Here is a 144,179-nt window from a genome sequence, read left to right as displayed (position 1 = left end):
TAAAGATTAAGTGCACGCATTGAAAAAAGATAGGTTTTTATTAATTTGTCTAAGTTTAGGTAAGAACAAAGTAAAATATTATAAAACGCTTGTGTTTTCCTTTAATTCTATGTGCATTACTGTGCGTAAACATGTTAGTTTTAAAAGTTTTAAAAGTGTAAAAATGCAAAAGTAGAAACAAATTGGATAGAAAAAATAGAAACTAATCTGGAGTGCAAAATGACTTGTTTTTATTAAGAGAAAATTAAAATACATAAATATCTACAAATATCTTTAAAAAAATCTAGATACATTTACTTAAATGAACTAAAATCTTAAAGCAGTGTTTCCCAACCACTGTGCCGTGGCACACTTGTGTGCCGTGAGAGCTTGTTTGGTGTGCCGTGAAAAAAAAAATCACAACTGCTTGCGTCAATGTCATCAATTCCAGCCAGGATTTCATCTTTGTGTTCATTAAAGTGCCCGTATTATGAAAAACTCACTTTTTCTGGGTTTTGGGGTGTTATTTTGTGTCTCTGATGCTCCCACACGCATACAAACTTGGAAAAAAATCCATCCATGCTGTTTTGAGTGAGATACAGGTTTCTGAATGTCCTCTGCCTTGACTCTCAGATTGCGGGAGTTCAAACTCAGCTCCGTTGTGACGTAACAAAAAGTTTCGTCACATTCAGTTTGATTTTTCCCGCCCACCACCCCACTCGCAGGTCTCCACCCACCAGGTAGCTAGAGAGCATAGAGCAGTCACTTGAATGAGACCCTCTGTGGCTGTGCTGTTATCATGTCTCACGGAAATAACAGCGCTATTTGGATATTATGGATTATACTCCCACCTACTTTTAAAAACAAAGTTTTAACGCGTGGTTATTGGAACCCGGAGTAATCTTATATACAGTGTGTTACGACGCAAACAGTCCTCAGATTGTAGGCGATAAGACCTTCATGCGAAATCTGATGTAAACAACAGACTATGTATCTATATTTCACGGATTATAAGCATTTGTGGACAAAATGGTAATTGGATGTATTTTATTGGACTTTCATGGATCATTCACACATCTGAAACAGACTGGATTCGATTCGCGATCTTTGTATATCAACAAAAAAAGGTAAGAAGTCATGTTATATTTTGCATGTTGTCATCTTCTGTCACAAAATACTACATTTATGATGCTAGAGCTAAAAGCTTTTTGCCAAACTAACCGAGACCGTAACTGTTACGCCCCGGCTTTTCTGACGAGGTGAGCTTCTAATAACTTTACGGTCCGCATAGATATATACACGGTCCGGACCTCCCGCTAGCTTCTAGCAATTAGCACGCGGTCCACAAGCAGTATACATCCCCCGCCAGGTCTTAATTTCTGTAATTTGCGAAAATAATGCGTTTGAAAATGTTTATAACGGGAATATGTTAGTATTGTCCAGGGAAAATGAGTGTATTGTTCAGACTGCTACATCACAATTTACGCTGGAATCTTTGTGTGTCATGATGAGTTTGACACACCGAGACCGGGCCTTACAGCCCCGGCTTTTCTGACGATGCTAACCCCCGAACGGTCCGGACCTCCCGCTAGCTTCTAGCAATTAGCACGCGGTCCACAAGCAGTATACATCCCCCGCCGGGTCTTAATTTATGTAATTTGCGAAAATAATGCGTTTGAAAGTGTTTTATAATGGGAATATGTTAGCATTGTCCAGGGAAAACGAGTTTGTTGTTGTGACTACTAACGTAACATCACAATTTACTCAGGAATCATTGTGTGTCATGAGTTTCTTCTCCTGTAGTGTACTTATTAGTGATACTTTTCTGTATGATTTGTCTGTTGGCAACATAAACCGTTAATAATAATAATAATAATATATAAAATAATAACACAGTATGGTCTGTACTGCTCACGAGACCACTGAGCATGCGCACGGGCACATGACGTTAGTAGTGGGGCGTGATCAAAGGAGCAGTAGCTCATAAATATGTAATGACTAGCTCAAAACGGCACAATCTGAAATGCCATGAAACAGAGGCTACTAGAGATGGGTAACAATCTTTTCCTACAAGCTATTTCGAGCAAACAACTTTTGAAACATGCTTCATGGAACTCATACACCTATATAACTTGTGGAAAAGCAGTCATAAGATCGGCACTTTAAAACAAGTGTAATTGCATTGAATGTGAGTACTAATATAGTAAAATATTCCACTTTAAGTCAAGTCAAATGTAAGCATTGCAATAAAGGTTTGTACAGTTCTGTTAATGCTTATTGTGATAGTGGTGGGCCGTATGATTTTTTTACTCATCAAAACTGTGCCATGGCAGAAAAAAGGTCTTAAAGCACCTATTTTCCGATTAGCGATTTTACACATCCTTTGGTGTGTAAGTGTGTGTTACATGTTAATGATATGCAAAGGTACAAATCGCAAAGTAAACAATGACTTGAGTTATCGTCTCTAATTTAAATTTCTTTTCTTGGACTATAACAAACCCACAAATTGTAGGCAACAGTTTACTTCATTGGCCTGTTGAGGTGGACACAACAGCCATTATCATAATTCTGCCTGCTTCTGACTTACAGTCTGTAAGTAGCTTATGTTTTAATATTTAAACTACTGACTAAATCATGACTCAAACACCAGTAGTGAGCAGTTTAGAGTAGCACTTGTTGTTTGTCGTTTCTACTATCACAAATCCAGACCCCTATCGGGGTTATGTTTGATCCTTATCCTCACCAATCTGTTACGTTTTGCTAAAGCCGCGCTGTCAAAGATGATCAATCAGCTTGGTCATCTGCATTTTCTGGATCAGATTCAGCTCGTATTGATAAGGTTGTAAAGACAATATTAACTCCTGTCAGTATTGCATTATCAAATACGGTAAGGAGCTTTATATTTCCCTATGACTTCAGAGGTATTCAGGCCAATCACAATGTACTGGTTAGCTGGCCTGTAGGAGGACACGGCACTTATCAGAACGATGAGCTTTGTACAAAATCAACGCATTTCAGGGAGGCAGGGTATGGAGGAACAACAATAATGTACGGTATGTAAAAAATAATGTGTTTTTTAACCACAAACCATGCACGCAGACACACTGTTTTACATCAAATACACAAAATAGCTTGTTTTTAAGCAATGTATAGGTGCTCTTTAAGTCTTTTAATAAAAAATTAAGAGACCACTTCAAGATTATTTTTAATTTTCTACATTTACTATTTATAGGTATGTGTTTAAGTAAAATTATAGTTTTTGTTTCATTATGCCAACTATGAATAACATTTCTGCCAAGTTCCTAATAAAAATGTTTTTATTTGCATTTATTTACTGAAAATTTTAAATGAGGAAAACATGGACTGAATAACAAAAAAGATGCTGTGTTTACAGTTATTGAATACTGCAAAGAAAACAAGTTTAAATTCATTTGTATTTTAGCAATGGATATTCGGTGAGAATGTTCTTCCTGTGCCGTAGAGGGCGGGTGAGCCTCATAAGCCTTGAAAAGTGAAGCCGCTGGCTCTTTGATTGCCCCCTGGTGGCTGGCTGCAGTACAAGTCATAAACCCCACCCTCTCCATTCAAACGAATGTGACTCTGCTCTAAATAAAAAAATTATTTACACTTCCAATAAAAGTTTCCGAAATATGGTTTTGGGCCTTTTAAGTAGTTTTTATCATGCTGGTATATGTTAAAGTCTTCATTATTGTGGTAAGTTTCATTTTAGCACGTAATTTGATGCAATAAAAACGGGGCGTGTTGTTATGATTGGCGAGGTTGAATTGGTCGCGCGGAAGTTTGATACCGCGGCTCCGCCTCTGGCTCCACGGACGATTCCTTCTGCGCATGCCTTGGCTCCAAACTGACGTTTTTATGTAACATGGCGGCGACCATGGTTGGACATTTTTGGCTTCAATTCATTACAATGGTATGTTATGACGTTGCGTCATCCATCTTTTTTTACAGTCTATGGTAGAGGGATAACAAATCAATAAAGTAACCTATTAAACTTCCAAGAGCAGGCATTTGGTGTAATAAACCTAATGAATAGTTTGTGTAATAACCCTGATTTTTAGTCACATCTTTCATGTGTCTTGGTCTCCTCACATAGCTGTTGGGTGACTTTAGGTCAATCCTGACGTTTGCTTTTGTTTCAACAAACACTGGACAGAAATGGAAACCAATAGTAGCATTGCTATATGCAAAGGATCGTTTTGTTGTAAGGATAAACTATTAGACATTTTGAGTGTCTTTTATTTTAGTGTGAGCGGCTCACAATCAGCAAAGGTGCTATGCACCTGTTAGCTAAGAAGAACCAAAGAAACTGTGTTTCTCTGGGTACCATACTGAAAAGGAAAACTTGAAATACTGTGACCAAGATTCACCCCAGGGAAAGCTAAACTTGTATACTGCAATAGTGAGAAAACTGTGGACGGAGGAAGGCCATCGATCTTCCAGTGTCTCACCCAACTCCATTTTCTCATAATGATCTTTCACTTAGCCCATGGCACTTTAAACAACCCCCCGGGTTTCCTCTCACTAAAGTAATGAGACGGCAAGTGATGTGAGACCCCTATTTGTTTCTCAAATATGCGTGATGTGTCTCTGTCAGTGGTTTTTTCACTTCTATTTCAAACATTGGATGTCCTTTCACTTGTCATTTGGACATCAGACAACCATTAGCCACGGCCGAAGTGAAGTTCCTCAGCTAGTTGCTGAAATTTGTCTGGGGACTTTTTCTTAGTACGTGCAGGTCAAACAAATTAATTATCTAGTCATTGACCACATATGGATGATGACACACATAATTACTTTTTAATTGACAGAGGCTTCGAAATGTAGATATCTGTGTCTACAGAATTGTTGTAAATAAAAGGACATTGATTACCACTATCCACTTCAATCTGATGTAGAATAAAAGTGTGGAGACAATACAGACAATGGTACTCCAATACCCTTTATCTTATATTAAAAAAAGAAACATCTGATGTTGCAATGCATCTTTAGTTGAAAACGTAAAAAAATAATATGCTTTCAAAGCATACGAGTCTTGCAAACGAAGGTTGCAATGTACTATTTATTTTTGATCAGTTATGTACATGCAATGACAACGTATCAGACCAAAAGGGATGTCTGAGCTCCGCAAGATGCTTTGATACAACACTTGAGGGGAAGCACAGCACGACCCTAAACGCAATGACACACGACTCTGCGCCTGACGCTTTGGACAGGTGCACGCTGGGTGATTTATGCCTGCGTCATCTCCCAGGTCCCCAGGAGCAAATATCGACTGTTCGTTCTCTCTCAGCTGAAGGCAAACAGGAGGCAACAATTTTCTTTATTTTGGGACCCAGGACGAATGAAACCAGCGAAAATGCAAACACTACTGACAGGGAGCATTTTTCCCCAACCAAATGCCTGCTCTCAGAAGTTTAATAGGTTACTTTATTGATTTGCTATCCCTCTATGGCGCAGGATGAACATTCTCACACAGCAGGTGCTATGAGTTTCTGTCTAGGGCCATTCTTTTGGGAATGCTGGGGTTTGTCTAGTGAGATTGATTGCCCACTGGGATAATATCAGGACAGACCACCTGCCTAGCTATACGGTAGTGCTAATTTGATCATATTTTAATGGATTACATGTCGTGAAGCTGCATTGCTCACACAAGGTTCTTGTAATTTGGCTTATTTGTCTTATGTTTGCTAATTAGAGATTTACATTTATAGGTGAAGTGCGTAATTTCTGCGTCCCTAGTGGCACAAGTATTTGTGTTTTGAAAAACATTTCCAGGTTTTAAAAAATGCTACTAAACTCTTAAAAATAAAGGTACTACACAATGAAAAGAAGAATCAGTTTTGGCTGTACAGTTACATAAAGAATCTTAAAAATAAAAAAGTCAATTTCAGAAAAGGTCCTTTGTAAAATGTAAACTATTAAAAGGTAAAAAAAAAAGAATTAAAGAGTTCAGATGATGGGTGGTATTTGTAATTATACACTGCAAAAAATGATTTTCAAGAAAAAAATGCTTAGTATTTTTGTCTTGTTGCCAGTAAAAATATCTAAACATTCTTAAAATAAGATGCTTTTTCTTGATGAGCAAAATGACCCAAGAAAATAAATCTAGTTTTAAGACCAAAAATTTTAAATTTAAGTGATTTTGTGCATAGAACAAGCAAAAAAAATCTGCCAATGGGGTAAGCAAATTTTTCTTGCATTTAGTGTTAATGTTCAAGAAATTTTTGCTTAGCCCATTGGCAGATTTTTTTGTTTGTTTTATGCACAAAATCACTTAAATTTGATATTTTTGGTCTAAAAACTTATTTTCTTGGGTCATTTTGTTCATCAAGAAAAAGCATCTTAATTTTAGAATTTTTAGATATTTTTACTGAAAACAAGACAAAAATACTAAGAACATTTTTCTTGAAAATAATTTTTTGCAGTGTATGTAGTGTGGGCCGGTTTGGGCCAAAATGCCATGGCCGAATTTTTGTCCCAGTCCAGCCCTGGATGCAAAACCCTTCAAGTGCATCTGACATGTTTTATAGTCAATTAGCATTTTTTTATCAGACTCTGAAAGGGATTCTGCCAACAAACCAGTATTTTATGGCCTGAGGCCGGGATTAAGCAGATTTGAAGCAAAAGTATTTGAGGAACGTACAGTACATATCGAGATCATTCGATTAATATATTATTATCAAATTTTTGGCAAAGATGACGTTTAGCTGCTTTTGCATCTAAGCTCTTCAATTGTTCTTTTAAAGGGTTTGTTCACCCAAAAATGAAAATAATGTCATTACTGACTCACCCTCATGTTGTTCCAAACTCGTAAGACCTCCGTTCATCTTCTGAACACAGTTTAAGATGTTTCAGATTCATACATATGATGCTAGAACATCTCAAAAAGGGTTTTACAGGGGGCATGGCTTAGCTAAATGAGATGTAAATGAGCCCTATTGTCTCCCCCAGCTGAAAAGAAGAGTCCCTTTCGTCTCGATTTTCTCGGTTTGAGTATTTCTGAGTTCCTATATTCAAATGGCCACAACTTCTCCAAATCTTATCAGATTTCCATGTGTTACACACCGTTGGAAAGCTTAGAAACTGCACTTTCAGAATCTGTGAATAACTCAAAATGCCCAGATCCGACTTGTGTCCCTACTTTCCGTGACTGGTCACATTTTGTCCGAGAGCTTGTTGGCCCTTCATTGAAAATCCAAGTTCAATATACTGTCCATGTCCAGAAAGGTAATAAAAACATCATCAAAGTAGTCCATGTGACATCAGTGGGTTAGTTAGAATGTGTTAAAGCATCAAAAATACATTTTGGTCCAAAAATAAAAAAAATAATGACTTTATTCAGCATTGTCTTCTTTTCCGCGTCTGTTGTGAAGCGCATGCGCAAGACTAATGTCACGTGACTGCAATGATGCAGATGGCGGATGACGTATGACGCGGCTGATGTGTTATCTGTTGAGCCCCAGCTGTTCTTTACAGTCTGAGGGAGATGCTGTAACACGTCATCCGCTTTTTTGGACCAAAATGTATTTTCGATGCTTCAACATTCTACCTGACCCACTGATGTCACATGGACTCCTTTGATGATGTTTTTATTACCTTTCTAGACATGGACAGTATACCGTACGTAGATTTTCAATGAAAAGTCAACAAGCTCTCAAACTTAATATAAAACATCTTAAACTGTGTTCTGAAGATGAACAGACGTCTTATGAGTTTGGAACGACATGAGGGTGAGTCATTAATGACATTATATTCACTTTTGGGTGAACTATCCCTTTAATTATCTTTGACTAAATGTTTCTGTGGGGGACCAAAAATGGTTTTCCTATGGAAATACTGTGAATAAACACTTGGTAGCACCTTTATTTTTAAAGTCGCCATGAAACGGAAGTAGCGATTGCCTTATTTTCCACGTGGTAACCTATATCCGAGTGAAACCGACTTCTGAAATGAAATAAGGCAGGGCTGGATTTTAATTTGTCCATCGAGATCTGATTGGATCATTTGAAGTTGGGTTGTGTTGCTTATTGCTAATCACACCAATCTTCTCCCGGACCGTGCCCACCTGCCATACCATATGACCGGAAGTAACGAGAGATTGTTTTGAGGAGGGGAGGAGATTTGCATTTTTTATTAAAGATTATGAGGGCACATGAATTTTGTAAAATATTGAACCTCACAGATAAGTCATTTGTAAAAAAATACCACAATATTCCAAAACATTTCATTTAATTTTCATGGCGACTTTAAGAGTGTCATCTTCACATTCCTTACAAATACTTCTTTGCTGATAAGCAGAGACAGGAGAAAATATTTTAAAACTGAAAAAAATCACACACTTCACCTTTAAGTGATGGCAGCCACAGAAATCAGCAATTAGAGACAGTTTAATGTGATAAAGATTTCAATTTAATACTCTTTTCTCTGTGCAATGTTTCTTCTGTCCTACAGGCAAGCTTGCCTCCGTGCCGCATCACGTAATTGCATTAGGTGTTATCGGACACAGATACAAGAGCGCAGTCGAGCGTAGCAGGTGTCTGCAGCTCCAAAGGGCAGTGTCAGGCATAGCTCGCACTGACATCGCCCTCCCCCAAGGATGTAATAGACTGCAGATTATGCATTATTGAATAATAAGGTACAAAGAGAAGCCGAGGCTGATTCAATTTCTCTTATAAATATTTTATCTTTCATTCACCTCTTAACAGATTGGCCCTCTCGCTTCTCCTTTAAGCCATGTAATATCTCAGTTTGGTCACAGAAGGCTGCAGTGGTGTCTTATGAAGTTCACATCATGCAGTGTTGGCAAAGGTCCAGCGTACAAGAGCATCTGTTGAGAGGGTGAGCCTGGAAACTATGTGAGATGTGGATCCTGGCTGGAAACCAATAGTAGCATTGCTCTACATGCAGAGGATCTGTGGAGCTGATAGATTGAAATTCAAAGCATATTTTTAGGTGATATAAAATATGAAGAGCTGCAGAAGGCCATGTGCTTAGCCTATGCATAACATGAATGAATTTTTTTAATTAAAAATTACAACAGTATTATGTCAGTTTTTTTTTTTTTTTACAGTTTTTTACATTTTTCTACATCTTGTTTTTTGATTGTTCATTCCAATTAATATCAATTAAACTGCAGTTGTTGTTGTTTTTTTTTTTTAAAGCCTTCATAACTACAAAAATACAGCTAAGTAGCACAATAAAACACAATAAAAACATGATAACATAATAATAAACATGTTTTGACCAAAGGTCATATATTTGAAAACACATCTTTATCTCTGTACTTTCGACCAGCAAAAGCAAGATAGATAAATTGGACGTACAGTACTAAAATATTGTTTACAGGGTTTAGATTAAGTTAGATGGAGTAATGCAGAGCAATAAAAAAGATGTAGACAATAACAAAGCTAAATGTGGCTCAATTATATGTAACATAATGACTTTGTGTGACAATCATTTAGAGTTCATTTAAAAGCTATTAACAGATCATGTAGATCAAATAAATGATGTTGTGTAATTGTTGTTAATTATGATAAAACAGAAATGTAATCATTTGCAGCCTATTAAACATTAAACATGTATTTCTAATATAACATTACTGTAAATGGCAATTATCACACTTTTTTGTATCTGTTTTGGATTTATTAAAGTACCAAACCAGTTAGTAATAAATAAACCTGCCATTAATAAAGTAAAGCTCTTTTCACACAGACATTATGGAAATACACGGAAAACGCATCCGGGATTTGTCTGGGATCTTTCATTTTTGGTTTATTCACACTGCCAGTGATTTGCCGGAATCGGTGTGCATGTACACACAGATGCCATAAAGATCCCGTAAAGACATATGACGTGTTTAATTCATTCCTCGCTAGCCTTTTTTTTTTTTAAGTTTTTTTGTTTTAGATTTTCACAAAGTGTCTTCCAGGAAAACGTTCTTCTATAGATATATAAACATACAAATATATCAAATGAAAGAACAGACGCTATGCTTTCAAACAAACAAACAAAACAGGAAAAAAACATTGCATCCTATCTTCATTTGTTTTTATAACCTTTTAAATATGGGTAGGTCTCTTTAAAAATACCAAGTTTTGAGCAAAAAGATGAAATAATTAAATTCAGATTCAGAACGATTATCAAAACATACCCAGAGTTTAAAATTAATTACATTTGTTTTTGCATCAGTTTTTTATAAATTGGGTCATCTAGTGGATGATAGCGGAATTACAGATTACCCTAAAACTCATCAGGAAATGTTTTCCCTTAATTGACGAGATAACTCGTCAATGGCGTGGAAAGAGTTAAAGTCCTGCACTTGGTGGGTTTTTTCTCCGCAGCATCTGAAATTTGCTTATTATCCGTTATTTCTCTCTCCAGAAACCACTTGCGTGCATTTTTGTTTATGATAAGACTATTATGGTACGTTCACACAGGGCATAAGCGTTAACACTTCCCATTCACTTTTAATGGGTGACGTTATGCGTTGCCGAACTGAATTGTGAAACCGTCAGCGCCGCGGCAGTTGAACATTTCTCAACTTTTCAAGCGGCAACGCGTGCGTCAGCAAACCAGATCGCCTTATGCAAATAACCTAAGCAGAGCCAGCCAATTACGTTTATGGAAGACCGGTGCATGTGTTGCGGCCACTGTGATTGGCTGTTGGCCACTCTTCAGACAAGCCTTCCGTCAAGCGTTAACGCTTTCACCCCGTGTGAATGTACCGTAAAATAGTGGTGGATTCGTTATGTCATGCTGGTGAATAATCTCAGCTTCAGAGTGGATAGTGACGTGCTCCCTGATCTGAGCTGACCGAAATATCTTGTTGCAATGATGATTATTTTTATATTATTTTGATTATTTAAAGCTCATATGAGTGACGAGCCCCTTGATATCTGCTTCAGTCCAGTTTGCTGACATTTCTCGTCGTAAATGTTAATCTGTAAACTCCTTGTATTAAAGAGCTGAACCATAACTTCATATTGCCATGACACGCACGTCCACACTACGGCACGCCGTTTACGGCATTGTTTCTGTGTCTCATTCACACAGAGGGCTTCACGGTATCTTACGGGCAATGTTATTAGGTCCTCTTTCCGGAAGCAATCCCAGAACATTTACGGGACGTGGCTGTCTTACGGGTATTTTCCGGGACCAAAGTGTCGTGTGAATGATGTTTAATTAACCCTCATGTCATCTTATCTCAGTGTTACACAGAATATTTTTTTTCTAAAAGGAGATGATGTTGGATTTTCACTGCTGTTTTTCGGTACAATGAAGGTGATGGTGACCTATCAGTCATGTAGATTTCTTTTGTGATTTTTAACAGCCCCTGGCCACTATTCACTCTCAATGTATGAAAAAGATCAACATTTTAATTTTTAAATGAACTGTTGCTCTAATCTCTATCTTCAGTTGAAAAATGATTAAAAGAGACACGGAGACGATTATTCATTAAAGGCGATTGTTCATTAAAGTTAAAGAAACCTCTAAATCAGACTGGTAGATTACTATGGACTCTTATTAAAGCTGGTGTCTGATAAATCTCTCAAAGACATGCTGGACTAAAGCTATCTACAACTTTGTTCTCCTTCCCTTTGAGCTTTCTGAAGGTCAGGTTTGTTTGACAGATTCTGCTTGCCAGGGACCTCAAGAGCCCCTCTTCCCCCTGTGCACCGTTTCTCTGTTGGCATTGCGTGATTGGGTCATCTGTTTGATCCTGCATTGATATTCAAAGTATCTTTTGAAAGTAAAGCGATATGCGGCCCTCAAGCAGCCATTTTTATCCCCTTAAAGGCGAGATCCTATCAGAGCTCTCATCAGCAGCGGTCCAGCGAGGTCGACTACACTTGCATCAGATGCTCTCAGGGGAACACGACTCTCTTATGGATGGCTGTTTCATAGTCTACAGTTTCAGGAGGCTTTATGTAAAAAATGGTTAGAGCTAAAGCTTGAACATGGGACATTGTGGTGCGATGCGAAATGATAAAGGTGACAGCTTAATGTTTGTCATTGCCTCGCTTGTGTGTTAAGTTTATATTAATGCAAAACTGTAGCATTGATTTAATGCAGAGCACTTTTACATTCTATTGACTTTTCAATTGATTATCTTGAGTTTTTCATGAGCAAGTGCACAGCAATCGGTGGAAATATGCACTTGAGTTCAACATGCCCTTGGCTTTGTTCCTCTGGTTCCTTTAATGTACTGTACCAGAAATATTGCTCATTTATATACCGAGTGCTTAATTCTTTTTATATCAGATACAATGTTAATTAAGTTTTAATTGAAATGTTTAATTTTATCTTAAAATTAGCTTAATTTTTTTATTTATTTGGCTGCAGTTGCCCATTGGCCAAAATGACTTATAGATTTTACAAATAAATGGGTGACCACAATTAACTTATCATGTTCAGTTGAATGGAAGGAGAAAATAATTTTACTTGGTACTATATTTCTGTTAGACAAATAATAAAAATAACTAAAGAAATAAATTGAAAATAAAAATAAAAATTATAAATATTTTTAAAATAAAAGTACAATATCAGTATTAAAAGTTACCTAATTTAATAAAGTCTTAATAAAGTCTTTCAATTAAAGAAAAATAGCTACAGTTCACATCTACACAGTTCATAACAAACACTGTGCATAACATTAAAGAAGAATTACTTAAATAGTTATATATAACATCATTAATAAATCATCATTACTAAATTGCTCAGCCAAACCACTCACGTACAGATGTTTGGGTTGACAGAAACAGTCAGGCCATCCAAATCAAAACAAACGGCAACGAAAAAGTGTGTGAGAGAGAGACAGTGAGCAGCCCGACCACACAAAATTAATGCTAATTAGTTTCTCTAATGGAAGAGCACAATTTAGGCAATTACAGCGCAGCAGACAAGCTCATGAATAAACCTGGCAGTCAGAGAGCCAGAGTCCTTCATAACGTACATGCATAGCAGTCTGTCCTGGTTCCTTTCAAAGCAAGTATTACCTTGAATGAGTTGTTTGTATTTTGAATTTGCCTTGTTTAGAGTTAAGTAAAATAAAATGAAAAGTGAAGCATTCACCTAAGTGGTTTCACTGCTAATTTGCAAGTATAATGTCAAAAAATAGCCCCTAGCTGTCATTGGGTGATGCTTTTTTACCTTTGTACCTAAAGACTTTATATAAGTACCTCAGACCTACAGATTGGCACCAAGAGTGTATATTAGTAGGGGTGCGTGGGGCAAAAACTACTGTGGCGTTAGTTGTAACATGGACTGTTTACATTGTTGCACAAGGTTGAGCGTTTTGTTTTTCCGGTATTTTTTCACGCTGCCAAAAGACGGTCTCCCGCAAATTATTGGAAATATAAAATGTTTTTCCAGAGAGTTATTGATGAACAAGTGTTTTGGTGGCATTGTAGGTTTATTTTTTCATCATATGTTTTTTTCGGTTTTTGAGATGGGTGTGTAAGATACCAAATCCAATGCTATGTCATATTAATCAGTGTCTTGTTGACTAAAACATAGCATGATTTTGAAATAAGTCTTAGCAACTTTTTTGGTGGGCTTGAAAATATTTTAACCCAGTGGGGTTAATTGTAACGATGTGTTACAACTAACCCCTCAGCACTTAGCGTAATTCTTGCCGTTGTTTTAAATAGGCTACACGCAAATGATTGCCGGCTGAAAACAAAATAAATGTGCCTGTCTTATCAAAAATCGTGTGTCAAATGTATTTTTGTTCATATCTTTAATATTGATTAAATAAGGTCACGCCAAAGATTGAAATCATAATGAAATGAATGGCTAAAATAAGACTTTGATGCTCATTATCTCAGAATTTGATTTTTGAAACTGTAGTATGGTTATTTCATGTGGGTCACATATAAAAAAATTTTTGTCATAATTGTGCTGCTTTTTCTCACATATTTAGACATTTGTATCCATTTATAATTGAACAATGGTCAGATGAGAGATGAATAGTGTAGATACTGTACCTGTCTATTATAGACTGATATATAAACAATATCCACTTCAAGTATAAAGACAAAATAGTATTGAAATATTGGCCTGCAAACTTAATTTTTAGCAAGTGTTAAAACTAACCCCCTGCCTGTTACAATTAACCCCACCTATGGGGTAAGTTGTAACGTTTGCACTTTTGCACATTTGGGGCCAGATTTACTAAACAGGGCAAATTAGCGCATGAGCGCAATTCCAAAAATGCGCTGATGGGAGTGGTGATATCTGCGGGTTATTTACTAAAAAAGCGCTTTTTAAATAACACAGGCGCAACAGCTGATTTCCATAATGACCAACCAATCTACTAAGAGCAGCGCAAATTAGCGCATGGTTTCAAATAAGCAGAGATGATGCTCCTGCAGGTGCATGTGATATACAGGCCGATAAATAAAGGCAGAGAGACGCGTGCAGGTAAAATGATCCTGGAAATCCTCTCCCTTCTACCATGCAGTCTCTGATTTCTGCGATGTCTCCTCCTAGCAACAACAATTGCAGCCATTTCGAGCGCAAAATGATTTAAGACATGCTTTTTTTCGGCGTTAAATAGTCGCGCAAATGCCATACATAACACATGCGCAAACATTAGTAAATCGCGTTGCGTGAATCATTTAAATAGTCTCCTCCCAAAATGTTTGCGTCTGAAAGGGAAACTCCTAGAAATGCATATGCAATCAGGTCAGTCGCAAAAAGAACTAGACCACACCTTTTCAGCGCTAATGATCCACTGCGCGTCTTTAGTAAATTCCAACATTGCTATTTACCGCCAAAATGATGGTTTACGCTGGCGCAAGCGCTTAGTAAATCTGGCCCTTGGTGTAATTGTCCAAGAATGGTAAGTACTAGAAACAAACTTCAAATGTTCATTTGTAGCAGAGATGTGTGGTTGCTTATGTAAAAATATAATTAATCAAACTCAAATATTTTTTGAATGATTGAGCCAAAACCAAAAAGCATCAGACAACACGTTGGTGTGTTAGAAGCAGGAAAACAAGGGCCAAATATTAGGCAATATTAGGCAGGTAGTCATAATGTTATGGATGATCGATGTATATGATAAAAAAAACATGCTTTGATCTGACCTTCATCTGAATTTAACCCTGAACAAAAGTAGTGGCCCTGAAATACACATGCAAACATAAACTTGCATTTATAACAGTGTGAGCAATGTATATGAACTGTATGTCCTGTATATACAACTTATAGTTTCACATTTGTGTTATTTGTAATTTAGTGTATGTGTCTCTAAACATAATCACAATATGATTACGATCATGTACATGTTAAACAAACAGGCCTCAGTTCAGTTACTGGGGCTTGCTCATCATTAGGAGCGTAATGAAACAAAGTCTGCTAGTCGTGCTTCAGTGGCACAGTAAGGAGAAGAGATGTGTCCAAGCCATGTTTCTGTCTGTTGTGTCTAATTAGTGCATTCATTATACAGGAACCAGAGACAGGCTTCAGGCTTCAATGAGGAAGAGCAATGCATTTCAGTCGAAATGCAAATATTACGTGTTGTTTCAGCATTTCAAACTTTCTGTCTATATGCAGTGTGGTTCAACGCAACGTTCTAAAAATACAGCGAATCCGAGCCCATTAACGGAAATGCTTCTGTTTTGCTTATTTCATAATGTTGCCATATTGACAGCATGCACTCGAGCTGGCACAGACTCCAGCAGTTTGTGCAAAACCTGATGATCCATGTTCTCCCAGCATGATCTGAGATTGTGTGCTACAACAGATGCAAGGAAATCTGGCCTGTGAAGATTTAATGTGGTCAATGCTTATACAACACATACACATACAGTACAACCAATGTCCCTCGCTACTCTTCTTAAGTGGTCCTACAATGTCCATGGCAATGCACCCAAAGAGGCAAACAACAGTAAGAGGGTACAGGGGTGCTCAACCCTGCTGGGAAGGTCAAAACGATTATTTTATGGCACTGTCTAAAACCTTTATTTTTAAGAGTGTACATGTAGTAGCCCTGAACATGTTTATGTGTACTTTTCTGTTTAAGATTTCACTTCCATCACCACCACCAACAGCAACCGAGCAAAGCGGTGGAGGCCTCAGACACCTTCCCACAAATCTATGGGTCCATATCATAGGATTTTCTAGTATTTTCTGGGGAAGTTGTTATTCCAAATATTAGAGACCGCACAGGCTGCTTAGAGCCCTCCATTCACACCCCATTACTTATAAACCCACACCCCTGCCTGACCACTCTGACCCGGTTTCTTTGCTTTGGCTTGCTGTATACTCACACAGGGAGAACAAACTCGCTCATCCAGATTATGGAGACTCTCTGTTCCAAGCAGTGAAACAAACTCGCAGCCTTCAGTGGTTGTTAAGGCTAATACCTCACAGTATGTCACTGCATCCTGAAAACAAGCGACCCAACATGAAAAGGGCACAAGTTAAGCGTACTCTAGAGCTGCATAACACTGTCAAATTAAGAGAGCTCGTTCTTGAAAAGAGCAGATCTAACCCAAGCGAAAATGCGCCTCCGTCATTGCAATTGGAATCAGTGAAGAGAATGACAATGGATGTTCTCAACACAGAAGATAAGTAAAAACCAATTTTGTTGTTTTTTCCACATTTAAAAGGAAAAGCTTCATTAACGCAACGTGTCCATGACTGGATTTGGGTTCTTTGACATGGAAATATTTATAAATAAAAAGAAAAGGAAGCTTCAGTGCATGTTATACTATAAACATTTACAGTAAAGAAACATGTGGTATTTGGTGATCATTGGTAAATGTAGAGACAATAATAAGAAATATAAATGTGTCCAAGATCAATTTTCTCATCCTCCGCAACAATTTTCAATCATTGTTTAAGCCCACAAGAAACTAACATTTTCACACAAAAAAAAAGATTTGGAAGGGACATGATTGACTGTGACACTCAAGATGGCTACCAGGTAAGCAGTTATTATTTTTTCTCTCCAGATAAAAGTAGATTTTTTTTGTCATAGTACCTAGACAACTTTTTAGTTCTCATTACCGAAACATGAGTTTGTAAATGCATATATTTAATGTAATATCATGTTGCGTTAATGATAATTTTTGATAATGATAATCTAAAAAATTTAAATAATTCTATAAGAAATATTTTTTAAATCCTCTAAACATAATGGTTAAGTTCAGACCTTTATCTTATATGTGCAAAAAAAAATTGGCTTCAAGAGCTTTTTAAAAAATCTGATGCTGGACACCTTCTAAATCTGAATCAACTGCATTTAATAACATGCCTCCAAATGACCAAAACCATTCAAAGTCGTTCTCAACGTCCACACCTGACTGCATCTGAACGAACACCAGCCAAATGTGTCACACGCACATCGAAATCCACTTCGTTCTGACACAACCCAAATTTCTTCAGCACTGCTCCTATTCCTGACCCTAACTTTTATATTTAAAAAATGCAAGCGTCCAATGAAGCGAGGGATAACGCATCAATCATAGGCTAGCTGGGAATAAGCACCCCCCTTTCACCTGCCAACCAATGGAATGACAGCTTGCCATCACTCCCAGATTTCCGAGAATCTGCCTCAGCAAACCTTTTTCACGGAGCGAACCGCCTACAGGGTGACAAATCTTGAATCCTTTGAGCCCTGTGGAGTCTGTCTGGCGTACTTGCTATACCGGAACATTTTGCTACAAAGAGGATAAATGTTTGCAGGGCTAAGTGCTAAAATAAAATGATTTAACACTCATGCTAAAATATGCCAGAATATATGTCAGAGGGTACTAAGATCTGTGAGCATTAAGGCTGCAGTTTTATTTAAAGGCACAATGTGTAAGACTTTTACAATAAATCCAGCACAGTGTTATATATTACTTAATTATACCATAGATCAATTTTTGAATTTGCAGTTTTAAAAAGCAGTTCATAGGGACGTGTCACGCTTGTCAATGCATCATATCCATGTTATCCTTGGATTCTGCTTTTGTTACCATAAAAATAATGTGTTTAACTTCACTTGGCATAATATGAGATCAAGGTATCTCAAGTGTTAAAGCAGTACTCTCATAATAGTTTGATGTAATAAACTGATTCATTTGCACCGGGCCGCATATGTAAGTAGTAATTTGCATGCGGAATGCGGAGGTAGTAACATTTTAATAATTGTACTATTCTTCACTTTGTGCTTAAAAGCACACCACAGAACTTTTTGGCCACTAGGGGTGCTAGACATGCATTTGTCACATCTAGCGCCCCCTAGAGGCCACAAGCGCTGGTCACAAAGTCTGCGGTGTGCCTTCCAGCATGTCATATGACTATAATTTCATGGGTTTTATTTTTTTCAAATGCCAAAAGATCGCATAGCTCATGTTTACAAGCCAGTTGTAATGGTGGTCGATTTGTTAAAGTTTATATAAAAAAATATTGCCTTAAAGGGGAATCGCCCGTGACGTAGTTCTGTGACGCTACCATGGCGCCACAGAGTCACATGATATAAGTCACTCTCGTTCAAAAAATATATATAGTGTCCGGGCACCAGACAGGACTTATATATGCAAGCAATATAACATTACTTACTAGTCCAAAAGCATGATGGCCAAGTCAGCATCGGTCAGGAACACCTCCTCTTCCTTTAGTTCAAGCCAGCGAGCAAACGCTCTGAATTTGAGGAAGTGGAGGAAGTGAAGTATGCCGTAAAGCAGATTTTTGTAGCTCTTTTTGTGCTCGGGTTACTACCCAAAACCCCAAGTTTTAAAGTATGAGTAAAAGCGTTACAGAGCCCATCAGGGTATGGTATACATTTCATTCAACCTATTTTAAGTCTTGAAAAAATATTATGAAGGTTAAAAAAATCTACAGAGTGTGAATTAAAGATGGCATGGACTACAAATGTGACCAAATAAGGGTTATTTAAAAAAAATTAAGATTTATTTGTCATCTAAATCAGCTGAAAAAATAAGCTTTTCATTAATGTATGTTTTTTTAAACGTGTGTTTAAATTAGATTTTCAAAATGAAAGTTTTGGACCCATTGTATTTGCAGCTGTTAAATATTAATATAGCAGGGATGCATTAATATAATGTGTTTGCAATGTCAATGCATTGGCTGTCAAATGCAGCTTATTCTAGGATGCATCTGAATTTCCCCTTCTGTATATCGCTCAAGGTTAAATGTTAAACAGTTGAAAGAATTTACAAATTTTTCAACACCTACTGTAAAAAATGTCTGAGGCTGTTGTCATAAATATTCAGAGAGAAACAAATGACTGGCTATCACGCCACAAATCTAAGAGCAACAAAATCAAGTTTGACTTTCATACTTATTGATAAGTCTTTACATAACCTTCTACATATTAATGCCATAATTTGCATAAGTTATGAAGCAATCACCTTTACATCTCATTCAACAACCCTAAATAGTCATTACCTCAGGCTTTCTCTCTCTCTTTAATCATTTTTTTTAACCACACTTTAACATTTATTTTTGACAAAATGATCCAAAAAGTCAAGGCTTTCATGTTGACTTTTTCTCTTTCTTTCTTTTGCACTGTTCTGGCTACAAAACTCTAATGGCTGATTTACATTAATGGTCCCTACAATTTTAGCACGTGGCATGCTGGGCGCTCTGTGGGGTTGGCCTGCATGAAAAATCTCTTTATTAAGTTGTCAAAATTTAGCTGGAGAACTGATGTCCGTAAAGGGAAACAAATAAAGGAAAAACCTTGGGTTTATCAGATAATGAATGCTTTCCGTACCACACGCTATGCAAGAAAGCCCAGGAGTTAGTTGCATCTGCATTTTTCAGGATTTTACTCCAATCTGCTGTATTGTTGAAAAGCATTGGTATTTTATAAAAAGACCATTCCTGTTTCAACTTCACATCTATATGATAAATGCAGATTTTTATAATGAACTGTAGTCACTATGGCTCAAGTGGTTGAGCAAAGTAATTGCAATGTCATGGTCATGGGTCTGATTCCCAGGTAGCGCATGTTGCTTTTCTACCATCATTGTTAACATCTGCCCTCCTCTGCTTTCTCTTCCAGTGAGCTGTAAATTGTGCCTTGGACTGAAAAAAAAACTTAGGAAAGATTTTCCATCTGAGAAATCTGTGGTGAAGTAATGAGGCGGGTGGTCTGAATGGGATCTGCCTGAAGCAGTCGCTGAAAGGTGAGGAAACTGAGTGATAACAGAGCATTACAGCCTGAGTCTGGATAAGACTTTGTGATGAGTAGAATGTGGATTAGTTTAAGGATGTATGTCTTTGTTTTAATATTTTTGTCTCTTTTTAAAAAATGTTGTTATCATCTTCTAGGTGTCCTTGCACTGCATTGTGGGAACTCATCAGTGATGGAGGGAGGAGAAGAGGAGATTCAATTTAGTGTCCTCATTTACGTTTCTAACATTAAATCTGGGGTCTTAAATTAATGGCTCATTCCAATATCAGGAAACGGCTGAGTGAACTCAACCGATAAAATCTGTACATTTTTTTGGTCTGTCCTTTCTATTACAGTCTCCTGACTGTAGCGCATATGATCTGTAGCTAATAATAAGCGTGTAATGCTGGCTAACCTGTTTCCTTGCTTCATGCAAACTCAATTTACTTTTCCTGCACATCCGGATGGTTTTCATTTGAACTCTTGGTTGATTCAAAATCATAAATTTTGTGGAACCATTACAAGCCTGACATTTTGACGAGTTTAACATAATCCTCACAAGGATATGACACACATCTGAAATGAAGACATCTTAGAAGGCTGCAGCCCTTCCTGTGAAGCACAGACTTTAGACAACTCTCACTGTTTGACTAAACTGCATTAAGCGGTGGAAATGCATTCTACTAAGGGAAGGGTTCGATACTCCAGACAAAGACAAAGCCACATAAAGGTCAGTGTGGCAACAGGCCACCTACCATAGATTAATGACCAAGTCAAAACGGCTGGAACATACAGTACTAAGAAGAAGAAAATTAAGTAAATATTTCACTTATAGTATTGATTACATGCAAGACATGAGCAAGGGTTTATCTATTATACAGTGTTGCAGCTATACATTAGCCTGTGTAATACTGTATGATCACATATCATATTCTTTGATAAGGCTCAATCTTAAATGTTAAGGTACTACAGGTATTAAATTCTTTGCAGAGGTGCCATATAGGAGAGCCATTTTTAAATCCCCAAACAACCTTTTAGTTAAAGGTCAAAAAAAGTGTTAGCGAAGTGATTGATATCATAATATTCAAAATGAAATTAAGAAGCAGGCACAGAATATGGGTCCATATTGCTTCATCAATGTCCACCAATTGAAAGATTTCTGTCCGCCACACTATATTACCGAATGGGTAACATTGCTGTCCCCAGGATATTAAAAGTATAAAAATGCATAAAAACTCACTCCAAAAAACATTTTATTATTAAGCAAAGTGTCCTGCATGTTAATCTAACACAAAATTTAAACTAAATATTTTAAAACATTAATAAAAACTACAACGAACAGTAAAAATAGCATTTTTATATGTCCCTGCTCTCCTTCTATATACTTTACCTTTAAATATAAAGAAAACAATTCTTTAGATAGCTTTATTTTTTGCATTTTTTCATGAGTCAAGTCCATATCACATCTTTGCTTTAAATATTTTTTACCATTGAAAAAGTCATAATATTTTAGATAAAATGCACATTTTGGTCATGCCCCCAGGATTTCACTCAGTCCTGTTACCCAACACGTTCCCCCAATAAAATTTAGGAATATCCCACAAGTCACATTACAAAAAAGGAAGTGACATCATCTGGATCTAAAGGTCATATGAAAATCAAAAGTTACTTTCTCATTTTCTTTTCTGTATGTTTTATGATATTGATGCTATGACGGTGAATGTCAACCTTAATGCACAGTCCTATAACCTATATTATTTCTTTGATTTTATCAGATAAAACATTTTGTTAAATCACTAAAATTTGCCAAGTGTCTTTGTGCTATTAGCGCATATTTACTGCAGCTATATTTCCTGTATTTGCTAAATCTATGCTAAAAACTCAGTCCTGTTACTTTCAGTCCTGTTACCAAAATGCCTCTATCCTCCATTAAGAAACCATGTTAAAAAATAAACTAGTTATTTGAGATTGACCAATAATTATTTTGAAAAGTAAAACATGGGTTAAAAAAAAAAGAAAAATATAAACTTAAATTTTGACGAGTTACAACATGCAAATGGCACCGATTCGGTGGAATGACCCGTGTACAGTACAAACAATAGTTTTGTTTCCATTACACTTCAAAACGTACACACTGAAATTGTTACCTAAACTGTGCAAAGTCACATGCTTAAAAAAATTACTTTTTAATTTATGAAATTTTTTAATTTAGGGTTGCAATCAATTTATTTAAGCTGTACTTAAACAAACAAACAAAACAAAATCATTAAAAACTTGTGTTTAAATGTAGCTTAAATAAATTGATTGCAACCACATACTTTAAAAAATTGAGTAAACTAAATGAATCATTTTTTTCAGTGTGGTCATTTTTTAAAGATGCAAAATTGTGTACTATATGGCTAACATGGCTGTTCCCAAGTATCAGGGGCTTTCCTTGCCACTAGTGCTTGGATAACACAACTGACTTCAATTAAAAATAACGGCTACAAAATATGTAAACCTCCGTTGCCATGATTTTTGGAATGAAAGGAAAAGATTTAGTTGCAAAACATCGGTTATTGGAAATATCGTCGTTTCGCAAGTTTTTATTAAGGTGGGGTGCATGATTTTTGAAAAACACTTTAGTCAGGCCGAGTACCAAAACACACTTGTAGCCAATCAGCAGTAAGAGGTGTGTCTACTAACCATCATCTTTGCCTGGGTTGCGTATGTGTGGGGCGGGTCTATCAAAAGAAGGTCCAGATTCTATTGGAGTAGGGCAGGGGTGTCAAACTCATTTTAGGCTGAGGGCCGGATGGTAAATAACGCCATGATGTGAGGGCCGGATAATTTTTTTAAACCTTAGTGTGCTGATAATTGTGTTAATATTAACTAAACAAACCAATTAATTAGTCTGTTCAGCAAGAAAACTATGAACATTTCATAAGGTCACACTCATACTGTACATATTATACACACAAATTTACATCTGATCAAAACCCACTGGCCTTAGGTTGAAAAGCCTTAATTTAACTTCGTTTGCATTATTCCTTAATGCCAAAATTATTTGTAAACAATTCACTTTTCTTTGGAATATATTTGTAATGAGAACAGTCATTTAGAAAATGAAAATGCTAGATGGGCAGTGGCCCAAACCAAAAAGGGCACTAAGGGGGGTGGTACTATTATTATGGTTTTAATAAAGTATTATAAATATGATTTGTTATATTACTAGCATGTGATTATAATGGGAAATATAATAACACGAATTAAAGTGTGACAATCTGCTAAATATTCAATCTGATTTACCTGCTGACTTGATGGAGCTTTGGAGCTTTGAATCCATGTTTGCAATTTTTAACTGCCTTTAGCAGCCCCCCTTTCCGTCTTTATTTTGTCAAGGCATTTGTGTTTTTGTCTACAAAGTGTGCCAACAACAGCAAATTTAGTGTTTATATTAACTTAGATCTGATCGGGAACATTAAATCGATTAGACAAGCATTGTAACGTTAATACTCAGAATGTGGTTGTTGTTTGCTTGCTAAGTTGTTAGCACTTTTAGAACACCGACAGCAAATCATTACCGGAAGAAATACATAAACTTCCAAATGACTAATTCTGTTGTTTAACAACTGATTTAATGTAATGAATCTGCCTGTTAATGCAACGAACTTCGGAAACTGTTGTCTTCGCTCTCCAGGCAAAACACGAAGTGGATTACCGGAATCAGTGGATCTTTAGCGGAGCAGTAACAATAAAACAGCAAGTTTTTGGGCACCGTGTTTAGTCTATGTTCCGCGTTTTGCTGCTTTCCGCAAGTCTCTTATATTAAAAACGAACTAGACACCCGCCTGAAAGGGTTTTTCAAATATGTATTTCATATTTAATAAAACTGTATAAATCATCAAGCGGGCCGGATTGGACACCATTGTGGGCCGTATGCAACCCGCGGGCCGTATGTTTGACACCCCTGGTGTAGGGGCATGTTTGTTTAGGTGTTTTCAAATATCAACAATGGCTTTCAGAGATCGTGTACCCCGCCTTTAACATTTAGAAAATATTGCAAAGTATTGCGGAAATCTGTAATGGATACCAGGCAAATGTAACTTAAGTTGATAGCCAAAAATGTACCATTTAAAGTTGGTTTAACTGTACGGAAACTTAACAACACACTTTAATATACCCATATTGACAGCGCTGGTGAAATGTGAAATTAAATTCATTCATCATGGGCATAAACATATCAGCATATTTCCGCTGTTGTTTATTCAGCATGCACTTTTGCAGATGGAGTGAGATAAGAAATGTTATGACTAACTTCACTCCAGGCACAAATTTCATGTTTATCCTCAATATGTAATCAGAATTAGGCTGGCTGACTTTTAACCACATGAAAAGCAAGTCTGATTGCAGGTGGATATGGCAGGTTCAAAAACATCTCATTGCATAACATGAATTGTCATAATCATCTGTAACAGCGTTCTTTGAGCACCGTTAATGACAAGGCAATATGCAACAGCAACGAACATGACGTTATCGTAATAAGAAAATTGTCAGCTTAAATTGGCATCACGCAATTACAGCAAAGTAAACAACCACTAAACCCTGCCTGCAGTAAATTTGAGCAAACAAGTGCAGACTTTGAAATAAGGTGCCAGTTTCACCGTATAATCTTCTGCCAACAAAAGCATTTTGTGCACACTACTAAAAACAGCACTATTGATTTATTTTGAGTTGGAAAGAGAAGTATGCTTGAAAAGTTTGAATGCATAGACCTGTAGCTTAACAGGTGCATAGAAATATCAACCCCAAGATCATGGGTTTGTTTCCTTGGGAATACAAATGCCAATAAAAAGTATAGCCTAAGGCGCACTGTGACTAACTAAAGATAAAGGTCTCTGCCAAATGCGTAAACGAAAACAATTCAACAAAACTAAACAAAATACTAAAGGTTGAAGTCCAAGTAGAGGTTGACAGTAAAGAACTGGAATTGTGAGTCTGCTCTGAGCTAACACAGCAAAGAGTCACATGAAGGCTGAAATGCAATCTCGACACATTATTTTACCGTAGTAGATCAAAAGTACAGATTGTGAAACAAATACAGAAGTGTTTCTTTCACAGGAAGAAATAAAGTTTTCCCCAAATGCAGTATGAAGTGATAAAACTTGCTTCTGATACTAGTGGTAAAAAAATATAGCAGTCTAGACTATGCAATATTCTGCACTGTTCAAAAGTCTATATACACTCACCTAAAGGATTATTAGGAACACCTGTTCAATTTCTCATTAATGCAATTATCTAGTCAACCAATCACATGGCAGTTGCTTCAATGCATTTAGGGGTGTGGCCCTGGTCAAGATAATCTCCTGAACTCCAAACTGAATGTCAGAATGGGATAGAAAGGTGATTTAAGCAATTTTGAGCGTGGCATGGTTGTTTGTGCCAGACGGGCCGGTCTAAGTACTTACTGGGATTTTCATGCACAACCATTTCTAGGGTTTACAAAGAATATGTGCCAGTCCTATTGGCAAAAATGCCTCGTTGATGCTAGAGGTCAGAGGAGAATGGGCCGACTGATTCAAGCTGATAGAAGAGCAACTTTTACTGAAATAACCACTGGTTACAACCGAAGTATGCAGCAAAGCATTTGTGAAGCCACAACACGCACAACCTTGAGGCAGATGGCCTACAACAGCAGAAGACCCCACCCAGTACCACTCATCTCCACTACAAATAGGTAAAAGAGGCTACAATTTGTACGAGCTCACCAAAATTGGACAGTTGAAGACTGGAAAAATGTTTCCTGGTCTGATGAGTCTCGATTTCTGTTGAGACATTCAGATGGTAGAGTCAGAATTTGGCGTAAACAGAATGAGAACATGGATCCATCATGCCTTGTTACCACTGTGCAGGCTGGTGGTGGTGGTGTAATGGTGTGTGGAATGTTTTCTTGGCACACTTTTGGCCCCTTAGTGCCACTTGGGCATCGTTTAAATGCCACAGCCTATCTGAACATTGTTTCTGACCATGTCCATCCCTTTATGACCACAATATACCCATCCTCTGATAGCTACTTTCAGCAGGATAATGCACCATGTCACCAGCTCGAATCATTTCAAATTGGTTTCTTGAACATGACAGAGTTCATTGTACTAACATGGCCCCCACAGTCACCAGATCTCAACCCAAAAGAGCATCTTGGGGATGTGGTGGAACGGGAGCTTTGTGCCCTGGATGTGCATCCCACCAATCTCCATCAACTGCAAGATGCTATCCTATCAATATGTGATGTAGACAACTTTTATGTAATGAAAGGCTGCACAGATACAGTAAAGAAACAATAGTGAATGTCTACTGCTCAATTCAAGGTTAAAATAATACATTCAAAACGCATTGTTAGTCAAATCCTCAAATGAATTTATTTGCTGCTACCCTCTGCTTCCACTGAAATAAAAGAAATAAGGTTAATCACCAGTGATGAGAATAACAGCGTTATAAGTAATTGGCGTTAGTAACTGCTTTATTTTTGTCAGTAACGAGTAATCAAATAAATTACTGTTTCCCCCGTTATAACGCCGTTATCGTTACTGACATTAAAATGCGGCGCGTTACTAAAATGATCTTACTGTAGTGATTTTCAGCCGCGTATGCTCACTCTCTCAGCCAAACACTGTTTTTCTCTTGTGTGTGTTGTGAGAAACATAACGAATGATGATTGGCTTAATTTCCATCGGTAGCCAACCAGAGGCAGAGTTCACAAAAAGGCCCGCCCACACGCGCAGTCCAAGTCCGAGGAGCGAGCAGCAGTGTTAAAAAGTCTGAGCAACTTGGTCACTTTGTCGCTAGATTTAGCAACTTTCTATCACTTTAGCGACTTTATAGGACAAATCTAGCAATCTTTTCTGGCGTGGTGGGAGACTTTTGTAGACTGACATGAAAATACGCGTCGTTTTCTCTTCTCAACGAGCAGCGGTGCTGCTGCTGACTGTGCCCCATCTCAAAGCACTGACATGCAGCCCGGTCATCGCGCATCAATCACTCCGAAAACACCGGCGACAGGGCGATGGCAAGTACAACAAGCTCAAAGGTAGCGGTCGCAACAACACAGTCTCACACCCATGGCGTCAATATTTGACGACACTTGACCATGCGTCAATATGTTGACGCGGAGGGTATACCTTTCGCGTCACTTTTTGACGAACTGGGGACTTCAATACTATTAGGTACGCGAAATTAAACAGTTGTCAACTGACATTGGGGTTAGGGATAGGTTTGGGTAGGGATGTCATTATGTAAATCTAACCCTAAACCGACGCGAAAATGGTAGAAAATGGTAAGAAAATAGGAAAGAGAATTTCGCGTACCTGATAGTATTGAAGTCCCCAGTTCGTCAAAAAGTGACGCGAAAGGTATACCCTCCGCGTCAACATATTGACGCATGGTCAAGTGTCGTCAAATATTGACGCCATGGGGTGAGACTGGGTTGGTCGCAAACACGAAGTATAAAGCACTACTTTGCCATTGTTGAGGTGAAAGGCAAGAATGTTTGTGTAATGTGCAACTTATTAGCCTGACTACGTCAGACTTTGTACTTCCGCTAAATTTCATTACGCTTCTGTACTCAGTCTGAGATACCTCCCATTCAAACCGTTTTCCTCAGGTTTCAAAACAACCGGCGAATCAATGAACAGAGGGCGGGCTGAGAGCCGTGACGTAGACGCTAAGCGCCGAATGTACGGTTGTAGTTTGTAGTGGACATGGAGGCACAGAAAGCTATTTGCTCTGTTGTGGAGAACCGGCACTTGCCAACTTAATCCCGAACAAGAAAAGTGTTTGTTAAACATTTTGAATGGAGATTATGTTGTTGCCCTACTCCCGACAGGTTTTGGGAAAAGTTTAATTTATCAACTATTATCGATCGTCAGCGAGAAACTGTGTGCAGCACAGCTTGACGTGCACAACAATCGATATCATGGAAGGAAATTTCATTGTTCACAGTTAATGGTGGAGGACGCGTGGGCAAACATTCTTTGGTGACGTTCCTGATTAACCAGAAAAAAAGGTAGGAAGATTTAATTTACATATGGTTATGGCCGTCTGGTGGAAGAGTTTGAGAGGAGAGAGGGGCGTTCCTCCACTTAGACGTGAGTGGAAAGACACCGTAAGGATAGTGTTCAACTAGCTCTGGCCCGATTTACTTTACATAATCTGCAGAAGTCGTTCATAGCCATGTTAACTTCGGTATTTCGCTCGATGGGTTTGTTTTCACATCATGCGTGTGTTTTACAGCAGAAATTTGATGCGGCTGAGCTGGCGCATAACGCACATCATATCCAAACGTTATGTGATTGGCTTACGTTTAGACCAATGATTTTAAACTTCAGACAAGCCCCTCCCATGAGAAGGAAAACGATTGTCAATTATGCCCAGCCAGACTCTGTCTATGAAGCGAAGCAAAATAGCAGAGGATGGTTCTACCAGGCTAGCAACTTATGCCCATGAAGAAAAAGTCTCTCCACGTCTGTGGCAAGTAATTCTGATCTAATAAAGCACCTCACATCGTCACATGCTGCCACAAAATTAGTGATTTCTCTTTAGTATCCATTTTAGTCATTTAACATATTTAATTTTGTAAGGAGCATTCAAGTTATTTGAAATATGATTTTTTTTTTAGTAACGCAGTAATTACTTTTCCTGGTAATTAATTACTTTTATAATAATGTAACAGAGTTACTAACTCAGTTACTATTTGTGAGAAGTAATTAGTAACTATAACTAATTACTTTTTTAAAGTAACGTTCCCAACACTGTTAATCACACATGATGTCCGAGCTCTAATTACTAAAAAAATACTATGGTACATGCAGTTATATGCTGTTTTGACTCGTACACCCTTTATTTCTTGACCTGTTTGTCTCTTCTGTAATTTTGTCATTTTCTGTAATTCTGCATAGAAAGAGGGCTCAAATATTTAAATCCTGTATGTTACTAATGTGTCTAACATGATGAATTTCATTCAATTTTGATTACTGGCTGATATAGCTAATTCATTTAAAAGCTGAAATTTTATTAATTTATCAATGAATGATGCATTTGGAATATATCTTAGCCTAATATTTCATTTAATAGCATTGCACAGACATTAAGGACATTGAATCTGGTTTCTTACTTGAATTTGGTTAGTCTTCCATCATTTTGTCTGTTCTAACCCTTTGTCTGACCTAAACTCTCTGTCTCACCATTTTTATAAGATTTCTTTTACAGCAAACTCATTTTCTCTGGTCACTGATTCTGGTGAACTACTCCTTAGAAATGGAGCAAAACACCTGAGCCCACATCAACACTAAAATCCTCCTAACACCTATCAGGTACCATGGAGAAACAGATCTCAGGAGGGTCAGATAAAAACAGTAAAATCAATGCTATCTCATGGCAGTTCATACGTATTTTATGAGGGAGGCTAATTCGTATTAATGTATACAACCACATTCGTACATTTTTTAATGCTTTGCCTTGGCTCCTGTGGCAGTGGGGTTATGTGTGGGGTTTTGTTATTATTTTATCGTACGTTTTTTCAAAATTCAAGTAAAATAACGAATTCAGGCTGGTTTCACCTAAGTTAAAGTGAATTCGATGTGTTCATAATTTGTTGACAAGTCAGGATAACACACTCCCATAAATCCCATAATTCATGGAGAGTACTATCTTATTATATTGCATTAAGGAAAACAGCACCTTGCCGTTAGCTAATGAGAAATGGACAAAATGCCATTAGAGAGATTTACATGTACATCCATGCATTTGGCAGACGCTTTAATCCAAAGCAGCTTGAAATATAAATGCTTGAATGCACTATATCAATACTTGCACTCCTTTGAATCCATGACCTTGCCATTGCTAATGTAATGATTTTTCGAGAAAGTGAAAAAGACAGATGAAGAAAGGTGTTAATGTATTCTTAATATACTTTCCCTGCACTGTAAAAAATGATATCATAACAACATTTATAACAAAATAAGTCAAAACTTAAAATAAAGTTGAATTGACTTGCATAATTAAGTTGTTTAAACTTCATGCTGCATTTATTTTTACAGTGGTTGCCGTTTCTCCAAATTCACTGTTAATAACACAGCACTAGATACAATGATACAAACTGCCATGATGTCACGTAACAAACATTACCTAGGCTCTTAAAAATCAGAGAGTGAAACAGTTAGTTTGATGGTTCATGTATGTAAATGTGGATGTCAGCAGTTTTTATTAAATTGAAATGAAGGAGTTTGTATCAGATCTCAGTACCGGTCTGTTATGCCGGCTGTGTTAAATCCTGTTCTGCTTTAATTAATAAAAAAGAGCTTAAGGGCAACGCTCTAACGTAGTGTGAATATATAAGACAACTACTTCAATTTTTAACATGTTGTGATCGCTGTAGAAAATCTGGAGACCCCCAAGGCACTTAAAATTGCATGAGCGAGAAAAACACTCGAGCACAGATATGAGCTGCAGGCATTAACAAAACAAACATGTGAAATGTGGGAATTCTTGATGATGTCTGTTTGATGGGAGAAACTGATTGATGTGAGCTGAAATCTAAAGCGACTTTCTCTTCTAAGCCTCTTTTACTGCTATCTTGTCTAACACAAATTTCCCAGTTGTGATGCAAAACGAACACAGATTTCATGTGTACAAACGCTGTTAATGTTGATAGAATAACATTTCAATAACTTTCCAATCATGATACAATGCACACACCAGGGATATTATTCATTTTTACTACACAATAAACTTTATGATATGAGCAAATGGAACCAACTTACATATTCTGTTGTGTTTACTGTTATTAGAAAGAATTTCTAGGTCAACACAAAGTCAACAAACCAATAAACTTCATAATTTTTAGTTCCACAAGAAATTAAGTAGCACTGTGCTACTGTGTATTTCATTTATGTCAGCGAGATTTATTTTTAGTGCAAACACATTCTTTTCATGTAAATGATGCTTATATAGATTGCAACAAAATTCAGAGGTATTTAACACAATTAACAATTAATGCGCAATTACACACATCATTCTTTGTGATTTCCTCCTTCAGCTTGTACTAACTAATAGCCAATGGAAATTAAATAAATTAAAATATCTTAATAGTTCAATTTTAAAGGGATAGTTCGCCCAAAAATGAAAATCATGTCATGCTGTTTTAAACCTGTATGAGTTTCTTTATTCTAATGAACACAAAAGCAGATATTTTGATACATGATGGTATCCATTGACTTCCATAGTAGGAAAAACAAATGAAGAGTTTGGCTCCAAAACGCAATAAATCCATTTTGACTTATTTCAGTTAAAATGTGTTTTCTATACCAAGAAAGTGACGATATGAAAACCACCATTTATGTTACAAACTTTCACATAGCATCTTTATGTTAAAAATTCAAATCCATATTTTGATTTTCAAAAATGTATTAAAAAAACTGATTTTTATTATAAATTATTTATTATAATTATTTTTATAATATAATTATTTATTATAATTATGATAATTATTTATTATAATTATGATAATTATTTATTATTTTTATTTTATTATATTTTATTATAAAAAGTTTTTTTTGAAAATGCTATAAATCTATTGAATCAATATATAAATGTGCATTTATCTTTGCCATGTTATATTCATTTAGTTGACTTGTGGTATACACTGATTTAAAAAATAAACATTGATGGCATTAATCAAAACACTTACTTTGTGATGTTAAGAACACTTAATTGACATCCATTGCTGTTGTCATCCTTGGGACGTCGTCACTGAACTTTTTTGACAGCGATCAGCTGGTCCTGCTTGATTTTCGTTGACTTTGAGTAAAATAATTGAAAGTTTTTCATAAGATCCCCTGGGGTCAATGTGTTACAATGAGAGAAGCTTGATGCTGTCGTGTGAGAACAAACAACAGCCGTCATTTTCCGGTGCCCTAGTGTCTTGCATTTCTTTCCTGCCACAGAAAACCACCACAGGTTTATCAATTTCACCAAAAGTATTTTGTTTTTGTTTGTTTGTTAATCACAAAGTACAAAGTAGATGAGGAAAACTAGGATTCCGTGTGTATTTAACGCGCCGCCATTGTTGTTTATAATGCGTGGAATGGTGCGCTCTGATTGGTGCGGATTTATTGCATTCTGCAGAGAAAAAATGGAGAAAAGATGACACAATAACACAACGGATATTGGATTTTGCATAAAATGAAGAATTTACTTTTGTAATACTGACCTGATACAATACTGATTTTGGTGGTAACTCTTTTTTTCATGGTATTTTTGGAACCAAACCCTTCAAATACTATGGAAATCAATAAGTACTGTCATCTGCAGTGGCAGCCGGTGACATTTTCGAGGGTGCACGATGCGAAGTTTGTCACAACATAAATGTAAGCCCATTATGTGTGTGACTTGTCATTTCAAAATATCACATAAACTTGTGTGCATCACGCGGGATGTATGAAAATACGAGCCTGCTGCAGACATTTCGAAGCTTTTGCCAGATACTGGCAAGATATCAGAGTTTAGTGTTAAGTTAGTGTCTTGTGAGTATTTTGTGAACATGAGCCGTGAACGTCTTTTATCATAAACCCTTTTGATACGTGTGCAGCAGGCACGTATTTTGACAAGACTTAAAATGCACATGGTTCACATGACGCAATGAACACATTGAAATGACGATCAACACACATGATACTCATGAACACATATTTTGAATTTCCGCCCCTCGGAAGAGAAGTCACTGCTAAACTGCGCATTCAGCAGCATAAAAAACTAGGGGGGAGTAATGAGGGTGAGTAAATAATGACAGAATTTTCATTTTTGGATAAACTATAGATCCAAATTGATATTATTGAATGAGCGTACATATCTAAAACCTACAGGTTTACTGCTCACTACAGCACAGTGCATTGAGAATTCACATTACACACTGGATTGTGGGAATGGTTTGGTGTCCCCTGCTGACTTAGAGTTTATGAAGACCCTTTGTATCCCCCTCGAGGCCACGGCATCCATCAGAAACAGTGTGTGGGACCTGGCAGGGTGCGTGATTGAGATCTTCGGGTCTCGGGACGGACAGAAGGCTCAGAGGTTTTTTGTCCCCAAACACCTCCCAGGCAGGCAGGGCCACAGGTTAATGAAAAACACCAGCTTCGTCCCCACAGAGCACCTGACAGTTTGAGGAATGCAGGGGTGGAGGACTCATAAGGCTGAATAGAGGAGTGCTAATCAAAGATATTTACACTACGGTGAAAAACTTAAGCATTCAGGCCATGTATGACATGCAGCAAAACTGTTGAAAGGTAACAGGATGTAACCAAAGTCAGTTTATTTAATTTAGTTTTTTGGTAATAGCAAAAAGAAAATCCATTTATAGTTTAAATAGGTCTTACCTCATAACACAAGTCATAAAAAAGCACAAAACTGTCTAAACTGTGAGTTCAGTACAATAACATGTCAAAACAGACGTATAGTCAAAGCATAATTTTTCCTTAAACAATTTTTACACTATAGCTACATCATTACCATAGCAACAAAGGCACCATAGATATATCAGAAATTGTCTACACCGTCTGGGTAAACAGATCAGACATCATCATATGCAAAACAGTGCGCAAAAGAGTCAGTCCCAAAGGTCATATTTTAAAACCTCAGAAACAAATGTGAACTCACAAAGACATTTTATCCAAATGCTGAAACATCCAACAGACGCCTACTGACAGGCATGTTTTCATAACACAGACTATTGAAATATATCTTCCATCAAAGTGTGTGGAAATGAACCGTCACAGAGAAATAAGTGAGAGAGAAAGTCAGGCAGATGTAATTGTTATTCAAAACAGAAGTGTCAGAAATGGGCGAGCTCATACTGGGTGAGAGGATTGCTTGTTCTCCCTGAAGGAATAGAGGAGCATTGGTCTTCCTGAATTTCTGTGAATCAAAGTCACTTATTACCCACATACAAAATTATACAGCTCTTATACACAATCTTTTCAGGGCCTTATTGACCAAATCTCATTTACAGAGATAACATTTTCCTCCTTTTATCTTATGTATGGCTGATAATGGTTTTATTTGCTTCCGTGGATAAGTGAAAATGTTGGCCAATGAGTTATATGATATACATGAATAGTTGAGAGATTTCTCAATATTCCTTGCATATTGGGTTTCCTTAAAATGCTAGTGTTGTGTACTTTTAAAAGTAACTTAAATATTTTACATTTATGCATTTGTCAGATGCTTTTATCCAAAGAGACTTGCGGTGCATTGCAAGGTATAAAAGAAAACATTTCTTGTAAAGTTTTGATGTTACTTTACCAGGTAAACTCATTTACTATGCATTAAATTGAACATTTTACCTTCAATAATGCACTTGCTGGTTACAACGGTATAACTATCTCAAGGTACTCAATTTCCTGTTTTTATGCCTTGCCATCTTTTATGGTCATTGCCGTATTCATTTTAGCTTTTGGTAAAGCACAGTTTTATTGTACAAGGTGATGTGAAGGATTTAGAAACACCCCAGTAGTCACACAGGGTCTCGTAAGAGAATAATCAATCAGCAATCCGCGCCAGAGCTGTCGCTGCCCAATTTTTTTTGTACCTCTTTAATGATCAGTCAAAGCAGATTTGCATTGGTCAATCCAATTGGGAGTGATGAACACTCCAGTCACTGCAGAGGAAAACTAAATAGATCACAGATTGATGAATTGGAGACCTTTCTCTACACAGCTTGATTTCTTTTTAATTATTCAGATTGGCCACCGAGATCACCGGTAAATGTATCAATGTCTAACGTAGTGGGCTTTAAAAATGCCCAGGATATTCAAACTGAATTTCAAAAACACCTGTAACGTATGCAACATAAACAAAACAGCATGCACAGTAAAATAAACAACTGTGTAATCTCAATAAGGCTAAGTTTAGCTTACAGTACTATGAAATTAATATATTGTTACCTTAAAGGGCCCCTAACCTAGGTGTTTTCAGCAATATTAAAATACTCTCTGGTATCCCCAGAATGTGCCTGTAACACACACTGGCGACTCATTTTCTAAGAGGAAAAAAATTTAAAAGTGTGTTTTTTTAGGTTGGGGGGCTTTAAAGAAATGCATCATGTCTATTTGGACCTACAGTAAACAGGGTATCTAAAGACCATTTTCCTAGCTAGCCAAAGCCGCAAAATAAACAACAACCTTGTGAAGTGGAAGGACATCAAACTGCTCAGTCTTCAATGATTTAAAATCGTGTTTACGGCTCTGGCGTGACCCCCTGGGTCCTGCAACTAATGGCACGGTTTTATGTTGAGCACACACCCCACTGAGAGATTCTTACATGCGCAATATCTCAATTTCACTCTCTCCTGGTCAGTGATGCTCAGCCAGGCGAAGCACAACGATCAATGGACGCAGAGCAACTCAAATTGCCGGCAGTGTAAACCAAGCACAAGATTTATTTGGTTAATTAGTTTGATCGTCTAATGTACAAACACAATACAAATGCCAAGGCTACCTTATCATTTGCTTATTTCCCCTCGCATTCTAGCACATACAGTAAACACATATATCTATCTATCTATCTATCTGTCTGTCTGTCTGTCTATCTATATCTATCTATCTCTCTCTCTCTCTCTCTCTCTCTCTCTCTCTCTCTCTCTCTTTCTCTTTCTCTCATCATTAAAGTGATAGTTCACTTTAAAATTAAAATTCTGTCATCATTTACTCATCCTGTTGTTTTAAACCTGTATGAATTTCTTTTTTCTGATGAACACAAAAGAAGTTGAAAATGATGGTAAACACACAGCAGATAGTGACCATTGACTTCCATAGTAGGAATAAAAAATATGATGGAATTTAATGGGTATCGTCAACTGTGTGCTTACAGTTGTACCATCATTTATCAAAATATTTTCTTCATCATTTATCAAAATCCTTCCAAAATATGTTTTTCCTACTATGGAAGTCAATGGTCACTATCTGCTGTGTGTTTACCATCATTGATCAATATCTTCTTTTGTGTTCATCAGGAAAAAAATCATACAGGTTTAGAACAACATGAAGATGAGTAAATGATGACAAAATTTTAAAGGAACACCAGGCAAGTCTGAGTGTTATTTCTGTACGAGCTCCCCCTAGTGTCTGGGAGTAAATGTTTTCAACAAACTGTTGTCCCTCCCCCCTTGCAACCCAGCTTATCAGCTGTCAACCCATCTGAGCAGAGGAACCGGCTATTTTAAATCCAGTTATGTCTATCGAGGTAAGTAATATTTCCTTTCCAACTGATTTTTTATTTTTATTGTGTTGTCATGCATAATAGTATTTTTATTCTGAACAACCGATATGATTGAGGCAAACTACAGCTTTCGTGTTTTGTTTTTTTTGGGAGAGTGGGCATGAGAATAATATAATTATAAATAAATAAATAAATAAATATATATGACAGGACGAGTATATATGACAGGACGCGTATATACACGTGTACGAGCCCTAGCTCAGTCAGAAGCTCTTTTAATTTTCTTGAAATCCTCCGTCAAGGCTTTTCGCTGTTTCTTCCCCGGCACTGCCATTGGCAACAATCGCTAGCAGTGTTTTGTTCGCTTGCCTCTGTGTTGTGTGCCGTAAAGTGATCCTGCTTCTCGCGACATCTGAGACTTTGCGAGACTGAAGGACGGCGGGTCGGATAACTTGCAAGTGGGTATTCTTCCTACAGGTGGTAGGGGTCTTCACTCGTCCTGTAATGAGTCATTTAACCATATACCGACTTACGAAGATGATTTATTAACATAAAAATGCTTTTTTCAAAATTCTATAAATCTATTGAATCAGTATAAATGTGCATTCATCTTTGCCTTTTAATATTCATTTAGTTGAACAGTTGTACACACTGATAAAAAATAAACATTAATGGCATTAATCAAAACACTTACTTTGTCATATTAAGAACACTGTCATTGCTGCGCGGTTATACTTGACATCGATCAGCTGTAAAATGTTTTGGTCCTGATCGATTCTCGTTGACTTTGAGTAAAATAATGTAACCTTTTTCATAAGATCCCTTGGGGTCAATGTGTTACTGTGCATTCCGACCGCCACCGGCGAGAGCGTCAATAAAAGCTCTAGCTGCCCTGACAACGACGCTAAAGAAAAGTTGTAGTGGACGCTCTGACGCTCGAATGCATTCTCTGAACTCCTCTCAGGCGGAGGTTTCCGCCTTCCGATTGGTTGCCAGTGAACATTTCCGCCTTCCGATTGGTTGCCGCTGAACCGCGTCATATCTCATTACCATAAAGTTGAGCTGAAATTCAACTCTCCTCGACGCTCACGCTGTACATGACGCGCCGCGCTGCTGCTCGCCGGAGCCCGCCGCCGGCTCTCATTGAAAATGAATGACTTCCGGCCACTTTGACGCTCTCGCCGGTGGCGGTCTGAATGCACAGTTAGTGCGAGAGAAGCTTGATGCTGTCGGGAGAACAAGCAACTGGCTCCGAGTGCCTCTCACGTAAATTATTAGATGTTGATGGCTTACGTTTCTTTCCCGTTACAGAAAACCACAGGTTGTTTTTGTTTGTTTGTTGATCACGAAGTACAAAGTATATGAGAAAAACTAGGACTCTGTGTACTCAACGCACAGCCATTGTTTGTTTACATTGCGTGGAATGGTGCGCTGTAATTTGTGGCAGATGACAGATGACAGAATAACATGGCGGACATTGGATTTTGCATAAAATTAAGAATTTACTTTTAAATACTGATTTTGGCAGTAACTAATTTTTTTCAAAAATGGCATTTATTGCGTTTTGGAACCAAACACTTCATATATATATATATGTATGTATATTATGTGTTGACTTACCTGATAAAGACCACTTGTTGGTTAAAACTTTTTAATGTAATTAATAATTAATTAAATGTAATTAATTAATTAATAAAAAATATTTTGGAGCTAAAAAGTTGCCCCAGGCCTAAAGTATTTAAGACATGACTAGAAGTTATAGCCTACACACTTAAAACCAAATCTCTTTTAAAAGTTACAAAGAACCGTATCTAATAATAATAGTACACTCTAAAATGGCTGGGTTATTTTTTATCCATGCTGGGTAATTATTGGACAGAACATAAACGCTGGGTTAAAATTAACCCAATGCTGGGTTCTTTTAACCCAACTGCTGGATTTGTATTACCAATTTCTGCATAAAAACAACCCATCATTGGGTTATTTTTAACCTGGCATGTGTACTGTCCAATTCAGAATGTACCCAGCATGGCTTAAAAATAACCATTTTTAGAGGGTATATTGTACTAAGTATGTACTTTAAGTACTTAAGTACAGTTAAGATTATTATAATAACTAAAATCCTTAAGTTTATGTATATATTTTTCTAATAGATTTGCAATATGGGCATAATGTAAAATAAGCCAAAATAAAGCCCTTTTGGGGTTGGTTGGTTGGATGGATGATTGTCAGTCACATAATTGTCTCATAATTGTGGTCTTGACCTAGAGGTGGCAATCTAATGATTGCTCATATATGGGAATGTGACAGTGCCCGCAGGCTCCTACAGAATAAATGCAGTGCATTAGAAGCAGGAGCCGTCTCCTCACCTTGATTCAGTCCGAAGTGTTTTTCCATACAGTATGATTCGTCACAGCTGATGCTGATTAGACCCAAGTGGTTGTTGCATAACCTGCTTGGAAAGAAACACACTGTTCTGCTCATGTCTTGTTGATGAAGCTCATTGTTTCAAACAAATGAATGGCTACGGACGAAGCAACGAAAGGTTGTCTGGGGAGAGACAATGCTGCGGCAGACTGTAACGTCAACATGGGAGATGTAGCGCTGATGAAACAGAAAATGGCAAAGCAGGCACGTACCGTAGGGAATACTTGACAAAGAACAAGCTAGATTAGTTTGTGATCGGTCTTAATCTGAGGGTAGAGTGTTTACAGAGAGGGCCTGTTAGAGAAACTATCTATTACCAAAGGGAAAGCATTTGTGACAAGGCTGGCTTATTTAGAGAACCTAACGTGTGACAGAACATCTGATCAAGCAACCACTCACAACTTAAGAAAAATAACTCTTGCTGCTTAAAATTCTGTCACTTGTCCTAAATTTTCACCAGTCGACCACAAACATCATATTATGCGCCCTTCAAACTATATAATTTCAATATCTACTGTATCAAAACACTCTTTGGTTGTGCATAAGTAATATGAACCATATTTCAACTTGTGAATAATTCACAGTCAGGCTGTCACTTTAAGGTTGACTCATTTCATACACTAGCTGTGTGTCAAAATATTTCAGTTGCACTGCTAAATTATGCAGTTGTTTGGGATGTGCGCTGAAGAGTTATCACCACATCAACAGATATAATCACTTGAAAGTTGACTTTCAAGCATTTCCCTTAACTGTAATTAAACAAACTATATTCAGTAAGTCACCAAAGGATGAATTCTGTGACTCATAGTTCCATTAATAGTGGAAAAATATGACAAATGCATTCAGTATGATAGGCGATAAAAATCATGTTGGCACAAGTTTTCCCATTAAATAACATCCATAAGGAGACATTGCATTACTCTGAATATTTTCAGGAGGCCAAATTAACCTTAAAGTGTCAGTCAGGTGAAATTTCTAAGCTTTCTAAAAATGGAGTCCCCAACAACAGGTTTAAATGCATGCAAGGTCAAATAACACTGTTTTTTTTTTTGTTAAAATGTAATATTACCCCATTTCTCAGAGATCCCCAAACAATTTGTGTGAAGCCGATCAACGACTCAGTCTGCTTAAACCACACCTTTCGGTAGCCTACTCTGCTCTGATTGGTCAACTGACTCAGTCTCCGCACAGTCCAACAAGTGCAACATGCATTGACCTAGTGTTAACATGACTTACTGAGAAAACATTGGCAACATGAATACACATCATTCATCATTAATCCAAACAATAAAAACGACGACAGACACTAACATATTTACACTCATTTTAAGGGACAATTTTTTTTTTAAATAGCGTCGCTGTCCGGTGAAAAACACGCATGTCCATTTTGCCGATTTTGAGATTTGTCGACGGATTGAATGTCCAGGTTCACTTCCGTATACAGTATGCTTCACGTATCTAAATGGCCAATGAAAAGTTGTGAAATCATGTAGCCAAATAAACAGCCTGGTGAGACAATGACTTTCCTTCATCGAGGTAAACGTTTCCCCCCTGAAGCCAGACATACCTCTAGTGACAAAATTATGCAAGTACATGCATATTTTACATACGTACCTCTGACAGGGTTTCCCACAGCATATTTCAGTTAAGGCGGCCCGCCTACGCTTGGAAACCCTACCGCCTTAACTAATTTGTCAAAAAAAAAAAACAAATTCACTGCACAAAAGGCCGTCAAGTTCATCTCGGAGAATAGCGCGTACGCGCATTACACCACATGCGGGGACGCGCGCCACACGATCGAAATGAGAAAGACGTGGTCCGGAGACCGTCACTGTCTGGAGGATAACTAGCCAGTTGATAAAACATCTCGAAGAATATCGCGGATGTGCTTCACACTGCGAGCGTGCACGCGCACCACACGGCCGAAATGAGATAAGACTTGCTCCGTCATGTCTGGAGGATAGCCAGTTGATAAAACACGTGTCCGTGAGAACTGTAAGTGGACTTATGTTTTGGGGTTATTCAAGCCTGTTATTGTATTAGTCTATAGTTCTTCTAATTTTAAAGTAAGTTAGCTGGTGATTTTGTTGTTTGAGCAACCTGCTAGGGTTTCACGTTCCTGTTGATTAGATATAATGGTTGAGCGCTCTTGCTCACTTTATCCATCTGCATTATTTACATGCTACAGTTACACTCCTTTAAGATAATGTAATTAATAGTGGGAAATAATCAGTTTACGATCTTCGTGCTATCTATCATTGTTCGCCAGACGTTCTACAACATCTGCTTTAGTTTGTGTTTATTAACCCTTTAGTTTCACTTCATAACGCAGCTATTCCCATTATTGGTATCTGTTAAAAACATTAAAATTCATTAATAATCTAGTATGTTTCATTTTTTGTCATAGTTTCTTCAAAATTAAGTTTTATTTGAGTGTTTTAAAAATAAATATTTGATTTATTTATTTTATTAAAATATTTAAGTTTTCATCATGATGCATACGCCCCGCACCTTTGATTGCCACGCCCTTGGCCCCGCCCATCCGCCCAACCCTACCACCTTGACTAACAAATTTTCTGCGGGAAATCTTGTCTGACATATATAGCAATTGTAATTCGCTTTGGATAAAAGCGTCAGCTAAATGAATAAATGTAAATAACTTTATTAATCGTGCACTTTTTGGTTCCTACTACTTTGCACATCGTTTACATTGATGGACAGCTACAAGATACACTGCAAAACAGGTAATTTTCAATTTTGGATCTGGCATTTTAAGTTAGTCTATTATTGAGTTTGCTATTAGTGTACAGTTGCCTATGTGAGGTCAGAACATCAGGGAAAAAAACAAAGAAATGCTTTGTTAAACAAGTGACAAAACAATAATTTTGTGTTTTTGTCCTTATGCATCTGAAAGTCAATTTCTATAAAGAGAATTCAGCTTGGTCATGCGTGTTTGGGACCCTCAAACAATGTACCCACCAATTTAATTTTAAATCCAACATTATACATGTATGTTAGTGGCAGTGTTCCTGTGGTGATCTTTACTGACCATAATCCACAAATCACAAAAACTTTATTTTTTATTGTTATGCATTTGGCCAACACTTTACTCCAAAGTGAATTGGATTAATAACTGTATTACAAGGAATACATTTTCTAAGTAAGTGTGTGTGTTCATGTAGAAAGGCATTATGACATGACACACCATACAAAGGCTTCAGTTTCACATCTCCCAAAATAAAGTTTTACAGGTAAGTCCCCCTTCCCTGAGCACAATGAGTAGATTATACAGTACATAAAAGACTCTGGAGGGCCTTTTACAGTACATAGTACCCCCACTGTTCACCATTTGCTTACACTGTAATGATATCTGGTCTACTTGCTGACTGGTCTCATTGATTTAATATCTGCCTGCCCGCCCGCCAGCCGGGCTCCGCAATGCACCTGCCATCATCAATTTCTTAACAAAATTACCCAGGTATTAGTAACCGATCCCATCATGCCTTCAAAAGAAAATAATGTAAATCTACAATCCCAAGCAAACACTTTATCCTGCCATACTGGCTCTCACTCCACCAGTGATGAAATAAATAAGGCCATGCAGTTTTCCAAAAATGCTCAAGTTGCTTTAAATCAATGTATTGCATTTCAAACTTTTTTACTCCAGTGTCCTTCCCTGTCTCAATATGCAGCCCAATATGGGCTATTCTTAAATGCAGCATTGTCTTCTTGACACGTTACATTAATGGCCTTTTTGAACCTGACAGCGGTGTCACGTTGCCTTAAGAACTTCAGTTCTGCGAGTGCATCCGTTCTGACAGCCTTAATTGAATTTTCACCCTGGTTGTCAATTGAACAAGACAACATTGTTAAATTGCCCCCCACTCACTTAATTTAAATGCATCCATCAACACTAAATCTAATCGATTATGTCAATGAAGGCTAGACAACATCGACTGATGGGAACTTGGAAAAACATCTGTACATTTTTTATAAAGACAGAACATTTAAATAATGATCATAATGAACATAAATATAGAAAAGCATATTTCACATATTGGAATATTGAGCCCTGCAGGACAGTCATATGTGGACAGATTGGTCTTGTTCTACTGGAATAATTATCATCAATATGAATTAATCCTGATCTATGTAGCATTATCTTGACATTATCTGACTTCTCAATTGAAAAGGCACTCTACACTGAGAGCCTTGCACTTTCAGAGGAAATAATTTTGTATCAGCAGCAGCTCGTGACTGCTCATGGACGAAGCTCTACCAACCCAAATTCGCAGCAACGTCCGAAAAATATTTGCATGCTCAAAGTCTAGTGTGACTGCACCTTTACAGTGCATTCAATCTGCACATTTTATCAGTATGTGTGTTCCCTGGGATTCAAACCCATGACCTTTTCGCAGTGCTAATGCAATGCCTTACCCAATTGAGGTCCGGGAACACTTTTTTCTGTTTCAATCATGAATTAAATTGACTAAATTATGCCAGTCGATCAGACCACACTTTGTCGCATTACAGTGCTTTCCAGTTTTGTATTGTAAATATGAACAGACTGTGAGCACAGCGTCTAAATCACCTAGGATACAGCTACAAATCAAATATATTGCTTTGTTTCCCCTCGTAAATTTCAGATGTAATGCTTTATTGTGAAGGCACAAACGACAAACGGAGGTTTGTCTAAAAAATCAATATGGCAATGTAGTGGAAATAATTACTTGATGGTATACTGCACAGATACATTCATTCATTCATTGTAATTCAAACACACCAAACAATCATCTGTCTTCTCCTGTCAGAATTTTCTATTCAAAGCCAAACAGAGCTGGTTCATCCTACAATTCAAACAATACCATGTCATACATTTCCCCCCTCATACAATCAGGCTCAGTGAGCTGAATCAAGATCACTTCCACAGAAATGAAAAGACAGACAAACACCCTAACATGTTCTGGAGCTTATTTTGTTTTGAGTATTGACGTAGTACACAATTATGTACAGTACAGTATGTCTTGCAGTGAAAATAAACATCTAATGTACACAAAAGACATTTGGGTTTGGAAATATATTTTCATATTAAATGCCTATGAAAATAAAATGAAAAACTGTCATTTGTTTTGTAATATTGTGGTATTTTTTTTACAAATGGCTTATCTGTGAGCTTCAATATTTTTTTATTTATATATTTATTATATGAATTATTAATATATTTTCAACTTCAAATGATTCAATCAGATCTTGATGGACAAATTCAAATCCAGCTCTGCCTTATTTCATTTCAGAAGCCGATTTCACGCAGATATACGTCAGCACGGGGAAAATTAGGCAACTTTAAGCCAACTGTTTAAGCCAATTTGCCACAACAAGCTAATGGTTGGCAGTCTGTTAGGTTTTTAGTGCAAAACTGCAAACTCACAAGACGTGAAAAAAGTGACAAGGTTCCGAATAAAATATTTGTTGAGGGTTCTGGAGGCCCGTCCCCAGAGAAAAATTGAGAATTTAACAAGAAAATGGGAAAAGACAACATTTGCTTCAAGTGAAAAAAGCACTTTTATTAATAATACTTTTTACCACATTTTTTTTTTTGAAACACCAGCCAACATGTTTTCATTCAATAAATAAAAAAATTCAGTTCACAAACCAATGCAAATGCAAAAATTAAAAAAGTCTAAAGTCATAATTTAGCAAATGTAAAATTGAAAAAAAAAAGACCGGGAACAGAATTTTGAAGTGTTACACAGACCTACATTGATTATATTGTGTTTTATTTAACTCGGTTGTCTTGTGTAGAATGACAATGCTGTAATACGGGGATTGGCTGGGAACTATAGCTGTCTCGTCATCTGTATAGGTCATCGAGGCGGTCTGATTTAAGAAAAGTAATAGTTAAATTGCAAAGAAAGAAAGAAAGAAATTACAGTAGCCTATTTAGGATGCCCTAAGCGGACTTTTACTGTGGTGCCCCCTTTAGTTAAAAAAACAACAAAATCACATACAACTATAGTATTTGTGAGAATATAATTTTAAATGCTATTGTTATGATTTATAAATGTATTTTGACAGCAACACAAACTAAAATTATACAAATATGCAAGAATTATATATTATAGCCTATATTTCTGCATCTGTACCTGTGTAGCTAATGGACTTTAGCTTAATCTAATGTAACAAAGCTGATCTTACATGTCAGCATAAATCCAAGCAATTTTGGAAAATTACTAAATGTCTTTCTTGTAAGTAAATTTAAGGTCAGCTTTAACAGCAGATGTCTATTAACAAAGTTGGTATGCGGTCAGTTAAACAGGTGTTTATTGATTTAACACTCAGTCATTCAGTTAAGCAGGTTTTGTTAATTAAAATAATAAATAAGGGCATAGAACCTTGTTATTAGCACATACAAAACAACAAATTTCTTCAGCATATCTTTATTATGTTTCAAAACGCAACGCACACAATGTCATTTAAACAATTGAAGTTACATGATATAAATTGGTACATTGTTATTCTACTTAAATCAGATAGTGTAGAATGCTGTGTCTTCCCAGGCACAGTTGTCCATCAATTGTGACGTCTGTTACTGTGCAATTGGATGGCGTATGATATAGATGGTGGGGGCTCAGAAAATGCTGGGATGGTGCTTTGCATTATCTGCTAACTCACCACGAAATGCTGTATATAATGTCATATAGTTTGTATGCATGCTGTTGTGATTCATATTAATACAGAAGGAAACGCTTTTATTTTCGGATCAACCAAGATGGTTCCGCCTGGGTAGTTTGTGCAAACTGCGTTCTCTGACAGTATTTTACACATGGTTACTTTACTTAAATAAGACATCCTTGATGGCGTGTGCCTTCCTCTGGAGGACGCAGCCTTTGAAATGTGTGATCCTAATCAAAACACTGTTTCGTGACTGACTTTTAAATTTTTAAAATTAATAATCCTAGTTTAATATGTTCCTGCTTGCCTTATTTATAGACACTGCGGTCTGTACGAGGCCCTTGCCTGCCAGTTGCTGTGGCCCATCACAACAAACTTACTTGACTTACTAACAGACTACACTTGATTTGAAAAACTTTATCAACTAGTACCTAAGTTATAAGTCAATTTAAAAGCATAACATTGTTAGAAACAAACTTACCTCAGAGTTGCTGTTGTACTGCAAAAAGGTATCCATTGAAAATAAGAGCATGACATTATCTTGCTTTTAAATGCTGATTGGTCAAAAGATATGAGGATGATTGAGAGGTGGGGTGTCAGCTTGAAAGATTATCTCACTTAAGTCTATGATCTTACAATTTCTGACTGATCGACCGACCCCCCCCCCCCCACCCCCTTCGGATCTACACAATTCACATGAATTACATATTTTGATTCAAAACGACAAATTGTACAACAATTTGTACGACAAAAGTGATTACTTCGCAAGTGAGTGTCATCTAACTTACTTGTGTGTGTGTGTGTGTGTGTTCTGCACCTCCCGCTAAAGTTATTTTTTGGCTGAGGCGCTCGTCTGGATCATAAAGTGAACAAACAAAGCAAGCAAGCAAATGACGAAATCAAGAGGAAACTCACAAAATGCTAAGCTAATTAAATTTTTTTGCATCTCTCATTCAAATACATGAACATTTTAAAAAGATATGGCTCATAAGACATTACAAACATGCATCTGTCTGCGGTCAATGTAAGCCAACCTCACAGTCTGAGCTACTTTGTTGGCATCGGTTTGGTGTGTCCCTATCTTTAAAGGGAAAGTTCACTTTAAAATCAAAAGTTTGTACTCCACATCTTTGTAAAGTTATGTTTTGTGTGAGTCTTAGCACAGATCTTTTTCATACTATAGACCCTTTTACTGTTTGAACACAATGATGACGTGGCAACGTATGTGCGCGCAGTTTGGCAACGGAAGTATGGCAAGAATCAGCAGTGAAGCAACACAGACAGAGAAATGTATTTTAAAAAGTTGACTTATCAACTTTTCATCACAGCTACCAGATCCGTGTACTATAGTGGAGTGGATAGAAGACGTTACCAGATGACCAAATATAAAGTTGCCAGATACAGTAATATTAGTATATTATTATTCTGTATTAGTGCAACCAAAGGCAACAATCAAGGACATTTTGATGCTGGGAAACTTTCTGAGTTGCTAACACGTTAGAACCAATGGGGAATAACACCACATCCGTTGCCAAAATGCATGCGCAGGCTATTTGATCACGTGGGCTGTAAAAGGGTCTATGACGTTTGAAAACAAGATACTTGACAACCAACAAAGTTTGATAGTATTAATGTCCAACTTACACCATACTGTAGGTTCCAAATACTTAATTTTAGCCTTCTGATACAACCCTGTGGCTTTAAATAACTTTAAAGACTGCTTTCATTTTTATTTTTAAAAGATTTGTAACACCTCACTATGAACTACCGTTGGCTTTGTAAAAAAAATAACAACATCTAGGTTTGAAACAAAATGAGAATGATAATAAAATGAACTTTTATTTACTCATTTAGGTTAACACCCTTTATGTCATCATACTGTACATAATTGGACATATGGAAAATGCATTTTAAAACAGCTGCAGGATCTATACCACTTAATGAACTGATTTAATTGTCAATTCAGAAAATCTGTAAAACATACAGAATCATTACTTGGTTAATGGAGGAAAGCAATGCTTTAGCTGACAATGCATGGTGTTCTGCTTGTTCCGTCTTGTTTGGCAATTAAATATATATTGCATTACATTGCTTTGCAATAATTTTGCTATTCTGTATGTGTCTCAACACAATCTAAAAACTAGCATTTCCAAATGTATGTAATGACAGTAAAAGCACTGTAACTCAAAATATATTATAGATGTTTGTGGTAATGGAAGGAAATTACCCTTTAAAACTGAAATGCTGAGAAATCAATAGGCAGTTGTTCTTCAGATCTTTTGTGAAGCATTTGCATCAACCTAAAAAACCCTGAAACCTAAGAACAACCTTGAAATTAAATTGTTGCTGAATGCTTTTAGAGAAAGAAGAAAATGAAAACATTTAAAGTGCTTTTGTGGAGATGCATTGAAGTTTAAAAATATGCCTTTCCAAATTTACTGAAAAAAAAAAATAGTGAAAGAGATAAGACAAGTCATCAATACTTCAAGAAGTAAATGCATTTTATTGCACACATTCCGTAATAATGAATACAACAAAAGAGAATTAATGTAAATTATATTGTGGTCTAATAATACACAAGCAGCTGCATATGCAAATTCATGTGTTGCCACGATAAAACGCCACCTATTTAAAAACATACAATAAAGATAATGTCCCAAAATACAAACATTAGAGTATTGTATATTGAATGTTATATAGTTGCCATTGTTTTGGAGGCAGATCTTTAATCCTGTTCACTGGTGGCCGGTAAGAGGTGGTTATGAAAATAAGTCCTCTGTCAATGGTACTCTGTCGTAAACTTTGCAGAAACTTGTCAGTACTAACATCAGAGGGCAGCATGTATTTCCCTCCATAAGAATCTTAATTTCCCATTGCACAAGATTCTTTTTCACTTTATGAGGAAACTGTGTCTCGTGGGACTATGTGATTGATTGCCTTCATTAACTTCCATAAAATTTTGTTTTGTTTCTTTCTTTTCTTGGCTTACGGCATTGCATATGCTCTGTAACTGAATCGTGTGTATAGTTTCCATCTCAGCAGCTTGTCTTGTTCTGTACAATGGAAAGACGCATGTTTTCTCCATCTGCTTGTGTTGTGTTATCACTGCCAACACTGAAGCTGAAGGAAAACAGGACCGGATAAGATCTGCTGCCTTTGTTGCAGTTGCAAGCAGACACGGGCGATGTGGTCTATCATGTCTACCAATATTTAGATGGTAACAATGCTTAGTCTTGGTATAAAAGCGTGTGAAAAACACCACGTTAATAAAATACAGCTTTAGGCGTAATACTGCCTTTTATAATAAAACAACAACTAACAGTTAGAAATAATGTTTAAGAGAAACTTAATTGTTGGCTATTTAAAGCCTTTTATGGTTAAAATATTGAAAAGTTTGAGGTTTGAAGGTCATAGAGACAGAGAGACTTACACAATTGTGTGAGTTTCAATACATGATAAACATCTGTCTTTTGTGCTATTTTTACTTTCGGTAACATTTCTGCTGGTTATTAGACAGATGTAAAAAAGAATGCATTTATTTTAATTCAGTAACTACACCAACTGACAGCAGGTTTAACAAATGTCTACTTCCCCTTGCAATCTTCTAGTGAACTACATTCCTAAAATCCCTAATTCTCCAGTAACTCGATGTGGATTTCGCAGCAGAAATGTGAGTACACAGATAAGTATTGACAGCTTGCCTGTGGGGTCAAACATAATGAATCAGGTGAGAGAGAAATGGACTTCATAATGCTGGGCTTGATGTTTTAACATACACTCTAAAATAGCTGGGTTATTGTTGACCCATAATGGGTACACTGAAAAACATTATAATTAAGATTTACTGCAAGTTCTTGCACAGGTTTCTTAAGTAAATTTCACACTTGTAAAATAAGTAAAATTTACTTAGAAAAGCTTATTTAAATTAACAAAAAAACAATAAGTTTACAAAGTAAAGTTAAAGTACACTTTAAAAATTTGTGATGCACACTCACCTAAAGGATTATTAGGAACACCATACTAAAACTGTGTTGGACCCCCTTTCGCCTTCAGAACTGCCTTAATTCTACGTGGCATTAATTCAACAAGGTGTTGAAAGCATTCTTTAGAAATGTTGGCCCAAATTGATAGGATAGCATCTTGCAGTTGATGGAGATTTGTGGGATACACATCCAGGGCACGAATCTCCCGTTCCACCACATCCCAAAGATGCTCTATTGGGTTGAGATCTGGTGACTGTGGGGGCCATTTTAGTACAGTAAACTCATTGTCATGTTCAAGAAACCAATTTGAAATGATTCAAGCTTTGTGACATGGTGCATTATCCTGCTGGAAGTAGCCATCAGAGGATGGGTACATGGTGGTCATAAAGGGATGGACATGGTCAGAAACAATGCTCAGGTAGGCCGTGGCATTTAAACGATGCCCAATTGGCACTGAGGGGCCTAAAGTGTGCCAAGAAAACATCCCCCACACCATTACACAACCACCACCAACCTGCACAGTGGTAACAAGGCATGATGAATCAATGTTCTCATTCTGTTCACGACAAATTCTGACTCTATCATCTGAATGTCTCATCAGAAATCAAGACTCATTAGACCAGGCAACACTTTCGCAGTCTTCAGCTGCCCAGTTTTTGTGAGCTTGTGCAAATTGTAGCCTCTTTTTCCTATTTGTAGTGGAGATGAGTGGTGCCCGGTGGGGTCTTCTGCTGTTGCAGGCCATCCGCCTCAAGGTTGTGCGTGTTGTGGCTTCACAAATGCTTTGCTGCATACCTCTGTTGTAACGAGTGGTTATTTCAGTCAAAGTTGCTCTTCTATCAGCTTGAATCATTCGTCCCATTCTCCACTGACCTCTAGCATCAACAAGGCATTTTCACCCACAGGACTGCCGCATACTGGATGTTTTTCCCTTTTCACAGCATTTTTTATAAACCCTAGAAATGGTTGTGCTTGAAAATCCCAGTAACTAAGCAGATTGTGAAATACTTAGACCGACCCGTCTGGCACCAACAACCATGTCACGTTCAAAATTGCTTAAATCACCTTTCTTTCCCATTCTGACCTTCAGTTTGGAGTTCAGGAGATTATCTTGATCAGGAACACATCCCTAAATGCATTGAAGCAACTGCCATGTGATTTGTTGATTAGATAATTTCATTAATGAGAAATTGAACAGGTGTTCCTAATAATCCTTTAGGTGAGTGTATAATATCATTACCAAAACATTTTTAAGTATTTTTAAAGACTTACTTCTTTAATGGAATCTTCTTGATTTAATCACATAAAATTTCTTCTTTTCTTTACATATTTATTATTACTTACTACATTATGTTGAGCAAGTAAGAAGAGTACTGGCATTAGCACAGTTATTGCTCATTGAACGAATTAACACACATCATGATTTTCATTCTGTCACCTACTGTCTATACACAAGCACCAGTCTTCTGAATGATGGTAAAACTCAAAAAAGAAACAGAAACTCTTCTAAATCTCAAAGATAATTTAACATTAAACACTTACAAGTCTTTCTTTTTAGTTAAAAACACATAAAATAGCATTTAATTTGAAATTTTACTGTCCATTTACTAAATTCAAGTAGCTTTAACACAAAATTATAAAGTTAATTTCCTTCTTACAAATGTAAGTGGATTTTATATGATAGTATGATAATGAAGTTGAATTGAATTGGTATTTTTTTAAATATAATTTACACCTCTTTTTTTAAGTTAAGTTTACTAAGGCACATAATATTTTTTTTCAGTGTAAATATTGGACAGAACACACCGCTGGGTTAATATCGACCCAATGCTGGGTTGTTTTATCCCAACTGTTGGGTCATTATACCCCATGGTTGCATAACCACAACCCAACATTGGATAATTTGTAACCCAGCATGTGTTCTCTCCAATATTCACCTATTATGCAAAAAGTAACCTAGTCATTAAAATCCTGCTTAATACATATCGCTAAAATGTTTCACTCATTTTTCAGACATCTAAAATTGCATTTGGCTCAAACCATAAAGTAAGTCTTTCACAACTGTGATATTGCACTAAATTAGAGTAGCAACTAACATCTAAGCTGACTTTTGCATTAGTTTTAAAGAACTTCTAATCATGAATATGCATTTTATACTGAAGGCACATTTAGTTTACTAGTAGTGTTTACTAGTGTCCCACTTATTTGTTATTTTTCTAGTAAAAATAAAAATCCCTTAGAAACCCACACATTTTCAATGCTACCTACCCTATGCATGTTCAAGTGCTGGAGCCTATCTCAGCATGTAGGCTATATGAAACACTGACAGACAGGTAAACACACTCAGACCAACTATAAAGTATCCATTTCATCTGACCTCCATGTATTTGGACTGTGAGGACAGCCAGAGCACTTGGAGGACATCTGTGACAACATGGAGATAGCAAGCAAACTCCACTTCCCCATAAGAGTGCTTTTGTTAAACATTTATGATCTGAGCTCGAACTAGAGATATTTTTGCTGGAAGGCAAACTGTTGTAAATCTTAAAAAATGTATTAAATATAAAATAAATGTATTCTTTAATGATAGTAGCAACTTAATTACTTTTCGTCTTTATTAACAAAAGATTACATTTACATGTACGCATTTGGCTAATGCTTTTATCCAAAGTAACTTACAAGACAACTTTTGAACCTTTCTGAGTTGAGCTACAGGAATCCCCTTCTTCCTTTATTCTTGCTTAAGCGTTTCACATTACATAACTAATTTTTAGAGCTGGGCATAGGTTAATCTAGATTATTACACGGCTCTCTGGAATGCTTGATTCTGATTGGTCAGTTGAGACATTTGCAGGTTCGTTCTTTTCGAATAATAACCGCTCCAAAATAATAACGCATAGCCGGTACTACTTTTACGAGTAAGATCGCTCCGCGCCAATAAAGATTACTGTTTGTTTGGCGCCATCTTGTGACAAACACTGGACAACCACGACAAGACACAGACAGCTTACTGAGACTGAACTTGACAAAATAGAGCATGACAGCTACGAAGCCAACACACAAAAAAATACAGAATGGGCATTAAAACTTCTCAAAGACTGGCTAAAAGAGAAAAAAAATGGAGACAGACAATATGAAGCAGAGGATCTTAATAAGGTATTACGATCATTTTATGCATCTGTGCAAAGTTTCGCGGAAGGATAAAAATGTTAATTTAAAACAAATATGCCAATAAAATGTTTAAAATTCATATTCATGTCCAGTTTTTTTTCTTATGTGACAAGTAGCCGTGTAATAAGCGAGATAATGTAGAGTCAGCCGGTAGTTATCGGGAAATAAGCCCCTTCAGTGTGATACAAGACCCTCCGCTTCGCGTCGGGTCCTGATCACACTGTCGGGGCTTATTTCCCGATAACTACCGGCTGCCTCTACATTATCCCTTACTTAATCTCATACAAAATAAAAGTAATTTTTTTGCATAACATAGTAGTTTGTGCTGTGTGACATTATTATGTATATATAAATACACACACATTCATGTATGTATTTAAGAAACATTTACATGTGTATATATATTTATTTACATTTTTATACAGTATATTCCATATAAATAAAAAATGATATATAAATAAAACATTTCTTAAATTTATATGTATGTGTGTGTGTTTAAATATACATAATATTTACACACATCACAAACTCATATGTTATGCAAAAAATTACTTTTATTTTGTATGAGATTAATCTAGATTAATCTATGCACAGCCCTACTAATTTTGTTAGATTTATGCTTCAAACAAAACTATTTGAAAATATAGTATCCTAGATCATGATTTTAAATAAACATATCACATATATTCTGATTCATAACATTACTTTCCTCCGTTTTCTTATTCGTTTATAAAACTAACCTATTTTTAATACTCATTTTCTTGAATACTCATTCACTTAATTATTTACTACAAAGCTTTGTTTTTGATGTCTACATTTATTTTATTTATTTTTTGCTAATATTTACAAAATCCTTCATAAACTATATAATTTATGGTCTCATATCAAAATAATACATTTCATGCATTTCAACTCTTGAACCCAATGATGTTCAACTTCTAATTTGTGTCAATTTCTTCCCCCTGACTTGCCAGTATGGGTTACTACATTAACCCCGATAGAACAAAGTGCAGTTCTATTACAGTAAAGTCCTTTCAAAAGGCTTTTAATCAGCCTGTTAAACCACAAATAACAGGCCTGATAATTGGCCTCCTCTCTTTGCAAAGAAATACCATGGTTTAAATATATGTCACATTTCTACAAAGACAACAATTCAAACACCCTGGAAGAGTGATATAAGACCCTTGAAATGAAATCGATAGCCTTACCACGCGCATCACAAAACTCCTCACACTTCAATGAACTGCAGGCTGGATTACCATTCAAACATATCAATCATCATAAAAGGGCAATAGACTGACAGTGAAAGATAATAATGCCAACAATTGTGGCATTTCACAATAGATTCTGCCAATATTATCCACCCTGATTCACTCAGGCTCCAAAGATCCTTTTCTCCTTGTCTTTGCTCACTGATAAACAACAAATCAATAACTCATGTGTAACATGCTGCAAAACTGACATGAATCTACAGCAGGTTACTCTGGTGTTATTGTCTCTCTTTGAATTGTGATCATTACTCATTTCTTGTCATTTCATTTCAATGCAGAATATTTGGACATAAATGACTGCTTAATGAAAACTAAATATAGGATGTTAATGTGGATAGAAATGGAAACAAATTAATTTAATTAAACAAAAAACAAAAATATTTTGCCTATTGCCCAAATAAAACAGTAAATTCTATTTTAAATAAACATGAATTGCACAACGCAACATGTAATATCCAGAATAGTTGATTTGAATAGATTGTAATTATACAGTTGGTTAGTACTATTTCGATTTGAGCCCTTACTGTTCAAAAAAACAATATTTATTCATGTTTCATCTCCTCGCTCAACAGAACAGCAAACACATGATGCATCTAACACAAGTTTCACAAACAAGAAAAGCATCTCCCTATCAGAAACAAATAACCATTTAGTCACACAGCTTGAGAGCATCAGCAATCCCAAGCAAAATAAAAATAATACACTTCATTGGACTTTGATGTATAAGTATAGCAAAAGGCATTTGCACAGCCCAGAGCACTTTTAAAACACAAAGGTGGAAGATAAAAAATGTATAGAGTCAGATCATTAAAAAACCTTTGCTGTGGATGAAGTTCATTGCATGCTTCTGATATTGCAGGGTAGCGTGAATAATCCAGTTTTCTAATGGCTAAGAAAATGAACGTGAAATCTGTATTTAGTGACTGAGAATTATAGATTTAATGCACATTTTGAAAATTTGCATACATTTTACACATTATAAAAAGTGTACTACAATGTAAAAATTGAAAGATGCTCTGTTTACAAAACTACTTACTTTAATTCATAACACTCTAAATATTTAAATATATATTATTTTTGCAATTTTTAGGTCTAAACAATTAACAAAAAGTACTTTTTTACATTGATCCAACTTTTACATTTTACAGTGTTACTGTAAATGTTCGATTGTTTCGATAAAGAAAAGCTTTGAGTTTAAATGTTTCGAAAGCTTCAAGCCACAGCCGTGTGTTGAAAACTTTAAGAACGTTTTAATAATTCACTCAAGTTTGTCCTTTGGGTTAAGCACTTTAGACTCAAATTAAATGCTTCAAGCAATATTTAAAAAGACCTCTTCCCCATAGGAGTGCTTTTGTTAAACATTAATGAAACTATCTTGCTCCAAAAATCTTTTTATCTTTATTTTACTATAAAAAAAAATAAGTTTGACAGCTTTGGCAACAAAAAAATATTCAAAATGGAGCCGTTGCATCTTCTTAATGTGAACCCAGTTATACACGTATAACATATATAGGGCCCTATTTTAACAATCTGAAACGCAAGTACGAAGCGCAAAGCGCAAGTGAGTTTGTGGGGGGATCTTGGGCGCTGTTGCTATTTTCCCGGCGTGAGAAATAACTCTTGTGCCGGGCGCAAATCAATAAGGGGTTGGTCTGAAGTAGGTTCATTATTCATAGGTGTGGTTTGGGCATAACATCAAATAAACCAATCAGAACGCTATCCAACATTCCCTTTAAACGCAAGGGCGCAAGTTCCTTGGCGGGTTGCTATTATTATGACGGATTTACCAGGCGCACGCCAGGAGCGGTTCACAGCCGAGGAGACCGACGTTCTTGTAAGAGCAGTCAAAGACAGAGAAGTTGTTTCGTATGGGGATAGGAGAAACCCGCCCAAATCAGCGTAGGTTAAACAGGCGTAAGAGGAAATAGCCACAGTCTCATCAGCTGGCATCCCCATCGTTGCGCCAAGCGCTACAATGATGTCAGGAGACGGGGGAATCCCAAGCTTGCCAGCATAAATCGGGCACGCCGTGTAACGGGAGGTGGATCTGCCTCAGGACCTGACGCCAGCAGAGGACATCGCTGCGTCACCTCACCGCTGAAAGGGTTTGGGGGCTTTGAAATCGGACCCAAGAAATGCAAGCAAGGTCCAACCCAAAGTACTCTTACAAATCAAGTTCACATACATTAAGGTTTCTTATGAAAACATTTTAATTATTATTTACATACAATAAACGTAATACAGCCACACAACAAACATATGAAAATATTTTAATCGTTATTTGCATGAGAATTTTTTAACGCAGCCACACAATAAATAAAAACTATCACCACAATGCTCATCACTATGATTTCCCTTATCTCATGTGTTAATATTTTTTAGTGTAACAATTTATGATTTACAAAAATAACTGTTGCATCTGTGTAGATTAGATAAGCAAAGTGTATGCGCGTTGTGCACGCTATACATTATGGTCAAGCATGCGCCCTTAAAATAGCATAATGAACAACGCGCAACGCGCCACTGACTTTAAACTTTTTTTTTCTGGTCAGTGGCGCAATTGTTTTTTGAAACTGCAAAATAGCATCAGGGATGGTTTGCTCCGGAACACGCCTCTTTTTTTGCGCTGAACCACCCAGGGAGCGCAAGTTTATTCCCTAGTTTACCGACGTGCGTCTGTGGAGGGAAAAACCCGCTGTGCGCCGGTGCAAAATACGAATGATACATGCGTCACTGACAAAGTCAATTGCGCTGGCTGCAAGGTAGGGCCCATAAGGTACTTCTGATATAGCTGAAGGCAACGGCACTAATCTTTTAAAGATTTTTTTTTAGGGACAACATTATTTATTTAATACATCTAGGGGTGGTTTACCGGACAAGGATTAGTTTATGCAGGACTAGGCCTTAGTTTAATTGTGAAATGTAACTAGTTTGAACAAAAATGCCAAAACATTACTTTTGTGCATTTTGAGTCAAATTAAATGGCACTGATGTATTTTAAGATATGTCAGTGCAAGTTGTTTTCGGTTTGGATAGTTTATTTTATTTTAGTCTAGGACTAGTCTAATCCCAGTCCAGGAAACCGCCCCATCGAGTGTGGGTGAAGGTAAAGAACTTGCACTGAATGTATAATGTATAAAATTTACTTAAAAAGTTAGCATTTTTGATGAAATTGTGCAAGCGCAAATATAGAATGATGAGAATGATGATGAGGTAATGGCAAAAATGTTATTCCAACGTACTTTGAAAAAAGGTTCCTAAAACACTCTCTTGAGCTGCATGGCTCTATAAAGAACCTTTAACATCCACTGAACATTTCTGCTATGCTCTTTGTGCACTCTCAAAAAAAAAAGGTACATAAAGTTACAACAATTGTCAAAAACTTTTTTAAAGGAATTAAGGGCCCTATTTCAACGATCTAAGCGCATTGTCTTAAGCGCACAGCGCAACGTCTAAATGGGCGTGTCCGAATCCACTTTTGCTAATTTAACGACGGGAAAAATGGTTTTTGCGCCGAGCGCATGGTCGAAAAGGGTAGGTCCTATTGTAATGGGAGTATTTTGGGCGTAACGTGCAGTAAACCAATGAGAGTCACAGCTCTCATCCCCTTTAAAAGCCAGTTGCGCTGGCATTATGTCTAATCCCTATTTAGATGACAGACTTTGTAAACTGAAAAACTAAGCGGAGGAAGAAGATCCCCAGTTTCAGCACTTTGGACAGCGGTTTTTTTAGCAAAGAGGTTTTTTTTAAGCATGACTTAAAAATTTTCTCATCTCACCATATCCGCAGGTACAGAGTCATCATATAATAAATCCGTGAGGTAGCATTTAAAAAACATTTAAAAACAGATGCATTTGTTTAAAGCAAAGCATTTATTTACTTATCAGGCTGCAGGTGAAGCAACTCTTTGCGCCTTCTAACGTCTCATAATCTGTCCTCATTTATGTCCAAGAGATTCAATAATAATCTTTTACATTCAATCCTTTAATCTTTCATATTTAAAAGCATTTTTCTGCTGCTGCGCATTCATGTACTTTGTGATAAGCAAACCCGCGTTGTCCTCCCGTTTATAGGCGCATACTAATGCGCTCTTTAAATAACATAAAACACATTGCGCCATTGACTTTAGACTAGGTTTTTGTTGGTCAATGGCGTAGTCTATATTAGTTGCCTCAAAATAGCAACGCGCCAACAATGCGCCTGAACACACCTCGTTTTCAGACCAGAACGCCCATGGGCGCAAAAGGGGGCGCAAATGCATTTGCTATTTAAACAATGCGGCGCTAAACGTGAAAATTAGGGTGGAAACTAGCGAAAGACACTTGCGTCGCGCATTGCGCTGCATTGCGCCGGGTGTAAGATAGAGCCCTAAAAAACTTAAAAAAATGTAATTGCTTGGGGTATAAAAGAGATTTTAAACCAATTTTTTGAGTATATAAGCTTGCATGTAAAATACAAAATAATGGGTACATTCTACCTACACTATTTATTTTTTAACAGAAATAACTGCAACGCAAAAAAAATTCTGCAAAATATACCCCAAAATACGCAAAGTGTGCATGCATCAACATCCAGGTGGGACTCAGAGTCACAATTTTTCATGTCATTGGCATGGCGGCAGAACCACGATTTGTTGAGCCACAGGTAAGTTTTTATTTAACTTGCTGATATCATCATGAATGAGAAAAGCTACCAGTGTCTTTTTGTCGGGTGACAGATTGACAGGTTAGAATTGGTTGTCAGTCAAGTTAGCATTGAAAGCGAAACACAGTGTCCAGTTCTTGCACCTGCGAATACGAGTAAAAATCTATATTTATGATTGAAATATATTGGGCCCTATTTTAACGATCTAAGCGCATTGTCTAAAGCGCACAGTGCATGGTCTAAGTGTCCGAATCCACTTTTGCTAATTTAACAACGGGAAAAATGGTTTGTGCGCCGAGCGCATGGTAGAAAAGGGTTGTACATAATCTTTGAATGAGTAATGGGAGTGTTTTGGGCGTAATGTGCAATAAACCAATGAGAGTCTCAGCTCTCATTCCCTTTAAAAGCCAGTTGTGCTGGCGCTAAGTCTAATCCCTATTTAGATGACGGACTTTGTAAACTGAAAAACTAAGCGGAGGAAGAAGATCCCCAGTTTAAGATTAATGTTAAATAATTGTGTTGTTTTTCACTTGTATTGAAATTGTTATTTTTTGGATTAAAACCTTTAAAACCCGTTTTCTTTTAGTCATGGAAGTAAAAATAGTAGAATTTTAATTGCTGTAAATGTATTGCTATTCAATATCATCAAAAAATAATTTACAAATATGTAAGAAAAGGTTTGTAACCTAAAAATAATTTATTTGTAACAAACAGGAGATAAATAATTTACAAACGTGCAGAGAGCTGAAGCGTTTCAGCACTCGGACAGTGCCATGAGTTTTTTTTTAAAGCATTACTTGAAAATTATTCTTATCTCACGATATATCCACAGGTACAGAGTCATCATATACAATAAATCTGTAGGGTAGAATTTAAAAAAACATTTAAAAACAGATGCATTTGTTTAAAGCAAAGCATTTATTTACTTATCAGGCTGCAGGTGAAGCAGCTCTTTACGCCTTCTAACGTCTCATAATCTGTCCTCATTTATGTCCAAGAGACTCAATAATAATCTTTTACATTCAATCCTTTAATCTTTCATATTTAAAAGCGTTTTTGTGCTGCTGCTCATCCATGTATGTGATAAGCAAACCCGCGTTGTCGTCCCGTTTATAGGTGCATATTTCTAACGCCCTCATTAAATAACAAAAACAATATTGTGCCATAGACTTTAAACACCTCGTTTTTAGATCAGAGCGCCCATGGGCGCAAAAATGGGCGCAAATGCATTTGCTATTTAAACAACGTGGCACTAAACGTGAAAATGATACTTGCGCCGGGTTGAAACTAGCAAATGACAATTGTGTTGCGCATTGCGCTGCATTGCGCCGGGTGTATGATAGGGCCCATTAATTTCCATAAATTTTAATTACATGGCTGAAATTCGTGAGCAGTGGAGCTACTTATAGTACATCTTTGGGATGAATTAGAGCGGAGACTTGTCCTTCATGTCCAAAATCAGTGTCTGACCTTACAAATGGTGGGCCAACTCCATATTAAACCCTATGGGTTAAGAAAGGGATGTCATTCAGGTTAATGTGCATATAAAGCCAGGTGTCCCAGATCTTTTGGAAATATAGTCTAAATGGTACCTATTTGGACCTTTTTAAAAGATACCATCCCAGTGATAAAAAGGTACAACTTTTATACTTTTTTTCTGAAAGTGTGAAGGAAAAGTTGAACAGCATGAAGATAAATTATAGCAGAGAAGATTTGCTTGCTCCATCTGCAAATTTTGGGTATCTTTTCATGCCTCTATCAGCAGGCCTTCCTCTATCACCACCCACAACTTTAATCAATTTCTTCTTAGCACCAGGTTCAGGTTGGGTCACTGGGCAGAACTTGATTTGCCTGTGAAGCTGAGCTGATTGAAATACTGTATACAGAGCTGATGTATGGGAGCTTTGCTTCAGCGGGGAGTATGATGCATAGTAGAAAACATAAGGAGTCTCTTAAAATCATGCCCACCAGCTAGGCACAAAATCTACTTGTTTCAATGACTCAGCACAAACATGGTGCTTCAGACCCGGTTATATAAATTATAATTTATTCTCAATCTCAAGTGCTGTTTTAAGCTTCTAATAGCTAAAACTTTCTTTGATTTACCATGCAAACTGCACAGATATACACAAATTATTATTAAAATGATCAACAAAAGATCAGATTCTTATCAACAGTCATGCATCTTATTAAACACTAGGGGTGTAACGATAAATCGTGCAATTTGCTTGCTATGCCTCTCAATGAATTATGGTGAAATGTTGCTACATCCAAAAGCCAAAGTAGCTTTCATGCAACTCAATATGCAGCACAGAACAGGCACTTGTCAGGCAGGAATATCATCTTAAACCAGCTAAGACTAACAAATGAACAAGAGTTGTAGTTAATGCAAGCAAAGGATTCACTGATCTGAGAACTTAAAATATTTATATCAATAATAAATGTATTATTAGTAACCAAAGTAAACACACCATAGGTAGATGCACCATTCATTAATATGCAGATATACTTTACACTACATTATACCTCATCTTTTTTTTAAATGCCAAGGACTTGTTCTGTACCTGTCAGTGGCACCCCGTAGAGTCACATAGACGGCACCTGTCTGAGATTCATATTCCTCAAGGTCGAACAAAACAAACCATTTCCATCATTAAAGCCTTGACTACCATACAAAGGTGATGGCTTTTTCCTCATCTTTCCTAGAAGGGATTGATCTTAGCTGCCGGTTGCCACGAGAGCGCCCTGCTTCCATTGACAAAAGACACGCACCTGCAAGATGACTGCACCCCATTGAGCACTTGAAACATTAACCCCGGACCCCCGTTATGCACCGGATCTTCGTGTGGATCCTCCCCTTAGTCTTCACGATTATGTATAAAAAATGCTGCTCAGGGGTGACTGATCAAAGCACCTTTGATGCCCACATTCATGAGCTCCAACACATGTATGAAAATGTCTTTTTGAAAAGAAATGCAGAAAATTTGCACATCGCCTTATCAGTCAACTTGAGGCAAACAGAAGCACCGTAATATGTAACAGAAGTAACATATTTTTATATTTAAAATTAAATTATATATTCCTCAAATTTTATGCACAGATATGTAAGAGAATAATGCCAGGGGTTTTCACAATGCACTGTTTAAAAGTTAAGTCAGAGAGATGTTGGTTTTGCCGGTTGTTGATGAGTAACAGCTGTGAGTGATCACAACGCGCTTAAGCAGCCACGTCACAGGATAATAAGTGAACAGTGTCACAATGTCAAGTGAGCTAGAGTCCTTACCAGTGCCCGAACCTGCATACATGATATACCGATTTACGACCTCGGGAGCTAGGGAACGAATTCAGACATACTGAAGTACGTCCACACAGCAGACATGTTGCTGCAGACAAGCACGTGCAGGTCGCGGTTTTTGTTTGCGTAATCACAACATTTCGTATGTATTGTTTTGGTGATAAAAGTCTTTCGGCTGAACATTTTCAGTGGCCGAATATTCGATGCATCCCTAGTGGGCACTATACTTTTTATTTCATACTCCACCACCCAGCCAACCCCTATGTAGAGGATGTTGAACATGAGCAGCATAAAGTAGCTTGATTTTTCATTCTTCATTCGTCAAATGATTACAAAGAAAAAGCATTACATGAAGCTTCCTAATGCTTTCCCAATTGGCTGTGGCAAAATGGCATGTTTGCTCTGCTCAGTGCTAATCCTACAGTAAGATAAGGCTTATTACAGCAAGTGCTGCTGGCCCATTTGTTTTTTACTCCCAAGACTTTTCCAAAGATTTATGAGTGTGGGCTTAAGACCGTGGCCCTTTTTTTAAAGTTTAAATTGCTAATGTGTTACTGCCAAGGACCCATATATTCAGACTACACCAGGAGGGATTATTAGACTAAGAATGGCCACAACATTTGCATGTTTAACTGTATTTATGCATTTTAAGGAAAGCTGTTAAACGAATAATAATAATCATTATTTTTTAAAAATCAGCTAAAAAACAATATAACACAATGACTAATTCAGTGGTCGAATTTCAGCATGTGAAGGTTCAACGCAGACCCCTGACATCACCAAATCATCGTCTTTACAAACTATTTTTTTATGAAAATATTTGTTTAAATGTTAAAATGGACCATCTACTCCAGTATGAAGTGACACTGTCAGGCTTATTCTTGTTCAATACTGCTTTGACAGACTACACATATTATGTATATTCTGTCAAAGCAGTATTGACCAAGAAAGGATTGTGCCACACCAATCATTTCTCCATCTTGGTTTTCCTGAATAGGTGTTTATGTCATTTTGGTCACACGTCCTCACATGATACAAATTCACAGGTCAGAGTTTACCAAACTTGAACTTTGGAATAAACCTGATCTCGGGAATTTCCGTGGCATAGTCACGGAATTTTGTGCTCATTTTTCCGTGGCATTCTCACGGATCTCCGCATTTTTCCATGGCCCTGCTACGGACTATCTTTTCCGTGGCATTCTCTCGGATTGGTTCTCAACTGTTTTGTCCTATTTTCTTACCATTTTCGCTTCGGTTTAGGGTTAGATTTACATGAAATTACATCCCTACCCAAACCCAACTCTAACCCCAACGCCAGGCGACAATTGTTTAAAGTTTAGAAAATATAAAAGAATAAATCAGAAAAATAGTATAAACCAATAGTTAAAGTGACATACTAATGCAAACACCAAATCTAACCCTAAACCGAAGCGAAAATGGTTTGAAAATAGGAAAAAGCAGTTGAGTAACCAATCCGTGAGAATGCAACGTAAAAGACAGTCCTTAGCAGGGCCACGGAAAAATGCGGAGATCCGTGAGAATGCCACGGAAAAATTAGCACAAATGGAATGAAAGGTCTACCGTGACCACGTACCAAGATAAAATGATTACTTCTGTGTCAATCGTTACGCAAACTTCATTGGATTTGTGTTAAAATGTTGTCCTTCAATTAGTATATGCACCACACTGAAACAGTAAATGTATAACGTGTCGACCCACTTTTCGGGTTGTTATAACATGATAATAAATTGAGATTACTATCTTGAAGACCTTACTCAAACAAGACAGCAAAGTTCGGTCCTCTGTTCATAGATTTTTGTCTGCAATATGGACTGAACTCAAACTTTACTACCACAAACAAAAAAGCTGAACTGCATTTGCAAGGTGACCAATTGTGTCTGGACTCTAACAGTCTTCACTAATCCCATCCTAGAGGTTTTTTGATGCAACACCTCTTATGATCTCCTCTTTTTGTCCTAGGCAGACTCCAATTATCAGTTACAATGTGTGAGGGATTCATACATTGCATCTTTCCTGATAAAGAGAAGTAAAAATAAAGGTCTGCACTGTCACCATTCTGCACCATCTATTCCCCCCAGAAGAAAGCAGAGGAACATCCATTTGTGAGATTGTTTTTCTTGCAACACCCGTACTATATGGAGGAACAAGTTGCTTCCAGCCTAAAGACCCTTAGAGGCCTTGCTACACATCAAATACATTGTTTTTTTTATTTTTTTATTTTCTATTGCTTGCTTTTATTTATTGTTTTCTCTAATCTTACTCCTTTTGTTCTCAGTTGTCTGCTTCTGTTTAAAGGCGAAATTATATAATTCCTTTGATCCCTTTGAAAGTTAAAGACGAACTAGTACTGATGTACTGCCTGAAGGAGACACCTGCAAAGAAAATACTCTTATCTTTGTGTTATGTGTGGACAGAGATTGGGCAATCTTTCAGAATATATTAAACACAGCTATTTGAATCTCTGTTTGCAAAGTCCTTGAAGCATGTCATTAAATTAAAATCAGACAGCCACAGTGACAAACCTTTAACAATGGGGATCAAAAATTGTGATATGGGCTGAATGACGCATCATGAATATGTATCACAATTTCAGCAAGCAATTAGGAAAATTGATGGCACTACAGCACAAGCATCAAAACCATAGCTCCAGCTTGGGCAGGTGGTCATCGAATATTGCAGGTGACCCTGCATGCCAGATCATCAACAAGACTCCCCTTGTTGAGTCTTACAAGGCCCTTCTCATAATGGTCTAATTTACCCATTTATAACACATGTTGTCCCTCGCTGCCATATTCTGTCATTATTAAACTTATTTGCATTTGAAGGCAGTCTGCCAATTGCGGCCCATCTCTCTCCACCGTTGTTTGAATCTGCCTCTAGGTCCCACCAGAGGGCGCTGTAGTGTGTATGCACTACATCCAATTCTTGAAGAATTATTATTTTAATTCATTTAAAAAATATATATAATTTTTTTAAATATAATAGTGACCCACAAGGATAACGTTTTTATAATGAACGCTTCAATATTATATTAAAAAATTCTAGCAACATGCAACGAAAAAAAACCTAGATTTTTTTCACTCTCACACACACGCCATCGACATAACATTTACATAACATCTGTCAAACCGTATCTTTAGCTACTGTATACTTTTGGCTAATAGCTACCTCCTATAGAAAATCTGGCATAAATAGCTATGCAACTGGCCCTATCCTTCCCATGCGAGTACATGTGAAATTCAACTCGAAGCCTGCAGATGTTCTCCATCATAAAATGATGCGTCTCCATTGGAAAACTCACAATAAAGCATCTGCACTGATCATTCAGAGAAGAAACATTTAGTGATGGCATTTAGCATTTAGTGATAGATTCTGAAGTGCCAAATCATTTTGACAGGCACCATTTTGTTGAATTACGCAAATACACATTCAGCTTTTTGTATTTTTGCGCAAATTAAAGATAAATCCACTATTTTGTAGAAGAATGTCAGCACTTACAGTACAGGTGGCAGGTATTTAAAAAGCCACTCTCCTTTTGCAGCTCATTTACTTTGTACTTTGCCTTTCAGAAAAGTGGCAATGCACAGACATTCAAATGAAGGCAACTTTAAGAAAAGGACAGAAAAAATAAACACACTTTCACAGGCAATTAACTCTGTCACAATTTTATAGAAATCGCTTTACCAATGAAATCCAAGATGTCATTTTATAACATTTAAACAAAAGACGAAGGCTACTCTAATTCCCTTTCTTTAATTAATCTAAAATTCTATCATAGATTATTTTATATTTAAGTGTTTCATACAATTAATTCTGGGTATATACGTTTTTAAGTGGAACTGTGCAATATAGCCTGGCTTATCTTAACATCTATATAGATTTTATTATATACATTTGAAGAGCTCAGATGCAGAACCCTCTGACATGTTTTCTTGACGTGTTTCTTTAACGTATTTGATGAATGTCAATGTATGATACGTGCCGAGAGCATTCTGTCAATATCATTATCAAATTTTCGTGGTTTTTAGCATTTTTTATGTAACTGCTTTTAGTGCAAAAGGTTTTGGGTTTGATCCCAGAGAACACACATAGGCCTACTGACAGAGGTGGGAAGTTTGCGTTTTAATCAGTTATTATACATCTTTATTACAGTATCAGATCAGCAGACAGACCGCAGCATATTTAGTATTAATGACAATACACGTGCTCATTCTGAAATCTAAATAAATAATCATGCTTTGTGCCGTATGTGCATGCAATAATTTGCTAGTTTTGTAATTATGTTGTAAACTTACAAGTTACCTAAACTTATTTAGAGAAATAACGCTGACCGTCACAGTGTAGCTGAATGTCAAAAAAACTTTATTTATACCCGTGTCATTAACAAATGCAACAGACACACTCACCTTAACGGTTTTTTATAAATCCATTATCCTGCCCGATTAAAACATAAACATTGCAAATAACACCAGAATTAACAAATAATTAACGTACACATATCCTAAAAATTTACCTTGTGTAACTGATACGCTGTAAAGGGGGTACATTTTGATCATGATTTTGAATGGAAGTCAATGACGCTCTCTGCCGGTTGGGTATACCAAGATGGCGGCTCGAACTCTGCGCTGGCTTCACCTCACGCAGTTACGTCAAGCGTTCTATGCGCAATCCAGTCATTTATATAGATCAGTGGTTCCAATGTGTAATATGCATGAAAGCTCAAATAAAAACAACAAACCGATACGTGTGGTTGCTAAGGGTGTTGCTAAGGGCACAGCGATAAACAGAACCGTTGGGTGAAGCGGTCATAGCAGTGTTTTATCGTGAATAAAGCACACCTATTGACCAATCAGAATCAAGGATTGGAACTAACCGTTTTATAATGCACTGTAAGTCACTTTGGACAGAAGTGTCTTCCAAATGCATAAATGTTATAAAATGTCAATAATGACACTGAATATTACCTTTGATTAAAGTTTAAATAATAAAGTATTTTGTTTAACTCATATTTTAATTTGACATTAAACAATAATTGTCAGCCCCAATGCTAGATTCCTGATACAAAGAAAGAATCTGTATTGAAAGTTATTAATAATATAAATATGGTATCATTCAGAACACACCGTAGATATTAAATCCAAACATTCCACCTTTAAACTACAAGATAGTGATCACAATAAAGAAATGAGTCTGGAAGAACAAATCAAACCTATTAACGTTTTCATTTTTCACAAGTTTATGAGGTAAGGATGTCATTCTGCATGGCATCTGTGTAAATTACACAAGGATTGTTACCCCTCCTTTATTGCGACTTAAAACTTTTAAATTAGTTCTTATGAGTTGTCATATGAGTCACTGGGAAACATGGAAGTGTATAAATCAAATACATTACGGAAATGGTTCAATATGCGCAATATAAAAATCTCAGTTGGAATCCTGCACTCTCGTATATCTATTCATATTTTTCATAGTCGCAACATTTTCATGCAGCTATTACGCCTAATAAATCAGCAGCTGCTGACGTGAACTTTTAGAATGAGTCTTCTTATAAGTCTTGGTTATCCTTTGTATCTTGCTGTCATGCTTTTTTTACTGGTAAAATTACATTGTTCTTAATGCTCACTGAAAAGGATTAACACTTAAGCCACTGATTCAAAAACTGTAAAAAAAAAACATTTGAAAAGCTGACAAGAATTTTCTGCTACCATTTAGTACACAATTCTGTGAACTTCTTACTACAGAAATAAATAAATCTGTGTCTAGTGAGCGAGGTCTGCTTTTGTGCTTTTGAATATCTGCGTCCAAACATCTCCTTCTGCCCCAATGTCTTTGTGGGCGGGTTTAGAAAGGATAAGGCAGGGCTAACTCATAAGCTAAATCTTATTTCTATACCAGCAGTGGTTCACTCTTGTGTACAAACTATACAGTTTATGTAAAATATAAAGTCAAATCAAATTAGACATGTACAACATTACCATAATATATTATCCGTAAATAACCACTGCAATTGAAGAAATCCATCCTGTTCCTGTTAGCAAAGCTCATTCCAGCACAAAAGGCTTCATTCCAATATTTTCAATATTCCAACTATAGTGGAATAAATGAATGAAAGCAAATTAATGAAATAATAAACAGCTATGCATATGAACAAATAATATTTTTGGAGAGAACATATGGAGACAAGATTAAAACAACGTATACATATTAAATTAATAATATTATTACTTATCAGTAATCAATAGGTTTTTTAAGGATTCAAATGTTACTGATAAAGTTAAACAAAAAGGATTAATAATTTTTGATTGGAATACATTGAAATATATCACTTCCGGTCGGCATATCACATGCGGTGTAGTCACACAAGTTCAATTTTTTTTTAACGGATCCAACGATCAAAACGGATCCGAAAATTACAGATCCGCAGATGGTCGGCACCTCACGTAGCCCCTTTATGACTCTATGAAATGAATAACTTTCGGTTTATCTGTGGTCGTTTGTTGTGTGCAGTGAAAAGGCGGCTTTAGTGGATCTCTGAACAATAAATTTTTCTTTTGGTTGTAATGATCTATTACAGTGAGATTGTAATAAGTTAATCAGAGAAATTTTCATAGTGGGAAGAGTCTTCCAGAGTATCAAAGCATGGGCCAAAAAAATGCCATGTGAATAATTAGATATTAATTGAAAAAGTGTGGGTCAATAAAAAGAGGTCAGCAATGATTAGTGACACGCTGCCTGAAATATTGCTCAAATTTAGTGCAGGTGACAGTGTTTGATCCCCTCTGAGAGTTTGATAGCGTGCTGCAGCTGTAGTGTGTTACAGGCACAGACTGTACAGCACCAAATCATACCATGACTGATGCGATGAAATGGACTCATGAGATGTCAGTGAAGGGTGGCCGAAAATTGGCTGGTAGGGACAGACTTTACTCAGCTTGCGAAAAAGTGCATCTGCGGCTTTGACTCCTGGTTAATGGATGTTAGGGTCTTCATTTTAGGTCTTAAAATTATGGTGTCTAGAATGTTTTGATCATTTCACTGGACTCTTAACTTCAGAGGTGGGTGGGGGAGTCCAAAGCACAGTATCAAGTTTGCTAACAAGTTGTGACCCTGATTCTCTCTCTAGACAATGAAATCATCCTCAAAGGTGTGTATAGTGTACAACTAAGGATAATGTACAACCATTTTAGCAAAAACAAATCTGACGTAATGACTAGCTGGCTATATGCAAAGAGTTAATAAATAAAAGCATGGATATAAAACATCGCATGATTTTATGTTACTTAGGGCTTCAGCTAAGAAAAATTGCCTATTAATATGTTTGAAACAAAACGTAAAGCAAACTTAAACTGGTGAGAATCCTGTCAAGTGGATTTTTGCTTTAACTTCTCAAATAATAACCAAGGAATGATTAAACTGCTAAATTCTGTGAAAAACCCAGCTGTAAACTTCTGATGGGCATTAAAGAGCACCTATTTCATTGCTAAAAAACGACGTTACTTTGTGCATTTGGTATACTACATTGGATTAATGTTGGATTTTGGTTGGAATCTGACGTTGGAATAACGTTGGATTTTGAATGGAACCTGACGTTGGAATAAAGTTGGATTTTGGTTAGAATCTGACGTTTGAATAACGTTGGAATAACATTGGATTTTGGTCGGAATCGTATGTTGGAATAATGTTGGATTTTGGTCGGAATCTGACGTTGGAATAATGTTGGATTTTGGTCGGAATCTGACGTTGGAATAACGTTGGACTTTGGTCGGAATCTGACGTTGGATTAACGTTGGATTTTGGTCGGAATCTGACGTCGGAATAACGTTGGATTTTGGTCGGAATCTGACGTTGGATTAACGTTGGATTTTGGTCGGAATCTGACGTCGGAATAACGTTGGATTTTGGTCGGAATCTGACGTTGGAATAACATTGGATTTTGGGATTTTAAAAAGAAAGCACATTAAGACGTTATTGACTCGTATGAGGGGCGTCTTAACTCTTTCCCCGCCAGCGTTTCTAAAAAAAGTTGCCAGCCAGCACCAGCATTTTTCATGATTTTCACAAAAGTTTAATGCCTTCCAAAAAATGTTCTACTTTAAATATATTAACAAACAATATATCAAATGAAAGAACAGACCCTCTGCTCTAAAAAAAAAAGATAATTCCATTCTTGTGGAGGACTTTTGATAGAGATCAGATGCAGAGCAATCTTTAAAACATACACAGAGTTCTTTCTCGTTCACGTGAGGTACTACTTCCGGGTTGTATTAGTTGCGTAAGTGCGCCGCCACCTGGTGGATAATAGAGGTATTGCGTAAAGCCGGAAATTCTCATCATTGGCAGGGAAGCGTTTTCTCTCAATTGACGAGTTATCTCGTCAATGGCGGGGAAAGAGTTAAGCACAAACACACACTCATGGTAACATATTGATTACAGCTATATACTAGCTTGTTTTAACTCATGGTTGGGTAAAATATAGACAAACCGAACCGTTAACCTATAACATTTACATATTTCGCCCAAACATGGGTTGGAACAACCTAGCACACTGCCAATGGGGTGCGTGGTTTATAGTAAAAAACACATTATTTTCGAAACCTCGAAGGTACCAATGTCTACTTTTTGAAACAGTACCGCCCCAGTAATAACTTTTTTTCTGAGAGTGTACAAAAAAGTGACCTGTTTGATCTCCTGTATGATCTCTCCTGTGAGGTAAGGGCAGCAAGGTCTCTTTTTAAACTAATATGAAAGCATACTTATCTCATATCCATCTTTCATCCTGTTCTCTACTATCTTATATTTGAGACCCTCCTTATGACAGAATGTCAATACCATCTGTCAACCCTAAAGCTGCAATCCATGCATGTTTAAAAACTGAAACCAACATCTCAGACGTGGAAGCACCCAACTTTGTATTAGTTAAGCATTTAAGATGGTACACCTTTTAGAAAACATACAAATAAAGATCATTTTAGATGCCTTTTAAATGCCTATTTAGAGCAGGATCACTAGATATGAGCTTAATGTACATATTTTTAGTGAAACCTCTGACTCATTTAGATAGAAAGGGTCACATCAACTGCTTCTCAATTTATCCAACTATGGGCTAGACAAAGGGTCAAAAATAAATTGTGTGTTGCATTAATCGCACATTTTGACAGCCCTAGTAATTTCACTTTAATGGCAATGAAAAGGTTTATATATATATATAATAAGGATAAGGATATATATATAATTTATTCATAGTCAGTTTAACACAAATTCCTGGTTTGCTGATTTTGCTTCATATTCTGTAAAAATTTTTAGAAAAGAAAGATTATATGCACAATTATAAGTTTTAAGTAGTTTAATTAGCTATCCTTTCGCTCGTATTAATGTCCTTTTAGGATGAAATTGAGGTCTAATAATGATGTCTTGCCAACTTAAATATAATGATGTTCTCATCAAGAGTAACTGGAAATAATTATCTCCCAGTGTGAACTTAAAATCTGTTAAGACAGACATGGTAGAGTGGCTGTATGCAGGCTTTTTCGCAGTATTAAACAGATGTGAAAGCAATGAAAGTGGGATATTAAATAGTTCTGGTAATGATGCAAAAATAAGGTGGGTGCCCATGGAGTTTACTAATTCTCTAATGACACGGGGGTTAAATTAAGCATTCACAATACAGTGGCTGTTCATTATTTACTTTGACAGCAATTTATGGCATTTGAGATAAAGTGCAATAGGTTACCAATTATGCACCGTCAGCTATGCTGCGTCACTGACCTCGACCTATAGCCAACTCCTTTAGTGCATGATCAAAACAGACTGCAAGCAGAAAATAGTGCCAGGGATGATGTTTCCACACCTTCTTGCTAAATGAAATGCTCATTAAGCAAAAAAGTGTTGCAGAAGCCAAACTACCTACAGTACTGAATCAACCCATCCACCCCATGGTTCCTATCCAAATCTTCTCCAAAACAGAAATTTGTCACTGCGTTACAAGACTCACTGATAAAAGATGTCACACCTATGACAGCTCAGTTCAAATTCTGAGATTGCAATACGATTTACAATGCATCTACAATTCGCAAAGCCTGCATTATCAGTAATGTACGATCTGTGATGTTTGACATATCTTCTTGTTTCGTTATAGGTCTCTCTACCAAAGGTGTGTAAGCTGGAAAGGTTTCTTGCCTTTATATGATGCAAAGATAATGCTAGTATTGTATCAGGTGAACTAAGGTCACATCTTTGGAGGACAAAATCATCCTGGGATGAATTCGGACTCTTCTTCCACTGTTCAGCACTCATTGTATCAGATAAGGCCCTCTGGGAGCTCACCATCGTGCTGGAGTGCCCTGAAGCTTGGGTCTTATCTGTTGCTGGACCTGTTGAGAATTGGGTCTTTATCTTGCATCAACACTTTGAAAGGCGAGAGCAGAACAGTTGAGCTGTGTGTCTGGTGCACTTCGATTCACAAGAGAAGGCTTTGTGGTGAATGCTGCTTAAGGTTGTTTTAGAGAAGTGCTTTTCTTTCAATGCTGCTGGAGAACGTGACTTTTCCCAAAAGAAAAAAAAAGAAAAACGTGGGCTGGAATTATTCTGCAAGCGGATGAACTTGATGGAGCCAGTCTAAGCTGTTTTACACTGGCTGGCCCCATCCACCTCCAGCTTTCTCTCATTCTTGATAGCCGGATCTTAAATCCCGCTAAAGTCTGTAAAAACATGCTGGTTGGTGTCCATCTGTTGTGATTACCATGTAAACCTGTCCAATCCACTCAAAGCAACATTGTCATCCCTCAAGATCAAGCCCCTTTCAGAGAAGAACCATAAATGCAGCTTCCACAGCCACAAAGCGGTGTAGATAAGCGGAGCCCTGTGCTTTTCTTTATTTATCTTTAAACAAAATCAATCATAATGATTTATAGTGCGAGTAAATAACCATTCAATGCTGCCAGGTTTTGTTTTAAGATTGCCACTGGTTTATCTTCCACAGCATCACCTTAGAAACTAAAGTTTGGCTTTCGGGTGGATGTGATTTTTATTGGTTGCTGTAGGATGAAGCCAAAGCCAACTGAAATCAATACAGGGATATTAAGGTCACTGATCAATATGTCACACTTGATAAGCAACAATGGTGGGACGCGCACACACCTGCACGGACCACAGAGATTAACTCTGTAACGATCCACAACAATGCTCTAGAGTACAGGTACAACCATTCAATAAGTGACACGGTTATGTTTCCTCATTAAACATCTGCGACTAAGTTGCCAGGTGCAGAGAGGGATTGCCAATGAGAACAAACTAATTTATATAAAGTCACTATCCAGTATCATTCTTTTTCATATCAGTCCCAAAACCTATAGGGAGTGCCCAGCGTTTTAAGCCATCAGTACGCAAACACCTGATGTGAAGGCTTTTACAAAAAGCTAAATCTTGATTCCTGTATCATTTGTAAAAAAAAAATAAAACAATTATAATGCACTTCATCAAGGTAAATTAGAAAAAACTCATAGAAAATGTGTATATGTTCACTGTCAGAAACAAATGGTCAAGAAATGGTCCCAAGCTGTACCTGGGACGTACCCTTTAACTCTTTCCCCGCCATTGACGAGATATCTCGTCAATTAAGAGAAAACGCTTCCCCGCCAATGACGAGATTTTCCGCAACTTTTTAAAACCGGAAGTATTGCCCTATGGCAAGCTGCTGCATGTCCGTGTCTGTTTTAAAGATCGCTCTGAATGGGATCTCTATGAAAAGTCCGTCACAAAAATTTAATTATTTTTGCTTTTTGCTCAAAATATGGTGTTTTTGCAAAAACCTACCCATATTCAAAAGCTGATTGCAAAAGAACCACTTAAGGTAGGATGAAACGTTTTTTTTGTTGTTTGTTTGAAAGCAGAGGGTCTGTTCTTTCATTTGGTATATTGTATGTTTATTTATTTAAAGAAGAACATTTTCTGGAAGGCATTAAACTTTGGTGAAAATCATGAAAAACGCTGGCGCTGGCTGGCAACTTTTTTTTAAAAACGCTGGCGGTGAAAGAGTTAAAAAGTCCTAAAATGTACCTTTTAGGTAGATATATGTATAAATATGGTACCAATAGGTACCTTTGAGGTACTAATATTTACATAATATATACATATATTGGTACCAAAATGTGCAAATTTGTATGTAAGCCACATATTATACCTATTTTTACAAGATGTAACATAAGTCTCAGGTTAGAGCTGCACAATTAATCGTTAAAAGGCCGTGATCTCGATTCGACCCCCCAAACAATCTTAATCCAGCATTTCTACGATTCAGGTAATTATAATTTCTAGGAGGAAAGACGCAGTCTCGGCAGTTCTCGCGACAACATGCAATCATTAACAGCGGCCGCAATGACGACTCATTTATTATTGCGCAAGCCAGATGTGCTCATGCTTGTTCCACCGGTACAGCGGATGCTTTCGACAAAAAGTTAGACAAAAAGAAACAGAAACTTAAGAGAATAAGTGAGGCAGAGCAATGCAAAGGTATGTCTGATAAGAACCTTGACGTTGTTTTAGTACCAAAAAGACGATCTCATTCCTGATCTTATCCCTTCCGAACAGGTTTAAGTGAATTACTTGTAAAAGTAGATTTTGCATTATTTACGACATTACATTTAGTCATTCAGCAGAAGCTTTTATCCAAAGCGACTTACAAATGAGGTAAACAATAGAAGCAATTAAAACAACACAAGAACAGCAAGTGCACTAGAAATAGTCTCACCAAGTCTAACACAGTATATACAGCCAAGGTTTTTTTATATTAAAGGGCATAATATGTGCCCTTTAATATGAACACTTCAGGTGCAAAGGTGCCAACATATGAATTTCTTTCATTAGAAAACTAAAATTAAACTTTTTGTATTGACTTGAACTGAATAACAAAGAAAAGCAGCCAATTCATGTCCATATAATAGACAGAAATTCCTTCAATACCATTAAAAAACATCTCAAGATAAGACATCAAAAAGCTGATAAAATGCCAAGAGTTTCTTTTGCAATCTCTAGGCAACACTGAAGATGATATAATACAACATAATTTTGGTCCATGCTGTGCCTAGGACAGAATTTAATCTTTATACGCACTCAATGCCATTGCATGCTGTTTGGATAATAAAGCGCACAGTAAGCAAACCATGCATTTCTGAGTGTGCATATTTGTTTTTGCAGTATGTGTTCATCAGTCACCCTATCCTACAAGAACCACAAACTTTAAACCTCACCTTTAAATGGCGTGTTTTGAATTACAGTACCTGGTAGTCCGGGCTTTGACCAGTAGGAAACAAGCTGCAATGTTCCAAAACACCACCTGGAATTGGATTCTTCTGGAAAAGGGTCTTTGGGAATCACTTTCAAACACCTCTAGACAGAGAAACATCACATCACAGTAAGTTACTGAGCATGAAATTAAAGATTATTTAATAAGTCCTTTGATTTAAACATTTTCATTGTGAAAATCACATTAGCTGTATGCCATCACCACCTTGTTCCGATCAAAGCGTTTCTCCGGCTTTTTCTGATTGGAGCGGCGTAATAGGTCCAAGCAGGAGTCTGGTGTCCTGTAATCAGACTGATGGCAGGCCTGTCTCTCAGTGAGAACATTTGGAGACCTGCTGGTAGGTAGCTGTGCCACCAGGCAATCACCATTAACATGGCCCATATCCAGCCGGGCAGAATGAAATCTCTGTGAAGGGAAATAATAGGGTTCAAATATCGCAGATTTCTCTCTCTCTTTTCTCGCTCAGAAACTCACTCAGTACTGATCACTGGCATTTCCGATTTGATTTCAAATTCTTAACTTTTTCGCTATACAGAATACATACATCTGTACATTTATGTGTGGATCAAGATTTTACAGGTGGTGCTTAGATTTGTCTATATACAAAAATATATAAAATATGAAAAAATGTTGCTCTCAAATTTACATTCGCTATCACATTTTGCTACCAATATGTACGTCTGAGATTCTGAAACAGCATGAATGCTTTACGTAGGTGCAATGGTGTACTTTTTGAAAGGGTATTTGCCCAGTAACAGCCAGAGCTGCATTTTCAATACCCTTCAAAGTGTGCAAATTGAAATGGCGAATTGAAAATGTGCCCTATGGAAACACTGTAATTTTGCATAAACTCCCATATATCCCAAAAAAGTATTTCCGCTCGGGTAAGGTGGTTTTTCAGGCAATGTGAGAAAGGAAGATATCACAAAGCTGTAATCGAAAGAGTTTTCCGCAAGAGCGATTTGGGAATCGACTGCTCTATATGCTTTCGAGTCGCCCTCAAAGTATTTTAATGGCATCCGCATGTTGGTCTTCGCGGTGCAGTATTAAGTTAAACACATCCATCGCCATGGTTTTGCAATGACTTGACAACAAAATAACATTTTTGTTACATAGCATCGGTTCCCTTTCGAGGGAACTTCAGGCTGAATCAGAGAGCTGGCGCTATGGGCCACGCCTACAGCGTGATGGCACCTTTGGTATGGATATCAAATTCAACCACTGGTTGGGCATGGCGTCATAGGGGGAAGCCAAAAATCTAATAACCAATAAAGAAATTACAAACGTTTATAAAAAGAACAAAGTTGCACATTAAGTAAGATTTAAAATTAGCATTAGGTACAGAAATCAAATCAAATGAATCATAAGACTTTATGTATAAATTAAATATTATTTATTTATTATATATTATTTTTTAGAGCTTACTTACATAAGTGATTTTCTCTTTGTCTTGGGTTGTTTGATTAACATTAATGACACAGACTTAAAGCAACACCAAAGGTTTTTTTTATCTTAAAATAACGTTTCCAAAAAAATTTCAGTCGTTCATCCACTCGAAACAGTGTGAACGGCATTTTCACATTTGCTTTGCAGCCCCCTATCGCCCAAAACCACACTAAAGAAGTTTCCAACTGTCGGGTCGCGCCCCTGTCATTCGAGTGAAAACTACAAAAACTTGCTTTACGGCAGACCTACAATACAATCAGAGCCAGCTATGCTGCAGTATTTACGACAGTGGTAATGGACAATTACGCTTCTAACCTGTAGGGGGAGCAAAAACTATTTAGTGTTGCTTTATGTAGGTTAATTGAGGTTACTGTCTCTTTAAGATCAAATATGCACAGACTGGTTTTTGACTCTAATCTATACAAAAACTTAAGACATAAACAAATGTTTTTTATCATTTTGTTTGTATGTGCCCTGTCAAGGAAAGAAAGACTTTATGTTTGCTTGCTTTTTGAAACGCGTCTCTCCATGTGTACCCTTAAAACGCGTGCACACACAGATGGAGGCACAACATCCGTTGTTTTTTAGTGCTCTATTCGCCAAATGTATGATAATGGATTACATTATGAGACACAGTAGCCTAACTCTCTCTAAAGTTTACACATCAAGAGTTCTGATCTTTGATGGGCATAGGGATGATCACGTCTGACTGGAGCTGGACCGGACACATTCAACCGCACGCAAAGCTGCACACTTTAGAAAAGTTTTGTGGTTAAATTCTTTAAAATCACTTGAATGTTAACATTTGCAAGCTTTTGAAACTTTCTCTATTCAAATTTGCATAATAATCCACCAATCGCATGCAAGCTGAACCGTGGGTCATGATCCGTACAGCACTACTCCTGGGGATCATGTGCTCAGGTCTTAGTTGTGCTTTCTACACACAGACAGGCACTTGTTGTCTGGTGGATTGGGTATAGCGTTTCCCATAGTGTCAGCTTTCTGACGCAGCGTGAAGTTCCATTGAAGGGGAACGTCTCGGTTACGTATGTAATCCTAGTTCCCTGAGAAGGGAACGAGATGCTGCGTCTCCCTTGCCATACTTCCATGCCTGTATACCCGCTTCAGCATATGGCAGATAAAGTGGGCATTCCTTTCCGCTTTACTTATGCTCCCTGGCTTCCACCTGTGACATCACGCTGAACCAGTGGTCGGTTTGATACACATACTCAGACACATATCCGTCACGCTGTAGGCATTCCCCATAGCCCCAGCTCTCTGATGCAGCATCTCCTTCCCGTTACATATGTAACCGAAGACGTTCAGTAAAATGCCATCATTTTGCAGTAGTTTTTTGTTGACTTCTATTTAATCATGCTAAAGTTTAAAAAAAAAAAAAAAATATGGAAACACAGCCAGTATATACCTCCTCAGTGCTGTGCTTCTGCCAAACTAACATTATCCAGGCTCAAGGATCTGTGACCAACCATTTTTCCTGGAATTACTTTGCACCCAAAAACTGACAATCCTGTAGCTGGCCTTTAAAAAATGAGGTGAACAAATGCTGTTTGTGATAATGTGTTCATCTTCCAGTGATGGTTATTTATGACGTTTCCAAGCATTCGAAACCAAGAGCAGGTCTGTTCTGTATAATAACAGAATCCATTATACAATCCAATAGAGTATCAGATGTTTAGAAAATTACTTTTCCACTCGCTCTTGCTTTCTAAGAAGCCAGGAGGATTAAAAGAGTTTTCTTTAGGTGGGGTTTCATGATTCCAGAAGTGTAAGTCTAGTCATCTACAAAGCTCTATAAGTACTGTGCAATATATGGTAGATGGCAGGGATTGATGGATCACAGACAGAAAGGATTAAAAAATGTAGAATTTTAATAACAATAAAAAATATAGTGTTTGATAACTACAAATCAGAAAATTCTGCAAAGGTTTGCCACTGTGGACGCCTTTGGGGGATTGAAAGTATCTGCTAGCTAATCTGCTCTGTACTGCTAGCTTCTGTATGACAAGCTGATGTGAAGCAGTTGTCAGCACAGAGACTGATATAAAAAGATTTCAGTGGTCGAACGGTATCTCTCCTGATCGCAAGGCTTGTCAAACATCAGAGGATGATCTTACAACGTACACACATAAAATATCCTGATACAGTGAGATCAGGACATGATGAGCTCTTTTCAATATCTCTAAATCTCCTATAGACAGAAATGAGATAAAGAATCAACGGAGTAAGGAGTCAATGACTTTACTACAAAAAGCAAAGTATCATTAAACTCTGCAAAAGTCAAATGATCTGGTACATGCTATTCATGCAAGCTATTATATCTTACTGCATGTCAACTGACTCATATATTTATTCCTGAAGAATACAAAGATGTACTTTTAAAGTATGAAATTGAATCAACGTCCGAGCACAAGAATTTCCTCTCGACATAACTATGATCAAGGCTTTTTACAATTACAAACACAAGGTTGCAGTGTATTGTTTGATGAATATATACTCCATGGATTGTAGTTTTATGAGAAGTCAGGAGGGTTAATGTACTGTGTTCAGCATTCATAGCACAGCATCATTGCTCATTAATGAGCACGAATGTATCTGAAGTACTTTTATTTGTGCTTTTAATTTCTGTCATTTTGATTTCTGCTTCAATAAGAGACAATAAATCAAATTAGGAGTAGCCTGCAATAAGCATAAAAATAATAGTTGGCTCTCATCTTTATTTGATAAGGGTTTGACTGTTGTCTTCTATATACCTTTAAACATGCAGACTCATCCTGCAATGCCAAAAATTATAAAATCTTGAACAGTTACAGTATGAATCCCATTAGTGACAATACAACACACTTGTTGGGTACTGGATTGCAATCAAAGACAAGCTGAAGTACTGGGAATTTCAGATAATTCCTCTCATTCTCTCTCCATGCCATTTGGCCAAATCATTCACAGACCTCTTATCTGTAACACAGCAGCACCCCCCAAAATCTTCCTCTCCACCACAGTAGCCTTGACCTCCAGACTGGGCCACGGCTCCTTGAACAGAATCAAAACAACACCAACCTGGCTGTCAGACCATGGAACGACCGAAGGCTTGAATCTATGTTGTTTACACCAAGAAGGAATAAAAGGGAAAAGAGTGACAAAGATATGGTTAGTTTTCACAGTTTTTACTGGTGCAGTAATATTTCTCGGGGTGGGTTTATTTTTAAAAGTCATTTCCAACGTTATTACCCAGAAATAAAAAGCTACGACTCATTTAACGGGTGACATTTTGTGACAAAATACCCCAATGGTGGGTTCGGTTGTCCCACTACATTGGGCAAGATCACAATAGCCCCAAGCATTAAACAGCTTTAGCAAAAAACGTAATTTTTATAAAAAATAAAACCTGTCTAGCTCAGTGGTGAGGCATTGCGTAAGCAGTCCAGTATACTATTGGTTCGAACCAAGGCAACACACGTGCTGTGAAAAAAATGTTTTTAACTCGTTACACACTGTAAGTCACTTTGTATTAAAGTGTCTGTCAAATGCGTAAACGTAAATATTACTGTGAGCACTTTTTTATGAACTTTCCTGGGTTTATTTCACATTTCAGCAGAAAAACCATTAAAATTAATATATTTATTCATTTAAATACATAAGGTATCTCCATGACTGCACTTAAAATAGTTATACTGACAAAAAAGTGATATTTAATCATACTCAGTGAAAGGAGCATTGAAACTGCATTAATGAAAGAACTTAAAGGTTTCTAAGCAATTTAGAGAATTGATCAATGTGGAAGTGAGGGAAATTATGGTCATCCATTAAACCATCAGTGTCTTTTCTTTAACTAATGATGAGGCCAGGCAGTTCCACTTTGATTCATTAGATGGAATACAACAGACTGGATTCAGTGTAACTTCATGTTATGCCTAGACAATCGCCAACCTTTTCAGCGTGAGTACTTCATTTATTAAATGCTATTTAACTGCATAAGTAGCATTTCCAAAATGGTTAGTGGTTGTCAACTTACGGACGGACTTCATATATGGCATCAACCCTGATCTCACTGGAATTCATAACTATTTCAAGAGGTGGCTAATTTATATGAAAAAAGTATGATTATTAGACAAAAGCAATTCCGACCCCTAAACCATAGGCGGAGTTTCACGTTTTAGGGGGCACCTACCACCTGACAGGCGCACTATAATACTTTGAGATTAGTGAGAGAGTGGGGCTTCTTGGTTTTCATATGGTTTAAATGAATTAAATATATAAGGTAATTCAAATGAAAAAAATATGAATACTATTATTTTTATTTCACTCATAGCTCAGGCAAAATCGTAATTGGCTCTGGTCTGGGAGGCAGAGTCTGCCCTCTCCGCACCACAAACTCTGCCTATGCCCTAAACCCAATGCCACTGTTCTGAAAGCACAAAAATGTGCAAATAAGATAAGTTTATACCAATTGATCACATCGAAAAATATTTACAAACTGCCATCAGATTGTAGGCAAACATTGTAACATATACTGTAAAAGGAAGCAGAAATGTCCATTAAAATCAACATTTCAAAGTTATTTAGCATTCTCATTGGGGCTTCAGCAATCAATTTGTGAGTACTGACCCAGCAGGTGAGAACTACTGACCTAAAGATTCTTAATCTTTTATAATGCACACATTACTTACATTCTACACTCTCAGAAAAAAGGTACAAAAGTTGTCACTGGAGTGGTACCTTTTCAAATAGTACACTTTTGAATCTATAAGGTGCATATTGGTACCTCACAAATCCACATTTGTAAAAATGTACATATTAGGACCTTTTATAAAGGTACTGTCCCAGTGACAAGTTTTGTAAATGTACTTCATGTACTGTAAGTGTACTGTACTTCATACAAAGCGGTTTGAAACACATAGCACAGTTCCTCATCCTTTATATCAATCTACTGACCAAACTAGTTTAGGAGGGGGGGGGGTCAACGGTATTTAATGCATTCTGACTTTTTAACACAGTTTAAGAGTTGTATTCCTCATGCTAAACAAATGCAAAAAAGCATTTGGACGTGTTACAGAGTATTTCTGTGCCGAATGCACTTCGCCAGAGTTCATACAAGTTTCAGAAAGATTATTTCGAATACGGGTCCAGCTGATGTTTCAAGGGTAAGCTAGCACTTCTTTCTATTGGCACTTCCCCAGGAAAACCACGTTGACACATCAATCAGCGAGGGAGTGAGAACCCAGGAAGCTAAGTTTTGTTTTATATCAAGACTCAAAAATGGCATGATGAAAGAAGAATTGTTTTATTGTAAGGAAAAGAAAGTCAGCATTATGTAAACAATGGATAAAGTTTGTTTATCCGGGGTAGCAGCGAAGTTTTGCGTGTGGGTTTGTTTAACGCTGGATTTTATTGAAAGTCCCAACTGGGTCACGAGTTGCATGCGGTAAGTAAGACTTCTGTGTTATGTTGGAAATAGGTGCACAAGTCCATGTTATATAAACATTAGGAAGATGTAGTAAAACACAAGTTATACAGTCAATGTTATATAAAGTGTAGACTCGTGACTCGCTCCTCCCGCAGTTTGTAACTCCTTTTTTCATACAATATCGAAAAGAATCTGTAAAGTTGATCTGTCTTTTATAAATCTGATTAAACTAAAAACTCTTTGGAGATATCAAGAATGTAATACTACTCTATAGGTCAGGGGTTCTCAAAGTCCGGACTCCGGTCCGGATCCGACGGGAACTTGATCCGGACCCGCGTCCACTTCATATTACAAGTGCATTAATTTCTATGTGATAGATTAAATGTGTGCATTTGCTACTTTACAAATGCATATTAAACTTGTAAACCATTCGTTAAGTTTTTTCTTTTTAGATTTAAGAGTATTCCTGGTCCGAAAAAACGAATTATTAAAAAATTTTCTGTGTGACGCTGTAGCCATCACACCGAGATATTATGCACAGCTACTTCATGTACTACGGCTTTTGATCAGTAAGTCCTTATCAATCTGAAATCACTGTTGGTTTGAGTCGTTTAAAACATGCATTTGAAAAAGCAACACTCGTCAAACATAATCTTTATACATATTCCATGAAATACCTGAAAAGGTTTGAAGAACAGCAATATAAATATATCCTTAAGACATTTCCTGGAGCTGCGTGTTTCTGGTTCTTCGTCTGCAGCGCATATTAAGTTTCTGCCCGAGAGCGCCCCCTGGCTTTTGGATGTTGTGGTATTTCACCGTAATTCATTGAGAAGCATAGCAAGCATCATCAGCCAATTTATAGGCGCACCCCTAATTTAGGTCATTGTCTCTGCATACCAACCACACTTTTTTGCCATGATATGGTTTATGCATCTGATGGAGAACAAACTGTGCCATTTATCTCATAAGGTTGCTCTGTATTTTGCACCTGGTTACTTTTGGCATATTTCTTGTGTTTATGTTTTAATTTTTTTTTACTTTAAATGCAAAATACACTTATGTTTTTCCTAAATCATTTGTGTTGATTTGTTATATAAACAAATGATTTACATAAAGTTTTTCCGGACCTATGAAAATGATGAGAATTCAGATTTGGACCTTTGAATGTAAACTTTGAGAACCCCTGCTATACAGTAGGTACTCCAAATTAACATCAGATGATACACAGAAACAGCGTGTGTTATGGACGCTTTAAAATTTGGATACTCTCTCTCTCTATTTCTCCATTCTCTCCGATGTCAGTTCTTGAGGACTGAGATGAGACAAAAATAAGTTGCCTAGCTGCCTGAATTGAGCCATAACAGATGGCCATTTCCACATTTTAGTTGGATTTGGTCCAGTGATAAAACTGCATCTCATTATTCAAAGCACTTTTATCCAAGTAAATTGTCAAAACGTAAAGGAGATGTGTGCTTTCCGATGTAGGAACCAAGTTTCACAGCAAAAACCCATCTCCTCTAAAAATAGTTTATGGTTCCTGCCGGGACCATTTTTAGCTACTTCAGTCATGTGATGGTGATCTATTATGAGAAAATCGCTACAGCAGACGGCTTTCATTTTAATTAAGGAATAATAGTGGCGCTTCACTATCGTACAAGATAGTAATTATGGACTGGATTCGATAAGATTGATCTGAAACTCTCCCCATTAACCGTTGAAGCAAAGAACGGACACATTTGAACTCAAATGCTTCAAGGACATTAATAGTGGATAAAGATAAATTATTTTCTTATTCATTTATGAATGTGCACTATTACGATGATTAATATCTGAAAGAAACCTTTTGTTTCATGTCATCCATGGTAAAAGGTGCTCAAAGTCAGAGCACTACTGTATGAGAACTGCATCACCAGTACAAAATAGCTTTTAAAAATTACTTTTCAAAGAAAGCTATTTTCAAACAGTGCCTTTATCAACCATAAAGAGTTTGTAGAAAGACTGACTGCCGTATGATTTTACCGTCGCTCATTAGTGCGGAAACCCCAGTCCCCACAAAAGATTTGAAAATGTATTCAGCCTCTCCACCACCTTCTGATCCAATAAAATCAAAAGAAAACCAGCTGAATATAAGACGCCAGTCAAGGCCACAGGCAACAGCGTGTGAAATGGATGACAAAAACACAGGCTTAAAGCCAAACGCAATAGAAAAAGGAGACAAACTTCCTGTGCACAGTGGTCCACAGTCATTTAATTACATGTGAGTGCGACATACGTTATCTGGCCCGTCCAAAATGAAATTAGGTACAGGGTGATTCAAATCTAACTCAGCTGGTATTAAACCCTTAATCAGAGGAGCAACAATGGTGCCTGGAACGTGATTGGATTTTCAATTATGTCAATTTTTTACTGTGTTTTGTTCAGTGTGCAGTGCAATATCTGGTTTGTAATGAGACCTTATGAAGAGATTACAGATTTCTATCCATTTACAATGCATACTAGAACCTTAAATGTGTTAAACGGAAAATCCAATGTTATCTATGTTGATCCAATCCTGTATGATTTTCTTTCTTATGCACAACACAATATTTAAACTAATGCGGTTTATCCACAATGAAAGTGAATTGATTTGAAATTGATGCTTTCAGCCCCTTTTTACACCTGGGATTAAGATGTGCTTTGGTCAATCGGATCACAAGTGGACAAGAGAGATCACACCTGGTGTTTTAATCGTCTGTTTTGTCAACTTCCGACCGCGTCTGTTCTGATTACTTCGGCCTACGGCGAGTCCCTTTTCTCTAATTAAAACATGAACAAGAGAAATGATGGGTTTAAATTGACACACACTAATATCATGTGAGAGTATCGCTGTTCCCTTTCAGTCGGTCACTACGACGTCACGTCGTGACCGACGAATTGGGAACTCGCTTAGAGAGACCAATCTGCTTCGAATACTACTAAAACGCCAATGAACTTGGCATTGAGATATTTGCATAATGCTGGCGCCGCCCCGCCAGGTGCGTATATAAGCAGCAGGTGCAAATGAGGAAATTAGCTTTTTATCGCTTCGAAAGCCGGCAGTATCTGCTACTGAGAAGCTACTCTACTCTGGTGGGATTCGATTGCTGAAGTTGGTTGGACTAGCAGTACCACAGCGGACGCTTCGCTTAATTCCACGACTCTACATCTTTGTTTTGTTTTGAGTTTAGTGTGTGCGTTGCCTTCCTGTGCGCTCATCAACTAAGCATCTGAGTGAATTTCCCTAAAAGAGTGATACGAGAGAGCTTTGTGCCTTGTTAAAGGCAGCCACTCTCTCGTATATCCGGACATCAGCGTCCTTTTCAGGATGGCTTTTCGTCCGTGCGATCTTGGGTGCGGCAAGTACATGGGTCCGAAGGACGGTCACGAGCGTTGTCTTTCGTGTTTGGGCATCGAGCACGCAGAGGCAGCGTTCGCTGGGGGTAAGTGTTCTCACTGCGAGAACATGTCCCTTGTGGATTTGCGCAGACGGTTGTCTTTCCTCCGGGAAAAACGCAACCCTCGTCATGCGAGTGCTGAACGCCGCCACGGTGCGGCTGTGAAGCTCTCAAAAGACGACCTGCGCATCACTGTGCTGAGCCGAGCGGGGGATTCGTCCTCAGGCTCTCAGCCTTCTCGTCCACAGCCGGTTGATGTGCCGATGGAGACTTCAGCGTCGTGTTCTACGATGACTCTAGAATCCATCGTGCCGCCCTCCGGGTCCACCGACGCCGCAGCATCCGAGGGTGGGCCTCCTCCCCCTGACGTGGACCCCGACGCCCTTCCTCCCTCTGGTCGGGTTGGGACGCCGGAGTTCGATCCAGAGATGGTGGCCGTGCTCGCTCGAGCGGCGGAGACCGTAGGGTTAGAGTGGGTTCCCCCCCCTCAGCCCGAACCGTCCCGCCTGGATGATTGGTTCTTTGGAGCTGCCCGGGTTTCACAACCCTCTCCACCGGTGCCTTTCTTCCCCGAGGTGCACGAGGAGCTGACTAGAACCTGGAAGTCGCCGTTTTCCATGAGATTACGGCCGTTTCAGCCCTCCCCCCTCACCTCCCTCACCAGCGGAGCCGCTAAGGGTTATACGGGGATCCCTCCCGTGGAGCGTGCCGTCGCGATGCAGCTGTGTCCGGCACACGCTCCCTCTTGGAAGGACCGCCCAACCCTCCCCTCTCGTGCCTGCAGACAGTCCTCCGGTTTAACGGGCGCTGCCCACCAGGCATGTGGAGAGGCGGCCTCAGCCCTGCACGCAATGGCGTTGCTGCAGGTTCACCAAGCCAAAGCCTTGAGGGATCTGCACGAGGGAGGACACGACTCGCCTGTCCTTTCGGAGCTCCGGGCTGCCACTGACCTGGCTCTTCGCGCTACGAAGGTGACAGCGCAGGCGATTGGTCGTGCCATGTCCACGATGGTGGTCCAGGAACGCCACTTATGGCTATGTCTGGCTGACATGTCGGAAGCGGACAAGAACAAGTTTTTGGACGCTCCAGTGTCACAGGCTGGCCTCTTCGGTGAGTCGGTGGAGTCCTTTGCCCAGCAGTTCTCCGCCGCCCAGAAGCAGACAGAGGCGATCGCACAGATCATGCCCCGGCGCAAGCGACCTGCATCTCGCCCTCCAGCGCCGGCGGGCCCGTCTGCTCCTCGCCGAGGGCGCCCTGCGGCGGCTGCCTCCGCCCCCCCCACTAGAAGATCTTCCAGGCCACGGAGGGGGAACAGCCGTCGACAGCCCGCCCCGCCCGCCCCACCCGCTTCCCGTGGCAAACGGAAGACGAAGCGGCCCTGAGACGGGCGACCTGGGATTGGATGGGATCACTCTACGGGAGACGGTGATGGCATCGCTCCCTCCACCGGTAGAGGGCCGGGTGGAGAATCTTTGGTTTCCTTTTGTTTCTGTTCCGCCGGCTTCTCAGCCGGCACCCACAAAACCACAAAAAGAGTGCATTCCTATTCCTTCTCCAGGTCTTCAGAGGATCGAGAGAGATGTGAGCGGGCATTCACATGCTCTTCCTCCCTCTCCTCTATCGCCAGCGGGTGTTCTGAGGAGTTCCAGCTCTCCGCTGAGGAGACGGGACCACCAGCACCCTCCTCGGAGTCTGTGCTCTCCGCTGAGGAGACCAGACGACCGTCACCCTCAGCGGGCTCAGGTCAGTGTCACACACACACATACTGTAGATACTTATGCTGCCTCAGCAGACGTACCGGCAGTACCACCTGTCCCGCTCAGCCGCCCCACTGCGGGTACCCCGACAGTGCCGTTAATTCCCCTCGTACGGTCCCTGGGGGCGTGGCTTCAGCTTCCCAGCCCGTCTCGTTGGGTTTTACGCACTGTTCGCCTCGGTTACGAAATTCAATTCATCCGGCACACACCCAAATTCTCGGGCATTCGTTTCACCACGGTGAAAACGTCCGATGCACACGTACTGCGTGCAGAGGTCGAAGTCCTGTTGGCGAAGGACGCGATCGAGCCGGTCCCTCCAACCGAGATGAGATCGGGCTTCTACAGCCCGTATTTTATAGTACCCAAAAAAGGCGGCGGGTTGCGACCGATCTTGGATTTGCGCGTTCTGAACAAATCTCTGCAGAAGAGGTCCTTCAGGATGATAACACCGAAGCAAATATTCAATTCAATTCGCCCCCAAGATTGGTTTGCGGCAATAGACCTGAAAGACGCGTACTTTCATGTGTCCATAATCCCTCGTCACAGACCGTTTCTCCGGTTTGCGTTCGAGGGACGGGCTTACCAGTACAAAGTTTTACCGTTCGGGCTATCCCTCTCTCCCCGTGTGTTCACGAAAGTAGTGGAGGCGGCGTTAAAACCCCTCAGAGAGAGCGGCGTTCGCATATTGGCTTACCTCGACGATTGGCTTATAATAGCGCATTCTCGACGGACGCTGTGCGAGCACAGAGATTTAACGCTTCGGCATCTCGCCCGTTTGGGTCTTCGGGTCAACTGGGAAAAGAGCAAACTCTGCCCCACGCAGAGGATCTCTTTTCTCGGGATGGAACTGGACTCGATCGATTTATCGGCGCGTTTGACAGAAGAGCGCGTCCAGTCAATTCTGACTTGCCTCGGTTCATTCCGAGGGAAGAATGCGGTCCCGCTGAAACAATTTCAGAAGCTCCTGGGGCATATGGCTGCAGCAGCGGCCGTGACACCGCTCGGACTGCTCCATATGAGACCGCTTCAGCGTTGGCTTCACGATCGAGTCCCGAGGAGAGCGTGGCGCGCCGGCATCCATCGTGTAACCATTACACCTGCGTGTCGCCTAACATTCCCCCCGTGGTCGGACCCCGCGTTTCTCAGGTCCGGTGTGTCCATGAGACAGATCGCTCAGCATGCTGTTGTACACACAGATGCGTCCGACACGGGCTGGGGTGCCACGTACGACGAGCTTACAGCTTCGGGGGTGTGGACAGCACCCCAGTTGCACTGGCATATCAATTGCCGAGAGTTGTGGGCAGTATATCTGGGACTCGTACGCTTCGCTACGGAGCTGCGAGGGAAGGATGTACTAGTACGCACCGACAACACTGCGACCGTTGCGTATATCAACCGTCAAGGCGGTTTGCGCTCCCGTCACCTGTCGCATCTCGCTCGTCATCTCCTCCTTTGGAGTCAGAAGCATCTGAGGTCCCTTCGTGCCATTCACATCCCGGGCTCGCTCAATACAGCAGCGGACGCGCTTTCTCGAGCGGCGCGCCCCGGCGAATGGCGACTCCACCCCCAGACGGTCCAGCTAATTTGGAAGAAGTTCGGTCGTGCGCAGATAGATCTGTTTGCGTCGCCGGACGATACCCACTGTCGCCTATTTTATTCACTAACCGAGGGCAGCCTCGGCGTGGACGCGTTGGCACACAGCTGGCCTCGGGGGATGCGCAAATATGCATTCCCCCCAGTGGGCTTAATCGCACAGACACTGTGCAAGGTCAGGCAGGACGAGGAGAACCTTTTACTGATCGCCCCATATTGGACGAGCAAGAACTGGTTTTCAGAGTTAATGCTCCTCGCGACAGCCCCTCCCTGGCGGATTCCCCTGAGGAAGGACCTTCTTTCTCAAGGAGGGGGCACATTATGGCACCCGCGCCCCGACCTGTGGGATCTCCATGTGTGGTCGTTGAGCGCGCGCAAGGTTTAAGTGATTTACCGCAGGCGGTATCTAACACAATCAACGCGGCACGAGCTCCGTCTACGAGACGGGCTTACGCGTTTAAATGGAACCTTTTCGTCACCTGGTGCTCTTCGCAACGCGAGGACCCCAGAGAATGCCCTATTAACACCGTGCTTTTATATCTTCAACATAGGTTAGACGGTAGGCTGTCACCCTCCACCATTAAAGTTGATATCGCTGCTATTTCTGCTCATCACTCACTTATTAACGGCAGAACAGTTGGCCAGCATGATTTGGTTGTTAGATTTCTAAGAGGCGCTCGTAGGCTAAACCCCTCGCGCCCTCCTTCTATTCCTCCTTGGGACCTGTCCATGGTGCTGAAAGCCCTGCAGGCCCCCCCGTTCGAGCCTTTGCAGTCTGTGAGTCTGAAGTTTTTATCAATGAAAGCTCTGACCCTGCTAGCATTGGCCTCAGTGAAGAGAGTAGGGGATTTACATGCATTCTCTGTTGACGACTCGTGCCTTCAGTTTGGTCCTGCTGCCTCGAGTGTAACATTGAGGCCCAGACCAGGCTACGTGCCCAAAGTTCCCACCACTCCTTTCAGAGACCAGGTGGTGAGCTTGCAAGCGCTGCCCCCGGAGGACGCAGACCCAACCATGGCTTTGTTGTGCCCCGTACGCGCACTGCGCCTCTACGTGGATCGCACGCAAAGCCTCAGGACCTCAGACCAGCTCTTTGTTTGTTATGGTGGCCAGCAGAAAGGGAAAGCTGTCACTAAGCAGAGGATGTCTCATTGGATAGTTGATACTATCGCCCTGGCTTATAATCTTCAGGGTATTCCTTGCCCCTTTAATTTGAGAGCGCACTCCACACGGAGCGTTGCCTCATCTTGGGCTCTAGCTCGTGGTTCCTCGCTAACAGACATCTGTAGAGCTGCTGGTTGGGCGACACCTAATACGTTCATTAGATTTTACAGTGTTCGTATTGAGCCTGTATCCTCTCGTGTTCTTTCCTCACCAGGGGGAGCACGGAGAACAGTCTCACAGGTCGGCTTGCAGCCTCCAACTGATGATTCATAAATTGTGTCAGTATGGAAGGCCTTCAGAACAAAAATGCGTAATGGTTTGAATTGTTCTTCCTCCGCTGCCTTGGCAGCCTTTGTTGCGGAGCATTGGCTGTCAGCCTTCACTAGCTGCATCCTCGCGAACCTACGTGTTGGCTCGGGCTCCACATTGTGTCCCACCGGGTTCCTTTGTGAGTATTTTCCGTGGGGTTAATCCTACTAGCCCACGTTTCCCTTAGCAGAGCACTGCTTTGCTTACACAGCCACGGCTGTCATTTTACCTCAACTACGGTTGACTTTCGCCCACCATTAACCCTTAAAACGGGTGGTGGCTTCCGCAGCGTTCCTATCCCGCTCAGGTAGGGCGCTTCCCAGTCGCTGGCACTTCTGTGGGGTTAAAGGAACATCTAGTGCCCGGCCTTCTGCCTTAAAACCTAATTCTCCTTATCCTTAAGTGGAACCGGAGGGCTTTACGCAGACACTGGAAGAGGTCAGCCCCTAGTGGCGTTTTGATAGGGATTCCCAATTCGTCGGTCACGACGTGACGTCGTAGTGACCGACTGAAAGGGAACGTCTCGGTTACGGATGTAACCCTCGTTCCCTGAAGGAGGGAACGGAGACGTCACGTCCCGTCGCCACAGGTGCTGCCACCTGCTGTTACGGCCGGTCACACTTTCCGGCTTTCTCAGCGAAAAAGAAGCTAATTTCCTCATTTGCACCTGCTGCTTATATACGCACCTGGCGGGGCGGCGCCAGCATTATGCAAATATCTCAATGCCAAGTTCATTGGCGTTTTAGTAGTATTCGAAGCAGATTGGTCTCTCTAAGCGAGTTCCCAATTCGTCGGTCACGACGTGACGTCTCCGTTCCCTCCTTCAGGGAACGAGGGTTACATCCGTAACCGAGACGTTTGTGTTGTTAGTAAACATGCTGCACAGAGTTTTGGACATGTATATGTTAGGGTTTTCTCTGATATTTAGGAGCAATTGATGATATAGAGACAGAGCGCAGTTATGCAAATTTGAAAACCACGCCCACCGGGGGGAAACAATCCAACCGTCTCCATGGACTTTGTATTGCAAGAGGCCGCCTCCTTGTCATTTCTGGCTTATAACAAAAAACAGAATAATGCCTAAAAGCTGCTGTGTAATATGTGCAGCTAACAAGCCAAAAAAAAACCAGAAATAAGTTTTTATAAGCTGTCAGGCCGTAAAACTCAGCCTTTAAGGAAAAAAAAGTGGATTGCCAACCACGTTTTCCCCTAGTGGACGAAGTTCTACTAATAGAAGTACTATGAAAAGTTGCCTGTTTCCACTTTTGTTTCTTTAAACGCTTGTTTTTTTAGGTCGACAGCTTATAAAAACGTATTTCTGTGTTTTTTGGCTTGTTAGCTGTACACCTTGTCTAGGGCCCTATAAAATCCATTTTATTTTTTCCCAAATTCCGTTTTATTTTTTCCCAAATTTCGTTTTCTCCATTTTAATTTTTGCAAATTCCGTTTTATCCGTTTAAATTTTTGGCAATTATTCTTTTTTAACCTTTACTGTTATTTTAGTCATAAAAAGAGTGTGCCTGTAATGTTAATGATTAAAATGTAAATTATTTGGGGAAAAACTGGATAACACTATTACTTAATGACTGTACAACATACATTTAAACACGCACATGCACGCACACCCACACGTGCACCTCAATACAATGCATTGTTTAGTGTTGTTGCAGAAGGCTACAACAAGGTGTCAAAGCAGTGGTGCCTTCAGAAGTGCCTTAAACCATAAGCAGAGTTGCGGAGAGCCGCTTCGCCATGGTTTCAGTGTTTTGGAGGGGGTCTGAAACAACGGGAGGGGGTGTGTCGCCAGATTTACTTCCCCGGTCTGCATTTCCCCCAGACATACGTTCGTCTCCCACACAAAAACAGAATTTTATTCAAAATTCGTAAAATTCCGCAAAATTCCGCGTTAACTCTAGATTCTGTGTTAATTTACCAATTCTGCTATTCCGTCCGCGATTCCGTGATCGCGGAAATTATAGGGCCCTACTTGTCACACAGCCGCTTTTAGGTATTATTCTGTTTTTAAGTTTAATCTGTAAATAAGTTTTTATATAAATAGAAACATTCTATTTAATGCTTTTCAAAGCACTCACAGCGCTGACCGAGTGCTGAAAGTTTAGACTCTACACACGTTTGTAAATTCTTTATCTCCTGTTTGTTACAAATAAAGTATTTTTAGAATACAACCCTTTTCTTGCATATTTGTTAATCATTTTTTGAACACTGCTCATGTCGGCTATCCATGCATTTACAGCAATTATAAGCCTGCTAATTTTACCATGACTAAAAGAAAATGATTTTTAATGGTTTTAATACCAAAAAATAACAATTTCAATACAAATGAAAACAACACAATTTTTTAACTTCAATCTTAAAGTGAGGTCTTCTTCCTCCGCTTAGTTTTTCAGTTTACAAATTCCGCCATCTAAATAGGGAATTGACATGGCGCCATGTCAAAGGAGATGAGAGCTGAGACTCTCATTGGTTAATTGCACATTACGCCCAAAACACACCCATTACTCAGAAACAACCCTTTTAGGCCATGTGTTTTTGCCATTTTTCCCGTCGTCACTCTGTTCAACCCAAGTGACGTCTGCAGCTTTGCTACAACTAACACAAGGAGACTATTCCACGATTTTGGTTTCATTTTACACTCATGCCACCAAGCATATTTTTAATGCATCATTGACTGAATCACTGAATAAGTCATTACAGGCCGCGTGGTAATTTCACCCCACATCATTACCAATTTTCAGAAACCATCTGTATTAACCTGTTTCATAATTTTGCGTTAAACAACAACACAACCCATTTGGCCTCCAGCACATGCTTGTGCACAATGACACATAACAGAACTGAATCATAAATCAGTCACTGATATGTGTAGCATTTATGTTGGAGGGCATGGTTTTCGAATTTCAATCTTTTGTTTTTGTTTTATTTTTCATTGTGATTTATTATATCACTTCATAAACCAGGCCTGCCAACCCTGATGTTTGAATTGCCTGTTGTAATGAACGCCTAGGGCAAAGTAAAAAGATACGTTAAGGATTGAATGACAAGGCTCTGAGATGGGCTCTGTAGATGAGGAATGTAGTGATTACATTCATTAAAGAGAAATGTTTTAATTTTGAAAGTGTAAGAACCACTGGAGACGAGCTTACCATGAGAATGGTGTAAAATAAAATCATTCAATCTCTGCAGGAGTTTAAAGAAGTTGTATTCTGTATGTTCAGGATTTTATAAACTTTCAGACACAGCAAAAAAAGTTACATTAAAATGAATATATGACAAATATTTACGGTGACAATGGGGGGAAAAGGCTAAAATAAATCCACATTTAAATAGATTTTATGGATTTCATAATAAAAAAAATCAATAAAAAAATAAAGAATAAAAATAACATGTAAAATAAGTGCTTTCATTAACAACACAGTTATGATGTTTCTGTTATTTTTGGTATTATGTACATTGGTTAATTGGTAAATGGCACATGTATTATGTGTCACTTGTCAAAAAATTATCCCAAGCTTTTACTTGTGGCAGTACCCTTCATAAAGGTCCCATATGTACCATTTAGTTACAGAAATGTATACATTTGGTACCCATATTTATATTTGAGGTACTAATATGCACTAAATGTACTGTACCTCTGAGGTGCTAATCAGTGTTGGGGGTTACGCATTATAACGTGCATTACGTAATGATATTACTTTTTTGAAGTAAGAGTAAAGTAACACATTACTTTATACATTTACACATTACTATTTGAATTACTTTTCAGTTTAATTAATTCAATTTAAAAATAATGTACTGAATTAAACTGAACATAACTACGCACTCTGTGCACCTAAGAAGGAACAGAACAGAGATGGCAGGCCAGAGCTTGACATTTTTGCGATCATAAAAAACATCTGCAAGGCCTGAAAGAGATGAAGCCTCAGCCAAGTAAGAAAAAGTAACTCAAAAGTAACTTAAAAGTAATGTAAGTATTACTTTCCATGAAAAGTAACTTTTGGGGAGTAACTTAATATTGTAATGCATTACTTTTAAAAGCAACTTTCACAACACTGGTGCTAATATGAACTCTGCAAAGTAGGGCTGCAACTAACAATTATTTTAATAGTCTATTCATCTTTCAATTATTAAAAATAATTTTCGATTAATCGATGAATCGGATAATAAAAAGCATTCATTTCCAACACTTTACTCAAAAAAAGAACTGAAATCTTCAGAAAGTGAACAAGCATGTTGTTTCTTGAACATCCCTGAGCTGTTAAAGTAATAATAATAACTTTTTTAAAACTCAAAAATCTCAGCGTCGCGCAACATAACGAAGCCATTATGAAATTCGTTGCCAACGCTTTCAGTAATCGATTTTTATCGATTTAATCAATTTGTTTTGCAGCCCTACTGCAAAGGTGTACATTTTGAAAGGGTAACCCCCTGTGACAGCTAGGGACCATTTCACTGAAAGTGTAGAAAATGTGCATATGTTGAATGGTTTTAATAATAATATGCTTTATTTAAAATTGCACAATATATGCTACTGTATAGTATATTATGTGTGTCAGTTTAAAAAGAGGAAGTATACGAAGTATGTTTACTGTGTGGAGGGATACGTCATTGTAAAAAGTTTGGAAAAAACTGGGCTATGGGGAAATATGATATTTTTTAACTACTGGCGAGGGAAGGATTCATAAAAAAAATAATATTAAATATTTACTGCTGCCACTGTTTCTAACCCCACATAAAGATATATTATATTTATTAAAGATTTTGAAAGAGACTGAAGCCTCCCTTAAAGGTGGTTTTAAAAACCAAACCTTAAGCTGTTCAGCCTAATAAGTCCCTTAAGTTTATATCAACGTTAGCCTATGTTGAATGTTAAAGCACGTCACCAAAATGACTTAGGGTGTTTTCACACCTATCTTGTTTAGTTCGATTGAATCGTACCAGAATTCGATTGCTCAATTGGTGCGGTTCGTGGGAACTCTGGTGCGCACCAAAAGCGGACCAAACAAGCAGACCGAGACCACCTTGACGAGGTGGTCTTGGTACGCTTTCAAACGAACTCTAGAGTGGTTCGTTTGTGGTGAGAACCTGATCCGAGATCTAACCACCCTAACTGCAAAAGTACTGCGCATTTTGGACTAAACCAGCTGCCGTAGTCAGCTGCGCAGTGCATTATCGGATGAGGAAGTGTTTGTTGACAATTTCTATTATATTAGCACAATGACAAATCGCGGACATACCTGGAGTTGCGAGGAGGTGTGGGCGGAGCCTCAGAAATTTGGTGTCTTCGCCGTTTGTAGTGCATTACACCGTTGTTTTCAAGCTGCATACGCGATTCATTCTGAAAATGAACGGTTTGTCTAGATTGCTGTATACAAACTATGTATAACAACCACGGAGACATAATTACAGCGTGCAGCCGTCTGTCCATGGTGTCTGCTGTATTATCCTTCTTTTGTTCACTTCCGAGGGTTCCGTTGGAATTTCGCGCACGTTGATTCTGACCAATTGAGAAGCAGTTTAGGAAATACGTTCAAATACATGTGGCCAATGAGTGATGTTGATCTTATCACATGACAGAATTTTATTTCGTTTCAACTGGATCAGAGCAATCAGTGTGGTGTGAAATGGAACCAAAACTGCTAAAAAAGTTACAATGTATCATTTTTTGCTTTTGGTCCTGACCAAATGAACCGAACTACAGATGTGAAAACACCCTTATATTTCAAACGTTCCCTACTGTATCAAGACAGCTCTCTTAAATAATCTTCCTGATTCACATTGAAATCAAATTGAAACCACATAGTTAAATTCCACTGCCTGTCTTGTAAGAACTTAATCTATAATTTCATAGATTTTCTCTGTTCAATTGTTTTCACTGACAGTTCACCCTGAATATTCACTCTGCGTATTATAAGAGACACGGCTGATTTAACACTGGCCACAGCTTTCCAAGCTAAGTATCCATGTTTACGCATGATAAAGCAGCAGGCACTCAGCAAACACAGTTAGCGTTAGCACAGACAGCATGCATTGACCCTTAACTGAAGGAAGTATGAGGAACATGACCATGGTAATGAACATTTCTCTCATGGTGTGTTCTGAAGTAGCTTTACCCCCCAGTAGAGTGGAATGATGGGAGATTAGTGTTGCTGAATATGTTGGGATGACCTTCAGTCCTCTATTTGTGTGAGGATAGATTGCATTGTTTGTGTAATGATAGCTTGGGAAACCATGAAAGAAAAGCTATGAATAAAGTGAAAATATCAGTGCTGTTCATTTTAAAGTGTAAAGGAATCAATTCTTTCATATTTTGGTTAACTATTTCTTCAACAATGTGAGACTTTTAATTAAAGGGGACATTTCAAAAGACTTTTTTAAGATGTAATACCATGCAATTTATTATGGCATGTTAAAATTGCCACTTTGTAGGTGTGAGCAAAAAATTTGTAATTTTTGGGTGTGTCCCTTTATATGCAAATGAGTTGATCTCTGCACTAATGGCAGTGTCGTGGTTGGATATAGAGCAGATTAAGGGATGGTATTATTTAGGGATGCACCGATACCGATACTGGTATCGGGTATCGGCCTCGATACCACATTTTCTAAAGTACTCGTACACGTTAAAAGTCCCCCGATACCTGGAATCGATACCACGGTCTGAGAAATGTCTATGTTTGAGCGGCGTGTAAGGGGTTAATGCCTCCTGTGTTGTCCAAAGAGGCAGAGTTTACAACAAACTGGAAAACTAGTCCTTTGTTTTTTTGTTAAATTATATGACTAAAGCTGTTACCTGTAAATTTAAATCATGTTTTTTTATTAAGTACTCGGTATCGGTATCGGCAAGTACTGAAATGCAAGTACTCGTACTCCTACTCGTATTCCAAAAAAGTGGTATCGGTGCATCCCTAGAAATTAGGACAAATAACGGACAGTAGCCTATCGCTTGGTGACAGCGCAACATGAGAATTTTAAATTCATGTAGTATTTTAATTTTAATTAAAACCAGGGGACCCCCCTAATTTATATTTTTGTGCTTTATGGGGGGTCCCTCAAGGCTTATAGCAGGTCCGGGACCCCCCAGACCCCCTTCAATTCGAACACTGCCGTAAGGCGAGAATTACGTGCTTGCTGGCAACTTTAAAAAAAATGGCTGGTGGGGAATGAGTTAAGGGCGTGTTAAAACTTGACATGTTTGGTTCAATTGAAACGAACTCCGGTGTGATTGCTTGGTTGGTGCGGTTTTTGGTGTGCATTAACTCATTCCCAGCATTTTTCAAACAAGGTCCACTTTCAAACGGTTCGACTGCTTTGCAAACACACATGGACTAAAGACAGGGCAACAAACCAAAAACAGGATGTGACATTACAAGGTGGCTAATTACAGTGGGATGAGCGGTGTATGCATAAACAAAATAAGCAAAGGGCAACAGAGAGCAATGGAGAGGTAAAGAGCCTCATTAACAATTGGTCCATTGAGCATGCTGAAAAAAACACAATTAAACTGCGCAGGATCCTTACTAAAAGTCTACGTACGCTAAAATCCAAAAAGGACATACGCCAAAAAATATGAAGACTTATAAAACAAAGTCATGTTCCCTATATAAATCAAAATCAAAGATCACCTGCAAGTGTGCGTACATGAATCATCCTCAGATCCCACACTTCAAGCTCATTCTCCTGTAAAGTTTTTTACAACCTTTGCGTGGGAACTAGCATATGCACAAAACAGGGCTGGTGTGTACGCCAGTTCCCATGCAAAGGCACGTTTTATAAATGAGACCCCTGAGCTGTTAATAATACCTCCATATAAAGACGCACACAATGAGCATGTTTACTGCAGCATGCAGCATTGTTGTTGTGGATGATCAGACTTCTTTTGCACCAGTCGGGTGGTGACCTTATCCTTACGCATTAATGTTTGTTATCTTCAGATTCCCTGATAATGCTAGTGTGAACGCTAAGCAAATCAGCACTTAATAAATAGTTTTTCTTTTTTGGTCCGGACCAAAAGAACCAAACAAACTGAATTACGAGTAACCAACTAAGATGAGTACCCCTCATTTTGGTAAAAAAAGACCAGATTTTTGTTTGGTAGTTATTGTAAGTGCTTGTATTAGACATGCTTCATGCTCCACTTGCAAGCTTTTTTAATATTTGAATAGTCATCTGAAACTGTCCGGATGGCATTTTAAGGTATTCTAATTAAAACTTCATATCTAATCACATCATTTAATTGGCAAAGCAATATAGAATCACTGGCTGACAAGCTCTCAAATACACTAGGGGGTAAATGTGCGCCCTTGTAGGACTTAATCATTTAGTGGGCTCAGCAGTTTCACATGCATATCAATCCAGCAGGGGGATAATTAAGGTCATGGATAATTCATTTTCACCGGTACACTGCAGTGCACAATTCAGTGTACTTTTAGCATTCAAAATTGTTTATTTTTTTTATTTATTAAAAGGTCTAATTAATGACTTTAATATATACTCACACATGTGGATCACACCCTTCCAAGTCTTTGAGTTTCTCCCTTACCCAACTTTTAATGTACCCTCATATTAATATTAAGCTTACATTATGCATTTAGATGCATTTATCCAAAGCAACTTATAAAGCTATACATTTTGCACTGCTAATGCAATGCTTTTCATGATCTATCAAACTCCTTCATTCATACGTCACTTTTAAGCATTATCTTTTTATTTTTCATTGCTCTGCAACACTTATTTTACAGCATTTATGTGATCTGGGTTCTAAGCTGCTTTCCTGCACATCAAGCAAGCAGGTCCCTTGAAATCATGTTTATAGTGGCCTCAGGGAAACTGCGAACTTCAATAAAGATGTCATGTACATTATAATACCTATTATGCCGATCATCGTACTCGGGCTATCACTAGCACTCCTTTTAATCTAAGCCGCTTCATAACTTATCACACAAAGAAGTACTGAAGTATATTCTGGAGCTTTTACATTTTCTATTCATCAGGGTATAGAGTATGATGGAAATACCCCTAAAAACTCCAGTATTTCTTTAAACTTGTACAAAAAATGCTTTTGGATAAGTGCCTTTTATTTCTAAATGTTCTGACAAAACTATTTTTTTGTCGCCATTTGTAATTGGCTGTCAAAAACAGGGAGGCGTCATTTATAGCATTAAACGTGCAGGACGTTGCAAAAGAATTTTTCAAGCAAATGTCAAAAACAAATGACATTTCCAAGGCAATTTAAGAACAAACTTGCAGCCAGATAAGAAATGCTTAAGGACTTGGAGATATTCAGCTTGGAGTGTGCAGTACGCTGGCATGCATTCAAGAGAGCTACATATAACATTTTGGTTGGCTTTAGAAATAAATGAAACCTGAAAGGCTGGCAAAAGCTGTCAAAAATAATCAAATTTAACATCTAATACAATTTAACATTACTTCCAAAACTGATATATTCCCCATAATTCATTATAATACATAGGTGCTTAATAAACACAGTATGGGTGCTCAAAATTCACTGAGAAACAGCTATTTATTTACTTACTTAAAACTGCTTTGAAATTGTACTCCAAAGTGAACAACTGAATTAAAAAAGTGTTTGCTAAAACACTTAGCCACCAAGCATTATTCATTGCAATTTCTCTTCACAACTGATGTGTTTTTAGTGATTAAGTAGCCATAAAGAAATGTTCTATAATTGTAATAAACAAATTGGTGGAGGAGCTTTTTTCTCACAGATTATACGCTGTGCCATCAATGAAGACCTATACAAATCTTTTATAAAGCATACTTGCATTAAACTGTCTTCTTGTACTATACAGGTCTAAAAAGAACTGTCTGTGCTAAGATTTTGAAATGTTATGATTAATTAATGTTAAAAAATCTATTTAATATTAATAAAGTTGAGCCACTGGTTTGATTTCATTATTCATTTTTTTATCCTTCTAAATCTCCCACTCAGGTCAAAAATTGTTGAATGCTTCAAATGTTGACATACTGCAGTGGATAACCTATGTCAGTGTAGACCAGCGTTTCTCAAACTTTTTCAGCCCAAGGACCACTTTATCTTCCAATTTTTTTCTGAGGACCACCTAACAGAATCACACTCTAACACGCCCCCAAAAAACAACAAAATAGGAAGGATAAGCTAAATTTAAGTTTAATATGCAACTGTTTCAAGTCAAAAACTAATTTTTTAACACAAATGCAATGCTACGTTCAGAAATTATTATATGAATTTTAATTCATTTGAACAAGTAAATGTGAAATGAGTTACAGCTTAATATGAACAACAAACTGCACATATGAAAAAAAACTGCAATTAAATATAGTATAACAGCCCAGGTCCCACTTAATGTCATTCCAAAGAGCCCTTAGTTTAAAACTGAGGTGGTGGGTATATGAAGTCTATTGTTGTAACTATTATAACAATAAAATGCTGAAAAAAATGTTCCCCTTAATGTCCAAAATCACTGAGATTACAGGGATTTTACACATGAAACAAAAACTTGTACATTACAAAACTAAAAGATCTGTGGATTTTAGCTGCTTTCAGTTGATGCTTGATCCTTCTTTTGACTCCTCTTTGGTTTTGCATTTTTACGTTTTTAAAACAGAATGGCAAGAACTGATATCACAGTTTTGCAAGTGCATTAAAAATCTTCTTAAATAAGTGACGATTGTATAAACACTTGCCTAGTTATCTTTTGGCGGACCACTGGGGGGGTGTACTGATTTTAAATGACACCAAGCACATGAAATTAAGGACATATTCATATAAGTTTAATTTAATTTACTGTGACAATTACTTACCAAACTTAACTTAATATCTGAGAACTTATAATGTTCAGAAAAAGCTGATATATTAAACAATCTTGTTCACCTCTACACAACTTTGTCTGTATGACATCTTCTGTGTTAATTGCAGAACCTGTGCACCAACATCTTGTCTTAATGTTAAATGAGCACTAATTAATGTTGATCTCCGGAGGTTTCTCATTCATGTCATAATTAAATGCTTTACAACTATCAGTTTCTTACATTTTGTACATGTACTCTTATTCAGAACTCTCACCTCTTTCCATCCTTATGCTCTCATAGTCTTAATAACATAAAGATCTATAAACAATGTCACGTTGAACAATTAATTGTAAGAATTTATGGGCTACATCTAATTAGGAGCAGTAGCAGTGCATTAGACCGGCATCTGATGAATGAATTAGTCTGCAGTGCCAAGTGATGTGAGCTCTGTCACTGCACTGGAGAATACTGTAGACATCATTAAAGGTCCAGAACAGTTAATGCTGGAAAAGTGCATAGCTTCTGGATATCTGACTTGATGATTAAGTGATGTACATCAACTGCACGTACACCAGTGGTCAGCATTATGAGAAATCCTGTCCTTTATTTGGTACACACACTATATGAATTATAAAACAACTTTTGCTTTTGTAAATGCATTTGATAGAAATCAACCTAACATTGGCTAAGGTGTGGCTGTATCTGCATATTAAGCGTTTTTATTTGTATTGCACTTTTTTTTAAAGAAATTCACACCTTAATATCTTAGGACAGGAGAAATTATTTAACAAAAAACACCACCATTTTTCAATATTTTACTATGTTCTTACCTCAACTTAGACTAATTAATATATACCTATCTTTTTCAATGTGAGCACTTTTAATCTTTGTACAGCACGTCGTGAATGTGTTAGCATTTAGCCTAGCCCAATTCATTCCTATGGCTTCAAATAGGGATGAATTTAGAAGCCACCAAACACTTCCATGTTTTCCCTATTCAAAGACTGTTACATAAGTAGTTACACGAGTAAGTATAGTGGCACAAAATAAAACTTTAGTTTGGAGCCAATGGAATGAATGGGGCTAGGCTAAATGCTAACACATTTAAGAAGCGCTGTACAAAGATTAAAAGTGCACGCATTGAAAAAAGATAGGTGTGTATTAATTCATCTAGGTTGAGGTAAGAACATAGTAAAATATTGAAACACTGTGGTGTTTTCCTTTAATGATAAAGAGCTATTAATATATTTCATACACTTTTATGTGATGTAAAAAAATTCATTTTAAAAATTCTTATTTTAATCAGTTTTGCTTTCTAACTTTTCTTCCAGTGTGACTCAGATCCATTTGTATGTAATGGTGAAATGTTGGTCAAGGATTGGTGAAAATATAAGTCTGTCTCTGTAAAGTAGATGAACAAATGTTTTGTTAAGTAATTCTTTTATTTGATTCTTGACAATGAAATGCACTGTACAAATAATAAGTAATTAATAAAGTAATAAAAATAAGCACCAACTTTAGATAAGTGCTTTTCACATCGAAAACCAGCTCATTTGAAAACTCACTGAAAACCACTCCAGGCCAGTCTGAGGTAGTTTTCCCAGGACAGACTTAGATATTGAAATATAAAACTGAATTACTAAAATTGAAAATATAGATCATATGCTATAAGGTGCCAGTTGTGGAGCTTTTCCATCCTGAGGCAAAACAAAACATGAACAAACAAGAACAGAAGTCCAGGGCTAAGTTATTTAACCTTGAAATGTTCTAAGCCACACAGTTTGCCACCTTATTTACAAATCTGCATTTTGCAGGTGGATTATTAGAACATTAATTGGAACTTTACATTTTCATTAACAATCCCATTGATTAAGTCAGGGCAGCTTGTCAAGGACTCGCCGAACATCCTTTTTGTTGCCTGTACTGCTGAACAGTGACCTTGAGGCAGGCAAAACAAGTCAATAAGAGCTCACTCACGCTTCTCTCTCACGGCACAGATGTTTCTCTCTCCCCTCCGGTAGACATAATAATACAAGTTTGACTTGTCCTCTCTATTAACAGCTTCCCACAGGCTAAGAAATGCATAGAAACCAGAATCTGTGTATAGGTATCTGAGCCTTATCTCTCTATCTATCTATCTACTGTATCTATCATTAGATAGATATGGTATGATACCACCCCATGCTTCACATGAGGGATGGTGTTCTTGGGATGGTACTCATCATTCTTCTTCCTCCAAACACGTTTAGTGGAATTATGACCAAAAAGTTATATTTTGGTCTCATCTGACCACATGACTTTCTCCCATGACTCCTCTGGATCATCCAAATGGTCATTGGCAAACTTAAGACGGGTCTGGACATGTGCTGGTTTAAGCAGGGGAACCTTCCGTGCCATGCATGATTTCAAACCATGACGTCTTAGTGTATTACCAACAGTAACCTTGGAATTGGTGGTCCCAGCTCTTTTCAGGTCATTGACCAGCTTCTCCCTTGTAGTTCTGGGCTGATCTTTCTTAGGATCCTTGAGACCCCACGAGGTGAGATCTTGCATGGAGCCCCAGTCTGATGGAGATTGACAGTAATGTTTAGCTTCTTTTATTTTCTAATGATGGGAGAACTTGCAAAATATCTATCTATCTATCTATCTATCTATCTATCTATCTATCTATCTATCTATCTATCTATCTATCTTGTGCCTGTAATTAAAAAAAGTAGGCTACTCCCAGTATTAATTTGTGAGGGAACCTATGATTTAAGTCTCGAATCACACCATCAGTTTTATTAATTAATTAAATCAGTTAAGCATTGTTTGGTTTCAGGCAGGGAAAGATAGCAGCTTAAAGTTAAAGCTGACCATTATCTCAGTGCTCTAAAATGTAATGTGAATAGCTGTTAATTTAATCAAGCTTGGCACAGCTGCATAAATCACATATCTATACGGCAAATCACTTTCATTATCCCTACAAACAAAAATGTCCTAACCTACCCACACAAAGCACACACAACACAGAAGCCAACCATAGTAATTGCTGCTTTTAATTTAGCCACACACCACAGATAAAATAGAGGCCAAAAACAAAACGTATCATGGTTTTAATGAAAAGAACCTTCTGGCATTAGTTCTGCATGGGTAAAATGATCACAAAGATAATAAGTGGAAGAAAATCTTCAGTTCTTTATTTTTGAGTTAAAGAGTTTTGTCAAGTACAAATTATAGTGCAACAGCTTAATGGGTGATTTTCTAGTAACGCTTTAAAAACAACAATTGGAAATTTCACAGCTTGCTGGGAGTTCCATGAAATGAAAAGTGGAAAACAATTAAAATTCATATGAGTGGAAAAAATTTAAGCACTATTATCAAAGATGCTATACGAAGTAGCATTTTGCATAATGTTCCACTTGCACAAACATAATGACAATCTTCTAACACTGCCTCTTGAGTATCTTCCATACTGTCATGAACGAAACATAACACGTCACAACAATGATAATGTGATATACATAATGAACTTCTATTTGAGTTTTTCAATTGTGAATCACTGCAGTTAGCTGGCACTCATACAACACAGCTAATTTGAAATGCCATGTTTTTGTACCACATGCAAACGTTCTGATTAAAGGTGGTGAAATACTTTATTGTGCTTTGTGAAGGGTTGAGTGACCATTCCAGACATTGTAAAAATTTAAATACATTAATAAATAATTCAGATGAATGACAAAATATGACCATAGGGTTGATTTACAACTTTTTAAAGGCAGAAATCACTGTCATCAGAAATGGTGCTATATAGCACCAAAAATGTGACTTTGCTCGTAATCATAGAAGAACCGTTTTTAGTGCCATATAGCACCGGTGAAGCACCTGTGTAGAACCACATAGTGCCATGTAGAACCATATTTGGTGCTATAGTGGTGCTATATGGCCCCCATATGGTTCTACACAGGTGCTTCACCGGTGCTATATGGCACTAAAACGGTTCTTCTATGATTACGAGCAAAGAACCACTTTTGCTGCTATATAGCACCGTTTGTTTTTAGAGTGTATAGTTAAAGGCCCACCTTTCCAGATAAGTTTAAATGTTGACTTTATAAACTCATTAGGGATGCACCGAATCCAGGATTCGGATTCGGCCGAATACTGGGCTTTTTGACGGGGTTCGAGTTCGGCCGATCTTAGATTTTTTTTCCACCGAACCGAACCCTAAGCTTGCGCTACGCTGGTCGACGTCACATGGCCGTTGATTACACACATCAGTGGAGATAAGTCTTTTTTTTTCCGGTGAGCCTTAGGGGCGTTTCACATTTCGTGGACCCACCTGGAAAAACTAACGCATCGCACCACATCGCTTTCATTGTGCTTTGCAGTCAGGCTATCAAAATGCATCCCCGCCCTGCCCGTCGGGCTATCTTGACTTATAGGGAGGAAAAAATATATTTAAATGCTTATGTATCCTCTCACAGATTTGGATGGGTAATTGTGGTGCATGAAATTCAGGCATTGGGTATTTAAATTGTGTTTGAGCACGGGCTCGAGTTTTACTTTCACTTTCGCGATCGGGCGAAGCCGCAGTACAGGAAGCAATCCGTACTGATTTGTCATGGATTTTTGTGCAAATCCTCCAACTTCATCCTGTCAGTCATTACTATCATCACGTAAGAAAATTAAATCTCTCGCAGCAAGCTTTAAAGTGATATAGATTGTACGGGCAGTGAAGAGAGTGACTCTGTGCAGAATCGCTCTTAAAGCGACAGTAGCCCCTGTTTTTCTGATCGAAAAAATGATCCAATCTCTAACTGGATGATCCAAACTGTGAGTTTTGTGACCCACTGAACCACTTTTAAATGGTGGGTATATCTGGTGTGGGGATGAGCAGGAACAGTTGGTTTACATGGAAATCCAGTTTTTTTGTTTGTTAAAAAACCAGCAGCATCAAAACAACAAGAATAGCAGATTAAACATTGTGGTTAGAGGCCCTATTGGCTTTGTATTGGCAAAATTTCGGGCTACCAAAAACTGAAGAGTGCCTGCCCGAAGGGCTACCAGGGATTTTGAAATTTTGCGAGCCCTGTAATGGAATAAGGATGCGAGTAGGATTCGGTATTCGGTTTCGGATTCGGCCGAATCTTAAACTGTGGATTCTGTATTCGTCCGAACCCAAAAAATCTGGATTCGGTGCATCCCTAAAACTCATCAATTATTATGAATTAAATTACACATATAACAGACATTTCTAAATGCTTTCCTGTTGTTCGCTTCATACAACATACTGTATGTTAACTGATTAATGAACATATGCTTTTTTTTATGAAATCAAAACTAGTCACTGCAGCAGCTCGGCCATAAAAATAGGGTTAATTTACATGCTGTAGTGTCTGCAGTATAAACTTGCAAAGGATGCCTTACAACCTTCTTGCAGATTTCATGCACTAACTGTATGGAAGCATTTTTGTTCTCGGTTTATTTGACTAAACATCTCTTTTACTATGTTTTACCTTTAAAGTAAATGCATTAATTTCAATATCCTGTATAAAAGTATTTTAGTGTAACCTTGGGGGAAATTCTAGTAATTGAGACATTCACGTAGAAATTTGCGTCATGGGAGGGGCTTCTGCAACTCCGCTCGCTTCCTGTAATCATGTCACCAATAGAGTAAGCTCCTGGTTGGTTAACGCGGTGCGTTTTTCTGCCAAAGTTCACATTTTTCATCTTGCACGTTTCCTGCAGCAACACTCAATTTGTGCCATTCGCGCAAACTAGACGTTTGAATGAGACGGAATCGCGTCTAACGCGCCGCGCTAAATGCCTCATTCGCGTCTTTACATTGACTTAACATTGAAATCACTCCCGCTTGACGCCTTTTACCGCGTCTGGTCTGAACGCAGCATAAGTGTCTGAGTCAGAGTTTTTATTGTTTGTTTAAAGCAAAATATTCAATTACTTACCAGGCTACTTACCAGGCTGAAGCAGCTCTTTACGCCCCTTCTAACATAGCAAAGGGCAACAATGAGCCTGAACACCTCGTTTTCTGACCAGACCGCCCATGGCCACAGAAATGGGTGCAAATGTATTTGCTATTTAAACAATGTGATGCTGAACGTGAAAATGACAACTGCTCTGAGCTGAAACTAGCAATAAACACTTTGCGCTGCATTGCGCCGGGTGTATGATAAGGCCCTTTAGCTTTAATTATTCATCTTTGTTTACTGATGGATGGTCCATTTATAGACATAGTTTATTAGAAATTCTGTCACAACAGCTATGCTGAGAAAATTCAAAACCACATTTCATTTCAGTTGTTAGAAAGCCAAATGTTTGCCGGGAGGTGCATCAAACATTTCCAAAGCTGCCTATTAGTGAAATGAATTATATGGCTACGATTTCTACTGTCAGTCTTTAGCTATAAGAGAAGAACTACCAAATAACTTTGGCTGATATAGCAAAATGCTAGACTATTAGGATAATGTGGTTTTAAATGCTTGAAATGAATTATTCAAAGCAAATAATTTCCCCCCTAAATAAACGTATCTGCTTATGATTTAGTCATAAGATTTTCTTTGTGAGAAAGAACATATCAAATTCACAGGTTTTATTGTGGTTTTACATGTGATTATATACAATGCCTTTTACAGGTGAATGTAATCATATGAATATGACTTTCTTTTTCCTTTTCTTAAAAAAAGTAAATTAAGTTGCTCTTGAAGATTTGATATACTTGATATTCCTTGTGTCATATAGATTTATATCAGCCAGTTTTTTGCTTAAAATATGTGACTGTTTCGTATTCATTCAAATAATTCCTTAAGTTAAATACTGTAATGTACAACATGCATGCTTAAACTCACATTTCTAATACTTCAGATATGTTCTAAAAATACTGTATAGTCCCTCGTTCTCTCTTCCTCTCTCTCTCTCTCTCTGCTTATCTGAGTCTTTCAGCTGTTGGTAGACTGTCCACCGACTGTTAAGGCAGAAGTTGATTTGGCAGCAGATGCCGGCTTTTTCTTCCCTTAATTTAATTTTCCTTTTCCCATATTCTCTCTGTGATATTTGTGTTTTTTTCTTAAACACACGGACACATTTATACATTTCTGGTTCTGAATCTCACTCTCAAATCCTTGAGTTATCAAGGTTTCAGATTAGAGTTGAGTTTTATGCTTGTCACCCAAATGAAAGATTAACTTGTTGTAACATCATCATGTTTAAACATCATCATTACTCCCAGATCTGAATTCATAATCCCATCAGTAAGAATTCAAAGATTACTTTGTAAGCTTTTACATGTATGCATGATAATATTACGGTACATTCAAAGTATACTTTTTCTGTTTTTATGTAAAAATAAATATAAAAGAAGCTTTAAATATGACTATTATTATAACTTCAATTCAAATCAAAATTTTTAATTTATCTAAACTAGAGCTGCAATTATCGACTATTTTTTCAACCGATTAATCTATCGATTATTTTTTCGATTAATCGAATAGTCTAATGATTTTTTTATACATATAATTCAACAACAAATAATAAATGCAACATTAATGCCATTAATGTCAACATTTTATTTAAGCATTTTCTCAATTAAACAAATACAGAAACCAAAATTTTCAACATGAAAAATAAAGTGGCAGTGCCACTTTAAAAGCGGCATTATTCACCTTAAAAAATAAAATAGGCATATATTGATATTAAAACATTAGTTTATGATTAGTACATGCATTAACTCAGCATTAGTTCAGACTGAAGTAAAAAAAAGTTTAAATTGTGATTCATGAACCCTTATATAAAATGTAATGATTATATTATTACTGTTAATATTATTACTATCAGTAGTAACGTTACTGCATTCTCATTTAGCTTTAACTTTAACATTTAACTTTTCTTAAGTTCCGGGTAAAAAACAAGTTTAGTTAATATGATCTTCTAATATTTTATAAACAGCGTTTACACTGCTCTTACTTTAAATAAACGCATGTCAGGAATACCTAACGAGACGAGCTTCTGTAATATCTGCCCACATATTCGCAAAAAATACATTAATTGGGCTTTCAGTGCACGCGGGCACATGCCTATCAGTGTGACACTAACTTATTATTTCATAACTTCTTAATATAAAACATGTCCTGTTCTTTATTTACTGTTTCTGCCCAGACGCGATGCAATGTTGCGTCTGTCAGGCGTCTCGCAGCTCGTATTCATTTCATTTCAAAATGTAAACAGTGTGACGCATCAACGCATTTCCGGCAAATCGACTTAATTACCTAATCGACGTAATCGACTACGTCGACGCGTCATTCCAGCCCTAATCTAAACTTAGTTTAAGTCTGATACTAATTAAATTATATACTTTATGTAACTAAAATTGTAGTAGTAATGTTACTTAACCTGATCCGAATCCGCTGTACCGCCGGCGGCACACTGCATGTGTTTTGGTTGATAACATTGGGAAATACAACAACTTAAAAAAGACAAACCTAAACATATCATATATCATTAAAAAGCTGAGATTCTTGTGATTCGAACGATGTAAACCATATTAAGATCCAGTCAACACAGTCAGTGCAATCAGAGTGTTTGTCAAACAACCAACAACCAAAAAACCAGCTACAAAATGTGTATGAAAATGAAAAAACTGACCTATGACGCCTTCTTGTAGTCCAAAGATCCATAAAATTCCAACAAAAACGGTGTAGTTACACTCTGAAGGGTCCAGTAAATCCAATTCAGTGAAATATTTAGTCCACAGCACATGTATAAGTCAATAAACATCCAAGGAACATAGTAGTATCATTTATAAATAGCCAACAAAGCCACCAAATCTCCGACGCATTCCGTCGTGTAGCGTCTCTTCACTTGTAAACATTGCAGATGTGTTGATGTCAAAATGGCCGCTGAACTCTGCCCTTTTGATTGACACCTCACTTGAGCGAATAGGTGCTTCTCATAGGTGACAACAGGGAGAAATACACAAGGAACGCCCTTGAGCGAGGATGGGACCGTCCTCTATTTGATTGACAATAGATCGATCCTGTCGCGTCAGAGTTTGCAAATGACAGGCGTATCTGATAGCCAATAAGATTCTGAAAAGAATGACATGCCGCTTGACTAGAAAGATTCAACCTGTAACCCGATTGGCCGTGCACAAACAATCATTCGTTGGGTTGCGCGCTGTGCGCAAATCCCAGTGGTGACTCGGGGCCGTGCGCTAATGCTGCTAATGCTGTGCTAGGAAAGCATTGAGCGTCTAAAAAGTTTTACAATGTCGAAAAGAGCAAGTAAAAGAAACTTTTCACTTGAAGAAGTTGTCGAGCAGTGTACCAGGCGTGAAAGTGATTTGTTGGAGGAAGACGTTTCAGACGAAGAGAGCGTTTCCGCCGTCGACTCGGTAGCAGGAAGAGATATTTTGGATGGGGGAGACTTCACTCTCGACAAGTAAGTGTTTTATTGTATTATAAAACATATTTTACTGTTGGTACTGAGGTTTGTGTTTGGGTGCGTGTTTGGGGATCTCATGCACGAGTGTGTTTGTTTGCGCTCATGCACAGGTATTTGTGCCCGTATTTGCGTGTGTGTCTGTGTGTGCTTTTGCGTTACTTTATGCAAGTAAAATAGAGCTTTGTTTGGGTGCGTGTTTTGTGATCTCATGCACGAGTGTGTTTGTATGCGCCCATGCACAGGTATTTGTGCCCGTATTTGCGTGTGTGTCTGTGTGTGCTTTTGCGTTACTTTATGCAAGTAAAATAGAGCTATGTTTTGCTGCGTGTTGTGATATATTGTGCGTGTTTTGTGATCTCATGCACGAGTGTGTTTGTATGCGCCCATGCACAGGTATTTGTGCCCGTATTTGCGTGTGTGTCTGTGTGTGCTTTTGCGTTACTTTATGCAAGTAAAATAGAGCTTTGTTTGGGTGCGTGTTTTGTGATCTCATGCACGAGTGTGTTTGTATGCGCCCATGCACAGGTATTTGTGCCCGTATTTGCGTGTGTGTCTGTGTGTGATTCTGCGTTACTTTATGCAAGTAAAATAGTAGCATATGCAAGTAAAATAGTAGAATATAGATTATAAATGAAAAAAATATGTGCCTCAATGTTGTCTTATCTGTCCATACAGGTGCATGGGTGGTGTGGACCTTTCCAATGCCCTAATCAGCTATTATAAAGTGATCCACAAAACCCAGAAGTGGTAAAGGCCTTTTTTATCATTTCTTAGACATTGCCATTGTGAATGCCTTCCTGATTTACAAGCATATACCTAAAGGTAAAGGGGAGGTGCCAATGCACCAGAAGGCATTTAGTGAGACACTAGTGAGTTGCTGGTAGCGGCTGCTGACATGCCCGCTCCATCGCCCACTTCACACAGAGCACATCACAAGCCTTGGCATATTAGTGGAGACAGCACCACAGGTCGTCTAAGGTGCAGGCACTGCCATGCAAAGACAACTGTAAAATGTTCTTCATGTGATGTGCCTTTGTGCTTTTTGAAAAGCCGTGAGTGTAATAACGAGTGGCATGTTGCCAATAACCTGTAATATTATTGTAAAATTTCTAAATAGTTTTTTATATACATTGATATATTTAGATTGTGTTTTTTCTAATATTAAAAGTATTTTATTACTATAGAACTTGTTTTGTATCTTTATTTTTACAAGTATAGTTTCAAGAATTTAGTTTTTTCAACACTATAAAGTGTTTATGCTTCATTTACTATGTGTCAGCAATTATTGACAGTAAATTTGGACATGAAATAGAGTAGCTCTAAGTGTAACCTTTCATTAGAGCCCAAAAATATGATTGTACATTGAAGCATTCAAGAAAAACAGCATTTTATGTCAATGGTTACAAAGGGCCATTTGGTGTCTCCAAGTGCCCTTTATAAAAGGCCGCCTAGACATAAACTTGGATAAACATGTGAAAAAGACACATTTTCTAAGATATTGTAATCAAATTTGCTTGGTAAAGCTTTGTAAGGCTTCATGCTATGATCTGAATGTGTTTTCCAGCTAAAAGCTCCCCATTATTAGTCATCTGCAGGCAACTGTTTACAAAAAAAAAGTAGGCGGAATATTTTTTTCCCCTCTTTCAGTGTGTTTAAAATTCTATTACTTTATAACAGTAAGACTTAAAGTGAATCTGACTGTATAGGAACAAACTTCAGAGTCTTACCTTTCAAAAGACATCAAAATCATGCATATACTCCAAATACTTCAAGAACAGTATGCAATTTACTTTGGGTATGTTTTTTTTAGGCGTTTTTGCAAAATATAGCAGGATTGCAATGGGGTTAAATATTTTGTGGCAACTGATTGCCTTGTTTTTTATAAGTTTCCTGTACTCAAATACTTACAATTTACAACTTAACAGTACACTGTAAAACCCGACAAGTTCAGAGTACTCAAAATATTTAAGTAAACCAACTACCATTTCATTTTTGTTCGCAAATCACAGAAACAAATCATGTGACTTGTGTAAATGTAATACCAGTGTAAGTGTGTTGAGACTGAGCTCAGTGCTGAATCTTTTTCTTTACTGAAAACCACATAAAATATCACTTAATTTCAAAATATGCTGTCGTATTGCAGGCTCATGGAAAGCATGCTGGGAACTGGAAACTCCTCAACCAGTCGTGTTAATTTAACTTTAAACTGAAGTAAATTCACAGTTCCAGACTCTTTCTTAGCTTACCTGGCAAATTGAACTCACCACAACCACCAAAAATATGTAATTATTTGCATCCAAGAGCAAATTAATCAGTTTGAAACACGTCTGAGTGCCCGTTCAACGGTGATGTCACTTTTTTGTATAAACCGCCAGAGGGTGTTTGAAATTAAAATATAAAATATCTATTTTTCAAGTTCCCTAAACTCTTTAATGTTAGTGTAGTTGTAAAAACTCAAAAAAATATTTACTGTTAACTTAAATCTATGATAGATGTTGAATGAATCAAAAATAATAGTTAGCTTAACTTTTTGGCACATTTTGAGTACCAGGTACTTTCCATTATACACTCAAAAAAATGATACTTTAAACGAACACAATTTTATTGTGGACAGTGGTTCCACACTACCCAGTTAGTTTTTATTAACATTTAAGGGTTGTTTTCAGTCAATGCCAAATTCTTTTGTTGCAGCAACACAATTGAATAATAAATAACTAATGTGAAGTGGTAATGTTTAACAAAATTATCTTAGTTACTTATCCATAACTTAAGATTGTTACGTTTTCTGAACATGTGTTTAACTTGTACAAACTAATCAAATATTTTTTGCTTGTCCAATCAAGAGTAGTTTATTCATACAACTCATTTACATTGTGGACAGTGGTTCCATCCAATTACTTTTATTTACTTTAACACAACAATTTCTATTTCAAGTTAAATCACACACAAAAATATACTTTTTGTAATAAACTCTATATAACATTCATTTTATTCATAAAAGATTCTCAGACACTAGTTCTTCAAGCCATGTTTATTGCACTTAAACTACAGATACCGTAAAGGATATACCGACAAATGAGATGCCCTCATCAACTTGAAAAACTTGCAAAGTTTTTCAAGGACTTTGGATATTACAATGTAACCTTATAACAACATTACAATTTTTTACACTTACTGACAAATGAAATGCACGAAGCACCATTCAGGCAGTTTTTTCAAGCCCCCGGATACGTATAATTAAACAACATTATTACACAACTGTAATGCTAACTGACAAAATAGGTTGCTCTCCATTCAGAGAGCTGGCACATGCGACTTTCAAAGATTTTTCAACAACTTTGGTATAATTTTAAGTTAAATGGTACTGTAAAAACATTATAAACGTTAACATTCCATGACAAATTAGATGCAGGACCAGTTACGTACAGCCAAAGCTTTAAACAACTCTACATTAATCTAATTAAATAAAAACACACTGCAAAACTATCAAAATAAATTGACGACACTGCTTACTTCCTGAATGTTATTGTACTGCCATTTCAAAAACATGGCATTTACATATGAAATATTAAAACATTCCTTTCTCAAAACATCTGCAAAAGGCTTGGTCTTCAGCGTCTGAACTTTATGAGATAGTTACTTCCCATCTAGCTCCAGAAACAACAACTGCAATACTTCAAAAGTGTACCTGAATTCGGGAAAGTAGCTCAAGTTCAGTTCATATTTCAGTCCCATCAGCATGGTTGTCGCATACACAATGTTGTTGAGGTCCGAGAACTCTTAATCCCTTTAATAACACTCCAACATCTGCTGGGCTGTCTTCGATGTCTGAACCATACATTTTTACAACAAGCACTCCCATCACCATCTTCTGGATCGCCTCCTGGGTACTGGGTGCATCTGTATCCTGCAGGTGAGAATGACAATGATAAAATTATTTTATGTTTATTAATAAATTCAGAAAAATCTCATTTACCATTTAATGTTATTCAAAACCAACACATCACTTGATTCTGTAAAACTGAAGTATTTTAAGAACGGTCTCATATTCCATAATGTACAACAGCCAAAAAGTCAAAGAGGGCAAGTATTGTTTGCTTACCAACATTATTTAAAATATCTTGTTTTCTGCATTAGAAAGAAACTCCTAGGTTTGAAATACCATGAGTGGAGATGAGATAAAATAAAAAGTTATCCCAGGTGAAAAAGTACACGTCCATAATGTACTTAAAGTGCTCTATTTTCATGCACTAATTCTGTACGTAGTATACTAAAAATTCTTCTTTTGTACTACTTAAGATAATCTTAAACATCTTGTACATTGTTCACAATGTCAGTCTAAATCAGATTTTAGGGCATATCCGATTTGACAAACTCATTGTCCATATTGTGGATCACAACTGTTCATCCTGTAGCGTTCTGCCGTTTTCTGGATTATCTGCAATGTTTCTATGGCAATGACGTTGCGTTGGCACGACAATCTGCCTCAACATCAGACGTGTTTACGTTTTATGTGACGCAACAGCATGACATAACCGAAAAACTACACAAATGCGATCAGAGCGGTCAGACTGACTTGGATTTCCAGAAATGCGAATTGAAAAGGATTTTAAACCACCCATGGATGTAGCCCGAAAAAGATTTGAAAAAACACTGATTTCATGTGGTTTTTGGCCGTTCACACGTTCTAAATGTGATTGGATTGGAATTGATGGATTCGAATATGCACCAAAATCATATTTAGACTGACAGTGTGAACAAGGTATAATTGTACTTCCCTGTTCTATTATTGAGACACCATGAATATGAACTAAAATGTTCTAAAAATCTATTTTAAAAATGTATTTAAGTACCACTCGTAGTAAACTTGAACCCATCTTTGTATGAAAGTTGGGTTCAAGTTTACAAGTTTTAACTAAATACATTTTTAATACAGAGATAGTATATTCAAAGCACATTTTAGTTCATAATCATGTTGTCTCAAAACAGCACAAATAAGTACACTTAGATAATCTTAAGAACATCTTAAAAAGTACTAAAGAATAAATTTTAGTATACCAAGTATAAATTAGTTTAAAATAGAGCACTGTAAGTACAATATGGAAGTGTACTACTTTTTTACCTGGGATACCACAACATTTCAATTCCTTGATAATACAGCAAAGTATATATATGCACATATACTTACCAAATACTCTTTAATTAGACTGGTCGGGTCTTCATTCAGGTAGACAAAGAAAGATCGGAGTTTGATCAATGTTGTCAGTCTAAATATGTAAATATCAAAATTTTATTAATTGTAGCATTCACAATATCAGGTAAACATTTACCTTTATTTTTAGATTATTATGCAAAATACAGCATGTAAGTGGAAAACAACAACAAAAAGGGACACTTTAAACTGTACCTATGTTTCTTTTTTTACAAGTTCCAGAAACTTTCTAATTCCAATTTCACCAGTGCAAAAAGAAGTTTTATTATAAGGTTTTAATGAGTGCAGTTCATCATACCCGTGTTGTGGAGACCAGCAGGTTTTTAATTCTCTGTCCATTGACGACTCCTCGTTTTGCATAGATCCTTATAAGCTTTGCAGAATATGGATTCATCTTCGCCAAGTATGTAGACACCAATGGGGCTGTTGTGATTCTTTTAAACTGTGCACAAATCTACAAAATAAAATAAATTATTGTTACCACAAAACCAATAAAGTTAAACATAAATGACTCAAAAACGTTTCACTCACCTCTTCCCTTCTGAAAAGAGCAGGCCATCTAGTTTTGAAATCTGCTATTGAAGGCGATTCCTTGACAACCTCATGTCTCCAGATAGAAAAGGTCTTGTCCATCAGCATTCATAATGTTTTCTTATTGTTCTTTTTAATTTCAGACAGAAGTATTAAACTGACTACTTCCAGTGTTTTGGATGTCTCCGTTTGTGGATGGTAAGGGCAGTAGTTCACCTCAGCATTGCATGTTTTTTTACATATATATGGTAAACAGCACTGGAAATTCCAGCTGGTTTGGGCTTGAGTAAATTTAATTTCACTTCATTACAGCCAATTTTTCTCAGTTTTGTTATATATTTGGCAAGACACACTTTTGCAACACAGTCAGAGCTTAATGATGTAGATTGGGTTGACAAAATGACTGTCACAGGATGAAAGTGAAAGAGCTGGTGATGAGCAGGTACTCCTTTTGAGAACTGTTCAGTTGTGGTGGGGGCAAGTTGTCACAATCACTTGGCGTTGTCAGGAATACCACCTTTAGTGTACTTTTGTCTTGAATTTCAGATGTGGACATGAGATTTAAAAACTAATTTCCCAAGTCAGAATCCATGAACTGCAGCCTTAAATGTCCTTGTAGATGACATTGTTTTTCTATTTCCTTTGACAGGTCACTCACTGAAGTAGGAATGCCATACTGAAGGATCATCTTTTGTAACTTTTAGCCAGACTGGAGAAGTCATTGTGGTATGACTGTGGAAAACAAGTAAAATTTAGTTTATTATTTTTTTTAAATCAATTGTAAGTATGGTTTAAAAAAACATTAACTTATGAATTGTCCATTTAACAAAATAAAAGCAAATTTTACAATATGCGTGGACTTGTCTTTTCAAAGTCACCAAACAAAGCACCAACCATATAACTCAAGCAATGGATAATCAATCATCAGCTAGCTAACTAAAATAGGCACTGACAGACTTTAACATACAATGCAGTTTACTTAAAAAATGTGTGATATGCTCTAGTTTAAATAATCTGTTTTAATAAAACACATCTGGCTTCAGTCATGAACAAAAGCATCACTTGCCTCATCACCATAAAAACGTTTGACCTCCTGTAATACTTCAGCAATGGACACTACACCAGGCTTAAAATCACTCACTGGTTGTGTTTTCTGTTTTTGTGTGGTATAGAAGTCCCATTGACATTTGATTGGAAAACACAACCTGATAACATGCAAAATACCGTTTTACTCTTCTTTAAGTGACTGTTTATGTCAGCAAAGTATTCTTTTTCTGATGACAGTGCACTGCATGCCATGCACACAAATTACAAGTGAAAGTGGGCCTTTGTCGTCATGCAATATTACATCTGTAGCATAATTCCTACTTAAATGAACAAGTAGAGCATATCATGTCTTGAATATATCAATTAGAATATGTACTATGATATCTATGATAACCACCACAACGCACGTGCAGCAGTCTTTCATGTTTTAGTACTTTAGATCACACATTTTACATTTCAACATAACTTACTTTAAGTATTCATTCAGAGTAACAAATAAAAATAAACTTTAAGAACCCCTTGAGAAAATGCTCTGACTAAACACAGGAAAATACGTTTCAAAAGCACTATTATCACCAGTAAAACAAGTTCAATGGCTAACGTTACCACCGGAACACGACGGAAAATCGAAGTTCAACTCACCACGAACACGTGAAGCAATCCGTTCATTTTGAAACGCACAAATCACGCAGTTTACAACACTGCTGCTATCATAAAACACTAATAATGGCCCGAAATTGAACAACACGTTTAATACTGTTTAAACATGAGTACATCACGTTTAATACGGTTTAAACACGTCACACGACAGATCGCGTGAAGCACTCCATTACATTTGAAACGCACAAATCACACACTTTACCTCACTGCTGCACAAATGACGTGAAATCATCACCATCAAAAACAAACACCATCGCCTTAAACATAAAATAAAGTTGCCTCAACAATGTTTTAAGATGGATTGAAGAATAAACATATTTAGTTTACTTACCACACCATCACCTGCGCGCCGTCTTCGTGGAAGTCGTTAAAATGACGTCACATCCTTTAGTTTGAAAAAAATTCTTCTTCTTCTTCTTCTTTCTTTTTTACCGGCGGTTGGTAACCAGCTTAATGGAGCATTACCGCCCCCTCTGTTCCGGAATATGAACCTGATAATAGGTCTACTCTCTATCGCAAAAGTAAACCAATTACTTTAGTTTAAAGATAGGTAGTTAGGTAAACCAGAGTGAATAACAAATTGATTTAGCATAACACATTACACTTGTATTTTGTCTTAAAAATAAATGTGTATGTGTTAATGTAACTAAATATATTTGTGTATAATGAACAGTGCTACAAAACCCATTTTTTGAGTGTAAGTTAGTTTGGTTTACAGCGCAGTAGCATGTGAAATTCTTATTAATTAAAGGGGACATATCATGAAAATCTGACTTTTTATGTTGAAGTGCTATAATTGGGTCGTCAGTGCTTTTGTCAACCTAGAAAATGTGAAAAAGATCAACCCAGTAACTAAGTTTCGGTAAACCATTCTCTGCAAGCATGTGAAAAAATAGCTAATTGAAATTTGGCTCCAATTGTGATGTCAGAAGGGAATAATACTAGGGATGCACCGATACCACTTTTTTGGAATACGAGTAGGAGTACGAGTACTTGCATTTCAGTACTTGCCGATACCGATACCGAGTACTTAATAAAAAAACATGATTTAAATTTACAGGTAACAGCTTTAGTCATATAATTTAACAAAAAAACAAAGGACTAGTTTTCCAGTTTGTTGTAAGCTCTGCCTCTTTGGACAACACAGGAGGCATTAACTCCTTACACGCCGCTCAAACATAGACATTTCTCAGACCGTGGTATCGATTCCAGGTATCGGGGGACTTTTAACGTGTACGAGTACTTTAGAAAATGTGGTATCGAGGCCGATACCCGATACCAGTATCGGTATCGGTGCATCCCTACTAATTTCGCAATAAACTAATTCAAATGATTTCTGTCTGAAATAAATATAAACTCCAAAGTGCGCCTCATGCTGTTTTCTGGAGGAATTGACAGACGAGTTTATGTCTCTGTCTGCGTGTCGTGTGGATTATTTTCACCTCAGTGACGGTAAGAATATTTAGTAATCTTTAGGGTTAGGTTTTTAAGAATTCTTCTCAAACTATTATTTCATAACAGTGGCGAGGCTACACACTCAAATTGACAGCTGGTCCACCAAGTCAAAAGAAACACAAAATATTTTATTGGGAAAGCAAAAGAATTCATGCATAAATGGTAATAAATTATAGTATTTGTAACTAATCGCTCAAATATGCATCATTCAGAAATAAATAACTATTTATAAAAAGTAAACCTTTGCATGCAGGGCTCCATACTGCCACCAAAATTTGAGAGTGTGCCACTGAATTTTACATCCAGTCGCAGATGTGCGACCAGTAAATGTGACCTTTTTTGTGATGTGACACTGAATTAAAAAACAGCACACTGTACTTTCTGCATCTATCATTAAATTATTTATTAGTAATACAGTGGAAATTAGTAGAAATGTGAATATTTGGTTAGGATGTTGATTTACGGTGTATGCCCCTAAATTTTCTTGTTGCGCCCCTAAAATTTTCTGGAGCTCTGGCATGTGTTTTATAAACATTGCAAATGTTAAAGGAACAGTCTACCCTTTTGCCAAATTAAACTATGTTATTACACAGAAGTGTTTGGTGGCTTCCCTGTTTGGTACCATAGGAATGAATGGGTCTAGGCTAAATGCTAACACGATCACGAGGCGCTGTACAGTGCACGCATTGAAAAAAGATAGATATGTATTAATTTGTCTAAGTTGAGGTAATAACATAGTTTAATATGGCAAAAGGGTAGACTATTCCTTTAACATGAAAGCGATTTTAAACAATTTGAGCGCAAGATGTTAAAGTGATCTGGGCTGCGTTTCCCGATAACGTTCTCTCTTAGCGCACTACGAAGACTCTTAAGTTAAACCTTAACTACAGGTTTACCTTTTCTAGGCGTGTTTCCCGAACTGTACCTTAGCGGATTTCTTAAGGTATACTTTCTTACGTACGACGTTACCAGGTGCTGTCCATAGCGATGGTGCTGAATAGGTTGATATCGATTGCTCGACAATCAATTGTTCACTTTATGTAATAGGTACTTCGCTGCGTAATGAGAGAGCGGTGTTATTTATTAAAGAAACATTTCAGAAATAGTTCAAGTTACATTTATTAGGAATATCTGGTAAAAATATTTCAAATTGCAAACAACTAAATATAAACCTTGTATATTTTATTTTATATGAAACCCATGCAAAACCCATTTCATGTCCAAAAGTATTATGCATAAACTGCTCCAATGCATCCATTATTCCTTCACTTTAGAGGATAATTTATATTAGGGGTTCCCAATAAATGCGTTGCACAGGGGAATAAGGTGGGTCGTGCAAGTCACCTGCTGTGCATTACACTTAAAATATATAGAAACAAATTGTTGTTCATTAGTTCACGCGTTTATTGTTCTTGGACACTGGATGCGCATACCGCGCGGTTACAATGCGGATAATGCTTAATGGACCCATTTCTGGAGCCTGTCTGTCTACCTTCAAATATAACATATAAAATATATATTATAAAATATATAAATATATATTGCTTTAGATTTTAGCTTTTTATTTTGAATGTTTATAAAAAATATGGCATGCAGTTGCCTCAAAGTTATAAAACATTAAAACACTTCGATGCAAAGTCGAATTAATATTAATAATCATAATTAGGAAAATAAACAATGATTTTGTGATGAATGTGCTCCCGTGGCATGCGATTTTTACCTGATTTATTTATTTGCAGCTAAAATACTAGCCGGTAGACTAAAGATTTAACAGATATGAAATGCACAAATGAAATAGTGAGATTCGCGGTATAGCTGCCATAATTTCACCAACTCATCCACCCAAAATATATTTTTTAAATAGTTTCTTAAGCTTGTAGCATTTAATAGTTCGAAGCTGATGTCTTTGGGAAACATAAGAAAAAATCTAACAACCATCAATGTAATGATGTCAAATTATGTGAATGTTTTATTCTTTAAATATAAAAAATATTTGCCCAATTGAACACGGAGTGTGCAACTTTTCTTTTTTTTTTTACAAATATGAGGATAATGTAAGCTTTTATCACAGTCATGGCCCCTAGCGGAGTCAAGTGGGATAAGGTCAAGTTAAGAGTGCTCCAGACCAACCTTCCGAACGAATGACTTACAGAAGGGATACGTAACTAAGAACGTTTCGGGGAACACGTATTAACGATAAGGTACAGCTTAAGGTACAACTTAAGAACGACGTAGAGCTAAGAAGGTTTCGGGGAACGCAGCCCTGTTGTGTGTGCGCAAAGACAATGACGCACACATATACTCAAATGGACGCACACTCATAAGCGGACGCACAGAGACGCGCGTTTCTAAAGCATGCAAAATTATCTCGCAATACCACAGTCTTGGCACCTATTCTCATAAAAACATTCAGTTTTGTCTTAAAGTGAGTGCAAACAGTTCAGAAAGAAGTCAGATCTTTGTGTTGGTCTGTAGCAGTTCTTACCTGCTTATGTTTCTGTCGTTTATATTAATTAAACAACAGAAAACAAAAGAAAATAATTTCTGTATCTTTAAAAAGATGAATTATATTTAATTTATATAATAAAGAAGACAGTGTTAATTTTTATTTGATTCTATTTATGTACCTAAATACTTCTGATAGATCTTACTTTATTTGTAACTTTGTTCTTTTCTATACGCTCATCATTTCTTAATTGTTCTTATTTTCTTTTCCAACCCCAGTTTTGCTGATCCAAAAATTATTCGATCTATGATTTAAAAAACGCAATGTTATCCATTTAACCAATACAATATAGTAAAAGTATGTAATTTGAGAGTAGGCATTGAGGTCCGCCCTATTTTACCCCTATTCTGTTTAAAATTTCTTGCCTTTTAGTGTTTCACACTAATTTGAGAAAAACGTTTAGGGTTTAAGTTAAGGGTAATTTGGGGTTTCTTTGATTAAAACCAGGATCAGATGATTGTTGATCCAGGATCACATCTTACTTTGTCAAATCACAGCGACCCTATAATGAGGGGTGTGTGGCTTGGCCGGGGGGTGGGGTGGGGCTTAGGTAGGGGACCCCCTATAAGCTTTGACATAATTCGAACACTGCCTTACAGGAAAATTTTCTTCTAAAAATATATAAACATACAAACAACATCAAAATGTCCTGAGTTATGAAAGCGCAACCTCTGATCAATACATTTTCCTTTGGGTAATACTTCATATAAATTGACTATCAATCTATCCAGCTTTCTCAGTGCCAACTCCATTTAATTTGCTTTCAAAATTCATTCCCATGCCTGCATTGGCTGTAAATGTTATTGTGATGAAATCATTGAATCAAATAAGCTGAATGAAGGATTTGAATGCTTGTGAAATCCAGGCTCAATGCACACAACAAAATCTTAAGAAAAAATGGCATATGGTGTTCGGTAACACTACAAACATAACATGTCAAGCTCATATACAGTGTGACTGATCTGATACCTTACATGTACAGTGATTTAAAGGTATTAAGTTATTGGCTGTTCAGAAAACTGTGATTGCAAAGGTTGCAATGATAGCAAAGGTTGAATTTAGTGCAATTGCTTTGGTGTCAGGCTAAAGATTTTTAAGCGAACATTTCCTGCAGGAAATTGCAGTAATTTGTGTGTTACTTCTCACATTTGCATAGGCTGTGAGGTGTTTACAATGAACTGGAATATTACCAAGGGCATGCGCTACTGCAAAGAGCTTTCATTACAAGTATCACACTCAGACAGCTGGCTACCCGTTCTTGTGCTTGAAAACCAGTCATTATACTCAGAAAGTGTGTTTGTGTATGTGTGTAAGAGAGATAGAAAGCGAGAGAGTCTTTGGATGCAGATAAACCTGCAGATAAACCTTCATTTATTTGATTGCATACTGCCTATATTTAACTTTTGATGGCAAGCGATTTTGCTACCAGCGCCGCTAGTTAAACCCATCTACAGTAATTGGGTTGTGAACATTACAGGTATGGCAAATTAAGAGCCAGAACTTCATGCCTTCACTCAAATTCCATTAATGTGCTTCACAATGCTATTTTAGGTGTTGGTAAGAATAGCATTCATCTTTTGTCAATGCAGAAAATGTTGTTGCATCGTGATAAAGACCAAATGCATACTGAAATGTCACGGCAGACATACCTAGCAATGGACTAAATAAAAACTTTCCTGTATCAGCGCCATCCTATTTGGGTTTAGCATTACATTAGATTGCATCACAAACAAATCACAGTAATAGCAATCCAGACCCACTGACCCATTACAGAAAATAATCATGCTATCAAGATCTCATTAACTCCATTTGCACAAGACCACATAATAGCATCGGCCTGTAGGATTTAAAATAAAGATTAGCAAAGGAATTCATCTGATTTCCTTGACTTGGGTAGTAAATGCCGACACACGTCTGACACAGGTACTGCAGGTCCATTCGGGACAGAATATGGACTGAGATGAAGCTAATGTTTGCTGCTCTTGAAAAAGAATCTGGAGACGGACGATAAATCTTTTCTCCCCAAAGACTCAGTTTCAGGGTTTTACTTTAAAGGTCATTTCCCTGAAGTCGATTCTGATTTATAGATTGAAGAGAGATGGAGGTTTTATAAAGTAAAGATAAAAAAATTTAAGGCACCGAAAGCTTTCTGCAAAGCTCGGCTATAAGTTATTACAGACAGTAACTATTCAAAGCATAGCAGAAAACTGATTCATTGAACTGTAACTAAATACACAAAATGATCTTTGATATTTTTTTATATTTGAAATATACACATCTAGAATGAATTTCTTTGAGTTACAGATAACCCAGGATTATATTTTATACTTATAGACAGATATTAGATTATCCATGTGTGGGTTAAACCAGTGTGCCAAAAAGAGCCAAAAAAGCTAAATGTATGAGAAAGAGGTTTTTATCATACACTGGCAGGCATTCATACATTATGTCATTGGGTTATTTAAGGAAAAACAGAACTGACAGCTGTCTTTTTCAGTAATCCTCAATGCAGTTATACTCTGCATCTAAACTACAAGCTCATTGCCTCAGAACAAGAAGATCCCTGGTTCGAGCCCCAGCTAGGCTTTACTCTGGGTTGGGGATGTGCATTTATGTCATTTTTTCATTTAGATTAATCCATAGGTCTGAAGAATGAGTACTCGATTAATTGGGGGTGGGGCAATCAAAGGGGTGGAGCGTATACATCATGGTGAAAATGAAAATATTTTTATTAAAGGACTAATCCATTTGCTTAAAAAAATCCAGATAATTTACTCACCACCATGTCATCCAAAATTTTGATGTCTCTCTTTGTTCAGTCAAGAAGAAATTATTTTTTTGAGGAAAAAATTCCAGGATTTTTCTCTTTTTAATGGACTTTAATGGACCCCAACACGCAACAGTTTTAATGCAGTTAAAAATTGCCGTTTTAAAGGACTCTAAACAATCCTAAACGAGGCATAAGGGTCTTATCAAGCAAACGATTGTCATTTTTGACAAGAGAAAAATGCATTTTTAAACCACAACTTCTCGTCTTCCTCCGGTCCTGTGACACGCCAGCGCGAACTCACATAATTGTGTAATGACGTAGAGAGGTCACGTTTTACATATATGAAACGCACATTTGCGGACGATTTTAAACAATAAACTGACACAAAGACATTAATTAGTATCATTCGACATACAACAACGTTGGAGCGGTCCTCTTTCTCCACACTTGTAAACACTGGGGAGTAGTTTCACATACATCATCCGTGACCTCTTGACATGATGCCATATTACGTGAGTAGGGCCCTATTATTTCCGTGATCACGGAATCGCGGACGGAATCGCAGAATTGGCTAATTAACACGGAATCTAGCGTTAACGCGGAATTTTGCATATTTTGAATAAAATTCTGTCTTTGTGTGGGAGAACAACGTATGTCTGTGGGAAATGCAGACCGGGGGAAGCAAATCTGGGCGACACATCCCCTCCCGTCATTTCAGACCCCCTTCAAAACACTGAAACGATGGCGAAGCAGCTCTCCACGACTCTACGTGACTTTTATGTGACCGGAGAACTGTTATTTTGTAAGTTTTGTCAACATTCCATTGACTGGGAGCGCGAAGATACATGCACTCTCTCATCCACGTCTCTCTCGCTGCACATCTCTCACGTGCACGCGCTATCACATCTGTCTGAAGTCCGAACACAAATCCTCATGTAATTGTTCAGTTTTATGCGTTTCACGCGAGCTGAGGCAAACTATTCCTTGCGTTTAAAATATAATCATCTGCATCATGGCGCCGCTCTCTGTCTCTCTTTCGCTCACACGTGCAGAGAGCTGCGCGTTCATGCTGTCTGAAGTCAGATTAGTAAGTAATAATCCTGTGTATGTTTGTAAAGTTATATGCATTTCAAGTGACTGTGTTTAAAATATGGATTGCATTGCGCTGGACCAATGTGTTTTAGGCACTTCTGAAGGCACCACTGCTTTGACACGCGTAGCCTTGTGCAACAACACTAAACAATGCATTGAATTGAGTAAAATGTTTATGTGTGTGTGCGTTTCAAACAGGGAATGTAAAAAAAATTTACCTCAATAAATTAAAGGTCATTCCTATTCCTATTGTATTTGTTTTCATTTTAATCATTATTTTTAAAGGCACACTCTTTTTATGACTAAAATAACAGGAAAGGGTAAAAAAATTATTGCCAAATATTAAAACGGACAAAACGGAATTTGCAAAAATTAAAATGGACAAAACGGAATTTGGGAAAAAATAAAACGGAATTTATAGGGCCCTACGTGAGGTCGCGCTGACCGGAGGAACATTAATTCCTGCTGTTGAGCTTTTCTTAAATGGTTTTTCTAATCATAATGTGAAGCATAAAGCTATTTTTACACAAACCAACAAACAAAAAAATTATAAATACCTGATAAAATATAAAAATGGGGTGGCACAGTGGCTCAGTGGGTAGCACTATTGCCCCACAGCAAGAAGGTCTCTTTTTTTTGTGTGGAGTTTGCATGTTCTTTCTGTGTCTGTGTGGGTTTATTCTACTGCAGGTACTTCAGTTTCCTCCCATAGTCTAAAGGATAAACATGCAGGGTAAGTGAATTGAAGATGTCAAATTGCCATTAATATAGCCATAGATGACGTTAAGGATGAATATATAATTAAAATATAAACTTTTTTCTATCTGTATTAGCTTTGAATCACAACATGTTGAAAGAAAATATTGTGCATATCTGAAGTAATAAATGAAACTTCACCATTCTATTGTTTTCAAGTCTAATATCACCCAGCTGTGAAAAGATCTCAGATTTAGGATTGAGTTTGTTCAATTTCTCTGTCACTATTGGAGATTTGTGTGCTGAATTTCCCTCTCACCAGTACACTGATTCATACTGTATCTTTGTTTCCAGAAAAGGTAAATGCATGTAGGTGCACAGAATGATTGACATCCATTTCAAAGGCACATTCTTTTATAAACCTTTATGGCTTAAATTGCAAAGTTAAAATACATTGTGAAACTTTTGATGCATTGTTATGTTTTCAACATTAGATGGCAGATGCAATTACCAACTGATTCATTACTGTATTGAAGTGGAAGCCCTAAAGTGGGGGTTCAACAGTATTTCATGCATTCTGACTTATTAAGTTACTAAACATAGGTAAAGTGTTGGATAGGGAAGGATATAATACTACTCTATAGGTACTCCAGATTAACATCAGATATGCAGAAACAGTCGCCGCTAATGGTGTAGTGGGCATCGCTTAGACGCGTCATGCTTTCTCACTTTCGACGACCCGAGTTCGATTCCCGGCTCGTGGTCATTTGTCGATCCCATACCCCTCTCTCCTCCCTGTACTTTCCTATCCTCTCCTCAAAAACTCACTGTTAAATAAAGGCAAAAACTGAAAAAATAAAATAAAATAAAAAATGCAGAACCAGCGTGTATTATGGGAGCTTTAAGTGTTGAGCATTATTGTGGTTATGTTAAGAATACATTTTTTTGCTGATTTATTTATGTGGTCGTTGCTGTTTTTATTCAATGCTGTGTTTACATACTGTTTCAGTAAGTTTATCCCACCATGTCCCTTCCTGTGACAAGCAATTTGTGTTTCCATACTGAAAGCAAAATTGCTACATGACACTGCACAATAGCCAATCAGAACATAAATATGTGATGCGGAATTTTGGACCAATGAGATTTCACGGTAGGTACTCTATATTGTAAATATATCAGTGGTGGCCGGTGACTTCTTTTTTCGAGGGCGCTCGATGCGAAGTTCGTCACAACCAAGCGTGCCGCACAAGCCCTGAAAAGCCAAAATGTCTCGATCGCCCCCCAGTGACTGGTCCCAGTATAGGTCATAAACACCGCCTCCCCCATGTTATTCAATGGGACTTGAGACCAACTAAACAATTTAATTACACTTGAATTATCTTTTTTGGGACAAACTTAATTCACTCCATAGTTGTGGACCCCTAAAGCTGAGGTCAGTTTTATGACCAGAAGTTCTAGAGAACGGTAAGACAAAAATCACTACTGTGCAAGACTGGTCCCGAAATCGCTACTGCGCAGACTCAAGACCCAAGTTGTACAGTAAGCGCCATATCGGGACACTGGCGGCTTCACTTTTCACCAATGGAAGAGAGCTAACGGCATCGTCCATGTTTTTTTACAGTCTATTGTCACAACATGTATCATGTGTGTGGTTCGTAATTTCAAAATATGTGTTCTGCACGTCGAGAGATCCTGTGTGCATCACGTGTCTTGTCAAAATAAGTGCCTGCTGCAGACGCGTCTAAAGGGTTTATGATAAAAGTGACGCTCGTGTTTGCCAGATACTCCCATAATCTCATGCGTAATCAGAGTTTACTGTTAAGGGAGTGTCTTGCGTGTATTTTGTGAATGTGAGCGTCTCTTTTATCATAAAGTTTTGACGCATATGCAGCAGGTGCTTATTTTGACAAAACATGTGATGCACATAGTTCACAATGACACAACAAACACATATTTTAAAAATGCAAGCAACACACATGACACTCCGAACACTTATTTTGAATTTGCACCCCTTGGATGAGCATTCACGAGCCGCCACTGAAACAAATTGTACATACAGTACATTGTATCTCACAAAATCTCAACATGTAAAAGTATTTTATTGTTTATTTTTTTAATATTTAAATATGTATAAAGTAAATTCTTCTCATTCCTAGTAGCAGATGAGAAAAAAATAATAATTTCAACTGAACATTCACTGAAACCTGAAATTCTTGAAATTTGTAGGCAGTGTAAAAAGCTGTCACTGATTATCTAAGGGTAGATGTGTTTGAGGGGCACAAAATGTCATAAGTGAGTGAAAAAATGAGACAATAAGAGCAGCAGTATTGTACAGGGGGGACGTTCCACCGAGGGGCTGCTGTTATGCGGTGGGATTTGAATAGAGCTCGATGATTAGAAATGAGAGGATTTCTGATGTTTGTGAAAGCCATTATAACTCGCAGATTGAATGGGCTGAGAGCTCAATGCGCTGCCTCTTTCCATCCCTCTGTATTTTAAGCACTCCTCAGAGAACCAGCCATCGACGTCTTCACTGAAGAAATGGGAATGAGGAGGTATGAAGGAATGAGGCTTGTGTGCAAAGAATTCATTGGATTTCAAAGAACTGGAGAGCGGTAAAAAGCAGATAAGTAAGAGTCTGGGCGTTTGGCGGTTTCCATTTGTGCTTGGAAATTAAATAGCTCTCTGTCATTTTCCTTCACCCTTGTTATCGCTTGCACAGATACATGAACATATGATCCAAAATACTATACAAGTACAATTAAAGTGCAATTTAAGGTTGTTGTTTACTGAAATACTGTAGGATTCAAGTGTTATCACCTGGATAAAGGAATTATGCAAAGGAGGTAACAGCGCAAATCCGGCAAAATAACAGTGATGAAAGCAATTTTCATGGTGAATTTCTTGCCGTTGTACGCTGGTTTTGAGTGCTGTGGATAGCATGATATGGTGGGACTTTAAAGCATCGCTCATGCGATCCAGACACCTTATAGATATAGACAGACAGACATTCTCAATGTGTATTGAGTGCCACAACAAAAATAATTGTTTTCAAATCTGCAATACACCTAATTTACATAGAAACAAGTCATTCCAAACATGCAAAAAAAGGTAAACTAAAGCATAAGAAAGTGTCTTAGCCAATTGTGGATTCACATCTGTTTTCTGCTCATATAATGTTGCCACATCCTTACATTTTAAATACAAATTTTATGAAGTGATAAAATGGTAAGGTTTTTCATAAACAGGAAATTGTAGACTTTGAAGTAACTCATCTACATAACATGACTATTGTAAATTTAATCCAGAGTTAAAGAAAATGGATTTTCACCAGAAGGTGTGTGGAAATGAAAAAATTCCTGCATGCTGCAGATAAAAGCAATGGAAGACCGTAGGGAAGATGCCCCTCTCCTCGCTGAATCTCTGCACTCTTTATTTACCCCGGATTACAGGCGTTCCTTTGTTGAAATAATTGCACTGTGAGAGTCATTACACAGAATTTCAACAGAGTTTCCTGAATCTCCCTGCTGCTGTTTTTTATGCTAGTTTTTGCTAAAAGCATTATTTTGTCAACGAATAAACCAGCTTCACGCAACTACTGACGACATTCATAAAACATTATCAGACCTAAAGATATGAGGAATATGGTAATGATAACACATTTACACTTTGCATTTGACAGATGCTTTTATCCAGAGCGATTTACAGTGCATTACAATGTATACAAGGTATTTTTATGAGTTTGTGTGTTCTCTGGGAACGAACCCATGACCTTTTGAATTGCTACCGCAATGCTATACCACTAAGCTATACAGGAACGTGTTTTGTGTTTTAAAGTAGAACACTAAGGGGCAGTTTCCCAGACCGGGCTTGTCCTGGTGCCAGCCTAAAATGCATGTTTAAAATGCCTTAATTTAAAAACACCTTGTACTGACACATCTTAACCTGTATCAATGCCAATGTTTTGTCTTAAGATGCACACATGTATTGTAATTTAGAGGATATGTTTGTAAAAACTACTTATTAGGGTGGTCCTTATTTTTCAACTTTAAAAGTTATGCTTTAACCCCACTAATATGTTTGAATAAATAAAGAAATACAATTGGGCACAATTTTTTCAATATAGAGGTTGCTCAAGACCTTTGCAGTTTAATACGTTCACGTATTATGTGATACTTTGTGCAAACATGTATAATTCTTTAATAATATACACTGTAAAAAAATTCTGTAGAAATTGCAGCTGGGTTGCCGGTAATTTACCGTAGATTTAAATGTATTTTTTTAACTGGCAACATTTTGTTCAAAGTTAAATGAACATTAAACATTTACAAGTCTTTGTCTTTACAGAGTAAAACTAAAAAAAAACAGCATCAAGCAAAACATTCTGGGAAACAAAATCTGAAGCAAAAAACAGAAAAAGGTTGATGATGATTTCTGGTTCCCAGAATGCTTTGCATGAGGCTGTTATTGTATAGTTTTATTCTGTAAAGTTAAAGACTTGTTAATATTCAAAATTTATTTAACTTTGAACAAACTCTTGCCAGTAAATAACATAAATTTAAATCTACGGTAAATTACCGGCAACCCAGCTGCAATAACATTGTAATTTCTACAGATTTTTTTACAGTGTACTTATGGCAGCAATGGACTTATTTGACAATGCTCCATGCAATTAAAACTCCTGTTTTATTCGTAATATGTCTTTCAAAGCAAGAAAGTTTCAATGTGAATGAAGCACAGTAGACAATATACACTTATGGCTGAATCAACACAAAGCAAGTCCGCTATATGGTTACTCGAATCAAAAGAGACTGAAATAACTGGAACAATGTTACCCTCCAAGAAGCAAGTTTTATGTGTGTTGTGCGTTTTTAAATGGTACAGTTTTTGCAAAAATATGTGATTTCAGAAATATTCAATTTCAAAGGCTTTGAGAAACCTCTGGATATTGTAGAACAGTGGTCTCAAACTCCCGGCCCGCGGGCCATTTGCGGCCCGCCCTCCCCCTCTCTGCGGCCCGCGGCACCTTTCAACAATATAACATAATTTTATTCACTTTGTTTCATATTCGTTTGATTTTTAATTTAAACGTGTAATTGTTCGTTCACCTGTCGCGTCCATACAGTAGACGGTCGCGTCTAACAACGCGTGTTAAAATGGGTCAAGGCTTTTCTTACTTTCTAAAGTGCTCGGAAGCGGAAGTTGCGCTCCGTGCTGTGGCGTCACCCGTTGCTACGCAGCCATGAGCGCGCGCTCCGTAATGGCGAGGATAACTGAATGCATGATCGGATATTATTCCCTCATCAGAACCTCGCGTCAATCATATCATTGTCACCATCAGTTGATCAGTTAATCTGGTTCGGACTGTGTCATGTTTGTCCAGAGAAGATTTGTTACTACCGGGGGGAAACTTAGCTGTTACTCAGAGAAGAGCTGCGGGTTCACATCAACAAGTCACAGCTTCTAATGGAGACACCGCATATGAAGCAGAGCCGTAGATGTAATGCAACATATAAACTACAGATAAGAAAAAGAGCCATCAAAGTGCCCAGGTTAAGAAAAAAGGAAAGATGAGGAGAAACATACAAAGGATAAAAGTATGTATACTGCTATATATTTATATATTAAAATATATATTAAAAGTTTACTATATTATTATGTAATATTTAGCTTCCTATGCAATTACACGAGCAGTATTACATTTTTTTTATTCCCATTCAAAAGTTTTAGGATCACTTTCACTTATTAATATTTTTCCACATATAATAGGAAATTCATTAAAACTGTGGAATAACAAAGATGGAAGATAATAAAGTTAATATTATGACTGAAAACAATCCAAAATAAATCAAAACACGTATTGATGCTATTTTTTATAATAGTTTATAAATGTATAGAGAAATTTAATTTGTTAGTTTAGTGCAAGGTTTTAATAGGCCTTAGTTATTAAAGATAAGGTTAAGAAATTATTTACTTACTTTTATAAAATAATTGATATTTAAAAGATAAAAACCACTGCTTATATATGTTCAAGTATTATTATACTTTTAATAATAGAAATTAAACATGATATTTACAGAGATATTGTACTTTTTGGACCTTAAAATACCTCTGCGGCCCTCCAATGAAATATCAATCTCAGAAATGGCCCCAAGCCAGTTTGAGTTTGAGACCCCTGTTGTAGAACAAATCAAAATTTTGCAGTGTTTTTTTATTGATATCTTAATACTGTACATTTAGGGGGTGAGAGTTGAACATAAAAAATGACCCATTATAAGGACCACCCTACTTATACATCCAAATATAACTAAGGCCTAGGGTTGGATTATTCTAAACCCTGTCCGGGATAGTTTTATTTAGCTTTATTGAATTATTCCCATTTACCTTTTACAAAAAAACAACTAAAGGCACATATACTGTACACTCAACATGTTTTTCATTCCTCAATCACATATTGTCATTTGGTCAGCACCTCTTTGCATCACTTTTTAATGCACAGGATGCCCCTCTGGCATATTTTTTTAATAGCATGGTACTTGGGAGGGAGAATGTGTTGCAACACTTGAATGTCATTGTGATAAAGTAAGCCTTGCACTTGCTAGAGGCGGTGGTAAGGCTGTACTATACATGCTAAGCATGGCTCCCAATATAGTCAATAGCTTTTTGGTCTCACCTTTGAGACTAAGAAGCAATCAGCTGTGGCCTTGTTTTTCCATCTCAAGTCACCCTGTGGCCTATGGATGATTTGTTGAGAAACATGATTTTGTGTTGTAGAGCGAGACGATACTTGACTGTAAGCACTGGTAGTGAGTGACAGATACATTGGTGCATTTCCATATACATCCAGCTGTCTCCTTTATGATATGATCTTTTTAGTTGCTCTTTTATGTATACAAGAGTTGCAGAAATACCACACAATCCCATCATTTAAATAGTAGATACCAGTGAATCTTCAGAAAATTATGCTTTCATTTAGATTTTATTTAAGAGCAGTCAATTTCACTTTTTCGCTCTTTTTATTTTTGCTATTTTGACATTTCTACCTTCTACAGTACTCAGCAGTCTCATCCACAACAACAACACGACCTGATTTCATGTACTCTTTACAAACTGCTTTCTGAAAGACGAGACTTCTTACCTGCCAGAGGGATTTTGAGTCGATCTCAATCTCACAATCTCATCTGTATTGTCATTGGAGCCAGGGGCGTCGCTAGACCCCTTTTACTGGGGCACGTGCCCCAGTGTAAATCTTTTGTGCCCCTGTGTAAATCTCAAGTTTACAATTTAGCAGTTAACTAGTTTATTCCTTTACAAAGACAATCGCGGCAAAACGGATCTATATGCAATGTAGTTACCCAATTCACGTTTGAAAAAGCGACGCAACAGTCGCACTGACGCGTGCACGCCTCAATTCATGTCCGCGTCCGCGCACGGACATGAATGGGTGCGCGGACGCGGACATGAATTGAGGCGTGCACGCGACTGTTTTGCCGTGCGCAGCCGCATACAAAGTACACGCGATTGAGTTGGTTTATGAAAACATGGCGAGACTAAAGTACGTTTCTAAATAATAATGAAAATCTCATTGACGCATGTGATGGACATCAGAAATGTTTTGTGCAAAGCAGGAAAAGGGAAGGAAAAATGAGAGATGATGAATTTAAAGGAGTAAATAACATCTTACCCTGTCAGGGCTTAAACATTAGAGGGAAAATTTCAGGAAAACCTCTGTCAATAGTCTATAAAATTGCATTGTTCACATACAAAAACTGTGTTATACTGTTCTGTATTTTCAGATATGAAATTAATATTTAGTTCACTAGCTCTAGGTCATTACATAATCAGTTAGCAGTAACTAAGATAGATTTTTTAGTAGTCATAAAATGAAAATATTCTTAAAAAAAAAAAAAAAAAAAAGAAGTTATTAATCATTGTTATGTAAAAATGCAAATGTGCATAACATTTTTTTCTCTCCAGCCATTATTTCCAAACATTTTATGCCTTTAAACATGTTAATTATGTTGTATATATGTATATATGAAGATGATACTTAAATATTTTTAAATAAATGTTTGTCTTTCCCAGTACTTGTTGCAATGTTGGAAATGGAATAGTGGGTTAAGCAAAGGAAATTGTATCTTGCACACCGCAGGCTTTCAAGAAAAAGTAAAAAAAAAAAAATGGGGGGCCTGTGCCCCAGTAGAGCTTTATGTCTAGCAACGCCCCTGATTGGAGCATATGAGCTATGGACTGCTCAGTTTCCAGAGGGACAAAGAGCAGAACTGAAGTCTGTATTACAACCATAAATAACATCTAAGTTTGCCCATATTGTGCCACGCTCCCCCGGCTCTTCTTTATTGTATCCCGTTTTACAACGGTGGCCTGTCTGAGCAAACACTAGAAAATCGTACCAGCCTCTGGCTGCTTCCTTTTATCCTCCTAAACAGGCCTTGGGCCAGTAAACACTGACTGAAACATTACAGGCTGATCAGCTCTGTCATTTCATCACCAGTCATCATGGCCCCGGGGCATCAGACCGGCACCTGAAGCGTCTGAACATCCAGGACACACAATGCGCTAAAACACAACCTTTTGTTTATTTTGATCTGCTTAATGCACAACAGTAGTGCCACAAATATAGATTCAAATGTGATGCCTGTTTCTAGGCAACTGCTGCTCTACTACCAGATACTGATACAGAAGTGGCATTTGAGATGCAGTGGTATTTGAAGTGAATTGCAGCAAACCATGCTGGCTACTTATACACTAATCATAAATGAATACAATTGCAGTTAACCATGCTCTTGAAAGTTTCTCTTGATTGTACTTGTTGACATACATTAGTATGTGGTACAAGAGAACAAAGCAAAGTACTCATTTTATTTGTAGTTATTAATAGACTAAAATAATAATAATAATAATGATATTCTTATTGTTATCAACATTTTTAATATTGTTAATTATTAATTATTGTTTAGTATATTAATAGTATGATTATTATTAATAATATTATTAATAATAATAATAATAATAATATGTATTATTATTATTATTGTTGTTGTTGTTGTTGTTGTTGCTTTATTATACTAAACAATAATTAATAATTATATAAATGATGATAATAATAACTGATACATTGTTATAATTATGAATTATTGTTTAGTATAATAATAATAATAATAATATTTAATTTAGTGCTGGGCAAAGATTAAATACATACATAAATGTGTGTGTATTTACAACCCCAAATCAGAAAAAGTTGGGACACTGTAGAAATTGTGAGTAAAAAAGGAATGGAATAATTTACAAATCTCATAAACTTATATTTTATTCACAATAGAATATAACAAATCAAATGTTGAAAGTGATACATTTTGATATGTCATGCCAAATATTGGCTCATTTTGGATTTCATGAGAGCTAAACATTCCAAAAAAAGTTGGGACAGGTAGCAAAAAGAGGCCAGAAAAGTTAAAAGCTGGAGGAGGACCAATGTTTAGGAATAGGAATGTTGTCCTATTCTTGTCTAAAACAGGCTTTTAGTTGCTCAACTGTCTTAGGTCTTTTTTGTCGCATCTTCCTCTTTATGATGCACCAAATGTTTTCTATGGGTGAGAGATCTGGACTGCAGGCTGGCCATTTCAGTACTCAGATCCTTCTTCTACGCAGTCTTGACGTTGTAATTGATGCAGTATGTGGTCTGGCATTGTCATGTTGAAAAATGCAAGGTCTTTCCTGAAAGAGACGACGTCTGAATGGGAGCATATGTTGCTCTAAAACTTGGATAAACCTTTCAGCATTGATGGTGTCTTTCCAGATGTGTAAGCTGCCCATGCCACACGTACTCATGCAACCCCAAACCGTCAGAGAAGCAGGCTTCTGAAATGAGTGCGAATAACAACTTGGGTTGTCATTGTCCTCTTTAGTCCGGATGAAATGGCGTCCCAGTTTTCCAAAAAGAACTTCAAATTTTGATTCGTTGGACCACAGAACAGTTTTCCACTTTGCCACAGTCCATTTTAAATGAGCCTTGCCCAGGGAAAACCACTGTGCTTCTAGGTCATGTTTTGGATATGGCTTCTTTTTTGACCTATAGAGTTTTAGCTGGCAACGGCGAATGGAATGGTGGATTGTGTTCACTGACAATGTTTTCTGGAAGTATTCCTGAGCCCATTTAAACAATAGTACTGAGGCACTCAAAAGGAATATATGTTAAAAACCCTTTATTTTAAACTTGGCTTTACATTTAAAAACATGCCAACATGACTCGGCCTATATGGCCTTCTTCAGGGCAAACTCAAACTCCTGAGTCCATGTTGTGATTTCCATTACAGTAGCATTCCTGTATGTGATGCAGTGCCATCTAAGAGTCCGAAGATCACGGGCATCAAGTATGGTTTTCCAGCCTTGACCCTTACGCACAGAGATTGTTCCAGATTCTCTGAATCTTTGGATGATATTATGCACTGTAGATGATGATAACTTCAAACTCTTTGCAATTTTTCTCTGAGAAACTCAGAAAACTATTTTTCGCTGCAGCATTGGGGGAATTGGTGATTCTCTGCCCATCCTGACTTCTGAGAGACACTGCCACTCTGACAGGCTTTTTTATACCCAATCATGTTGCCAATTGACCTAATAAGTTACAAATTGGTCCTTCAACTGTTCCTTATATGTACATTTAAATTTTCTGGCCTCTTATTGCTACCTGTCCCAACTTTTTTTGGAATGTGTAGCTCTCATGAAATCCAAATTGAGCCAATATTTGGCATGACATTTTAAAATTTCTTACTTTCAACATTTTATATGTTATCTATATTCTCCTGTGATTAAAATTTAAGTTTATGAGATTTGTAAATTATTCCATTCCTTTTTTACTCACAATTTCTACAGTGTCCCAACTTTTTCTGATTTGGGGTTGTATATATACATAATAATTACACACAGCACACACTCATATATTATGCAAAAAATCACTTTTATTTTGTATGCGATTAATCACAATTAATCTTTGCCCAGCACTAATTTAATTACAATATAATAAAACTATTTATTATTTTTATTATTATAATTATTATACACAATAATTCATAATAAAAATGTTTTGATCAAAATAGGATTAGTATTATTATTATAAACAATAATTCATAATAATAGCCATGTTGATCATAATAGGATTATTATTATTATTATATCCCTGAGACATATTTTTAATTAAAAATTATTTACAAGTTTTTAGAGTGCTGTACAGTAATTTGCTAAAAAACGCAACATGAGTAGAAAATAAAATACCATTCTCTGTCATCTCCAGGGGCAACTGATGTGAAAAGAAGCTTAAATTGAATTTTGCAATCACAACAAACTAAAAATGTATATCTCCCCCTCCCCTGTCCTCCATTCATAATATATTTGAGTCCTTAAAAAGACAATAACTTACAAAGAGAGGTTGTTTGAATATAAGCAATAACTAAAGCCATGATATTGTATTGAAGAAGGCTCTTGAAGCGTGAAGTGCACTGGTGGTTAAAGCAGACGTGTAATAGCTCTTTGCCTCATAAGGATATGCATTTACTAGGGTTGACTGCAAAGACTCTACAGATAATTGAACCACCTGAAGCCTTTCATTATATAATCCAAATGCTTTGTGATCCTCTACAGTAGATCAAAACAAATATAATTGGTATTATAAGAAATCCTTATAAACCAGGGAGGATTGTTTAGACATCCTATAGCTCAGTAAACTCTTATGCAGGCACAATCATGGTGTTTAGCCGTTCAAAGCTTTCATTTAATGCTGTAAATCCACTGCGATCAAAATCCTTACATTTTAATAAAGTAGATGGATGCATGGATTTAAGATTTAATTCACAGACATATGATAGACATGTACTGTATTAAAATAGTGAATTTGTGCATTTTTAGCAATTCTGAAAATGCATTATTTTTACCAATTTATATCAAATATGCCTGAAACGAATTTTATTCATACATTTTTGTTCATTCAGACAGGTGAAACTAATGCACATTCAGGTATTTTTGGCTGCTAAGTGTGTTTGTATTTATATCTTTTATTGGCACATATAAAAACTACAGTGTGTGTTAAGCTCACTTCATTATGCTGAAATGAAGTGAACTGTGCTGCATAACCCAAATTGTTCCTTAAAAGCTATATTTCATCATACCTATAAAATGAAATGATTCAGGCAATTATCCCTTAATGAATGCATTAATGTCCATCTCCTTCTTTCCCATAATTGCCAAATCTTGCCCTTCCAAACAGCTTCACAGGCAATAAAAATCATATGGCAAATAGCCTTCTAAGCTGCTCTGCTAGATTCATTTTAGGAAGAAGACATTCATTAAATATTCAAAGTTTTCAATTGCACGTGTTTGCATGTAGTTCACTTCTGTAGCGGCGATTCAAGAGTCCAGTATTCATTGTCAACTAAACTGAAGATTATTTGTAAAAAAAAATACAACACATTTAACTGTTGGATTCCTTGAAACAAAGCCTTTGTGGATTATTAAAGGGACATTCCACTTTTTTTGAAAATATGCTCATTTTCCATCTCCCCTAGAGTTAAACATATGATTCTTACCATTTTGGAATCCATTCAGCTGATCTCTGGGTCTGGCGCTAGCAATTTTAGCATAGCTTAGCACAATCCATTGAATCTGATTAGACCATTAGCATCGCGCAAAAAAAATAACCAAAGAGTTTACTTTTTTTCTATTTTTTCTTCTGTAGTTACATTGTGTACTAAGACCGACGGAAAATTAACAGTTGCTATTTTCTAGGCGGATATGGCTAGGAACTATACCCTTAAACTGGCGTAATAATCAAGGACTTTGCTGATGTAACATGGGTGCTTCAGGGCGTAGTGATATTACGCACTGTCCGAAAATAGTCCCCTGCTATTGAAAGTAACCAAGAGGACTATTTTCGGGCAGTGCGTAATATCACTACGCCTGCTGCAGCCATGTTACAGCAGCAAAGTCCTTGATTATTACGGCATTTTGAGAGTATAGTTCCTAGCCATATCTGCCTGGAAAATTGCAACTTTTAAGTTTCCGTCTGTCTTAATACACGATGTAACTGCAGAAGAGTCAAGTTTTAAATAGGAAAAATATCGAAACTCTTTGGTTATTTTTTAGCGCGATGCTAATGGTCTAATCAGATTCAGTGGATTGTGCTAAGCTATGCTAAAAGTGCTAACGCCAGACCCGGAGATCGGCTGAATGGATTTCAAAATGGTAAGAATCAAATGTTTAACTTTAGGGGAGCTGGAAAATGAATATATTTAAAAAAAAAGTGGAATTTTTCTTTAAGTTAGATTAGATAATATTAAATTATATTATATGCATAAAGATCAAATAAACCAAAATATTAGTTTACTGTAACACTTTACAATGAGGTTGTATTTGTTAACAATTAGTTAATGCAGTTGCTACCCAGCAAGCAAAAACCAAGACGTTGAAATGACGGCTAACTATAGACCCAATATAGACCGGCTATGAGTAACTCACTTCTACCCTAAATAGCCTTGAATTTGGTTACATGCCATTTTTGCCAAAATAACTTGAAGATGTATGATATTCCAACATGTAGGCAAAGTCAACAGGTGTTCAAGGTGTTTGCTTTCATTTGTTTTAAACTTATACGTATCATCTATTCTTGGGCTATGGTAGACGTCTATTCGATTTTCACTGACAGCCCAAATTTAGCCTGGTTTTAGCCCAAATTGCTTGCTGGGTAATAATAAAAATACTTTTTCAGCATTTATTAAACTTTGTTTTTGGCATTTACTAATATATTTATAAAATCAAGCGCTGTTAACATTAATTATGCACCATGACCAAACTTCTTAATTGACATTAACATGAACAAGTATTAATATATGCCGAAAAACTACATTATTCATTGTTTCTTCATTTTAGCTTTAGTAATGCATTTACTAATATTTACTAATACAACCTTGTGGCAAAATGTCACCGATTTTACATATTACATTTTTTTTTCACAATCACACAGCCTCTCTGGCCTTACTGCTTTATTTGTTTCCACCCCAACCATTTTCAGTCCATTTCAGCTCATTTAAGATAATGGGTGCTTCTTTTCTTAACAACATCATTCACAATTAACACTACTACTAATAGCCGTTGTCATGCGGAGATGATTTTCCTACTTGTTCTCCATCATTGGCCATGTTGAGTGTCTGTATTCGAGTGCTTTGCAGTCAGTGTGTGTACAGAAATGGCCTCTTCTGGATCTGCTCTTCAAATCATTTACACTGACAGACACAAACAGCTTTCGGCTCATAAGAGCTCCCCTCCATCTCTCTCTACCTCTTATTTCCCAGCTTCCCTCTCTCCCCTCATCCTCATGCCATGTGACTTTGCTCTGTCAAGAGCTGCACTTTATCGGACACTACATCAACCACAGACCATGCAGAAGGCCTAAGTCAATTTATGAGCCTGAAAATGCTTCAAATTTTTCACATAATAACACCACGTAGTTTCTTTTTATGGTAAACCGTGTCGTAATAGTCATAAAAGATACTTATTGCTTTGGCCTTGTTTTAGTTAAGGCACACTTGAAGACATCAGAGAGCTTCTGACCATGCGGACCCAGCTGGTTGTGCAAACAGATACATGTCTGTGTAAAATTGTGGATAGAGGTACAGCACACTATTTTATCATCACAAGGCATTAAAAAACAAAAGCAGAAGTATATTTAGCAATGTGGACTGGGTAGATGGCTTTTAAGACACTGAAAAGTGCCATTCTGGGGCTGAGATGCATTGGTTGTTATGGAAGGGAGAGCAGGAGTCTCGTTACGTAGTGTTTATGTTAGATTTGACAAACTACCGTGTCATAGAGGAAATGCAAGTTAGCTTGAATCCACTTTGCCACATTAGATGTGGACCAAACCATCCTTGTCTATATTTGTAATGATCAGATGCAGGATTTAATTTAATTTAAGATGATTTTATAAAAAGTGCAAACGTGCAGACATGTAGCAGATTTGTTTACATGCAATTTTATTAAGCAAAATATAATTAAAACTAAATTTAGCCAAAAATATATTTTAATGCTTGGCTCATACAGTTAGCTCTAAGACAACACCTGCTTTTGAAGTCTGGATTAAAATTGATCTATCTTTCACTAAAGGGCATTTGTAATTGTAAAGCCAACCGTCTCAGGCAGCCAGCAAGGACTTTCATTATTAGCCGATGATATGAATCTCCTTCTAGTGTATTTGTTATATTCTGGGCCAAGTTTCCTCTTGTTCTTGCCCATGTCTGTTTGTGCAGTCACAAGCAGATAGCTTCGATCTTACCATTGAGTCTGACAAAAGGAGATAAAACCCTGCTTTAAAATTTCACAATTGGCTTCACAACGGTGTGCGGCCCGGGCGTAAATATCATGAGATAATGTGCTTGTTTCCGACAGTCATTTCTATCACAATTTCGCAGAAAAAGAATGTCAGCAGTGAATGAAAATTGCAACATCTTTTATGGATTCAGAAATGTAATTGTCAGCTATATATAAAGCTATATACTCTTCACTTCTTTTGCCTATACATGGCCCACACAAAACACTGATCATACATGCAGCTGTCAAGAGGAAATATGTGGTGCTCAGATACATACTTCATTCTGCTCTCCCATTAGTTTTCCTGCTTCCTTCAAAAAATAATTGACATAAATAAAACCCTCAACTGCATTAACATCACACTATCATTCTCTATTCAAACAACCTTATAGCACTGGTTTTAGTGTTTCATAGTACACAACATATGCAGGAGTTCAAACTAGTGATACCAAATATTAAAACTAATTTGTTATGCAGTTATCGACATATTTATGAGGTCAAAAAGCTAATTGTGTACCAATTTTGTATTTTTGCATAGTAGTATAATATACACTTAAAAATGCTGAGATAAACGGCTTGGGTCAAAATGGGACGAACCCAACCCATTGTTGTTATAATATAACCTATTCTTGGTTGTTTTAACCTGAAATGCTAGTTTGTTTTAACCTATTTTTGGATTAAATACTAAAGCTGCCGTTTTTCATGATTCCATTTTTCAAACTTTAGTTGTTGTGTAAGGTTGCTGTTAGAGCATAAATAATGCCTGCAAAATTATAAAGCTCAAAGTTCAATGTCAAGCGATATATTTTCTTTAACAAAATTCACTTTTCAAGGACTACAGAGAACGGCCGGTTTGGACTACAACCCTCTACTTCCCGAATGTATGACATCAATATAATACCCCATTCACACAGACCTAAGGTCCCAGAAAATCCCCATAAAATTGCCAGACAAGCTTCTGTGTGAACGCAAACATGTCCCGTAAATCCTCTGAGATCGTTGCCGGAAAGAGGACCTTAACCCCATTCACACAGACCTTTGGTCCCAGAAAATACCCGTAAAATTGCCAGACAAGCGTCTGTGTAAACACAAACATGTCCTGTATATCTTCTGGGATTGTTGCCGGAAAGAGGACCTAGTCAGATACACGGAAAACCCTCTGTGTGAACAAGAGGTGAACGTGATTTTACCAAGTAGGATGTGATCCTGATCAACACCATTGTCGGTCCTGGATCAACATTTTCATTAACCAATCAGATTGCAGGATTAGGATTAGTGTGTATGTTAGATTTAGGTTTAGGATTGGGTTGGGGCTTTTTAAGAAATACTCCTCAAACTATTATTTCACACTAATTTGAGTGTTTAAAAATGGTTAGGGTTTGAGTTAAGGGTAGGTTGGGGTATCTTTTTTAAAACGTTGATCCAGGATCATCAAAAAATGTTGATCCTGGATCACATCTTACTTGGTGAAATCACGGCGACCGTGAAGAAGAAGCCGAAACAAAGCCAATGTAATGGGCGTGTCGTAGTGAGGACGCGCGTCATCACAACAAAAGTTATGCTTCAGCTCCTTAAAACGAGAGATAACATGCATATAAACATACACCACGAGAAATATCGCAAACTAGACTGAACCAGTTATCAGGAAATGATAAATGAGACGCATAAACAATGACGCACGTGCCGTAGTGAGGACGCGCGTGTCATGGCAACATGAAGTTGGTTCAACTCTTTAAAATGAGGGATTTACAACATTCACGACGAGAAATGTCAGCAAACTGGACTGAAGCAGATATCAGGTAAGTTAGCTTGTCATTTGCTGTGTTGAAACGGAGATCATTCAGCAGCATAAAAGAATATCGCGTCACGTGCTCATTTGAGCTATAATAAACAAAAATGCCCGCGCGTCCTCCCAACAAGATATATCGTTCAGCTCCTCAAAACGGGGGTTTTAGATGCATATTAACAATCATGATGATAAATGTCTGAAAACTGGATTAAAGCAGAGATCAGCGAGCCCATCAAATATCCAAGCTGAGATCATTCAACAAAATCTATTATAGTCTTATCATAAACAAAAATGCACGCGAGTGGTTTCTGGAGAGAGAAATGATAAATAATATGCCAACTTCAGACGCTGCATAGAAGAGAGGGCAGGACAGGTCACTGCAAATCATGGCAGTGTGAATGAAAAAAAAATCAAACGATCCCAAAAAATTCCAGGAGGCATTTTCCGTGTTTTTTCCGGAATGTCTGTGTGAAAATAACTTAAGAGTTTTTGACTAACCTCCACCTACAGGAATACACCAGTCGGCAGCTATGCT

Source organism: Paramisgurnus dabryanus, chromosome 13, assembly GCF_030506205.2.
Source record: "Paramisgurnus dabryanus chromosome 13, PD_genome_1.1, whole genome shotgun sequence".
Classification (NCBI taxonomy): domain Eukaryota; kingdom Metazoa; phylum Chordata; class Actinopteri; order Cypriniformes; family Cobitidae; genus Paramisgurnus; species Paramisgurnus dabryanus.
The sequence above is the reverse complement of the archived record's forward strand: the minus strand, read 5'-3'. Positions refer to the sequence as shown.